Here is a 144179-nt window from a genome sequence, read left to right on the forward strand (position 1 = left end):
CCCACCAATGGAATCATAAAACACGGAGCAAAAGGAAAATATCAGGTTGTCCTCAATATTTTATATCTCCCCTTTATTGCTATCATGCACCTCGCTCATCATTCTTGTTACAGTCTTACGAACATTGTGTCTTGCCCATTAATCAAGTCATGATCCCATAAACATCTACTTGGTCATACGTCAATTTAAATAGGGTCTGTGGGGTTCTCGTTGGTCGGCCACAACAGGAATATAGATTATGTAAAAGAGAACCATCTATCTACTAATACCACTAATTTTTTTGGCTTAAATAAAAAATATGAGATCCAAATAATCAATTTCATATACTAGTGGAGGTGAGAGTGGGCACTGAAAGTTTTCTCCTTTAATTATCTCAACTGCTCCACTCCTTGCTTCATTTATCCACATCCTCTTTTGAGTGGGTGTTCTCCAAGGGTAACGTTTAAGGAGTATATATATATATATATATATATATATATATATATATATATATATATATATATATATATATATATATATATATATATATATATATATATATATATATATATATACTTATATATATATATATATATATATACTTTTCAATAAAAATTATCGAATAAAAGGAAACAGAAATATTGCAGCGGTTTATTCAAGGTTACGGTGGTGATGATTATCGAATAGTTGCAAAAGCAATTGGTTGTTGATAGTAAAAGGGTACTAAATAATAGTAATAAATAATGGTGGTGATTATGATAGAGACAATAGTAGTAGCAGTGAGCAATAAAGAAATTTATAAGTGGGTGATCGGGTCTGGGTTTGAGCAAGAAACAAAACCTGATTGGTGGCCTTGTTGGACTGTATTCGATCAGAAAAACAAAGCTGCAGTTAATGATGTGTAGTTCTAATGATGAAGACCGTGGTGGTTGTGTTTAACAACGAGAAACAAAAGGAAAAAAATGACAAAAGGTGGTAACTTGGTAAGGAAAATGATGGTGGTTTTGGGAGATAGAGATTTGGGTTTATTGGTGAATTAGTCCGTTGACAGCAATAATCCAAAGGGTGTTGCAGGTTTCGATTGGAAGTAACATTAGAAGGAGGGATCGAGTTGAGTTGTTCTTTGAAGGTAATGGTGATTGTTGTGGGTTGAAGAAGGTGGTGGATGTACGTGTTCGATCAAGAAAACAAGAAACATATAGTGCTGCAGCTCGATGGTTTATGAGCCGAAGGCGGAGGATAGTTTGTAAGTGTGTTTCATTTATGTAAGTGTTGTCTTCTCTCTAATTATGTTAGGATATATATGTATAGATATAATGTGATAATTAACAATTACTACAGCATTAAGCTTCGATTGTAATTTGTTTTATAGTAAGATTGGGTTGACAGATAATATTCGATCAAAAGATTTTTAAATAATAAACAAATTAAAAGCAGACTTTGATACTCCATATTGGTACGGCTTGAATGAGATGTGTAACAAATTTTGTTACTGTCTGTTTGATCTTTTTCATCGAATTGTAGTAATGAATCTTATATAGTGTAAGTATATCATGGATGCAGTAACAAGATTTGATAGATGATTATTTGTAGTGAAGATATTAAATTGATAAGGATATTGAGCAGAAGAAAAGTTCAGGAAGAAGAAAAATAAAGTTGAATACGATTGCTAACAGATTTTGGCTGAATTAGAGATTAGATTCGTTTAGTAGACAGGAAACAAAAATCAGTACAGTGATCGTGACATGAAATTGATCCCATTACTGAATTTGATTCTGTATTAGTATTAATCTGTATATATTAATCTTAACAAATAATTGTATTATTAATACAAAAATATTGATGTATATATATATATATATATATATATATATATATATATATATATATATATATATATATATATATATATATATATATATATCTTCTTTTATATATCTTTACTTATATATCTATATGTATATATATGTATTTACTTATCATGATTAATCTTATTGATTAATAAATATAACTACAATAATAATACTTTTAATAATAATAAAAATTTATAATAATATACTAGTAATTATGATAATATTTTTATTAATGAATATGACAATAATAATTATAAAATTTATAACAATCATTTTAATAATAATAATAATAATAACACTAATATTATAAATGATAAAAATATTAGTAATATCACTACCACAATTCATATATATCAACTTCATATCTATAAATTATATCTTAATATTAATAACATTAGTATGGATATTAATATTGAAAGTATTGACAATATTATTATAATAAATATATTTAAACTTGAAATTTTATTTTAATATATTATCATTTATTAATTATATCATATTTACTAATTATGTTGAATCTTTAATACCTATTAATTGTATATTACCACTACTTACATATATATATATATATATATATATATATATATATATATATATATATATATATATATATATATATATATATATATATATATATTTATATATTTATTTACAAAGAATTGTTCGTGAATCGTCAGGGTAGTCAAAGGGTAATTGATTACATGAATAAAATTTTCTAAATTTTTGAGACTCAACATTACAGTCTTTGCTTATCGTGTCAAAATCATATAAAGATTAAGTTTAAATTTGGTCAAAAATTTTCGAGTCGTCACAGTACCTACCCGTTAAAGAAATTTTGTCACGAAATTTGAGTGAGGTCGTCATGGCTAACAATAAAAATATTTTCATGAAGAATATGACCTGATAAATAGAGTTTTATCATTATTGATTAACATAGATAAAACGATTCGATTATGTGAAGCGTACGAGTAAAGCTGTCACAAAAGATTGAGATAGAGATTTAACTTTTGACGTAGATACGGTGGATTTCCGGAATTTAAGGAATAAAAATCTTCGACATCTAATTCTTTGGTAATTAAGGAAATTAGGATCTCTTTAATTAAATGCGATGATCTGCCTCAATTGCTATGTCTGATATTTCACTATAAATTCACCTTCTTTGTTTCCTTATTGTCACCAATCTCATCCTACTTCAAGTCAAGCAAATAATGGTCCAAAATTCGTAGGTATGGAGTTTCGAATGATCATAATATATAAAGCAGAAAGGAAAGGTAATAGCATGATTTGGTTTGTCGAATTACTAAAATATCTGAAAAAGATAGAACTATCAAGTAATTATTTTCTTGATATGTCTAGAGGTTAAATAGAATGAAAGAGTTATGTAACATGACACATGATGATGGTATAATCTACTGTGAACCATCATCACGTTTCATTAGAAACTCAGCATGACTTACTGTAATATAATCATGTTGTCAAGCGTCATTATATTATACTAACTCATGCTTCAATTCCCAACACTTCTCCAGAAACCATTCTTAATTTAAACTCAAATTTTACAGAAGTTTCCAATATAATGAAATACAGAAAGCACGAAGAGGTATATAATTTCGGATAAAAATATTTATGAAAATATCCTCAGAAATATCAAAGATATTTATGATGATATTTCGGAATTTCTAAGTTCGAAAGTTGATGAAGAAAAATTTTTCGCAAAATTTTATCATGGCATTCGGAGCAAGATATTCTCTAAAGATTTCATCGGATCCAGAGTTACCTAGATTCTTTGAATATAGGGTTTGGTCCTTGTATTTGTCCGCAGTCTCCTTCGTGGTTAGCTAAATCTATTTTTCAGTACTAAATTTTTCTATCGAGTGTTCCCAACATTCCATTCTTTATTATCAACGTTTGGCCATTTAGACCATCTACCATTTTGCTATTTCCTCTGAGTTTAATGCTACCATATCTGAATTATCGGGTATCAATCTGAGGTGGTTTCAAGAGAATTGTGTTTTTAGATGATTAAACGCTGATTGTAATCGTCAAGATACAAAGGACCTTTAAGATGAAATCAAGTGGCAAACTTATATATCAAAGTTATAATGAGGCTAATCCGAATGAAAGTCGAACTTGATTTGCTGGAGCTGTGACAAAATTGGCTAATTTTGAAAGGTTTTGTAAAGTTATTTTCGGTAATAACACGCCAATGGATCTGGCACAATTTTGAAGTCAAAGTATGGCTTTGAAAGATGTAGGAATCTAAAAGTGATGTCTTCTGTTAAATCTTGACTTGGATTTTGATCGGTCAAAACCTGAATATGAAATTAAATTTGAATGAAAATGGTTATTCTTTGTTGAACGGATACGTATATCCGTGGTTGTAAGTAGGATAGTAAATGATTGTTGAATCGGATTTGAAGAATGTATAGTGTAACTTATTAATGTGAAATCTAAATATTCCTCGGGTATTACCTATCCGTTAAAATATTTTCACCATTAACAGCTTGTACAAAAGAACTTTTAATTACAATCTTTATGAAAATATATATACATATATATTTTCTTCAGACTTAATCATGGATTTAATGAGTTAATATGATATTAAACTCATATAATTTCCGGTTTGAGCTAGAATAAGTAATCTCTAAAACTATTAGGAACCACATATTCTTCACAGAATATTTCTTCAATGAAGTTATGGATCAATACTTCATCGTTCATTGTTGTTGGTACTCTTTGGTATCTATGGTGCGTATGATGTTGATGTTCGAGGTATAGATTGTGATGTCGAGACGTGTGATGCGGATGTTGTTGTTGGTGGTAATGGTACTATTGATGCTGGTGACGTTGCTGAAGCTGGTACGTTTTGCACCATATTTTCCAAAGCCACTACTCGAGCGCGAAGCTCGTTGACTTCTTCTATTACTCCGGGATGATTGGCGGTTGGATCAAGCAGATGAATAAGGTTTAGAATTGTAGATAATATATAATCGTTGCGAGATATCCTGGAAATGAGAGTGAGAATGGTGTTTGGGACATGTTCTGAAATGTCCCGTTCTTATTGATTAAAAACGTTCCATATTAATTGATTTCGTTGCGAGGTTTTGACCTCTATATGAGACGTTTTTCAAAGACTGCATTCATTTTAAAACAAACCATAACCTTTATTTCATAAATAAAGGTTTAAAAAGCTTTACGTAGATTATCAAATAATGATAATCTAAAATATCCTGTTTACACACGACCATTACATAATGGTTTACAATACAAATATGTTACATCGAAATCAGTTTCTTGAATGCAGTTTTTACACAATATCATACAAACATGGACTCCAAATCTTGTCCTTATTTTAGTATGCAACAGCGGAAGCTCTTAGTATTCACCTGAGAATAAACATGCTTTAAACGTCAACAAAAATGTTGGTGAGTTATAGGTTTAACCTATATATATCAAATCGTAACAATAGACCACAAGATTTCATATTTCAATACACATCCCATACATAGAGATAAAAATCATTCATATGGTGAACACCTGGTAACCGACATTAACAAGATGCATATATAAGAATATCCCCATCATTCCGGGACACCCTTCGGATATGATATAAATTTCGAAGTACTAAAGCATCCGGTACTTTGGATGGGGTTTGTTAGGCCCAATAGATCTATCTTTAGGATTCGTGTCAATTAGGGTGTCTGTTCCCTAATTCTTAGATTACCAGACTTAATAAAAAGAGGCATATTCGATTTCGATAATTCAACCATAGAATGTAGTTTCACGTACTTGTGTCTATTTTGTAAATCATTTATAAAACCTGCATGTATTCTCATCCCAAAAATATTAGATTTTAAAAGTGGGACTATAACTCACTTTCACAGATTTTTACTTCGTCGGGAAGTAAGACTTGGCCACTGGTTGATTCACGAACCTATAACAATATATACATATATATCAAAGTATGTTCAAAATATATTTACAATACTTTTAATACATTTTAATGTTTTAAGTTTATTAAGTCAGCTGTCCTCGTTAGTAACCTACAACTAGTTGTCCACAGTTAGATGTACAGAAATAAATCGATAAATATTATCTTGAATCAATCCACGACCCAGTATATACGTATCTCAGTATTGATCACAACTCAAACTATATATATATTTTGGAATCAACCTCAACCCTGAATAGCTAACTCCAACATTCACATATAGAGTGTCTATGGTTGTTCCGCAATATATATATATATATAGATGGGTCGACATGATAGGTCGAAACATTGTATACGTGTCTATGGTATCTCAAGATTACATAATATACAATATAAGTTGATTAGGTTATGGTTGGAATAGATTTATTACTAACTTTCACGTAGGTAAAATGAGTAGTTTTTATCAATCTTGTTTTACTCGCCATTTCTTCGTTTCTAATCCGTTTTGAGTGATTCCAGTGGCCACGGTTTCGTATTGAACTTAAATTTATGAATCTAAATAGAAACAGTATAAGTTTATAGTCGGAAATACAAGTTACAAGTCATTTTTGAAAGAGGTAGTCATTTCCGTCGAAAGAACAACATCTTGATGACCATTTTGAAAAACATACTTTCACTTTGAGTTTAACCATGATTTTTGGATATAGTTTCATGTTCATAAGAAAAATCATTTTTCCAGAAGTATAGCTTTTAAATCAAAGTTCTTCTTAGCTTTTAATTATCCCAACCAAAACAGCCCCCGGTTTTACTACGACGGCGTATATCCAGTTTTATGGTGTTTATCGTGTTTTCGGGTTTTAAATCATTAAGTTAGCATATCATATAGATATATAACATGTGTTTAGTTGATTTTAAAAGTCTAGTTAGAAGGATTAACTTTATTTGCGAACAAGTTTAGAATTAACTAAACTATGTTCTAGTGATTACAAGTTTATAATGTTGAATAAGACAGCTTTTTATGTATGAATCGAATGATGTTATGAACATCATTACTACCTCAAGTTCCTTGGATAAAACTACTGGAAATGAGAAAAATGGATCTAGATTCAAAGGATCCTTGGATGGCTTGAAAGTTCTTGAAGCAGAATCATGACACGAAAACAATTTCAAGTAAGATTTCCACTCGAAATAAGATTGTTATAGTTATAGAAATTGAATTAAAGTTTGAATATGATTATTACCTTGTATTAGAAAGATAACCTACTATAAGTAACAAAGGTTTATTGATCTTGGATGATTACTTGGAATGGATTTAGAAAACTTGGAAGTAAACTTGCAATCTTGGAAGTATTCTTGATTTTATGAAACTAAAACTTTTGGAATTTATGAAGAACACTTAGAACTTGAAGATAGAACTTGAGAGAGATAAATTAGATGAAGAAAATTGAAGAATGAAAGTGTTTGTAGGTGTTTTTAGTCGTTGGTGTATGGATTAGATATAAAGGATATGTAATTTTGTTTTCATGTAAATAAGTCATGAATGATTACTCATATTTTTGTAATTTTATGAGATATTTCATGCTAGTTGCCAAATGATGGTTCCCACATGTGTTAGGTGACTCACATGGGCTACTAAGAGCTGATCATTGGAGTGTATATATCAATAGTGCATACATCTAAAAGCTGTGTATTGTACGAGTACGAATACGGGTGCATACGAGTAGAATTGTTGATGAAACTGAACGAGGATGTAATTGTAAGCATTTTTGTTAAGTAGAAGTATTTTGATAAGTGTCTTGAAGTCTTTCAAAAGTGTATAAATACATATTAAAACACTACATGTATATACATTTTAACTGAGTCGTTAAGTCATCGTTAGTCGTTACATGTAAGTGTTGTTTTGAAACCTTTAGGTTAACGATCTTGTTAAGTGTTGTTAACCCAATGTTTATAATATCAAATGAGATTTTAAATTATTATATTATCATGATATTATGATGTATAAATATGAAATGTCCCGTTCTTATTGATTAAAAACGTTCCATATTAATTGATTTCGTTGCGAGGTTTTGACCTCTATATGAGACGTTTTTCAAAGACTGCATTCATTTTTAAACAAACCATAACCTTTATTTCATCAATAAAGGTTTAAAAAGCTTTACGTAGATTATCAAATAATGATAATCTAATATATCCTGTTTACACACGACCATTACATAATGGTTTACAATACAAATATGTTACAACAAAAATAAGTTTCTTGAATGCAGTTTTTACACAATATCATACAAGCATGGACTCCAAATCTTGTCCTTATTTAAGTATGCGACAGCGGAAGCTCTTAATAATCACCTGAGAATAAACATGCTTAAAACGTCAACAAAAATGTTGGTGAGTTATAGGTTTAACCTATATATATCAAATCATAACAATAGACCACAAGATTTCATATTTCAATACACATCCCATACATAGAGATAAAAATCATTCATATGGTGAACACCTGGTAACCGACAATAACAAGATGCATATATAAGAATATCCCCATCATTCCGGGACACCCTTCGGATATGATATAAATTTCGAAGTACTAAAGCATCCGGTACTTTGGATGGGGTTTGTTAGGCCCAATAGATCTATCTTTAGGATTCGCGTCAATTAGGGTGTCTGTTCCCTAATTCTTAGATTACCAGACTTAATAAAAAGGGGCATATTCGATTTCGATAATTCAACCATAGAATGTAGTTTCACGTACTTGTGCCTATTTTGTAAATCATTTATAAAACCTGCATGTATTCTCATCCCAAAAATATTAGATTTTAAAAGTGGGACTATAACTCACTTTCACAGATTTTTACTTCGTCGGGAAGTAAGACTTGGCCACTGGTTGATTCACGAACCTATAACAATATATACATATATATCAAAGTATGTTCAAAATATATTTACAACACTTTTAATATATTTTGATGTTTTAAGCTTATTAAGTCAGCTGTCCTCGTTAGTAACCTACAACTAGTTGTCCACAGTTAGATGTACAGAAATAAATCGATAAATATTATCTTGAACCAATCCACGACCCAGTGTATACGTATCTCAGTATTGATCACAACTCAAACTATATATATTTTGGAATCAACCTCAACCCTGTATAGCTAACTCCAACATTCACATATAGAGTGTCTATGGTTGTTCCGAAATATATATAGATGTGTCGACATGATAGGTCGAAACATTGTATACGTGTCTATGGTATCTCAAGATTACATAATATATAATACAAGTTGATTAAGTTATGGTTGGAATAGATTTGTTACCAATTTTCACGTAGCTAAAATGAGAAAAATTATCCAATCTTGTTTTACCCATAACTTCTTCATTTTAAATCCGTTTTGAGTGAATCAAATTGCTATGGTTTCATATTGAACTCTATTTTATGAATCTAAACAAAAAAAGTATAGGTTTCTAGTCGGAAAAATAAGTTACAAGTCGTTTTTGTAAAGGTAGTCATTTCAGTCGAAAGAACGACGTCTAGATGACCATTTTAGAAAACATACTTCCACTTTGAGTTTAACCATAATTTTTGGATATAGTTTCATGTTCATAATAAAAATCATTTTCTCAGAATAACAACTTTTAAATCAAAGTTTATCATAGTTTTTAATTAACTAACCCAAAACAGCCCGCGGTGTTACTACGACGGCGTAAATCCGGTTTTACGGTGTTTTTCGTGTTTCCAGGTTTTAAATCATTAAGTTAGCATATCATATAGATATAGAACATGTGTTTAGTTGATTTTAAAAGTCAAGTTAGAAGGATTAACTTTTGTTTGCGAACAAGTTTAGAATTAACTAAACTATGTTCTAGTGATTACAAGTTTAAACCTTCGAATAAGATAGCTTTATATGTATGAATCGAATGATGTTATGAACATCATTACTACCTTAAGTTCCTTGGATGAACCTACTGGAAAAGAGAAAAATGGATCTAGCTTCAATGGATCCTTGGATGGCTCAAAGTTCTTGAAGCAAAATCATGACACGAAAACAAGTTCAAGTAAGATCATCACTTGAAATAAGATTGTTATAGTTATAGAAATTGAACCAAAGTTTGAATATGATTATTACCTTGTATTAGAATGATAACCTACTGTAAGAAACAAAGATTTCTTGAGGTTGGATGATCACCTTACAAGATTGGAAGTGAGCTAGCAAACTTGAAAGTATTCTTGATTTTATGAAACTAGAACTTTTGGAATTTATGAAGAACACTTAGAACTTGAAGATAGAACTTGAGAGAGTTCAATTAGATGAAGAAAATTGAAGAATGAAAGTGTTTGTAGGTGTTTTTGTTCGTTGGTGTATGGATTAGATATAAAGGATATGTAATTTTGTTTTCATGTAAATAAGTCATGAATGATTACTCATATTTTTGTAATCTTATGAGATATTTCATGCTAGTTGCCAAATGATGGTTCCCACATGTGTTAGGTGACTCACATGGGCTGCTAAGAGCTGATCATTGGAGTGTATATACCAATAGTACATACATCTAAAAGCTGTGTATTGTACGAGTACGAATACGGGTGCATACGAGTAGAATTGTTGATGAAACTGAACGAGAATGTAATTGTAAGCATTTTTGTTAAGTAGAAGTATTTTGATAAGTGTATTGAAGTCTTTCAAAAGTGTATAAATACATAATAAAACACTACATGTATATACATTTTAACTGAGTCGTTAAGTCATCGTTAGTCGTTACATGTAAGTGTTGTTTTGAAACCTTTAGGTTAACGATCTTGTTAAATGTTGTTAACCCAATGTTTATAATAACAAAAGAGATTTTAAATTATTATATTATCATGATATTATGATGTACGAATATCTCTTAATATGATATATATACATTAAATGTCGTTACAACGATAAACGTTACATATATGTCTCGTTTCAAAATCATTAAGTTAGTAGTCTTGTTTTTACATATGTAGTTCATTGTTAATATAATTAATGATATGTTTACTTATCATAATATCATGTTAACTATATATATAACCATATATATGTCATCATATAGTTTTTTTACAAGTTTTAACGTTCGTGAATCACCGGTCAACTTGGGTGGTCAATTGTCTATATGAAACCTATTTCAATTAATCAAGTCTTAACAAGTTTGATTAATTAACATGTTGGAAACATTTAATCATGTAAACATCAATCTCAATTAATATATATAAACATGGAAAAGTTCGGGTCACTACAGTACCTACCCGTTAAATAAATTTCGTCCCGAAATTTTAAGCTGTTGAAGGTGTTGACGAATCTTCTGGAAATAGATGCGGGTATTTCTTCTTCATCTGATCTTCACGCTCCCAGGTGAACTCGGGTCCTCTACGAGCATTCCATCGAACCTTAACAATTGGTATCTTGTTTTGCTTAAGTCTTTTAACCTCACGATCCATTATTTCGACGGGTTCTTCGATGAATTGGAGTTTTTCGTTGATTTGGATTTCATCTAACGGAATAGTGAGATCTTCTTTAGCAAAACATTTCTTCAAATTCGAGACGTGGAAAGTGTTATGTACAGCCGCGAGTTGTTGAGGTAACTCAAGTCGGTAAGCTACTGGTCCGACACGATCAATAATCTTGAATGGTCCAATATACCTTGGATTTAATTTCCCTCGTTTACCAAATCGAACAACGCCTTTCCAAGGTGAAACTTTAAGCATGACCATCTCTCCAATTTCAAATTCTATATCTTTTCTTTTAATGTCAGCGTAGCTCTTTTGTCGACTTTGGGCGGTTTTCAACCGTTGTTGAATTTGGATGATCTTCTCGGTAGTTTCTTGTATAATCTCCGGACCCGTAATCTGTCTATCCCCCACCTCACTCCAACAAATCGGAGACCTGCACTTTCTACCATAAAGTGCTTCAAACGGCGCCATCTCAATGCTTGAATGGTAGCTGTTGTTGTAGGAAAATTCTGCTAACGGTAGATGTCGATCCCAACTGTTTCCGAAATCAATAACACATGCTCGTAGCATGTCTTCAAGCGTTTGTATCGTCCTTTCGCTCTGCCCATCAGTTTGTGGATGATAGGCAGTACTCATGTCTAGACGAGTTCCTAATGCTTGCTGTAATGTCTGCCAGAATCTTGAAATAAATCTGCCATCCCTATCAGAGATAATAGAGATTGGTATTCCATGTCTGGAGACGACTTCCTTCAAATACAGTCGTGCTAACTTCTCCATCTAGTCATCTTCTCTTATTGGTAGGAAGTGTGCTGATTTGGTGAGACGATCAACTATTACCCAAATAGTATCAAAACCACTTGCAGTCCTTGGCAATTTAGTGATGAAATCCATGGTAATGTTTTCCCATTTCCATTCCGGGATTTCGGGTTGTTGAAGTAGACCTGATGGTTTCTGATGCTCAGCTTTGACCTTAGAACACGTCAAACATTCTCCTACGTATTTAGCAACATCGGCTTTCATACCCGGCCACCAAAAATGTTTCTTGAGATCCTTGTACATCTTCCCCGTTCCAGGATGTATTGAGTATCTGGTTTTATGAGCTTCTCTAAGTACCATTTCTCTCATATCTCCAAATTTTGGTACCCAAATCCTTTCAGCCCTATACCGGGTTCCGTCTTCCCGAATATTAAGATGTTTCTCCGATCCTTTGGGTATTTCATCCTTTAAATTTCCCTCTTTTAAAACTCCTTGTTGCGCCTCCTTTATTTGAGTAGTAATGTTATTATGAATCATTATATTCATAGATTTTACTCGAATGGGTTCTCTATCCTTCCTGCTCAAGGCATCGGCTACCACATTTGCCTTCCCCGGGTGGTAACGAATCTCAAAATCGTAATCATTCAATAATTCAATCCACCTACGCTGCCTCATATTCAGTTGTTTCTGATTAAATATGTGTTGAAGACTTTTGTGGTCGGTATATATAATACTTTTGACCCCATATAAGTAGTGCCTCCAAGTCTTTAATGCAAAAACAACCGCGCCTAATTCCAAATCATGCGTCGTATAATTTTGTTCGTGAATCTTCAATTGTCTAGACGCATAAGCAATCACCTTCGTTCGTTGCATTAATACACAACCGAGACCTTGCTTTGATGCGTCACAATAAATCACAAAATCATCATTCCCTTCAGGCAATGACAATATAGGTGCCGTAGTTAGCTTTTTCTTCAATAACTGAAACGCTTTCTCTTGTTCATCATTCCATTCAAATTTCTTCCCTTTATGCGTTAATGCAGTCAAGGGTTTTGCTATTCTGGAAAAGTCTTGGATGAACCTTCTGTAGTAACCAGCTAGTCCTAAAAACTGGCGTATGTGTTTCGGAGTTTTCGGGGTTTCCCACTTTTCAACAGTTTCTATCTTTGCCGGATCCACCTTAATACCATCTTTGTTCACTATGTGACCGAGGAATTGAACTTCTTCCAACCAAAATGCACACTTTGAAAACTTAGCGTACAATTCTTCCTTCCTCAATACTTCTAACACTTTTCTCAAATGTTCACCGTGTTCTTGGTCATTCTTTGAGTAAATAAGTATGTCATCAATGAAAACAATGACAAACTTGTCAAGGTATGGTCCACACACTCGGTTCATAAGGTCCATGAACACAGCTGGTGCATTAGTTAAACCAAACGGCATGACCATAAACTCGTAATGACCGTAACGTGTTCTGAAAGCAGTCTTTGGAATATCATCTTCTTTCACCCGCATTTGATGATACCCGGAACGTAAGTCAATCTTTGAATAAACAGACGAGCCTTGTAGTTGATCAAATAAGTCGTCGATTCTCGGTAGTGGGTAGCGGTTCTTGATGGTAAGTTTGTTCAACTCTCGGTAGTCGATACACAACCTGAATGTACCATCTTTCTTCTTGACAAACAAAACAGGAGCTCCCCACGGTGATGTGCTTGGTCGAATGAAACCACGCTCTAAAAGTTCTTGTAATTGGCTTTGCAGTTCTTTCATCTCGCTGGGTGCGAGTCTGTAAGGAGCACGAGCTATTGGTGCAGCTCCTGGTACAAGATCTATTTGAAATTCAACGGATCGATGTGGGGGTAATCCCGGTAATTCTTTCGGAAATACATCGGGAAATTCTTTTGCAATGGGAACATCATTGATGCTCTTTTCTTCAGTTTGTACTTTCTCGACGTGTGCTAGAACAGCATAGCAACCTTTTCTTATTAGTTTTTGTGCCTTCAAATTACTAATAAGATGTAGCTTCGTGTTGCCCTTTTCTCCGTACACCATTAAGGGTTTTCCTTTTTCTCGTATAATGCGAATTGCATTTTTGTAACAAACGATCTCCGCTTTCACTTCTTTCAACCAGTCCATACCGATTATCACATCAAAACTCCCTAACTCTACTGGTATCAAATCAATCTTAAATGTTTCGCTAACCAGTTTAATTTCTCGATTCCGACATATATTATCTGCTGAAATTAATTTACCATTTGCTAATTCGAGTAAAAATTTACTATCCAAAGGCGTCAATGGACAACTTAATTTAGCACAAAAATCTCTACTCATATAGCTTCTATCCGCACCCGAATCAAATAAAACGTAAGCAGATTTATTGTCAATAAGAAACGTACCCGTAACAAGCTCCGGGTCTTCCTGTGCCTCTACCGCATTAATATTGAAAACTCTTCCACGGCCTTGTCCATTCGTGTTCTCCTGGTTCGGGCAATTTCTAATAATGTGGCCTGGTTTTCCACATTTATAACAAACTACATTGGCATAACTTGCTCCGACACTACTTGCTCCGCCATTACTCGTTCCGACACCATTTGTTCCTTTCGTTCTATTAACCCCTGGTCCGTAGACCTCACACTTCGCCGTGCTATGACCATTTCTTTTACACTTGTTGCAAAATTTGGTGCAGAACCCCGAGTGATTCTTTTCACACCTTTGGCATAGTTGCTTCTGATTGTTGTTGTTGTTGCGGTTATTATTGTTGTTGGGATGATTGTTGTAGTTGCTGTTGTTGTTGTTGTTGTTGTTGTTGTTGTTGGGCCGTTTGTTGTAGTTGCGATTGATGTTGCGATTGTTGGGATAATTGTTGCGATTATTGTTGTAATTGCTGTTGTTGTTGTATTGGTGATTCTTATCACCGTTTTCCTCCCACTTTCTTTTGACTTGCTTCACATTGGCCTCTTCAGCAGTCTGTTCTTTAATTCTTTCTTCAATCTGGTTCACTAGTTTGTGAGCCATTCTACATGCCTGTTGTATGGAGGCGGGCTCGTGTGAACTTATATCTTCTTGGATTCTTTCCGGTAATCCTTTCACAAACGCGTCGATCTTCTCTTCCTCATCTTCGAATGCTCCCGGACACAATAGGCACAATTCTGTGAATCGTCTTTCGTACGTGGTAATATCAAATCCTTGGGTTCGTAACCCTCTAAGTTCTGTCTTGAGCTTATTGACCTCGGTTCTGGGACGGTACTTCTCGTTCATCAAGTGCTTGAATGCTGACCACGGTAGTGCGTACGCATCATCTTGTCCCACTTGCTCTAGATAGGTATTCCACCATGTTAACGCAGAACCTGTGAAGGTATGCGTAGCGTACTTCACTTTGTCCTCTTCAGTACACTTACTTATGGCAAACACCGATTCGACCTTCTCGGTCCACCGTTTCAATCCGATCGGTCCTTCGGTTCCATCAAATTCCAAAGGTTTGCAGGCAGTGAATTCTTTGTAGGTGCATCCTACACGATTTCCTGTACTGCTAGATCCAAGGTTATTGTTGGTATGTAGCGCAGCCTGTACTGCGGCTATGTTTGAAGCTAGAAAAGTACGGAATTCCTCTTCATTCATATTCACGGTGTGTCGAGTAGTCGGTGCCATTTCCTTCAAAATAGTCAAATGGAACAAGTTAATCATACAGAATATTAAGAGTAGTTAATAGTATTTCGTAGCATAATATGAACTCATTTATAAAAGCTTTTTCTTCATATTAGCGTTTTATAAGTTTAAATTCGGGTAGTACCTACCCGTTAAGTTCATACTTAGTAGCTAATATACAATTCAACTACTACAATTCTATATGAAAAACTGATTATAATAATATTTCGCGTTCAAACTTTTATACAATATTTTACAAACTTACAATACCGCTTATTTTACATAAAGCATGAAATATAGCACACAATAACTTTGATACAAGATAGTTGTGAAGACAATTCTAGCTAGTACACAAGTCGTTCAGCAAAGGCAATAAATACACGTAATTCATACGTCCAGAAACAAGTCATGCATTCTGGTTTTACTAGGACTACTTCCCATCCTTGGTCTTGTGCAACATAACCGTTATGGCCGTTGATAAGACAGCGTGTTGTAACGTCATCAAAGGGACGAGGGTTACGTAATGTCCAACAGTCCCGTAATAATCTGAAAACCTCATTTCTTACCCCAATTACCGACTCCGTCACTTGTGGAAACGTTTTGTTTAATAGTTGTAGCCCGATGTTCTTGTTCTCACTTTGGTGAGAAGCGAACATTACTAATCCGTAAGCATAACATGCTTCTTTATGTTGCATGTTAGCCGCTTTTTCTAAATCACGAAGTCCAATATTCGGATATATTGAGTCAAAATAATTTCTTAACCCGTTGCGTAAAATAGCATTTGGGTTCCCCGCAATATATGCGTCAAAGTAAACACATCGTAACTTATGGGTTTCCCAATGTGATATCCCCCATCTTTCAAACGAAAGTCTCTTATAAACCAAGACATTCTTGGAACGTTCTTCGAATGTCTTACAAACTGATCTCGCCTTAAATAGTTGTGCCGAAGAATTCTGGCCGACTCTAGACAAGATTTCATCAATCATGTCTCCGGGTAGGTCTCTTAAAATATTGGGTTGTCTATCCATTTTGTATTTTTAAACTGTAAAATAGACAAGAGTTAGATTCATAAAAAAAATACTTATTAATACAAGCAATTTTTACATATATCATAAAGCATAAGAACACTATATTCCATATATTACACCACACGAATACAACTATCTTATTCCGACTCGCTCGTTTCTTCTTCTTCGGTTTTGGTTCGTTTTGCCAAGTTTCTAGGGATATATGATTTTCCCCTAATACGAACCGTCGTTGTCCACATTGGTTTAGAAAAACCTGGTGGTTTAGAGGTTCCCGGGTCATTGTTACAACTTAAGGACTTCGGGGGTTGACGATACATATAAAGTTCATCGGGGTTGGAATTAGATTTCTCTATTTTTATGCCCTTTCCCTTATTATTTTCTTTTGCCTTTTTAAATTCAGTTGGGGTAATTTCTATAACATCATCGGAATTCTCGTCGGAATCCGATTCATCGGAGAATTGGTAATCCTCCCAATATTTTGCTTCCTTGGCGGAAACACCATTGACCATAATTAACTTTGGTCGGTTGGTTGAGGATTTTCTTTTACTTAACCGTTTTATTATTTCCCCCACCGGTTCTATTTCTTCATCCGGTTCCGATTCTTCTTCCGGTTCCGACTCTTCTTCCGGTTCCTCTTCGGGAACTTGTGAATCAGTCCACAAATTATTCCAATTTACATTTGACTCTTCATTATTATTAGGTGAGTCAATGGGACTTGTTCTAGAGGTAGACATCTATCACATAATATCAAACACGTTAAGAGATTAATATATCACATAATATTCATATGTTAAAAATATATAGTTTCCAACAAAAATGTTAAGCAATCATTTTTAAAGAAAACACGGTCGAAGTCCAGACTCACTAATGCATCCTAACAAACTCGATAAGACACACTAATGCAAATTTTCTGGTTCTCTAAGACCAACGCTCGGATACCAACTGAAATGTCCCGTTCTTATTGATTAAAAACGTTCCATATTAATTGATTTCGTTGCGAGGTTTTGACCTCTATATGAGACGTTTTTCAAAGACTGCATTCATTTTTAAACAAACCATAACCTTTATTTCATCAATAAAGGTTTAAAAAGCTTTACGTAGATTATCAAATAATGATAATCTAATATATCCTGTTTACACACGACCATTACATAATGGTTTACAATACAAATATGTTACAACAAAAATAAGTTTCTTGAATGCAGTTTTTACACAATATCATACAAGCATGGACTCCAAATCTTGTCCTTATTTAAGTATGCGACAGCGGAAGCTCTTAATAATCACCTGAGAATAAACATGCTTAAAACGTCAACAAAAATGTTGGTGAGTTATAGGTTTAACCTATATATATCAAATCATAACAATAGACTACAAGATTTCATATTTCAATACACATCCCATACATAGAGATAAAAATCATTCATATGGTGAACACCTGGTAACCGACAATAACAAGATGCATATATAAGAATATCCCCATCATTCCGGGACACCCTTCGGATATGATATAAATTTCGAAGTACTAAAGCATCCGGTACTTTGGATGGGGTTTGTTAGGCCCAATAGATCTATCTTTAGGATTCGCGTCAATTAGGGTGTCTGTTCCCTAATTCTTAGATTACCAGACTTAATAAAAAGGGGCATATTCGATTTCGATAATTCAACCATAGAATGTAGTTTCACGTACTTGTGCCTATTTTGTAAATCATTTATAAAACCTGCATGTATTCTCATCCCAAAAATATTAGATTTTAAAAGTGGGACTATAACTCACTTTCACAGATTTTTACTTCGTCGGGAAGTAAGACTTGGCCACTGGTTGATTCACGAACCTATAACAATATATACATATATATCAAAGTATGTTCAAAATATATTTACAACACTTTTAATATATTTTGATGTTTTAAGTTTATTAAGTCAGCTGTCCTCGTTAGTAACCTACAACTAGTTGTCCACAGTTAGATGTACAGAAATAAATCGATAAATATTATCTTGAATCAATCCACGACCCAGTGTATACGTATCTCAGTATTGATCACAACTCAAACTATATATATTTTGGAATCAACCTCAACCCTGTATAGCTAACTCCAACATTCACATATAGAGTGTCTATGGTTGTTCCGAAATATATATAGATGTGTCGACATGATAGGTCGAAACATTGTATACGTGTCTATGGTATCTCAAGATTACATAATATATAATACAAGTTGATTAAGTTATGGTTGGAATAGATTTGTTACCAATTTTCACGTAGCTAAAATGAGAAAAATTATCCAATCTTGTTTTACCCATAACTTCTTCATTTTAAATCCGTTTTGAGTGAATCAAATTGCTATGGTTTCATATTGAACTCTATTTTATGAATCTAAACAAAAAAAGTATAGGTTTCTAGTCGGAAAAATAAGTTACAAGTCGTTTTTGTAAAGGTAGTCATTTCAGTCGAAAGAACGACGTCTAGATGACCATTTTAGAAAACATACTTCCACTTTGAGTTTAACCATAATTTTTGGATATAGTTTCATGTTCATAATAAAAATCATTTTCTCAGAATAACAACTTTTAAATCAAAGTTTATCATAGTTTTTAATTAACTAACCCAAAACAGCCCGCGGTGTTACTACGACGGCGTAAATCCGGTTTTACGGTGTTTTTCGTGTTTCCAGGTTTTAAATCATTAAGTTAGCATATCATATAGATATAGAACATGTGTTTAGTTGATTTTAAAAGTCAAGTTAGAAGGATTAACTTTTGTTTGCGAACAAGTTTAGAATTAACTAAACTATGTTCTAGTGATTACAAGTTTAAACCTTCGAATAAGATAGCTTTATATGTATGAATCGAATGATGTTCTGAACATCATTACTACCTTAAGTTCCTTGGATGAACCTACTGGAAAAGTGAAAAATGGATCTAGCTTCAATGGATCCTTGGATGGCTCAAAGTTCTTGAAGCAAAATCATGACACGAAAACAAGTTCAAGTAAGATCATCACTTGAAATAAGATTGTTATAGTTATAGAAATTGAACCAAAGTTTGAATATGATTATTACCTTGTATTAGAATGATAACCTACTGTAAGAAACAAAGATTTCTTGAGGTTGGATGATCACCTTACAAGATTGGAAGTGAGCTAGCAAACTTGAAAGTATTCTTGATTTTATGAAACTAGAACTTTTGGAATTTATGAAGAACACTTAGAACTTGAAGATAGAACTTGAGAGAGTTCAATTAGATGAAGAAAATTGAAGAATGAAAGTGTTTGTAGGTGTTTTTGTTCGTTGGTGTATGGATTAGATATAAAGGATATGTAATTTTGTTTTCATGTAAATAAGTCATGAATGATTACTCATATTTTTGTAATCTTATGAGATATTTCATGCTAGTTGCCAAATGATGGTTCCCACATGTGTTAGGTGACTCACATGGGCTGCTAAGAGCTGATCATTGGAGTGTATATACCAATAGTACATACATCTAAAAGCTGTGTATTGTACGAGTACGAATACGGGTGCATACGAGTAGAATTGTTGATGAAACTGAACGAGAATGTAATTGTAAGCATTTTTGTTAAGTAGAAGTATTTTGATAAGTGTATTGAAGTCTTTCAAAAGTGTATAAATACATAATAAAACACTACATGTATATACATTTTAACTGAGTCGTTAAGTCATCGTTAGTCGTTACATGTAAGTGTTGTTTTGAAACCTTTAGGTTAACGATCTTGTTAAATGTTGTTAACCCAATGTTTATAATAACAAAAGAGATTTTAAATTATTATATTATCATGATATTATGATGTACGAATATCTCTTAATATGATATATATACATTAAATGTCGTTACAACGATAAACGTTACATATATGTCTCGTTTCAAAATCATTAAGTTAGTAGTCTTGTTTTTACATATGTAGTTCATTGTTAATATAATTAATGATATGTTTACTTATCATAATATCATGTTAACTATATATATAACCATATATATGTCATCATATAGTTTTTTTACAAGTTTTAACGTTCGTGAATCACCGGTCAACTTGGGTGGTCAATTGTCTATATGAAACCTATTTCAATTAATCAAGTCTTAACAAGTTTGATTAATTAACATGTTGGAAACATTTAATCATGTAAACATCAATCTCAATTAATATATATAAACATGGAAAAGTTCGGGTCACTACAAAATATCTCTTAATATGATATATATACATTAAATGTCGTTACAACGATAATCGTTACATATATGTCTCGTTTCAAAATCATTAAGTTAGTAGTCTTGTTTTTACATATGTAGTTCATTGTTAATATACTTAATGATATGTTTACTTATCATAATATCATGTTAACTATATATATATATATATATATATATATATATATATATATATATATATATATATATATATATATATATATATCCATATATATGTCATCATATAGTTTTTACAAGTTTTAACGTTCGTGAATCACCGGTCAACTTGGGTGGTCAATTGTCTATATGAAACCTATTTCAATTAATCAAGTCTTAACAAGTTTGATTGCTTAACATGTTGGAAATACTTAATCATGTAAATAACAATTTCATTTAATATATATATAAACATGGAAAAGTTCGGGTCACTACAGTACCTACCCGTTTTATAAATTTCGTCCCGAAATTTTAAGCAGTTGGAGGTGTTGACGTATCTTCTGGAAATAAATGCGGGTATTTCTTCTTTATCTGATCTTCTCGTTCCCAGGTGAACTCGGGTCCTCTACGAGCATTCCATCGAACCTTAACAATTGGTATCTTATTTTGCTTAAGTCTTTTAACCTCACGATCCATTATTTCGACGGGTTCTTCGATGAATTGAAGTTTTTCGTTGATTTGGATTTCATCTAATGGAATAGTGAGATCTTCTTTAGCAAAACATTTCTTCAAATTCGAGACGTGGAAAGTGTTATGTACAGCCGCGAGTTGTTGAGGTAATTCAAGCGGGTAAGCTACTGGTCCGACACGATCAATAATCTTGAATGGTCCAATATACCTTGGATTTAATTTCCCTCGTTTACCAAATCGAACAACGCCTTTCCAAGGTGCAACTTTAAGCATGACCATCTCTCCAATTTCAAATTCTATATCTTTTCTTTTAATGTCAGCGTAGCTCTTTTGTCGACTTTGGGCGGTTTTCAACCGTTGTTGAATTTGGATGATCTTCTCGGTAGTTTCTTGTATTATCTCCGGACCCGTAATCTGTCTATCCCCCACTTCACTCCAACAAATCGGAGACCTGTACTTTCTACCATAAAGTGCTTCAAACGGTGCCATCTCAATGCTTGAATGGTAGCTGTTGTTGTAGGAAAATTCTGCTAACGGTAGATGTCGATCCCAACTGTTTCCAAAATCAATAACACATGCTCGTAGCATGCCTTCAAGCGTTTGTATCGTCCTTTCGCTCTGCCCATCAGTTTGTAGATGATAGGCAGTACTCATGTCTAGACGAGTTCCTAATGCTTGCTGTAATGTCTGCCAGAATCTTGAAATAAATCTGCCATCCCTATCAGAGATAATAGAGATTGGTATTCCATGTCTGGAGACGACTTCCTTCAAATACAGTCGTGCTAACTTCTCCATCTTGTCATCTTCTCTTATTAGCAGGAAGTGTGCTGATTTGGTGAGATGATCAACTATTACCCAAATAGTATCAAAACCACTTGCAGTCCTTGGCAATTTAGTGATGAAATCCATGGTAATGTTTTCCCATTTCCATTCCGGGATTTCGGGTTGTTGAAGTAGACCTGATGGTTTCTGATGCTCAGCTTTGACCTTAGAACACGTCAAACATTCTCCTACGTATTTAGCAACATCGGCTTTCATACCCGGCCACCAAAAATGTTTCTTGAGATCCTTGTACATCTTCCCCGTTCCAGGATGTATTGAGTATCTGGTTTTATGAGCTTCTCTAAGTACCATTTCTCTCATATCTCCAAATTTTGGTACCCAAATCCTTTCAGCCCTATACCGGGTTCCGTCTTCCCTAATATTAAGATGCTTCTCCGATCCTTTGGGTATTTTATCCTTTAAATTTCCCTCTTTTAAAACTCCTTGTTGCGCCTCCTTTATTTGAGTAGTAAGGTTATTGTGAATCATTATATTCATAGATTTTACTCGAATGAGTTCTCTGTCCTTCCTGCTCAAGGCGTCGGCTACCACATTTGCCTTCCCCGGGTGGTAACGAATCTCAAAGTCGTAATCATTCAACAATTCAATCCACCTACGCTGCCTCATATTCAGTTGTTTCTGATTAAATATGTGCTTAAGACTTTTGTGGTCGGTATATATAATACTTTTGACCCCATATAAGTAGTTCCTCCAAGTCTTTAATGCAAAAACAACCGCGCCTAATTCCAAATCATGCGTCGTATAATTTTGTTCGTGAATCTTCAATTGTCTAGACGCATAAGCAATCACCTTAGGTCATTGCATTAATACACAACCGATGTAGAGACCCGTCCTAATCCATCCGGACGAAGTCCATATTGATTATAAACGATTCACAACCGTTGATTACATCGCGAGGTACTTGACCTCTATATGATACATTTACAAACATTGCATTCGTTTTTGAAAAGACAATCTTTCATTACATCGAAAATTGACGGCATGCATACCATTTCATAATACATCTAACTATAATTGACTTAATAATAATCTTGATGAACTCAACGACTCGAATGCAACGTCTTTTGAAATATGCCATGAATGACTCCAAGTAATGTCTCTAATATGAGCTAATGTACAGCGGAAGATTTCTTTCATACCTGAGAATACACATGCTTTAAAGTGTCAACCAAAAGGTTGGTGAGTTCATTAGTTTAACATAAATAATCATTTCATAATTTTAATAGACCACAAGAATTCATATTTCCATTTCTCATAAACATACGTCCCATACATAGAGACAAAAATATCATTCATATGGATTGAACACCTGGTAACCGACATTCACAATATACATATAAGAATATCCCCATCATTCTGGGATCCTCCTTCGGACATGATATAAATTTCGAAGTACTAAAGCATCCGGTACTTTGGATGGGGCTTGTTGGGCCCGATAGATCTATCTTTAGAGTTCGCGTCAATTAGGGTGTCTGTTCCCTAATTCTTAGATTACCAGACTTAATAAAAAGGGCATATTCGATTTCGATAATTCAACCATAGAATGTAGTTTCGATTACTTGTGTCTATATCGTAAAACATTTATAAAAGCAGCGCATGTATTCTCAGTCCCAAAAATATATATTGTGAAAGCATTTAAAAAGGGATTAATGAAAACTCACAATACGATATTTTGTAGTAAAAATATGCATACGACAGAACTGAACAATGCAGGGTTGGCCTCGGATTCACGAACCTCCATGAAGTAGTCCTTAAAAAAATGCCCAAGTCCGGGTTTAAACCCGCAACGTCCCGCTAACCCGATAATATCCTTAACCATATTTACTATCATCGTTATTTCACCTATCATCAATGAATCATAACCATCATCATGCTATATCGTCTTATTATTTTGTGTATCATTATATTTAATTTGTTTTTGCGTCATCATCATTTTCATAATCGACATCAACGTGATCATAATCATGATCAACACTCATCATCATCATTTTATGTATCACCATCATTTATTTCTCTAATCCCTAATATACATCATCTCAACTTCTTAATCACGATTTTATCATACCATACCCTATTTCGATCATTATCATATTAACACCATCACTCACGATCAATACCATTATCGTCTATCATCACCAAAATCAATCTATGGCACTATTATCAATTTTATTTATATCATAATTATCCGAATCATAATTCATCATAATTTTAATCATCATAATCATCAACTAACATCTATGTCCTCATACAAATTGTATCATCTATCATGATCATCAATTATAATTCATATTCAACAGGAAAATTACGAGGTATATATATATTAATCGAACCAATTACACTTGCATGTGTATTTGATTTAATTGTGTTGGTTCTTAGCCCAATAGTTCCAATTCATTTATGGCCCAAAAGAACAACTTATTTGACCCCACTGTTTCTAATGCTCGGTCCACCTAGATAGTCCACAACCCAAGTTTAATGCGTTAATACATTTGGATTTATACCAGAAGCATCAACCGCCATCCACTCAAGTTTAACATCATATAATATCTTTTACAATTCAAGTGGGGTTATATGATCATAATTGTTGGCCACAAGAATGCACGATGTTACATCTTTGTTTTATAATCATTGTTTTCATTCCATTATCCTTTAGTTTTAACTTTAACACCGACACTAACCCTTCTAGTATTTTTGTGAATGTGAAACTTGTTCGAATAACAGCAAAAAAATAATTTGGGATAGTAGTTGCAGTACGTAACAGTGGGAGTGTGGCGATTGGGTTGAGTTCTTCGAACATGAATAGGAGAAGAAAAGTGATGGGTTTTGTGAATTCAATATGAAGTTATATGTGATATGGGTCAATTGTATACACGTGAAGAACAAACAAGAGAGGAAAGAATTGCTTTTGTTTTCTTAATAGTAACTGCCATTTGACTTCTTTAATCTGAGTTTATACTAATAGGTTGTGGTGGTTTTGGTGTAACAGAAACGATAAAACAGAAATTTCTGTATTAGTTGCCGGGGTTGTGATGATGTTGTGGTGGAGTGACGGATTATGAAGGAAACAGAATCCAGCGACCAGCAGGCTGCAGGAGGGTTGTTTGATTTGTGGTTTCACTACGGTAAACAGATATAGTGAGCAGAAATACAGATGCATTCGTGGGTTCTTATTGGGTTTTCAAAATAGAAACAAAGGAGAGGAAGAGAAGAGAGAGAAGTGGTCATGATGGTGTTGGTGTTTGATGACCGGAGCAACAATGAAACGATTTGTGTGGTGTTTTCGAATAAAACTGCTCAGAATAGAATAATAAGAGCTGCAGTAATCTTACTAGTTGGAGATGGTGGGTGTCCAAATCACTTCCTGAGCATTCGTTAGTCCTCTGAGGTTGCAAAGACTGTGTGAGCGATTAGGATCTCGGTGGTGGTTCAATGTTTTCAAGGTGGTCTTTGTTCGGAGGTGAAGTGGTGGTGCTGTATGGTGAAGTGTTTGGTCGATCAAGATAAGAGAACACAAGAAAAAAATATAGAAGGGGGTTTTGAATTACTTATATATATCTCCTTATGTAAGTATGTGATATATATCTATATGCATAATGAACGATAATTTTTATCAAATGAAAGAGACAAAAAGTAGTGGAGATTGGGGAAAGAAAGTCATATGGAGTTGTGTAGTAAAGAGTTGATTGGGTTGATTGATAGACAAATTAGTACAATCTCAATACATTCACATTTCACGGATGCATGTGATTCAGTAGGGTACAATAAATATTCAATCAAGAAAGAAATCATATAAAGTAATAAAAGAAGATGGGATTGAAAACCGATTTTGTATCTATTGGAATTCATAAATTTTTATTTAATTAATAATATTGATAATTGATAATATTAATAATAATAAATACTAATAATAATAATTACAATAATATTATTAATGATAATGATAATAAGTTGTATTTTAATATTAATAACAATAATTAATAATAATTTTAATAGAAATAATAATTTTATTAATAATGATATTGATAAAGAAAAATAATAATAATATTAATAATAATAATAATAATAATAATAATAATAATAATAATAATAATAATAATAATAATAATAATAATAATAATAATAATAATAATAATAATAATAATAATAATAATAATAATAATAATGCTAATACCTTTTAATATAACAAAATAACATTAATACATAACTATTTATATGAACTAAATTATTTTAAATTTCTATATATATATATATATATATATATATATATATATATATATATATATATACAATTAACTGTTCGTGAATCGTTGGAACAGTCGAAGGTCAAATGAATATATGAACATCGTTTCAAAATTTTCTAGACTCAACATTACATACTTTGCTTATCGTATCGAAATCATATAAAGATTAAGTTTAAATTTAGTCGAAAATTCCCGGGTCATCACAGTACCTACCCGTTAAAGAAATTGCGTCCCGAAATTTGAGTGAGGTGGTTATGGCTAACAATAAAAATGTTTCCATGATGAATATGAGTTGATAAATAGAGTTTTATCATCATTGAGTAATATGGATAAAACAATTTGAAAAGCACAAATGAAGCTATCACAAAAGAGTGAAATGAAAAAGACAAGTTTCATCATAACTTTTGACTAGTCATGGTTGAATTTAGAAAATAAGGTGCATTTTAACCTTTTACGTTGTCTTGGTTGAATTTCTGAAATTTAAGGGATTTAATGAAAATCCTTGTAATCTATAAAAGGTTTGATTCTTCGGAGAGTAAGGAAATTAAGGTATCTATAATTAAATACGGTGATCTGCCTCGATTACTCTGTCTGATATTTCCATTATAAATTAAACTCTTTCATTCCATTATTCTCACCATTCCTATACTTTCTTTCTCAGTTCATACATCTAAAAGATTGTGAAAATGCTTAATCCCATTCTAATCTTTGATATTTTCCTATTTTTCATTTCTGTCATCCTTCTTTTAAATCTTTCACCAGAAAAATCCGTTTACTTCTACTATTACCTTAGGGTGATACTATTCTTAATTCTACCGCATCTTTATATTGCTATTCGTATTAATATCTACGGTTTGTAATTTTTGTGTTGTCATTGGGCTTTATATTTTCTCTTATATTTCGATGCCCCTGCTTTTGCCTCCTATAATCATTGTCATCCACAGTTAATGCTATCTCCTATTTGCTGTGATTTATACCCCCAATTACACTTCGAAACTTCATGCTTTTTTTCTTCTCTTCTAGACCTTATTATACAGCAAATAATGGTCCAAAATGCGTAGGTATGGAGTTTCGAATGAACATGGCTAATGTTCTAAGAGAGAAGTTGTAATGGCACGATCTTGATTGGTTAAATTACCAGGATTTAAGAGAAAAGATAGAACTTATCAAGAAAATATGTTCTTGATGTGTTTATAGATTAGATAGAATGTAAGAGTCGTGTAACATGGCACATGATGACGCTATGGTTTGTGAATCATTACGTCCCATTAGAAACTCAGCATGACTTACTGTAATATAATCACGTTGATCAAGTGTCATTATATTATACTAACTCATGCATCGGTTCCTAACACTATTTCAAAAGCATTCATAGTTTAACTTGAAAGTTTACTGAATATAGAAACTAACAGTTTCTTATATGATGTAACACTGGTAGCACGAAGAGATAAATGATTTTGGACAAGAATATTTATGAAAATATCTTCAGAAACATCGAAGATATTTATGAAGATATTTTGGAATTTCTAATTGCGGTGGTTGATGAGGAAAGATTTTTCTGCAAGGTTTTAACATGAGTACGGAGCAAGATATTCGTTGAATGTTTCATCGGATCCAGAATTACCTGGATTCTTTGAATATATGGTATGGTCCTTATATTTGGCCTTGGTCTCCTTCATGGTTTGTTTAATCTGTTTTTCAGTACCAATTTTTCTATCGAGCGTTCCTAACACTCCCTTCTTTATCTTCAAACTTTTGCCCGTTTAGACCATCTACAATTTTTCTGTTTCCTCTGCATTTAATGCTACAATATCTGAATCATCAATTATCAATCCGAGGTGGTTTCAAGAGAATTGTGTTTTTAGATGATTAAACGCTGATGGTATTATGGTGGAATATAAAAGGTTCTCCGGTAGCAATAAAAGAGCACACATAAATATCAAGGTTATAATAAGGTTGTTTTAAACGAAAAGTCACAGTTGACTAGCTGGAGCTGTGACAAAATTGGCTACTTTGAAAAGGGATCGCAAAGTTATTTTTACTAATAAATGCCAAAGGATCTGACGCGGCTACGTGTTAAACTTTTACTCAGTTGCCGAGAGTTTCTCAGATGTAATACTATATACATAAATCTTTCCTTCCATAGATGAAGTGCGGTTGGTTCATCCTCTCGATTGAGGTGTTTTCAAGAATCATGAAAGGTTTGAACGTAGATTGTAATCGTCAAGATACAAATGAGATTAAGATGAAATCAAGTGGCAAACTTGAAGAATTATTTTAGTTTCATATGTTATAATCAATATTTTAATTCATTTTAATTGTCCAATGTTGGTAGTCCCCAGTTGATAGTCCACAGTTAGTAATTCAATAATTCATATACAGCTTAATATATAATATTCGAATTAATTAATACGTATCGTGACCCGTGTACATGTCTCAGACTCGATCATAACTCAAAGTATATATATTATTGTAGAATCAACCTCAACCCTGTATAGAGAACTCAATCATTACTGCATATAGAGTGTCTATGGTTATTCCAAATAATATATATAGATGCGTCGATATAATATGTCAAAACCTTGTATACGTGTCCCGATATTTAAAGTGCGTAAAATAAATAACAGAAATTAAATGACGATAAATAAAATTGCGAGAATATAAATTGCGATAAATAAATTGCGATAAATAAAATGTAATCAGTTAGCTAGGAACAGTTAGCTAGGAACAGTTAGCGTGGATTCTTAACAAATTTTCTCATAGTTAATTTGTTTGTTTCTAACAAATTTTATTTTGTCCAACGTTTTCTTCATTATGCCACTTGTTGGATTCTGATAAATCAAAATCCAAATATGAAATTGGATGAGTATGGTTATTCTATGGTGAACGAATTTGTATATCGGTGGATGTAAGTAGGATAGTAAACGACTGTTGAATCAGCTTCGAAGAATGTACATTGTAACTTATTAATGTGAAATCTGAATATTCCTCGGGTATTACCTACCCATTAAAATAATTTCACAATTAACACTTTGTACGAAAGAATTTTTAATTACAATCTTTATGAAAACATATATACATATATATTTTCTTCAGATGTAATCATGGATTCATTGAGTTAATATGATATTGAACTCATTTGGTTTACCGTTAGAACTAGAATACATAATCTCTAAAACATTTAGAGATTACTAAATCGTCATAAGAACGAAGATAATCGATGTAGAACGATAGGTAGAACGATGATTATACTCGAGGTACAGAATGAGATGTTGAGTCATGGATTGTTGATGGTACTGGTGCTGTTACTGATGGTATTGTTGATGCCGGTGATGTTGCTGAAGCTGGTACATCTTGCACCATATTCTCCAAATTTATTTTTCTAGCGCAAAGTTTGGTGACTTCTTCTATTATTTCAGGGTGATTGTCGGTCAGAACGAGCGGATGAATAAGGTTTAGAATCTGAGTTATGATATAGTCGTGGCGAGATATTTGGGAAATGAGGGTGAAATGGTGTTTCGAACAGGTTCGCCGGTAAGTGCTTTAGGTTTTTCGCCAAAAGGTAAATTCGGTTAGTGGATGGGATCGCCTTCTACGCGTCTCCATTGATTAAGTCGACTATGAATCCATCGGATGAATTGGGGATGGATGATTGGTTGTTTCATTCTGGTGTCGTTGCTTCCGGAGCTTAGATGACTATCCATTCTGAATAACTGTCGGGATAACTATCGGAATAGCTATCGGAATCCGAGGGACTCGATCTGGTTAAGGGATTCATCTCGTACAATCAGATGAAAGATTGTCGATAAGAAATAGATTATAGGATGTAGATTAGTACCCTGCAATACATAATTTACATATGCGTATATAATACTAAAATCCCATAAGTTACGGAGGAATCTACGGAAGCTGTCAGGCAAAGGTAACAATAATAGATACGCTAAGATATGAATTTATCTATACACTGTCTATGCAATAGAGGCAGTAAGACATGTCTAGACTAAAAATGATAAGCAGGTAATTTCCTAAGGATGATAAGCAGATGATTTCCGACTAGAAATGATAAGCAAAACTTTTGACATGTAGACACGATTGAAGTCCAGACTCACTAATGCATCCTAACGACTTTTCAGTTAGACAGACAAATGCAGACCTGGTTCGCTAAGACCACCGCTCTGATACCAACTGTAGAGACCCTTCCTAATCCATCCGGATGAAGTCCATATTGATTATAAACGATTCACAACAGTTGATTACATCGCGAGGTACTTGACCTCTATATGATACATTTACAAACATTGCATTCGTTTTTGAAAAGACAATCTTTCATTACATCGAAAATTGACGGCATGCATACCATTTCATAATACATCTAACTATAATTGACTTAATAATAATCTTGATGAACTCAACGACTCGAATGCAACGTCTTTTGAAATATGCCATGAATGACTCCAAGTAATGTCTCTAATATGAGCTAATGTACAGCGGAAGATTTCTTTCATACCTGAGAATAAACATGCTTTAAAGTGTCAACCAAAAGGTTGGTGAGTTCATTAGTTTAACATAAATAATCATTTCATAATTTTAATAGACCACAAGATTTCATATTTCCATTTCTCATAAACATACGTCCCATACATAGAGACAAAAATATCATTCATATGGATTGAACACCTGGTAACCGACATTCACAATATACATATAAGAATATCCCCATCATTCCGGGATCCTCCTTCGGACATAATATAAATTTCGAAGTACTAAAGCATCCGGTACTTTGGATGGGGCTTGTTGGGCCCGATAGATCTATCTTTAGAGTTCGCGTCAATTAGGGTGTCTGTTCCCTAATTCTTAGATTACCAGACTTAATAAAAAGGGCATATTCGATTTCGATAATTCAACCATAGAATGTAGTTTCGATTACTTGTGTCTATATCGTAAAACATTTATAAAAGCAGCGCATGTATTCTCAGTCCCAAAAATATATATTGCGAAAGCATTTAAAAAGGGAGTAATGAAAACTCACAATACGATATTTTGTAGTAAAAATATGCATACGACGGAACTGAACAATGCAGTGTTGGCCTCAGATTCACGAACCTCCATGAAGTAGTCCTTAAAAAAATGCCCAAGTCCGGGTTTAAACCCGCAACGTCCCGCTAACCCGATAATATCCTTAACCATATTTACTATCATCGTTATTTCACCTATCATCAATGAATCATAACCATCATCATGCTATATCGTCTTATTATTTTGTGTATCATTATATTTAATTTGTTTTTGCGTCATCATCGTTTTCATAATCGACATCAACGTGATCATAATCATGATCAACACTCATCATCATCATTTTATGTATCACCATCATTTATTTCTCTAATCCCTAATATACATCATCTCAACTTCTTAATCACGATTTTATCATACCATACCCTATTTCGATCATTATCATATTAACACCATCACTCACGATCAATACCATTATCGTCTATCATCACCAAAATCAATCTATGGCACTATTATCAACTTTATTTATATCATAATTATCCGAATCATAATTCATCATAATTTTAATCATCATAATCATCAACTAACATCTATGTCCTCATACAAATTGTATCATCTATCATGATCATCAATTATAATTCATATTCAACAGGAAAATTACGCGGTATATATATATCAATCGAACCAATTACACTTGCATGTGTATTTGATTTAATTGTGTTGGTTCTTAGCCCGATAGTTCCAATTCATTTATGGCCCAAAAGAACAACTTATTTGACCCCACTGTTTCTAATGCTCGGTCCACCTAGATAGTCCACAACCCAAGTTTAATGCGTGAATACATTTGGATTTATACCAGAAGCATCAACCGCCATCCACTCAAGTTTAACATCATATAATATCTTTTACAATTCAAGTGGGGTTATATGATCATAATTGTTGGCCACAAGAATGCACGATGTTACATCTTTGTTTTATAATCATTGTTTTCATTCCATTATCCTTTAGTTTTAACTTTAACACCGACACTAACCCTTCTAGTATTTTTGTGAATGTGAAACTTGTTCGAATAACAGCAAAAAAATAATTTGGGATAGTAGTTGCAGTACGTAACAGTGGGAGTGTGGCGATTGGTTTGAGTTCTTCGAACATGAATAGGAGAAGAAAAGTGATGGGTTTTGTGAATTCAATATGAAGTTATATGTGATATGGGTCAATTGTATACACGTGAAGAACAAACAAGAGAGGAAAGAATTGCTTTTGTTTTCTTGAAAGTAACTGCCATTTGACTTCTTTAATCTGAGTTTATACTAACAGGTTGTGGTGGTTTTGGTGTAACAGAAACGATAAAACAGAAATTTCTGTATTAGTTGGCGGGGTTGTGATGATGTTATGGTGGAGTGATGGATTATGAAGGAAACAGAATCCAGCGACCAGCAGGCTGCAGGAGGGTTGTTTGATTTGTGGTTTCACTACGGTAAACAGATATAGTGAGCAGAAATACAGATGCATTCGTGGGTTCTTATTGGGTTTTCAAAATAGAAACAAAGGAGAGGAAGAGAAGAGAGAGAAGTGGTCATGATGGTGTTGGTGTTTGACGACCGGAGCAACAATGAAACGATTTGTGTGGTGTTTTCGAATAAAACTGCTCAGAATAGAATAATAAGAGCTGCAGTAATCTTACAAATTGGAGATGGTGGGCGTCCAAATCACTTCCTGAGCATTCGTTGGTCCTCTGAGGTTGCAAAGACTGTGTGAGCGATTAGGATCTCGGTGGTGGTTCAATGTTTTCAAGGTGGTCTTTGTTCGGAGGTGAAGTGGTGGTGGCGTATGGTGAAATGTTTGGTCGATCAAGATAAGAGAACACAGGAAAAAAATATAGAAGGGGGTTTTGAATTACTTATATATATCTCCTTATGTAAGTATGTGATATATATCTATATGCATAATGAACGATAATTTTTATCAAATGAAAGAGACAAAAAGTAGTGGAGATTGGGGAAAGAAAGTCATATGGAGTTGTGTAGTAAAGAGTTGATTGGGTTGATTGATAGACAAATTAGTACAATCTCAATACATTCACATTTCACGGATGCATGTGATTCAGTAGGGTACAATAAATATTCAATCAAGAAAGAAATCATATAAAGTAATAAAAGCAGATGGGAATGAAAACCGATTTTGTATCTATTGGAAATCATAAATTTTTATTTAATTAATAATATTTATAATTGATAATATTAATAATAATAAATACTAATAATAATAATTACAATAATATTATTAATGATAATGATAATAAGTTGTATTTTAATATTAATAACAATAATTAATAATAATTTTAATAGAAATAATAATTTTATTAATAATGATATTGATAAAGAAAAATAATAATAATAATAATAATAATAATAATAATAATAATAATAATAATAATAATAATAATAATAATAATAATAATAATAATAATAATGCTAATACCTTTTAATATAACAAAATAACATTAATACATAACTATTTATATGAACTAAATTATTTTAAATTTATATATATATATATATATATATATATATATATATATATATATATATATATATATATATACAATTAACTGTTCGTGAATCGTGGGACAGTCGAAGGTCAAATGAATATATGAACATCGTTTCAAAATTTTCTAGACTCAACATTACATACTTTGCTTATCGTGTCGAAATCATATAAAGATTAAGTTTAAATTTAGTCGGAAATTCCCGGGTCGTCACAACCGAGACCTTGCTTTGATGCGTCACAATAAATCACAAAATCATCATTCCCTTCAGGCAATGACAATATAGGTGCCGTAGTTAGCTTTTTCTTCAATAACTGAAACGCTTTCTCTTGTTCATCCTTCCATTCAAATTTCTTCCCTTTATGCGTTAATGCAGTCAAGGGTTTTGCTATTCTGGAAAAGTCTTGGATGAACCTTCTGTAGTAACCAGCTAGTCCTAAAAACTGGCGTATGTGTTTCGGAGTTTTCGGGGTTTCCCACTTTTCAACAGTTTCTATCTTTGCCGGATCCACCTTAATACCTTCTTTGTTCACTATGTGACCGAGGAATTGAACTTCTTCCAACCAAAATGCACACTTTGAAAATTTAGCGTATAATTCTTCCTTCCTCAATACTTCTAACACCTTTCTCAAATGTTTATCGTGTTCTTGGTCATTCTTTGAGTAAATAAGTATGTCATCAATGAAAACAATGACAAACTTGTCAAGGTATGGTCCACACACTCGGTTCATAAGGTCCATGAACATAGCTGGTGCATTAGTTAAACCAAACGGCATGACCATAAACTCGTAATGACCGTAACGTGTTCTGAAAGCAGTCTTTGGAATATCATCTTCTTTCACCCGCATTTGATGATACCCGGAACGTAAGTCAATCTTTGAATAAACAGACGAGCCTTGTAGTTGATCAAATAAGTCGTCGATTCTCGGTAGTGGGTAGCGGTTATTGATGGTAAGTTTGTTCAACTTTCGGTAATCGATACATAACCTGAATGTACCATCTTTCTTCTTGACAAACAAAACAGGAGCTCCCCACGGTGATGTGCTTGGTCGAATGAAACCGCGCTCTAAAAGTTCTTGTAATTGGCTTTGCAGTTCTTTCATCTCGATGGGTGCGAGTCTATAAGGAGCACGAGCTATTGGTGCAGCTCCTAGTACAAGATCTATTTGAAATTCAACGGATCGATGTGGGGGTAATCCTGGTAATTCTTTCGGAAATACATCGAGAAATTCTTTTGCGACGGGAACATCATTGATGCTCTTTTCTTCAGTTTGTACTTTCTCGACGTGTGCTAGAACAGCATAGCAACCTTTTCTTATTAGTTTTTGTGCCTTCAAATTACTAATAAGATGTAGCTTCGTGTTGCCCTTTTCTCCGTACACCATTAAGGGTTTTCCTTTTTCTCGTATAATGCGAATTGCATTTTTGTAACAAGCGATCTCTGCTTTCACTTCTTTCAACCAGTCCATACCAATTATCACATCAAAACTCCCTAACTCTACTGGTATCAAGTCAATCTTAAATATTTTGCTACCTAGTTTAATTTCTCAATTCCGGCATATATTATCTGTTGAAATTAATTTACCGTTTGCTAATTCGAGTAAAAATTTACTATCCAACAGCGTTAATGGACAACTTAATTTAGCACAAAAATCTCTACTCATATAGCTTCTATCCGCACCCGAATCAAATAAAACGTAAGCAGATTTATTGTCAATAAGAAACGTGCCCGTAACAAGCTCCGGGTCTTCCTGTGCCTTTGCCGCATTAATATTGAAAACTCTTCCGCGACCTTGTCCATTCGTGTTCTCCTGGTTCGGGCAATTTCTAATAATGTGGCCCAGTTTTCCACATTTATAACAAACTACATTGGCATAACTTGCTCCGACACTACTTGCTCCGCCATTACTCATTCCGACACCATTTGTTCCTTTCGTTCTGTTAACTCCTGGTCCGTAGACGTCACACTTCGCCGCGCTATGACCATTTCTTTTACACTTGTTGCAAAATTTGGTGCAGAACCCCGAGTGATACTTTTCACACCTTTGGCATAGCTGCTTCTGATTGTTGTTGTTATTGCGGTTGTTATTGTTGTTGGGATGATTGTTGTAGTTGCTGTTGTTGTTGTTGTTGTTGTTGTTGGGCCATTTGTTGTAGTTGCGATTGATGTTACGATTGTTGGGATAATTGTTGCGATTATTGTTGTAATTGCTGCTGTTGTTGTATTGGTGATTCTTATCACCGTTTTCCTCCCACTTTCTTTTGACTTGCTTCACATTGGCCTCTTCAGCAGTCTGTTCTTTAATTCTTTCTTCAATCTGGTTCACTAGTTTGTGAGCCATTCTATATGCCTGTTGTATGGAGGCGGGCTCGTGTGAACTTATATCTTCTTGGATTCTTTCCGGTAATCCTTTCACAAACGCGTCAATCTTCTCTTCCTCATCTTCGAACACTCCCGGACACAATAGGCATAATCCTGTGAATCGTCTTTTGTACGTGGTAATATCAAATCCTTGGGTTCGTAACCCTCTAAGTTCTGTCTTGAGCTTATTGACCTCGGTTCTGGGACGGTACTTCTCGTTCATCAAGTGCTTGAATGCTGACCACGGTAGTGCGTAAGCATCATCTTATCCCACTTGCTCTAAATAGGTATTCCACCATGTTAACGCAGAACCTGTGAAGGTATGCGTAGCGTACTTCAATTTGTCCTCTTCAGTACACTTACTTATGGCAAACACCGATTCTACCTTCTCGGTCCACCGTTTCAATCCGATCGGTCCTTCGGTTCCATCAAATTCCAAAGGTTTGCAGGCAGTGAATTCTTTGTAGGTGCATCCTACACGATTTCCTGTACTGCTAGATCCAAGGTTATTGTTGGTATGTAGCGCAGCCTGTACTGCGGCTATGTTTGAAGCTAGAAAAGTACGGAATTCCTCTTCATTCATATTCACGGTGTGTCGAGTAGTCGGTGCCATTTCTTTTAAAATAGTCAAATGGAACAAGTTAATCATACAGAATATTAAGAGTAGTTAATAGTATTTCGTAGCATAATATGAACTCATTTATAAAAGCTTTTTCTTCATATTAGCGTTTTATAAGTTTAAATTCGGGTAGTACCTACCCATTAAGTTCATACTTAGTAGCTAATATACAATTCAACTACTACAATTCTATATGAAAAACTGATTATAATAATATTTCGCGTTCAAACTTTTATACAATATTTTACAAACTTACAATACCGCTTATTTTACATAAAGCATGAAATATAGCACACAATAACTTTGATACAAGATAGTTGTGAAGATAATTCTAGCTAGTACACAAGTCGTTCAGCAAAGGCAATAAAGACACGTAATTCATACGTCCAGAAACAAGTCATGCATTCTGGTTTTACTAGGACTACTTCCTATCCTTGGTCTTGTGGAACATAACCGTTACGGCCATTGATAAGACAGCGTGTTGTAACATCGTCAAAGGTACGAGGGTTACGTAATGTCCAACAGTCCCGTAACAATCTAAAAACCTTGTTTCTCACCTCAACTACTGAGTCCGTTACTTATGGAAATGTTTTGTTTAATAGTTGTAGCCCGATGTTCTTGTTCTCACTTTGGTGAGAAGCGAACATTACTAACCCGTAAGCATAACATGCTTCTTTATGTTGCATGTTAGCCGCTTTTTCTAAATCATCAAGTCCTATGTTCGGATACATTGAGTCAAAATAATTTCTTAACCCGTTGCGTAAAATAGCACTTGGGTTCCCCGCAATATATGCGTCAAAGTAAACACATCGTAACTTATGGGTTTCCCAATGTGATATCCCCCATTTTTCAAACGAAAGTCTCTTATAAACCAAGGCATTCTTGGAACGTTCTTCGAATGTCTTACAAACTGATTTCGCCGTAAATAGTTGTGCCGAAGAATTCTGACCGACTCTAGACAAGATTTCATCAATCATGTCTCCGGGTAGGTCTCTTAAAATATTGGGTTGTCTACCCATTTTATGTTTTTATACTGTAAAATAGACAAGAGTTAGATTCATAAAAAAAATACTTATTAAAACAAGCAATTTTTTTACATATATCATAAAGCATAAGCACACTATATTACATATATTACACCATACGAATACCACTATCTTATTCCGACTCGCTCGTTTCTTCTTCTTCGGTTTTGGTTCATTTTGCCAAGTTTCTAGGGATATATGATGTTCCCCTAATACTAGCTGTCGTTTTCCACAACGGTTTAGAAAAACCTGGTGGTTTAGAGGTTCCCGGGTCATTGTTACAACTTAAGGACTTCGGGGGTTGACGATACATATAAAGTTCATCGGGGTTGGAATTAGATTTCTCTATTTTTATGCCCTTTCCCTTATTATTTTCTTTTGCCTTTTTAAAATCAGTTGGGGTAATTTCTATAACATCATCGGAATTCTTGTCGGAATCCGATTCATCGGAGAATTGGTAATCCTCCCAATATTTTGCTTCCTTGGCGGAAACACCATTGACCATAATTAACCTTGGTCGGTTGGTTGAAGATTTTCTTTTACTTAACCGTTTTATTATTTTCCCCACCGGTTCTATTTCCTCCTCCGGTTCTTCCTCTTCCGGTTCTGATTCTTCTTCCGGTTCTGATTCTTCTTCCGGTTCCTCTTCTGGAACTTGTGAATCAGTCCAATATATATATTCGACTCTTCGTTATTATTAGGTGAGTCAATGGGATTTGTGCTAGAGGTAGACATCTATCACACAATATCAAACATGTTAAGAGATTAATATATCACATAATATATACATGTTAATAATATATAGTTTTCAACAAAAATGTTAAGCAATCATTTTTAAAGAAAACACGGTCGAAGTCCAGACTCACTAATGCATCCTAACAAACTCGATAAGACACACTAATGCAAATTTTCTGGTTCTCTAAGACCAACGCTCGGATACCAACTGAAATGTCCCGTTCTTATTGATTAAAAACATTCCATATTAATTGATTTCGTTGCGAGGTTTTGACCTCTATATGAGACGTTTTTCAAAGACTGCATTCATTTTAAAATAAACCATAACCTTTATTTCATAAATAAAGGTTTAAAAAGTTTTACGTAGATTATCAAATAATGATAATCTAAAATATCATGTTTACACATGACCATTACATAATGGTTTACAATACAAATATGTTACATCGAAATCAGTTTCTTGAATGCAGTTTTTATATAATATCATACAAACATGGACTCCAAATCTTATCCTTGTTTTAGTATGCAACAGCGGAAGCTCTTAGTATTCACCTGAGAATAAACATGCTTTAAACGTTAACAAAAATGTTGGTGAGTTATAGGTTTAACCTATATATATCAAATCGTAACAATAGACCACAAGATTTCATATTTCAATACACATCCCATACATAGAGATAAAAATCATTCATATGGTGAACACCTGGTAACCGACATTAACAAGATGCATATATAAGAATATCCCCATTATTCCGGGACACCCTTCGAATATGATATAAATTTCGAAGTACTAAAGCATTCGGTAATTTGGATGGGGTTTGTTAGGCCCAATAGATCTATCTTTAGGATTCGCGTCAATTAGGGTGTCTGTTCCCTAATTCTTAGATTACCAGACTTAATAAAAAGGGGCATATTCGATTTCGATAATTCAACCATAGAATGTAGTTTCACGTACTTGTGTCTATTTTGTAAATCATTTATAAAACCTGCATGTATTCTCATCCCAAAAATATTAGATTTTAAAAGTGGGACTATAACTCACTTTCACAGATTTTTACTTCGTCGGGAAGTAAGACTTGGCCACTGGTTGATTCACGAACCTATAACAATATATACATATATATCAAAGTATGTTCAAAATATATTTACAATACTTTTAATACATTTTGATGTTTTAAGTTTAATAAGTCAGCTGTCCTCGTTAGTAACCTACAACTAGTTGTCCGCAGTTAGATGTACAGAAATAAATCGATAAATATTATCTTGAATCAATCCACGACCCAGTGTATACGTATCTCAGTATTGATCACAACTCAAACTATATATATATATATATTTTGGAATCAACCTCAACCCTGTGTAGCTAACTCCAACATTCACATATAGAGTGTCTATGGTTGTTCCGCAATATATATATAGATAGGTCGACATGATAGGTCGAATCATTGTATACGTGTCTATGGTATCTCAAGATTACATAATATACAATATAAGTTGATTAGGTTATGGTTGGAATAGATTTATTACTAACTTTCACGTAGGTAAAATGAGTAGTTTTTATCAATCTTGTTTTACTCGCCATTTCTTCGTTTCTAATCCATTTTGAGTGATTCCAGTGGCCACGGTTTCGTATTGAACTTAAATTTATGAATCTAAATAGAAAAAGTATAAGTTTATAGTCAGAAATACAAGTTACAAGTCATTTTTGAAAGAGGTAGTCATTTCCGTCGAAAGAACAACATCTTGATGACCATTTTGAAAAACATACTTTCACTTTGAGTTTAACCATGATTTTTGGATATAGTTTCATGTTCATAAGAAAAATAATTTTTCCATAAGTATAGCTTTTAAATCAAAGTTCTTCTTAGCTTTTAATTATCCCAACCAAAACAGCCCCCGGTTTTACTACGACGGCGTATATCCAGTTTTATGGTGTTTATCGTGTTTCCGGGTTTTAAATCATTAAGTTAGCATATCATATAGATATAGAACATGTGTTTAGTTGATTTTAAAAGTCTATTTAGAAGGATTAACTTTATTTGCGAACAAGTTTAGAATTAACTAAACTATGTTCTAGTGATTACAAGTTTATAACGTTGAATAAGACCGCTTTTTATGTATGAATCGAATGATGTTATGAACATCATTACTACCTCAAGTTCCTTGGATAAACCTACTGGAAATTAGAAAAATGGATCTAGCTTCAAAGGATCCTTGGATGGCTTGAAAGTTCTTGAAGCAGAATCATGACACGAAAACAATTTCAAGTAAGATTTCCACTCGAAATAAGATTGTTATAGTTATAGAAATTGAATTAAAGTTTGAATATGATTATTACATGGTATTAGAAAGATAACTTACTGTAAGTAACAAAGGTTTCTTGATCTTGGATGATTACTTGGAATGGATTTAGAAAACTTGGAAGTAAACTTGCAATCTTGGAAGTATTCTTGATTTTATGAAACTAGAACTTTTGGAATTTATGAAGAACACTTAGAACTTGAAGATAGAACTTGAGAGAGATCAATTATATGAAGAAAATTGAAGAATGAAAGTGTTTGTAGGTGTTTTTGGTCGTTGGTGTATGGATTAGATATAAAGGATATGTAATTTTGTTTTCATGTAAATAAGTCATGAATGATTACTCATATTTTTGTAATTTTATGAGATATTTCATGCTAGTTGCCAAATGATGGTTCCCACATGTGTTAGGTGACTCACATGGGCTGCTAGGAGCTTATCATTGGAGTGTATATATCAATAGTACATACATCTAAAAGCTGTGTATTGTACGAGTACGAATACGGGTGCATACGAGTAGAATTGTTGATGAAACTGAACGAGGATGTAATTGTAAGCATTTTTGTTAAGTAGAAGTATTTTGATAAGTGTCTTGAAGTCTTTCAAAAGTGTATAAATACATATTAAAATACTACATGTATATACATTTTAACTGAGTCGTTAAGTCATCGTTAGTCGTTACATGTAAGTGTTGTTTTGAAACCTTTAGGTTAACGATCTTGTTAAATGTTGTTAACCCAATGTTTATAATATCAAATGAGATTTTAAATTATTATATTATCATGATATTATGATGTATAAATATCTCTTAATATGATATATATACATTAAATGTCGTTACAACGATAATCGTTACATATATGTCTCGTTTCAAAATCATTAAGTTAGTAGTCTTGTTTTTACATATGTAGTTCATTGTTAATATACTTAATGATATGTTTACTTATCATAATATCATGTTAACACTATATATATATATATATATATATATATATATATATATATATATATATATATATATATATATATATATATATATATATATATATATATATAGTTTTTACAAGTTTTAATGTTCGTGAATCACCGGTCAACTTGGGTGGTCAATTGTCTATATGAAACCTATTTCAATTAATCAAGTCTTAACAAGTTTGATTGCTTAACATGTTGGAAATACTTAATCATGTAAATAACAATTTCATTTAATATTTATATAAACATGGAAAAGTTCGGGTCACTACAGGTTCGCCGGTAAGTGCTTCAGGTTTTTCGTCAAGAGGTGAATTCGGTTGGTGGAAAAGATCAACTTATTCTCATCTTCATCGGTTAAGTCGACTACGAACCCATCCCTAATTCATCCAGAATTGAAGATGACTAAATGGTTGATCCATTTCGTTTACACTGCTTTCGGAACTTAGGTGGATATCCATGTCAGAATATCTGTCGGAATCCGAGGAATTCAAACTGGTTGGGGGATCCATCTCGTACGATCAGATGAAGGATTTTCGATATGAATTAGTTTATAGGATGTAGATTAGTATCATGCAATACATAATTTACATATGCATATATAATACTAAAATTCCATAAGTTACGGAGAAATCTATGGAAGCTGTCAGGCAAAGTCTACAGTAACAGATGTGCTAAGATATGAATTATCAGATAAGCTAAGATATGAATTTTGTCTATACACTATTCATACAATTAATGCAGTAACATGTGTCTAGACTAAGAATGATAAGCAGGTAATTTCCTAAGGATGATAAGCAGGTAATTTTCGACACGAAATGATAAGCAAAACTTTTGACATGCTGACACGGTCGAAGTCCAGACTCACTAATGCATCCTAATGACTTATCAGTTAGACACACTAATGCAGACCTAGTTCGCTAAGGCCACCGCTCTGATACGAACTGAAAGGACCCGTTCATATACATTGTAAATGATTCACAATAGTTGATTACATCGCGAGGTATTTGACCTCTATATGATACATTTTACAAACATTGCATTCGTTTTTAAACGAAAATCTTTCATTTCATCGACAATTGACGATATGCATACCATTTCATAATATATCCAACTATAATTGACTTAATAATAATCTTGATGAACTCAACGACTCGAATGCAACGTCTTTTGAAATATGTCATGAATGACTCCAAGTGATATCTCTAAAATGAGCAAATGCACAGCGGAAGATTTCCTTAATACCTGAGAATAAACATGCTTTAAAGTGTCAACCAAAAGGTTAGTGAGCTAATAGGTTTATCAAAAATAATAAAATTCATCATTTTAATAGACCACAAGATTTAATATTCCCATTTCCCATAAACATCATGCATAAAATTCATTCATATGGATTGAACACCTGGTAATCGACCTTAACGAGTTGCATATAGAATATTCTCATCATTCCGGGAAAACTTCGGACATGATAAATTTGCCATCTCATCATTCCGGGACAACTTCGAACATGAAAAATTCGCCATCATTCCGGGAAAACTTCGGACATGATAAATTCGCCATCATTCCGGGAAAACTTCGGACATGATAAATTCGCTATCATTCTGGGAAAACATCGGACATGATAAATTCGCCATCATTCCGGGAAAACATCGGACATGATAAATTCACCATCATTCTGGGAAAACATCGGACTTGATAAATAGGACATATTCGATTTCGATAATTCAAACATAGAATGTAGTTTCGATTACTTGTGTCTATTTCGTAAAACAGTTATAAAAGTAGTTCATGTATTCGCAGTTCAAAATATATTTCAAAAGCATTTAATAAAGCAGTTGTAAAAACATCGCATGTATTCTCAGTCCCAAAAATGTAAAGAGTAAAAGGGAATCAAATGAACTCACCATACAATATTTTGTAGTAAAAATATTCATACGATAACACTGAACAATGCAGGGTCAACCTCGGATTCACGAACCTTAGAAAAAATAATAGCTTCCAAAATAATGTCACAGCCCGGGCTTGAACCCACGACCTCCCGTTCACCCGCAACGCCTTTATTCATTAGTCTGTTTATTATTTCTGTTTTAATACCTAAACTAAATCTTTTAACCCTTTCTTTCTGTCATCTCCTTCTTCATCATCTAACCCTCGTTATTTTTCATGATCATGTATAATCATGCAATTATCATTATGATCATACATCTCATTCACGCATCATCATTATGATCTTCATACAATCATCATTATGATCATTTCCATCACATAAATCATAATCATAATTGTGACCATCATAATTGTATATGTTTTCACCATCATCATTAATGAACTCTTTACGTTTATCCTCATCATCATAAAATTGTTCCACAATCCTAACCATTATCACAGTTTTCATCATCTCCAATTATCGTTTTCGAACAGCAGTGACAGCAAGGGTGGTTTATAGTTTTCGTTTGTCAGTAGCAACAACAAAATCTCATTACTTCAAAATTTAACTGTCTTCAGTGAATGGTCCGGGTTTACTTCGGCCCCCAAAACAAAATATAGGTGCACGATGGCCTAAAAGTACCCGTAGCCCAACAGAACATAGTGTAATTCACGGCCCAACTATAGCCTGTTAACTAAATCGATCTGCTTAAGTGGAACCGTAAAAGAAATAAATAAATTTGCTGGCTTTGGAGAAGAATCAGATATTTTGCACACAAAAAAAGGTGGATTGCTCCTTTTCCCTACTTTCTGGAACATGTCGACAATCCCACCAATGGAATCATAAAACACGGAGCAAAAGGAAAATATCAGGTTGTCCTCAATATTTTATACCTCCCCTTTATTGCTATCATGCACCTCGCTCATCATTCTTATTACAGTCTTACTAACATTGTGTCATGCCCATTAATCAAGTCATGATCCCATAAACATCTATTCGGTCATACGTCAATTTAAATAAGGTCCGTGGGGTTCTCGTTGGTCGGCCACAACAGGAATATAGATTATGTAAAAGAGAACCATCTATCTACTAATACCACTAATTTGTTTGGCTTAAATAAAAAATATGAGATCCAAATAATCAATTTCATATACTAGTGGAGGTGAGAGTAGGCACCAAAAGTTTTCTCCTTTAATTATCTCAACTGCTCCACTCCTTGTTTCATTTATCCACATCCTCTTTTGAGTGGGTCTTCTCCAAGGGTAACGTTCAAGGATTATATATATATATATATATATATATATATATATATATATATATATATATATATATATATATATATATCATTACTTTTCAATAAAAATTATCGAATAAAAGGAAACAAAAATATTGCAACGGTTTATTCAAGGTTACGGTGGTGATGATTATCGAATAGTTGCAAAAGCAATTGGTTGTTGATAGTAAAAGGGTACTAAATAATAGTAATGAATAATGGTGGTGATTATGATAGAGACAATAGTAGTAGCAGTGAACAATAATGAAATTTATAAGTGGGTGATCGGGTCTGGGTTTGAGCAAGAAACAAAACCTGATTGGTGGCCTTATTGGGCTGTATTCGATCAGAAAAACAAAGCTGCAGTTAATGATGTGTAGTTCTAATGATGAAGACCGTGGTGGTTGTGTTTAACAATGAGAAACAAAAGGAAAAAAATGACGAAAGGTGGTAACTTGGTAAGGAAAATGATGGTGGTTTTGGGAGATAGAGATTTTGGTTTATTGGTGAATTTGTCCGTTTACAGCAATAATCCAAAGGGTGTTGCAGGTTTCGATTGGAAGTAACATTAGAAGGAGGGATCGAGTTGAGTTGTTCTTTGAAGGTAATGGTGATTGTTGTGGGTTGAAGAAGGTGGTGGATGTATGTGTTCGATCAAGAAAACAAGAAACATATAGTGCAGAAGCTCGATGGTTTGTGAGCCGAAGGCGGAGGATATTTTGTAAGTGTGTTTCATTTATGTAAGTGTTGTCTTCTCTCTAAGTATGTTAGTATATATATGTATAGATATAATGTGATAATTAACAATTACTACAACATTAAGCTTCGATTGTAATTTTTTTTATAGTAAGATTGGGTCGACAGATAATATTCGATCAGAAGATTTTTAAATAATAAAAAAAATTAAAAGCAGACTTTGATACTCCATATTGGTACGGCTTGAATGAGATGTGTAACAAATTTTGTTACTGTCTGTTTGATCTTTTTCATCGAATTGTAGTAATGAATCTAATATAGTGTAAGTATATCATGGATGCAGTAACAAGATTTGATAGATGATTGTTTGTAGTGAAGATATTAAATTAACAAGGATCTTGAGCAGAAGAAAAGTTCAGGAAGAAGAAAAATAAAGTTGAATACGATTTCTAACAGATTTTGGCTGAATTAGAGATTAGATTCGATTTGTAGACAGGAAACAAAAATCATTACAGTGATCGTGACATGAAATTGATCCCATTACTGAATTTGATTCTGTATTAGTATTAATCCGTATATATTAATCTGAACAAATAATTGTATTATTAATACAAAAATATTGATGTATATATATATATATATATATATATATATATATATATATATATATATATATCTGCTTTTATATATCTGTACTTATATATCTATATGTATTTACTTATCATGATTAATCTTATTGATTAATAAATATAACTACAATAATAATACTTTTAATAATAATAAAAATTTATAATAATATACTAGTAATTATGATAATATTTTTATTAATGAATATGACAATAATAATTATAAAATTTATAACAATCATTTTATTAATAATAATAATAACACTAATATTATAAATGATAAAAATATTAGTAATATCACTACCACAATTCATATATATCAACTTCATATCTATAAATTATATCTTAATATTAATAACATTAGTATAGATATTAATATTGAAAGTATTGACAATATTATTATAATAAATATATTTAAACTTGAAAATTTATTTTAATATATTATCATTTATTAATTATATCATATTTACTAATTATATTGAATCTTTAATACCTATTAATTATATATTACCACTACTTACATTTATATATATATATATATATATATATATATATATATATATATATATATATATATATATATATATATATATATATATATATATAAAGAATTGTTCGTGAATCATCGGGGTAGTCAAAGGGTAATTGATTACATGAATAAAATTTCCAAAATTTTGAGACTCAACATTACAGTCTTTGCTTATCGTGTCGAAATCATATAAAGATTAAGTTTAAATTGGTCGAAAATTTCCGGGTCGTCACAGTTCAAAGTAGTTTAGATTCTGAAAATAACATTTTACTATTTTTAATGGTGAATTTTGCACTTTTAGATCTTAAGATAAGTAATACCTTTACATGAGAATTGTTGTGCATGTTTAAATGTCACTATGATACTTGTTTTTATTTAATATTGTATTTAAGTACACCGAGAATCATGTTGGGGCTACGGTCTCACCACTAGTCATAAAACCTTGATGCTTTTATAACGACTTGATTTTTTGTTCGAGTATTTTTAGCCATTTTTTTATTTCTCTAGATTCATAACCTTATTTTTGTTTTTGTTCTAAATTTCATATTGAATGTTAATATATGAGAGTGTAGTTTTATTTTGATGATAATTAATGGCCGTAAAACACATATTTGAAGTCACTACATTCCGCACAAAATCGAGCTAAATTTTGTGGAGAATTTTCCGAAAAATTTTCAGTTGCAGAATAGGCCCATATTTGCAAGATCACTAGAAAACGGCGCTACGAGCAAAAATTCCTTAAGACTATCCCCCGTTCGAAGCAGTTTAGATTCTGAAAATGACATTTTACCTTTTTAAAGGTGAATTTTGCACTTTTAGATCTTAGGATAAGTAATACCTTCACACGTGAATTGTTGTGCTTGTTTAAATACCACCATTATACTTGTTTTTATTTAATGTTTTATTTAGGTACATTAAGAATCATGTTGGGACTCCTATCTCACCCCTAGCCACAAAACCTTGCTGCTTTAAAAACGACTTGGTTTTATTGTTCGAGTATTTTTAGCTGCTTTTTTATTTCTCTAGATTCATAACCTTATTTTTGTTTTTGTTTCTAAATTTCCTATTGAATGTTAATATATGAGAGTGTAGTTTCGTTTTGATGAAAATTAATGGCGAATGTTAATATATGAGAGTGTAGTTTCGTTTTGATGAAAATTAATGGCTGCAAAACAGATATTTGAAGTCATTAAATTCCTCATAAAATCGGGCAAAATTTTGTGGAAAATTTTCCGAACAATTTTCAATTGAATATTAGGTCCATTTTCACATGAGAACTAGAAAACGGTGCTACGAGCAAGACCTCCTTAATGCTCTCCCTCGTTCGAAATAGTTTAGATTCTGAAAATGACATTTTACTATTTTAAAGGTGAAATTTGCACTTTTAAATCTTAGTATAAGTAATACCTTCACATGTGAATTGTTGTGCCTGTTTAAATATCACTATGATACTTGTTATTATTTAACATTGAATTTAAGTACATCGAGAATCATGTTGGGGCTACTGTCTCACAACTAGCCACAAAACCTTGCTGCTTTTATAACGAATTGATTTTATTTTTCGAGTATTTTTAGCCGCTTTTTTATTTCTCTAGATTCATAACCTTATTTTTTCTTTTGTTTATAAATTTATATTGAATGTAAATATATGAGAGTGTAGTTTCGTTTTGATGATAATTAATGGCCGCAAAACACATATTTGAAGTCACTACATTCCCAACAAAAGCCGGGCAAAATTTTGTGGAGAATTTTCTGTAGAATTTTCAGTTGCAGATTAGGCCCATTTTTGCAAGATAATTAGAAAACGGTGCTACGAGCAAAACTTCCTTCAGACTTTTCCCCGTTCGAAGCAGTTTAGATTCCGAAAATGACATTTTACTATTTTTAAAGTTGAATTTTGCACTTTTAGATCTTAGGATAAGTAATACCTTCACATGTGAATTGTTGTGCTTGTTTAAATACCACTATGATACTTGTTTTTATTTAATATTGTATTTAGGTACATCAAAAATCATTTTGGGGCTCCTATCTCACCACTAGCCACAAAACCTTGCTGCTTTTAAATGGACTTGTTTTATTGTTCAAGTATTTTTAGCCGCTTTTTTGTTTCTCTAGATTCATAACCTTATTTTTGTTTTTGTTTCTAAATTTCATTTTAAATGTGAATATATGAGAGTGTAGTTTCATTTTGTTGATAATTAATGGTCGCAAAACACATATTTGAAGTCACTAAATTCCTCACAAATCGGGCAAAATTTTGTGGAGAATTTTTCGAAAAATTTTCAATTGCATATTAGGCCCATTTTCGTAAGATAACTAGAAAACGGCGGTTTTGTTTTAAACTAATATTATTAAATATGCTTTGATAAATAATGAGGCGTTGATTAAAAGAAGCAAATGACCAAAACACTCAAATGAATAAGTTACATTTTGAGTGGGATAGTTTTCATTGATTTGAGTCTTGTTATTTATAAAGGTACATTACACAAAACATAAGGTACCAGTTTTCTAAGCGTACGAAATGTCGTTTGAAAAACCAGAACCGAGTCATAAACCATTTTCCAACGTACGTCTCAACGGAACTAAGGTTACAAGTTATCTATGCTTGTGAATATAATATAATATATCTATAATTATATAGATTAAATATATATTTATATATATAATATAAATTAATAAGTGTCGGCAGAACCAAACAAGAGAAGATGGGCTGGAAAGTACTACCATGCGATCGCATGGTAAATGCATGGTGAGGCCATGCGATCGCATGGCAAGAGGGATCAGGAAATGTGCTATAAAGCTCGATCAATTTCGGACGATTTCATTCATCTCTCACACTCTCAGTCTCTCTAATACATATATTATTATTATTATTATTATTATTATTATTATTATTATTATTATTATTATTATTATTATTATTATTATTATTATTATTATTATTATTATTATTATTATTATTATTATTATTAAAATACTACGACGAGGTTCTGCTCAAGTGTTTACAAAATGGGTTTTTTCGAGAGGTATAGAGATAAGGAAATTATGGGTTAAAGCTATGGAGGTTATGGGTATGGTTCGGGGGTATAGCTTGGGAAGTCAAACTAGTGTTTCTCATCTCCGTTGCGTCTGCGTACTTTTCTACAATATTGAATCTCAATATTGATACGTGAGCACTCATATCCTATCTTTTATATAATAATAGTGTATCCCGGACTAGTGCTCGAGTATAGATGATTATGCATGCTTGTATGCTTAGTTTCGTCGTTAGATAGTTTTGATGAATCATGAATTTGATACATATGCGACTGAGATAAGGTATATGATATGCATGTCGTTAAAAAGCTGGCGAAAGATTAATAACTTTTCATTTAAAAAGCGTATGATTTCGATGAACGGATTAAAAGATATCGTCAATTGAATTATCTATAATTTTATGTATTATTGTTAAAATGATTATTATTATTATTATCGTTATCGTTATCGTTATCGTTATCGTCGTTATTATCGTCATCATTATTATTATCTAATAATCCATATTATTATTATTATTATTATTATTATTATTATTATTATTATTATTATTATTATTATTATTATTATTATTATTATTATTACTACTATCAATATTTTTATTAAAACTATCATTTTATTATTTCTATCGTTATTATTATTAAAAGTATCATTAATATTAAATTATCATTTTTATTAAAATTATGATTTTAATAGAAATATCATTGTTATTATTAAATATCATTATTATTATCATTTTAGTATTATTATTATTAAAAATTATCATTTTTAATAGAATTATTATTTTTATAAAATATTATTATTACCGTTAATAATAAAAAGTATCGTTATTATTAAAATTATCATGATTAGAATAATCATTTATTATAATTAATATCATCATTAGTAATTATAAATATTGTTATTATTTTTAGTAAAATAATAATAATTATTATTATTACAAAATAATAAAAAATTTTACTCATTATTATTATTATTATCAATATTATTTTATCAAATAAATATGTGATGCAAATATATTTTTACCACACGTAATATAATTACAATAATAATACATACCACTATATTTTTATGATGTTAAGTGAACTTTATAAATTTTATTACATGAGATATATAAAAGTATATTTTTATATATAAATTTTAATATAAGTTTTTACCTACAAATAAATGACTTGTATTATTTACTCTAATAAAATCTGATAAATATATTTATACATATAACGACTATATTTATGTTATATAATAAACATGTATAGATTTTGGAAGTCATTTTGGGTCAAGTTGACTTTTTTTGACTTTTGCATATTAGTCTCGAGCATTAGGATTGAGATACACTACGGTTCGACCTAAATTGTTAGACATTTATTTGACCAACATATACTAATATAGGTTCGTGAATCCGAGGCCAACCCTGCACTTGTTCAGTTCCGTCATATGCATTATTGCTACGAAATACAGTTTTGTGAGTTTCATTTGCTCCCTTTTTTAAATGCTTTTGCAATATATATTTTTGGGACTGAGAATACATGCGATGTTTTATAAATGATTGACGAAATAGACACAAGTAATTGAAACTACATTCTATGGTTGGATTATCAAAATCGAATATGCCCCCTTTATTAGCTTGGTAGCCTAAGAATTGGTGTTTATTATAATTGCCACCAATTGTCATCACATTACCTACCCGTTAAAGAAATTTCGTCCCGAAATTTGATCGAGGTCGTCATGACTAACAATAAAATTGTTTTCATGACGAATACAAGTTGATAAATAGAGTTTTATCTTTATTGATTAATATAGATAAAACAATTTGATTTTGTGAAGAGTACGAGTGAAGCTATCACAAAAGAGTGAAATGAGTAAGTAAAGATTCCCCTTATCTTTTGACATAATCAGGGTTAAATTTTCGGAATTCAAGGGAATCAAAGAAAATCTTTGAAATCTATAAGATATGATTCTTTGGGATTTGAGGAAATTAAGATCTTCTTTAATTAAATGCGATCATCTGCCCCGATTGTTCTGTCCGATATTTCCACTATAATTTGACCTATTCCGTTTCATTTATATTTTGGAGTTCTATCCTTTTGTTTTCTCTTCCTGACTTTAAGTCAAGCGAATAATGGTCCAGAATTCATAGATATGAATTTTGGAATGAACTTAGTTAATGTTCTAAGAAAGAAATTGAAGTAGCACGATCTTGATATGAATTGATTAAATTACCAGAATTCAAGAGAAAAGATAGAACTATAAAGAAATTATGTTCTTAATATGTTTATATATTAGATAGAATGTAAGAGTCATGTAACATGGCACATGATGACGTTATGGTCTGTGACACATCACGTTCCATTAGAAACTCAGCATGACTTACTGTAATATAATCACGTTGATCAAGTGTCATTATATTATACTAACTCATGCTTCAATTCCCAATACTACTTCAAAAACATTCATACTTTAAACTCGAAGGTTTTCAGAATATAAAAACTAAATAGTTTCCTTTATGATGTAATACATATAGCGTGAAAAGATAAATGATTTCAGATAAGAATAGTTATGAAAATATCTTCAGAAATATCGAGGATATTTATAATGAAAGATATGATGATATCTTAGAATTTCTAATATCGATGGATGATGATGAAGATTGTCCGTAAAAGTTTAGAGTCAGGAGCAAGGTAATCGCCAAAGATTTTATCAGAAACATAATCATCAAGATTCTTTATGTACAAGTTTAGTCCTTGTGATTTATTCAGAGTATCCTTCATGGTTTGCTCAATTCTTTATTATCAAACTTTTGACTGTTAAGGTAGTCTCCAGTTTTCACTGCTTCATTAGCTTTTTCAAAAATCAGAAAACTGATTCATAGGCTAAAGCACATTTCGAAAATTCAGAATTGAAGTTCGTAAATCTAGGAGATAGAAGTTATATATATATATATACATATATATATATATATATATATATATATATATATATATATATATATATATATATATATATATATATATATATATATGTATATATATATATATATGTATATATATATATATATATATATATATATATATATATATATATATATATATATATATATGTAGTCTCCAGTTTTCACTGCTTCATTAGCTTTTTCAAAAATCAGAAAACTGATTCATAGGCTAAAGCACATTTCGAAAATTCAGAATTGAAGTTCGTAAAACCAGGAGATAGAAGTTATATATATATATATATATATACATATATATATACATATATATATATACATATATATATATATATATATATATATATATATATATATATATATATATATATATATATATATATATATATATATATATATATATATATATATAATTGTTGTCATAGAATCTCTGAGAAATTCGAGATTATCGATTGATGCCTCTCGGTATTTGGTATGGTAATTATCGTTACAAGATGCCGATGAGTTCATGATAAGACTTCAATAGATAAATGTAGTGATTTATCGAAGAGATTTAAGACAAGGAGCAACATAGATACTGGTACATGCTGGTAATATGGTGGAATATAAAAGGTTCCCCGGTAACAATAAAAGAGCACGCATATATATATATCAAGGTTATAATAAGGTTGTTTCGAACGCAAAGTAGAAGTTGACTTGTTGGAGCTGTGATAAAATTGACTAATTTGGAAAGCGTTTGTAAAGTTATTTTCGGTAATAACAACGCCAAAGGAGCTAGTACAAATACGTGTTAAAGGTTTACTCAGGTTCCGAGTGTTTTCAGGTGCATAACTATATGCATCAATCTTTTCTTCTATAGATGAAGTGCGGTTGGTTCATTCTCTCGATTGAGGTATTTTGAAGAATCATGAAAGGTTTGAACGCAGATTGTAATCGTCAAGATACAAATGGGTTTTAAGATGAAATCAAGTGGCAAACTTGAAGAATTGTTTAGTTTCATATGTTATAATCAATATTTTAATTCATTTTAATTGTCCAATGTTGGCAGTCCACAGTTAGCAGTCCACAATTAGTAATTCAATAATTCATATATGGTTTAATATATAATATTTGAATTAATTAATACATGTCGTGACCCATTATATACATGTCTCAGACTCGATCACAACTCAAGGTATATATATTATTTTAGAATCAACCTCAACCCTGTATAGAGAACTCGATCATTACTGCATATAGAGTGTCTATGGTTATTCCAAATAATATATATAGATGACGTCGATATGATATGTCAAAACATTGTATATGTGTCCCGATATTTAAAGTGCATAAAAATAAATAACAGAAATTAAATAATGATAAATAAAATTGCGAGAATTAAAATTGCGATAAATAAATTGCGATAAATAAATGTAAATAGGAATTAACAGTTAGCTAGGAACAATTAGCTAGGATTTTGTTAGCGTGGATTCTTAACAGCATTTCTCATAGTTAATTTGTTTGTTTTTAACAAATTTTATTTGTCCAATGTTTTCTTCATTATGCTACTTGTTGGATTCTGATAGGTCAAAATCCAAATATGAAATTGAATGAAAATGATTATTCTGTGGTGAACGGATTCGTATATCTGTAGATGTAAGTAGGATATTAAATAATTGTTGAATCAGATTCGAAGAATGTACAGTGTAACTTATTAATGTGAAATCTAAATATTCCTCGGGTATTACCTACCCGTTAAAATATTTTCACCATTAACAGTTTGTACAAAAGAATTTTTAATTACAACCTTTATGAAAACATATATACATATATATTTTCTTCAGATGTAATTATGGATTTAATGAGTTATTATGATATTAATCTCATTTGCTTTTCGATTGGCACTAGAATGAATAATCTTTAAAACTTTAGAGATTACATAATCGCCATGAAGAACGAAGGTAATTTATGTAGAACGATATGTAGAATGATGATTATGCTCGAGGTACAAATTGTGAGGTTGAGGCGTGTGATGTTGAAACTTAGGTTGTTGGTGGTACTGGTGTGCTGGTGATGTTGCTGAAGCTGGTATGTTTTGCATCATATTTTCCAAGGCTACAACTCGGGCGTAAAGCTTGTTGACTTATTACTCCGAGATGATTGGCGGTAGGAACGAACGAATGAATAATGTTTAAAATCTGAGTTATGATATAGTCGTGGCGAGATATTCTGGAAATAAGAGAGAAAATAGTGTTTCGAACAGGTTCACCGGTAAGTGCTTCAGGTTCTTCGCCAAGAGGGAAAGTCGTTGGATGGAAAGGACCGCTTTCTTCTTGTCTCCGTTTGTTTAGTTGACTACGAACCCATCAGATAAATTGGGGATAGCTGATTGGTTGATTCATTCTGGTGACGCTGCTTCCGGAGCTTAGGTGAACATCCATGTCAGAATAGCTATCGGGTTCCGATGAACTTGCACTAATGACGAGTTCCATTTCGTACGATTGAGTAAAGGATTTTTCAATAGGAAATGATTTCCGGCTATCGGATGGTATTCTAATTACATAGAATATCTATATATATAGAACAAAAGATTTCGTAGATTACGGAGGAATTTATGGAATATACCAGGTAAAGTTTACAGTAACAGATATTCTAATATATGAATTAGCAGATACGCTAAGATATGAATTTTTGTCTATATACTATTCATGCAATCAATGCAGTAAGATGTGTGTAGACTAAGAATGATAATCAGGTAATTTTCGACAAAAAGTGATAAGCAAAACTTTTGACATGCAGACACGGTCGAAGTCTAGACCCACTAATGCATCTAAACAACTATCAGTTAGACACACTAATGCAAGACCTGGTTCGCTAAGACCACCGCTCTGATACCACCTATAACGACCCGTCCTAATCCATCTGGACGAATACATTACATTTGGTTACATCGCGAGGTACTTAACCTCTATATCATACATTTTACAAACATTGCATTCGTTTTTAATGGACAAACTTTCATTTCTTCGAAAATTGACGGCATGCATACCATTTCATAGTAGATCCAACTATAATTGACTTAATAATAATCTTGATGAACTCGACGACTCGAATGTAATATCTTTTGAAATATGTCATGAATGACTTCAAGTAATATCTCTAATATGAGCAAATGCACAGCGGAAGATTTCTTCCATACCTGAGAATAAACATGCTTTCAAGTGTCAACCAAAAGGTTGGTGAGTTCATAGGTTTATCGTAAACAATAAAATTCATCATTTTAATAAACCAAAAGATTTAAATACAGTACACCTATCTCGTGTACAAAACCATATTTCGTAATGCTTAGCAGAGTAGGTTCGTATCCTTTTCCTCCCCCGTAGGTTGCCTCTCGATTTTTAATATCTTTCATAAACATAATCTCATATCAGGTATTTCGCACGGCATAGAGATAAAAGTCATTCATACGAACTACAACACCTGGTAATCGACCTTAACAAAATGCATCTAGAATATCCCCCGCATACCGGCATTCCGCACGGTCATGCAAAAAGCATACAATCAGGCCACTCTTTTAAATATGATGGTTATGTACACCTCACAAACAGATCATATTTTTAAAGATGGCGGTTGTAATACCTATTTCGAAGTACTAAAGCAGATCAAATTCTCTGACTGGGGCTCGTTAGTGCCCATAGATCTATCTTTAGGATTCGCGTCAATTAGGATCTCGGTTTCCTAATTCTTAGATTACCACACTATAAAGGGGTGATATCCGGTGTACGTCATAACTTATTCGTAGAATGTTTTTAAGTACTTGTGTCTATTTCGTCAAACATTTATAAAAGCATTTCATGCATTCGCAGTTCAAAAATCTATTTCAAAGCATTTAATAAAGCAGTTGTAAAAACAGCGCATGTATTCTCAGTACCAAAAATGTAAAGAGTAAAAGGGAATCAAATGAACTCACAATATGATATTTTGTAGTAAAAAATATGAATACGACGGAACTGAACAATGCAGGGTTGGCCTCGGATTCACGAACCTATATCATTTATATATATATATTAACACATATAATGGTAATCGAACAATTTATGTATTATTAGTGTATTAATTGTTACTTTAGTTATGTTTTTAATTAATAACCTAATTAGTTACATTTATTAATATTTATTGTAAAAATATTATTATAGTTACGTTATATGTAGTAAATATGATTTTATATAACTAATAGTTATTCGATAAAATAATATTGATAATAGTAGATAAAAGGTGTTTCATTCTATAATAATAATAATAATAATAATAATAATAATAATAATAATAATAATAATAATAATAATAATAATAATAATAATAATAATAATAATAGTAATACTAATAATAATAATAATAATAATAATAATAATAATAATAATAATAATAATAATAGTTATAATAATAATGATAAAAATTATACTTTTAATAATAATGATAGAAAAATGATAATTTTAATAATACTTTTAATAATAATAATAATAATAATAATAATAATAATAATAATAATAATAATAATAATAATAATAATAATAATAATAATAATAACTACTTTACTGAAAATGATAATTTTAATATTTTTAGTAATAAAAATGATAACAACAATATTAGTAATAATAATAACTTTAATAAGTAAAATAATAATACTTTTACTAATAATGATAATAATAATAATAATAATACCAATAATAATAAGAACAATAATTAGACTACCTTTAAAAGAAGCTTAAAAAAATGACACAGCCGGGGCTCGAACTCGTGACATTTCGTTCCCGAACACTCCCCTAATGCTCTACTCAATCATTTCTACTTTATTTTATAGCCTAATCTTATATAACCTTATTTCTGTTCTCCTTTTCTGCAACGACCTCACCATCAATCCATTGCCATCCTCATTAAAATGATAATAAACACAGAAAAACAGAATCGGTTATCAGCCTATCATCATCATCTTCCATTTTTTTTCGTGCAACACATATCATCATCGTTATCTTCCTATCATCACTAACCCACTGTAATAGATTCGTGAATACCGGCCCAATGAATAAGTAATCGGCCCAAACAACAAAACAAAGATAGCCCAACTGCAAAGTTAAGACTCTCGGCCCACAAATGTAAAAAAACAGGTACTCTGTAAAATTGAAATCAGTTTCTGAGTAGGGTTTAGCTTTATTGAGATTGTCAGCCATAAGGATAAAATAAATAGCAGTCGCTGTTCTTCATCATCAATATCATTCTTCATCTTTTTCGTGTTTTGAATCAAAACAGCAATAGGAACTAAACACTCCAGGAGTGTTCGAACAGAAATAAATAAAGCAGACGGTTTGGGTTGTTGTTTTATTTGATCAAAACCGAAAAATAAATGCAGTATATGTGGTGCAGGAAGCGGTTTATGGTGGTGGTTGTGTGGCAAAATACTGCAGAAGAAAAACAACAGCACATCAGCGGTTTTGGGTGGCGTTTTCCAGCTACAACAGTAGCAACAAAGTATCGATTTCATGGTTGTATCCGACTGAAACAGAAACAGAAATAGGAGAGAAAGATGATGAGAGAGAGATAGGTGGTGTTCGGTTTGTTTTGTTCAAATAGTAAACAAATACAAGATAGTTGTAGCAGCAGGTAGCTGCACAACCGCAGCAACCTCATCTCCTTCCTCTTTTGAGACAGAAATATCAAGCAGGTAAGTTGATGATGGCGAGCAGGAGCAAAAGTATAGAAAATGGGTTTAGGATTGTGAGATTTGTGGTGATTGTTTGATGTTCTCGTATGCTTAGTAATTGATGGGTTTCCAGAAAATGGAGGAACAAAAGTGTTTGTGTGTTGTTTACGTCAACAACAGGAACAAGAAACAAGTTGGTTTGTATGATTGTATAGTGATGAAGATGGTGGATTTTCATGGTGTTTGTGATGGCTAAATGGGTGGCTGTTAGCTTTGTTCTCGGACAGATAAAATATATTAGCAGAAGGAACAAATGAAATCGAAGTTTGAAAGGTTGGCATTCGATGGTGGTTTCATGAATGATGGGTATCGAGTCTACTACCAAAACAGAAGAGAGAAGAAAAAAATTAGTAGTACAATGGTAACCGGTGGTGGTTTGGTAATAGAAAAATGAATAATCATGTGGTGGTGTCTAGAGGTGTTATGGTGGCAGTTTAAGTTTCAAAAAGGAATAGAAAATGAAACAAATGATAATGATTATCATGGTGGCGGTTCATGTGTTAGAAGTGGTAGTGATCGACCGGGAGTTGCAAGAGATTATTGAGTTAGTAATTGGTTCGATGATGTTCTTGAGTGGTGATCAAAGTAGAAAATAAAGAAAGATAGTGTTGTTTGCTTGATCATAATCAGGAACTAGTAGTCATGATTGATAGGTGAATAATAATATTTGTTTGGTTGCTCACCATAGTAGACAGAGAACAGATACATGCATATCTATATATTTGTGATAAAGAAAGAAAACAAACACAGTATAAAATTAAATATAATATAATTAACTTTTTAATTTAAACGTGTAATAAGAATTCTTAGCAGCCTTGATTTTAGATTTTTCTTACCGACAGTTTTCATGGACTGCTAAATCGTACTCCGTTGTTAAATCAGTGGCGGATAAAAAGGTCTCAGAAAAATCCCAAACTTTTAGATTAACTATATTTATTTATTTTGGTCATTATGGTATAAAATTTGATCCTTAATTTGTTAAATAAAAATTACATCAACTGTCCCTCTCATTTCAGGGTAAAATATAAAAAGTTCTGGAATTTAATAAACAGCTCCTAAATACATTTTTAATAAACCTAAAATTTATAGAACTCATTTTCGTATCACCGTTTATTTTAAAATTACATAAGTTTGAATTTAACTTGTTTAATATCAATCGTAACATCAAACGAGTATTACAAAAATTTAATATTTATTTTTAATATACTTTATTTATATATAGTTATGTTTTTAAATAATAATTATTATAATATCCCATTTTTATTTTATTTTACATAATTAAATTTTAATAGCAATAACATATAATATTTCAAATTTTATTTTCAATTACCATATATATATATATATATATATATATATATATATATATATATATATATATATATATATATATATATATATACACACACACACATATCTATTTACAATTAATGGTTCGTGAATCATCGAAACTGATCAAAGGTAATTGAATAGATGAACATAGTTTCAATATTTTCGAGACTCAATATTATAGACTTTGCTTATCGTATCAAAACCATATAAGATTAAAGTTAAAATTTGATCGAAAATTTCCGGGTCGTCACACAAGACTTCCTTAGGGTTTTCCCCCGTTTGAAGTAGTTTAGATTCCAAAAATGACATTTTACTATTTTAAAAGGTGAATTTTGCACTTTTTGATCTTAGGATAAGTAATACCTTCACATGTGAATTGTTGTGCTGTTTAAATACCACCTTGATACTTGTTTTTATTTAATATTGTATTTTAATACATCGAGAATCATGTTGGGGATACTGTCTCACCAATAGCCACAAAACCTTGCTTCTTTTATAACTACTTGATTTTATTGTTCGAGTATTTTTAGCCGCTTTTTTATTTCTCTAGATTCATAACCTTATTTTTGTTTTTGTTTCTAAATTTCATATTGAATGTGAATTTATGAAAGTGTAGTTTCATTTTGATGATAATTAATGGCCACAAAACTCATATTTGAAGTCACTACATTCCCCACAAAATCGGGCAAAATTTTGTGAAGATTTTTTCGATAAATTTTCAGTTGCAGATTAGGCCCATTTTTGCAAGATAACTAGAAAACGGCGCTATGAGCAAAACTTTCTTAAGAATTTCCTCCGTTCAAAGCAGTTTAGATTCCGAAAATGATATTCTACCATTTTTAAAGGTGAATTTTGCATTTTCAGATCTTAGGATAAGCAATACCTTCACATGTGAATTGTTGTGCTTGTTTAAATACCACTATTATACTTAATTTATTTAATATTGTTTAGGTACTTCGAGAATCATGTTGAGGCTCCTATCTCACCACTAGCCACAAAACCTTGCTGCTTTTATATGGACTTGGTTTTATTGTTCGAGCATTTTTAGCTGCATTTTTTATTTCTCTAGATTCATAACCTTATTTTTATTTTTGTTTCTAAATTTCACATTGAATGCGAATATATGAGAGTATAGTTTCATTTTGATGATAATTAATGGCCGCGAAACACATTTTTGAAGTCACTACATTCCCCCACAAAATTGGGTAAAATTTTGTGGAGAATTATCCGAAAAATTTTCAGGTGCAGATTAGGCGCATTTTCCCAAGATAACTAGAAAACGGCGCTACGAGCATAGCTTCCTTAAGACTTTCCCCCGTTCGAAGCAGTTTAGATTTCGAAAATGATATTTTTCTATTTGAAAGGTGAATTTTGCAATTTTAGATCTTAGGATAAATAATACCTTCACATGTGAATTGTTGTGCTTGTTTAAATACCACTATGATACTTGTTTTTATTTAATATTGTATTTAGGTACATCGTGAAACATGTTGGGGCTACTGTCTAACCACTAGCCACAAAACCTTGCCGCTTTTATATAGACTTGTTTTTATTGTTCGAGTATTTTTAGCCGCTTTTATTTCCCTATATTCATAACATTATTTTTGTTTTTGTTTAAAAAATTCATATTAAATATGAATATATAAGAGTGTAGTTTCGTTTTGATTCCCCACAAAATCGGCCAAAATTTTGTGGAGATTTTTCCGAAAAAAATTTTAATTTGCAGATTAGGCCCATTTTCGGAAGATAAGTAGAAAACGGCACTACGAGCAAGACTTTTTTAGGGCTTTCCCCCGTTTGAAGCTGTTTAGATTCCGAAAATGACATTTTACTATTTTTAAAGGTCAATTTTGCACTTTTTGATCTTAGGATAAGTAATACCTTCACATGTGAATTGTTGTGCGTGTTTAATTACCAATTTGATACATTTTTTTTATTTAATATTGTATTTTAGTACATCGAGAATCATGTTGGGGATACTGTTTCACCACTAGCCACAAAACCTTACTTCTTTTATAACGACTTGGTTTTATTGTTCGAGTATTTTTAGCCGCTTTTTTATTTCTCTAGATTCATAACCTTATTTTTGTTTTGGTTTCTAAATTTCATATTGAATGCGAATATATGAAAGTGTAGTTTCATTTTGATGATAATTAATGGCCACAAAACTCATATTTGAAGTCACTACATTCCCTACAAAAATCGGGCAAAATTTTGTGGAGAATTTTCCGAGAAATTTTTCAGATGCAGATTAGGCTCATTTTTGCAAGATAACTAGAAAATGGCGATACGAGCAAAACTTTCTTAAGAATTTCCTCCGTTCAAAGCAGTTTAGATTCCGAAAATGATATTCTACTATTTTTAAAGGTGAATTTTCAACTTTTAGATCTTAGGATAAGTAATACCTTCACATGTGAATTGTTATGCTTGTTTAAATACCACCATTATACTTATTTTTATTTAATATTGTTTAGGTACTTCTAGAATCATGTTGGGGCTCCTATCTCACCACTAGCCACAAAACCTTGCTGCTTTTATATGGACTTGGTTATATTGTTTGAGTATTTTTAGCCGCTTTTTTATTTCTCTAGATTCATAACGTTATTTTTGTGTTTGTTTCTAAATTTCATATTGAAGGTGAATATATGAGAGTATAGTTTCATTTTGATAATAATTAATAGCTGCAAAACACATATTTGAAGTCACTACATTCCCCACAAAATTGGGCAAATTTTTGTGGAGAATTTTTCGAAAACTTTTCAGTTGCAGATTAGGCCCATTTTCCCAAGATAACTAGAAAACGGCGCTACGATCAAAACTTCCTTAAGACTTTCCCCCGTTCAAAGCAGTTTAGATTTCGAAAATGACATTTTACTATTTATAAAGGTGAATTTTGCACTTTTAGATGTTATGATAAGTAATACCTTCACATGTGAATTGTTGTGCTGGTTTAAATACCAATATGATACTTTTTTTAATTAATATTGTATTTATGTACATCGAGAATCATGTTGGGGCTACTGTCTCACCACTAGCCACAAAACCTTGATGCTTTTATAACGACTTGGTTTTATTATTCGAGTATTTTTAGCCGCTTTTTTATTTCTCTAGATTCATAACCTTATTTTTGTTTTTGTTTCTAAATTTCATATTGAATGCGAATATATGAGAGTGTAGTTTCATTTTGGTGATAATTAATGGCCTCAAAACACATATTTGAAGTCACTACTTTCCCCACAAAATTGAGCAAAATTTTGCAAAGAAGTTTTCGAAAAATTTTCAGTAGCATATTAGGCCCATTTTCGCAAGATAACTAGAAAACGGCGCTACGAGCAAGACTTCCTTAAGGCTTTCCCCTGTTCGAAGCAGTTTAGATTCTGAAAAAGACATTTTTACTATTTTTAAAGGTGAATTTTGCACTTTTAGATCTTAGGATAAGTAATACATTCACATATGAATTGTTGTGCATGTTTAAATACTACAATGATACTTGTTTTTATTTAATATTGTATTTAGGTACTTCGAGAATCTTGTTGGGGCTCCTATCTCACCACCAGCCACAAAACCTTGCTGTTTTTATATGAACCTGCAGGTTTTATTGTTCGAGTATTCTTAGCCGCTTTTTTATTTATGTAGATTCATAACCTTATTTTTGTTTTTGTTTCTAAATTTCATATTGAATGCGAATATATGAGAGTGTAGTTTTGTTTTGATGATAATTAATGGCTGCAAAACACATATTTGAAGTCACTACATATCCCACAAAATTGGACAAAATTTTGTGGAGAATTTTTCGAAAAATTATCAGTTGCATATTAGACCCATTTTCCCAAGATAACTAGAAAACGGAACTATGAGCAAAACTTCCTTACGAATTTCCCCCGTTCGAAGCAGTTTAGATTTCGAAAATGACATTTTACTATTTTAAAGGTGAATTTTGCACTTTTAGATCTTAGGATAAGTAGTACATTCACATGTTAATTGTTGTGCTTGTTTAAATACTATTATGATACTTTTTTTTATTTAATATTGTAATTAGGTACATCGAGAATCATGTTGGGGTTCCTATCTCACCATTTGCCACAAAACCTTGCTGCTTTTATATGGATTTGTTTTTATTGTTCTAGTATTTTTAGCCGCTTTTTTATTTCTCTAGATTCATAATCTTATTTTTGTTTTTGTTTCTATATTTCATATTGAATACGAATATATGAGATTGTAGTTTCGTTTTGATCATAATTAATGGCTGCAAATCACATATTAGAAGTCACTACATTCCCCACAAAATCGGTCAAAATTTTGTGGAGAATTCTCTGAAAAAATTTCAATTGCAGATTAGGCCCACGCAAGATAACTAGAAAACGATGCTAAGAGCAAGACTTGCTTAAGGCTTTCCCCCGTTCGAAGCATTTTAGATTCTGAAAATGACATTTTACTATTTTCAAAGGTGAATGTTGCACTTTTAGATCTTAGGATAAGTAATACCTGCACACAAGGTAGGAGATCTCGGATCTCGGGGAGATCTCGTTTGAACATTTTTTGGGAGATCTCGGCATCTCGGAAAAATCTCAGGGAGATCTCGGATGTTGACTTACGTTGACTTTGTAGTTTTTATATTATAAATATATACAAATAAATCAATATATGTATACTTATATACATTTCTATAAGATTTTACAAGAAAATCCAAGAAATTAGCGAGAAAATCTGAAAAATTATAAGATCTTGTGCGAAAATTCGAGAAATGAGCGAGAAATTTTGAGAAATCGTGGATTTGACCTAGTTTGACCCCGTTAACAAAAAAATCTCGGGAGATGGACATCTCGTCTCGGCGGCCTTCCAAAAAAGAGATCTCGGAGAGATCTCGGGGAGAAATAAGGAGATTTACAACACTGCCTGCACATGTGAATTGTTGTGCTTGTTTAAATACCACTATGATACTTGTTTTTATTTAATATTGTATTTAGGCACATCGAGAATCATGTTGGGGCTCTTATCTCACCACTAGCTGAAAGACCTTGCTGCTTTTATATGGACTTGGTTTTACTGTTCGAGTATTTTTAGCCGCTTTTTTATTTCTCTAGATTCATAACCTTTTTTTTTGTTTCAAAATTTCATATTGAATACGAATATATGAGAGTGTAGTTTCATTTTAATGATAATTAATGGTCGCAAAACACATATTTGAAGTCACTACATTCCCCACAAAATCGACCAAAATTTTGTGGAGAATTTTCCGAAAAATTTTCAATTGCAGATTAGGCCCATTATCGCAAGATAACTAGAAAACAGTGCTACGAGCAAGACTTCCTTAAGGCTTTTTACTGTTCGAAGCAGTTTAGATTCTTAAAATGACATTTTACTATTTTTAAAGGTGAATTTTGCACTTTAGATCTTAGGATAAGGGATACCTTCACATGTGAATTGTTGTGCTTGTTTAAATACCACTATAATACTTGTTTTTATTTAATATTGTATTTAGGTACTTCGAGAATCATGGTGGGGCTCCTATCTCACCACTAGCCACATAACCTTGATGCTTTTATATGGACTCGGTTTTATTGTTCGAGTATTCTTAGACGCCATTTTATTTTTCTTGATTCATAACCTTATTTTTATTTAAGTTTCTAAGTTTCATATTAAATACGAATATATGAGAGTGCAGTTTCGTTTTGATGATAATTAATGGCCGCAAAACACATATTTGAAGTCACTAAATTCTCCACAAAATTGGCCAAAATTTTGTAGAGAATTTTCCGAAAAGTTTCAATTGCAGATTAGTCCCACGCAAGATAACTAGAAAACCGGCGCTACGAGCAAGACTTCCTTAAGGCTATCCCCCTGTCGAAGCAATTTAGATTCTGAAAATGACATTTTACTATTTTCAAAGGTGAATTTTGCACTTTTAGATCTTAGGATAAGTAATACCTTCACATGTAAATTGTTGTGCTTGTTTAAATACCACTATGATACTTATTTTTATTTAATATTGTATTTAGGTACATCGAGAATCATGTTGGGGCTCTTATCTCACCACTAGCCGAAAAACCTTGCTGCTTTTATATGGACTTGGTTTTATTGTTCGAGTACTTTTAGCCGCTTTTTTATTTCTCTAAATTCATAACCTTATTTTTGTTTTTGTTTCTAAATTTCATATTGAATACGAATATATGAGAGTTTTGTTTCATTTTGATGATAATTAATGGCTGCAAAACACATATTTAAAGTCACTACATTTCCCATAAAATCGGCCAAAATTTTGTGGAGAATTTTCTAAAAATATTTCAATTGCAGATTAGGCCCATTATCGCAAGATAACTAGAAAACAGTGCTACGAGCAAGACTTCCTAAAGGCTCTCCACCATTCGAAGTAGTTTAGATTCTGAAAATGACATATTACTATTTTTAAAGGTGAATTTTGCACTTTTAGATTTTAGAATAAGTAAGACTTTCACATGTTAATTGTTGTGCTTGTTTAAATACCACAATGATACTTGTTTTTATTTAATATTTTATTTAGGTACATCGAGAATCATGTTGGGGCTCTTAACTAACCACTAGCCTTAAAACCTTGCTGCTTTTATATGGACGTGGATTTATTGTTCGAGTATTCTTGGACGCTTTTTTATTTATCTAAATTCATAACCTTATTTTGTTTTTGTTTCTAAGTTTCATATTGAATTCGAATATATGAGAGTGTATCTTTGTTTTGATGATAATTAATGGCCGCAAAACACATATTTGAAGTCACTACATTCCCACACAAAATTGGGCAAAATTTTGTGGAGAATTTTCCGAAAAATTTTTAGTTGCAGATTAGGCCCATTTTCGCAAGATAACTAGAAAACGGCATTACGAGCAAAACTTCCTTAAGACTTTCTCCCGTTCAAAGCACTTTAGATTCCGAAAATGACATTCTATTATTTTTAAAGGTGAATTTTGCACTTTTAGATCTTAGGATAAGTAATACATTCACATGTGAATTGTTGTGCTTGTTTAAATACCATTATGATACTTGTTTTTATTTAATATGGTATTTAGGTACTTCGAGAATCATGTTGGGGCTCCTATCTCATCGCTATCCACAAAACCTTGCTGCTTTGATATGGACTTGGTTTTATTGTTAGAGTATTTTTAGCCGTTTTTTATTTCTATATATTCATAACCTTATTTTTGTTTTTGTTTCCAAATTTTATATTGGATGCGAATATATGAGAGTGTAATTTCGTTTTAATGATTATTAATGGCCGCAAAACACATATTTGAACTCACTATAGTCCCCACATAATCGGGGAAAATTTTGCTGAGAATTTTTTGAAAAATTTTCAGTTGCAGATTAGGTCTATTTTCCCAAGATAACTAGAAAACGGCGCTATGAGAAAAACTTCCTCAAGACTTTCCCTCGTTCGAAGCAGTTTAGATTTCGAAAATGACATTTTACTATTTTTAAAGGTGAATTTTGCACTTTTAGATATTAGGATAAGTAATACCTTCACATGTGAATTGTTGTAATTGTTTAAATATCACTATGATACTTATTTTATTTAATACTGTATTTAGGTACATCGAGAATCATGTTAGGTCTCCTATATCACCACTAGGCACAAAAACTTCCTGCTTTTATATGGACTTTGTTTTATTGTTCGAGTATTTTTAGCTGCTTTTTTATTTTTCTAGATTCATAACCTTATTTTTATTTTTGTTTCTAAATTTCATATTGAATACGAATATATGAGAGTGTAGTTTCGCTTTGATGATAATTAATGGCCGCAAAACACATATTTGAAGTCACTACATTCCCCACAAAATCTGCCAATATTTTGTGGAGAATTTTTCGAAAAATTTTCAATTGCAGATTAGGCCCATTATCGCAAGATAACTAGAAAACAGTGCTACGAGCAAGACTTCCTTAAGGCTTTCCACCGTTCGAACAGTTTAGATTGTGAAAATGACATTTTACTATTTTTAAAGGTGAATTTTGCACTTTTAAATCTTAGGATAAGTAATACCTTCACATGTGAATTGTTGTGCCTGTTTAAATACCACTATGATACTTGTTTTTATTTAATATAGTATTTAAGTACATTGAAAATTATGTTGGGGCTACTATCTCGCCACTAATCACAAAACCTTGCTGGTTTTATAACGACTTGGTTTTATTGTTCGAGTATTTTTAGCCGCTTTTTTATTTCTCTTGATTCATAACCTTATTTTTGTTTTTGTTTCTAAATTTCATATTGAATGCGAATATATGAGAGTGTCGTTTTGTTTTGATGATAATTGATGGCCGCAAAACACATAATTGAAGTCACTACATTCCCCACAATATCTGTCAAAATTTTATGCAGTATTTTTTCCAAAAAAATTTCAGTTGCAGATTAGATCCATTTTCGCTAGATAACTAGAAAATGGCGCTACGAGCAAAACTTCCTTAAGACTTTCCCCCGTTTGAAGCAGTTTAGATTTCGAAAATGATATTTTTACTATTTTTAAAGGTGAATTTTACACCTTTAGATCTTAAGATAAGTAATACCTTCACATGTGAATTGTTGTGCTTGTTTAAATACCACTATGATACTTATTTTTATTTAATATTGTATTTAGGTACATCGAGAATCATGTTGGGGCTCCTATCTCACCACTAGCCACAAAACCTTGCTTATTTTATATGGACTTGGTTTTATTGTTCGAGTATTTTTAGCCGCTTTTTTATTACTCTAGATTCATAACTTTATTTTTATTTTTGTTTCTAAATTTCATATTGAATGCGAATATATGAGAGTGTAGTTTCGTTTTGATGATAATTAATGACCGCAAACACATATTGAAGTCACTACATTCCCCACAAAATGCAAAGTTTTGTGGAGAATTTTCCAAAAAAAAATTCATTTGCAGATTAGGTCCATTTTCGCAAGATAACTATAAAACGGTGCTACGATCAAAACTTCTTTAAGACTTTCCCCCTTTCGAAGTAGTTTAAATTCCGAAAGTGAGATTTTACTATTTTTAATGGTGAATTTTGCCCTTTTAGATCTTAAGATAAGTAATACCTTTACAGGTGAATTGTTGTGCTTGTTTAAATACCATTATGATACTTGTTTTTATTTAATATTGTATTTAGGTACATCGAGAATCATATTGGGGCTCCTATCTCACCACTAGCCACAAAAACCTGCTGCTTTTATATGGACTTGGTTTTATTGTTCGAGTATTTTTAGCCGCTTTTTTATTTCTCTAGACTCATCACCTTATTTTTGTTTTTGTTTCTATATTTTATATTAAATACGAATATATGAGAGTGTAGTTTTTTTTATGATAATTAATGGCCGCAAAAAACATATTTGAAGTCACTACATTTCCCACAAACTCGGCCAAAATTTTGTGGAGAATTTTTCTAAAAAAATTTAAATGCAGATTAGGCACATTTTCGCGAGATAACCAGAAAACGGCGCTACGAGCAAAAGTTCCTTAAGGCTTTCTTCCATTCGGAGCAGTTTAGATTTCGAAAATGACATTTTATTATTTTTAAAGGTGAATTTTGCACTTTTAGATCTTAGGCTAAGTAATACCTTCACATGTGAATTGTTGTGCTTGTTTAAATATCACTATGATACTTGTTTTTATTTAATATTTTATTTAGGTACATCGAGAATCATGTTGGGGCTCCTATCTCACCACTAGCCACAAAACCTTGCTGCTTTTATAACGACTTGGTTTTATTGTTCGAGTATTTTTAGCCGCTTTTTTATTTCTCTAGATTGATAACCTTATTTTTGTTTTTGTTTCTAATTTTCATATTGAATGTGAATATATGAGAGTGCAGTTTCATTTTGATGATACTTAATGGTTGCAAAACACATATTTGAAGTCACTACATTCCCCACAAAATCAGGCAAAATTTTGTAGAGAATTTTCCGAAAAATTTTCATTTGCAGATTAGGCCCAATTTCTCAAGATAATTAGAAAACGGCGCTACGAGCAAAACTGTTGATGCATTTTATGTAAGTCCCTAGACATCTATCGTACGTTTGAGATTAGTACTTCAGTTTGTAGGTTACCATGATCGCTCGTTGTTATCTTATCTGTGTATATATGCGATTATAGGTACTGCAGGAATGCGATATGGAAGTTTGACTATCTTAGACTCAGTCAGACGTATGAGTGAAGCCTCACTCGTACGGCTGACAAGCTCATACGCACGAGTGTGCTGAGCTGAGTCACAAACCTAATTTGTTTACACATACACGAGTGAGTGATCAACCGTACGGTTGAGGTTTGTCCACTCGTACGAGTGAGACCTCATACGCGCGGTTGACTCAACAGCTGAGGTATATAAGTGTTATGTTCTTCATTTTAGGTTAAGCCTCTCATTTTTACACACATTCACTCAGATCTGGTAACCTGTCCGATTATCTCTCAACCCAAATCCTTGAACAAGGTGAATAATAGCTCTAGGTGTTAATCTAATCACACAATCATTGTTGTGGTTTGACTTAATTAATCCCAAAAAGCATTTTCAAATTCACTAGAGGGTTTGATTCACTAATTCTGCCTTTGTGTGAGTTAAATCTGTTGATTTCGAAGTTCCTAGTCATGTTTCATCATTTAGAGAGAATCTGGATATGTATTAATATTAAACTGATGTTACTTTTGAACTTATATGTATTTCACGAATGTTTACTTTATTGTAACCGATGTTCTAGGTCCTAGGGGGAGTTGTTGATGCATTTTATGTAAGTCCCTAGACATCTATCGTACGTTTGTGATTAGTACTTCAGTTTGTGGGTTACCATGATCGCTCGTTGTTAATCTATCCGTGTTTATATGCGGTTACAGGTACTGCAGGAACACGATATGGAAGTTTGACTATATAAGACTCAGTCAGACATACGAGTGAAGCCTCACTCATACGGCCGACAAGCTCATACGCACGAGTGTTGTAACAACCCTGGATTTTCCAATGTATAATTTATTAATATTTATTATTAATACTTGCGCTTTATAAATATATTTTTATACATTTACTCGTTGTCGTATTTGACTTTACATGCCCGACTTGTCTTTGTGACACACGTACTTTTTACGAATAATATTTGGAATATTATTTACGTTCATGGTTAATTATTATTAATCATTTTTAATTAACTAATAATAGTAGTTAGTTACTTGGGCTTTGTTTATTTAATTTGTTGCTTACTTGAACTTTGGCTTTTATTAATGTACATGGACTTGGAAGCCCACCCTACACACTTAATGGACTAGTTGTGAGCCCATTTTATTACTAGTAACTTATTACTGTTAAACTTAGATTAATTAACTTAAGTATGTGAAGACTTGTGCAAGCATGCTAGAAACTCTTCCCCATACATCTAACTTTATCTATTCTAAGCTTACACCTTTCCCCCATGCATGAAAGTTGAAGCTTGACTTGCTTCTTTTGGCACCCTTGGCCGTTGGCCTTCATGTGAGGAGGGAGGTTCCTTTTTTTTTTTTTTTTTGTTACATATTTGCAAGTATTTCTTCACTTTTACACACACATTCAAACACCATTTCATTTTCTCTCTTTTTCTCTCAAATATTGTAAGTAACAAGACTTTATTTCTCTTCTTTTCTTTCTCTAAAAACCGCCATCTTCATCATCATTTACTTGATTTTTGTTTGTTGTTTACTTACTTGTTACTTGTTTATGTTAAAGATCAAGTTTTCTAACTTGTATATTCATGTAATCTTGGTTACTTCCATCTTTTGTTTGATGAAGAACCAAGAACAAGAATCTAAACTTACTAGTTTATGGTTCTACATTTAAATGTTTTCAAGATTTAAAGTTCATAAGTTTCATAATCATACTTGTGTTCATGTTTTGTAGACTTAATCCTAAGATCCAAACTTTGATTTGAATCTTCCTAAGTATGAAACAAACATGAACATAATACTTGTACTATAGTTTAATTCTTTCTTTTGTAAGTACTTTAAAGTTGTAATGTTGTTAATTTGGTCAAGTATTACTAGTTAATCTTGATTTCATATTTCTTGAAACCAAAGTTAACTTTGTAAGTTCAAGAACATGGAAGTATAACTTTCTAGTTATAACTTCATACATTTGTGTTGGATCTAAGTTTCTATAGATTATGGTCTTCCAAATTTGTTGTAAACAAGAGTTTATAAGCTTATATATATTTTACTAGTTGAAATTCTAAATTTCATAACTTATGGTTTCATTAAAGTGAAGATTCAAGTCTTATAACTTAGGATCTAACTTAAGAACACTAGATCTAGAATTTCTAGCCTAGTATCTTTAAGATCTAGCTAAGATCTAAGTTCTACAACTTAAGATCTTGATTATTTAGTTTACTTTCAAGTTTTTAGCTTAATATTACTTTTATAACTCATGTATATGTCGGATCTAAGATCTTGATGTAACTTTGGTTCATCAAACTACATACAACTCTTAAGTGAGTTGTGCTACATATCTTAGACTTACACTAGTGTTATAATGGTCAAACCTTGGTTAAGATGATGCAAACCCATCAACGAGTTGTACACTTGAAGCTATACGCATCAACGATGAGAACCGTGATGAGCATCAAGCACCAAGAACCCACCGGAACACCTTTACTTATTGTTTCTGGAACTGATCTGACTACCTGAGCAACTGGAAAGTTTATTTTCAGTTATTTCGGTACGAGTAGATGATTTTCCGTTTAGACCTCTTCTTAATCCGAGTTACGGTTTAGGATCTATGGCCTCCCGAATGTCACTACACCCTATTAACGTTGTGCTGAAATTTCTGACCTACTCGCACTTAAACCGTCACCACGGTCAAACGAAGACGAGTTTGGTTCTGGAAATTGGTCAGCCTTTAGGGGACTCATATACGGAGCCATGGCTACTGGTCTCACCCCATTTCAGTTTTTATAGATGTCGTGGCGCCTGAACGAATTCAGCCCTTGTTTCAAACCCTAGTCTTGACTTAAAACTTACTTTACACTTTTTGTCTAATGATGAATGATGATGGTACTTAAGACCTAATTTACATACTTTTAAACCTTTGGGAACGATTTACTAACTTAGTAACTTTTGACTTAGGTTGAGGACCTTCCGGACCAACTACTTGCTTACTTTCCCGCGTATCGACTTTTACTACTTTCCACTGTGAGTTATAGCATCCCTTTTTACTTTAACTATTTTGGGAACTGAGAATATATGCGCATATTATGTTTTACATACTAGGTACGAGTACTTAAACTTTATATATGTGTGGGTTATACAACGGCATAAACTTTCCCCTTAGCTCGGTAAAGTTTAGTCATTGGTCTTTGAACCGGTGAACGCGAATCTTAGATATGGATCCATAGGGTTTGACATCCTCACTCGGGCTAGTAGCGCTAGCATTTAATAGGTGTTTAATACTTCATAAACTTACGCACTCGCCAAGTGTACTTTTAGGGGGTGTTATAAACGTTAAGTGAGTTACCAAGTGCCCACAGTTGAACATATACTTTTCATACTATTTTGAAATGCTGTTTGAAGCACTGAAATCTCGTGGCCTACCTTACATTACTGTTATACTTAAACTATATCTCACCAACCTTTGTGTTGATGTTTTAAGCATGTTTTTCTCAGGTGCTTAAGGTTTGATTGCTTCCGCTGTAGTTGTCATGCTTTGTAGACTCCCGCTGTGCTTATTAGAGATGTCTTCGCATGAAACGTTTATTTGCATTCAAACTTTGTTACTTTTGAAACAATGAATTTGTAACAACCTATGGGTCACGTACTATTATTAATTGCTTCTATTCATAGAAGCATACTATCAGTTGTTAAACATTTGATGTTGGTTAAGACATCACCTTTTCTTATGAATGCAAACTTATTTCAAAACCGCATATAGTGTTTGACCTTGTAATGATCCTGTTGTTGATGATCCGTACACGATGGTTTTGTACGGGGCATCACATTGGGTATCAGAGCATTGGTTGTAGGGAATTAGGTTGCATTAGTGAGTCTAGACCGGACCGAGTAGGATTCACTAATAGAACTAATCTACAACTTGCTAGTTTACTTGTTTCTGCGGAACTTGCTACATGCTGCTGCTTACTTTTACTACTATATGCCGTATGCTACTACATGATTTCACTACTGCATGCTATTATATACTTTCGATTGCATGATACTTGTCGTTATTACCATGCTACTTACTGCTATAGATGATCTAGACTGTCGTAGTTGCTTTGCCTAATACGTGCTTGCTTTATGACTTACTGACATGGAAAAAGTTATTTTTCCTTGTTCAGATGTCTGGTGTCCCGCCCGTTATTAATTTGGAGAGTGACTCAGACTCATCCGCCACCTCGCCTGCTACTGTTGCGGACACACAGATCCCATCCTCTTTACCCTCCAATGACTTCGGCGCTTCGTCCTCTGGAGCCAGTAGCCATGCACCCGACCCAGTGATCACCTCAGACGGAGCCGAGGTCCTACAGGAGATTCCAGCTCCACTTGTCCCAGGACCCTCGGAGCCACAACACCATTCCGGTGGTGCTGTGATTCCTGGGGAACATGGGGAAGGTCCGTTCCGTAATGAGCATAACCAGTGGTGCCGATGCCTTCCTGATGGACGTCTCGTGCTGATCCCACCTTTCAGATAATGACTGATGATAGCCGGCCGAGCAGAGCCACCCGTGCAGCCACCCCCAGCCGATTCAGATGACCCATCATCCGCCGACTCATCATCTGATGACTCATCCTCCGATGACTCCACCGATGAGGATTCCGATGAGGACCCTGATGTGGCACCCATGCAGCCACCCTCCACCCCACCGAAGAAGCGGTATCGTTTCGATGGTACTGTTATTCCAGGGATTAACGGAGGTAGAGCATTCATTGACGCACATGGTCAGCGGGTTAGGGTTACCGCCCGTAAGTAGCTTGTGCCGTACCCTGCTAATCCATTTGTGCGTAAGCCTTACCGTTATGCACCATCTACTTCTGGTGCTGGACCGTCTGCACCACCAGCACCACCTGTACCGACTGCACCACCTACCCCACCATCTCCCTCTGTCAAGGAACTGACGAGGGAAGTGGAGATCCTCCGTGCTCGGGCTACTGAGCTCGAGGACCAGATGTCCCACGTAATGGACATCCTACACCCACCATCACCATAGGACATTTGTATTAGATTTCATTATGCAATCTCGTTTGTAGTTTCATGTATTACTTATTTATTGTACGAACCTATGCGGATGTATGCAAATTTTTATTAATGAATGGAACTTAGTGTTGTTTAATCCTTGTACGGTGTTCTATTTATGTTACAGTGTGATAATTTTGTGGTATCTGAATCTATTTGCGTTACTTAATTAACATGTGTTGTGTTGATTCCATGTTGGTTACCATATACTGTATTATTATAATTGAATACTGGATTTTGACTTGAGTCAAAATTTTTGTTTAGAACATCAATGGCCAACGGAAGATCAACGCCCACAGCAGCACAGATCGAAGAAATGAATACTAAACGAGTAGCCGCAGCTTTAGCGGAAATGAACCCCCAAGCCCCACCAGTTAACCAGCCCATTCGTAGTGGGTGTACTTATAAGGAATTCCAAAGCTGCAAGCCCCACAACTTTAGTGGTACTGAGGGGCCGGTTGGTCTCACAGGTAGTTCGAGAAATTAGAATCTGTGTTCCGAGTTAGCAACTGCTCAGAGACGAACAAAACAAAGTATGCCTCATGTACACTGTCTGACGGCGCCCTAACTTGGTGTAACACACTGGCTCAAGCCAAGGGTATTGACGAGGCGTATGCTACGCCTTGGGAAGAATTCAAGGGGGCCATGATTGAAGAGTACTATCCCCAAACAGAGATCCAGAAAATGGAGGCCGATTTTTGGCAGTTGAAGGTTGTTGGAAACGATCTTGATGGTTACAACCGTAGGTATCTGGAATTAGCTCTAATGTGTCCAACGATGGTTACCCCGGAGTTTAAGCGGATGGAAAGGTACTTGTGGGGACTTCCTAAGTCCATTAAGGGAAATGTCACCTCGTCTAAGCCACCTAATGTCCCGAAAGCAATGCGCATGGTGCACACCTTAATGAACCAAATTATCATCGATGAACCGGAAAAGGAAAAATCCGAATCGGGGGTTAGCAGTGAGAAGCGTAAGTGGGACAACAATAAGGGGAGAGCCTATGATCAAACCCCCGCTAAGAGGCACAACGATGGCAGGAACCCCAATCTAAACACCAACTCGAACCCCAACTACAAGGGTAGTCTACCACAGTGCAAGAGGTGCTACAAGCACCATACCGGGTACTGTAATGTTGTCTGTGAAAAGTGCAAAAGGACCGGGCATATTGGCAAGGACTGCAAGATCACCACCATGACTGGGAAGCCGAACCCCACGGGACTGAGAAAGTGCTATGAGTGTAGATAACTGGGCCACTTCAAAAATGAGTGTCCCAACAAGCAAAAGGATGGCGGACCACCACGTGGCAGAGCTTTCAATGTAAATGCAAGGGATGCCCGTGAGAACCCCGACTTGGTCACAGGTATATTTGCTATCAACAATCTATTCGCTTCTGTCCTATTTGATACTGGTGCCGATAGAAGTTATGTATGTAGACACTTTTACTCTAAGATAAATTGGTCATTAGTTCCTTTAAAGGAGAGTATGCTTGTAGAGGTAGCCAATGGAAAACTTGAGAAAATTGACCAAATTAGCCGAGGAGCTATTATCAACATAGCTGGTGTGGATTTCGAGATTGACTTGATACCCATTAAGTTGGGAAGATTTGATGTTATTGTCGGTATGGACTGGTTGACCAAGATAAGGGCTGCCATTATCTGTGGAGATAAAGCTCTTCGTATACCACACGGAGATGGTGAGCCACTGATTATTTACACAGAGAGATGTAACTCGAAACTGAATCTCATTAGTTGCATGAAAGTACAAAAGATCATGAAGAAAGGACGTCATGCTGTTCTAGCACATGTGAAAACGTTAGAAACTGAGGTGAAGAGCGTGGATGACGTACGAATTGTGAACGAATTTTCAGATGTCTTTCCGGAAGAATTGCCTAGATTACCACCACTGAGAGCAGTAGATTTTCAGATCGATTAAGTGCCAGGAGCTGCACCTGTAGCTCGCGCACCTTATCGACTCGCACCTTCCAAAATGCAAGAGTTGCAGAGCCAACTACAAGAACTGCTAGACCGTGGATTTATCCAACCAAGATTCTCGCCTTGGGGCGCACCTGTTTTATTTGTGAAGAAGAAGAATAGATCATTCCTCATGTGTATCGACTACCACGAACTCAACAAATTGATGATCAAGAATAAGTATCCTCTTCCCCGAATTGACGATCTTTTTGATCAACTACAAGGATCGAGCGTTTACTCTAAGATCGATTTGCGATCCGGTTATCACCAGTTGAGGGTGAAAGAGAGCGATGTGATGAAGACTGCATTCAGAACTCGTTATGGTCATTATGAGTTTCTCGTGATGCCATTCGGATTAACCAACGCACCTGCCGTGTTTATGGATCTCATGAATCGTGTCTGCAAGCCATACCTGGATAAGTTCGTTATCGTCTTCATAGATGATATTCTCATCTACTCTAAAAGCGAATAAGAACATGAGCAACATCTTCGACTTGTGCTTGAACTCTTGAGACAAGAGCAACTTTACGCCAAATTCTCCAAGTGTAAATTTTGGTTGAAGGAAGTCCAATTTCTGGGTCATGTTGTGAGTGATCAAGGAATCAAAGTTGATCCCGCAAAGATTGAAGCTATCAGCAAGTGGGAGACCCCCACTACTCCAACTCACATCCACTAATTTTTAGGTCTCGCCGGTTACTACCAAAAATTTATTGAAGGTTTCTCTCTGATTGCGCGTCCTTTGACCGCGCTGACTCACAAAGGGAAGAAGTTCATTTGGAAACCCGAGCAGGAATCTGCATTTTAAACCTTGAAAAAGAAGTTAACCACTGCACCTATCTTATCACTTCCTGAAGGCAGTGACGATTTTGTCGTTTATTACGATGCTTTGAAAAGTGGTTTTGGTTGTGTACTAATGCAACACACAAAGGTTATCGCTTACGCCTCCCGACAACTTAAGATTCAGAGTGAAATTACACAACGCACGATCTTGAGCTTGGAGCAGTTGTCTTTGCATTAAAACTGTGGAGACACTATCTATATGGAACTAAGAGCACTATTTTCACCGATCATAAAAGCCTCCAGCACATCTTTGATCAGAAGCAACTGAATATGAGACAGTGACGATGGATCGAGACGCTGAACGACTATGATTGTGAACTTCGTTATCACCCTGGAAAGGCCAATGTTGTAGCTGACGCTTTGAGCCGAAAGGAGAGGATGGCACCTCTTCATGTTCGGGCACTGAACATCACCATTCATTCGAACCTCAATAGCCAGATCCGAGCAGCCCAAGATGAGGCTCTCAAGGAGGAGAATATATCTCATGAATACTTGAACATTCTCGTTTCTCGATTCGAGGTTAAGGAAACTGGACTCCGATGCTATGCTGGAAGAATTTGGGTACCTCGTTATGGAGATCTACGGAACCTTATGCTAGATGAAGCCCACAAGTCGAGATATTTGATTCATCCAGGAGTCGGTAAAATGTACCGCGATCTCAAGGAACAGTACTGGTGGCCTAATCTTAAGAAGGACGTTGCAACTTATGTTGGTAAGTGTTTGACTTGCTCGAAAGTTAAGGCCGAACATCAGAAGCCTTATGGGTTACTTCAACAACCGGAAATCCCGCAATGGAAGTGGGAAAGGATAACAATGGACTTCATTACGAAGTTACCAAAGACGGTGGGCGGATACGATACCATCTGGGTTATCGTTGACCATCTTACCAAATCTGCACACTTTTTAGCCATGAAGGAAACGGATACGATGGAGAAACTTGCTCAACTATACATAAAAGAGGTTGTATCTCGTCATGGTGTGCCCTTATCGATCATCTCAGATCGCGATCCCCGTTTTGCTTCCAGATTTTGGCATTCTTTGCAAGAAGCCTTGGGAACTCGTCTCGACATGAGTACTGCATATCACCCGCAGACTGATGGGCAAAGCGAACGCACGATTCAGACTTTGGAGGACATGTTGCGTGCATGTGTCATTAATTTCGGAAAGGCTTGGGAAAGGCATTTGCCGCTAGCCGAATTCTCTTACAACAACAGTTATCATTCGAGTATTAATGCCGCACCTTTTGAAGTGTTGTATGGCCGCAAATGCCGATCTCCTATTTGTTGGGCCGAGGTAGGCGAAATGAAAATCACCGGACCCGAGATAGTCCATGAAACAACTGAGAAGATTGTTCAAATTCAAGCAAGACTCAAGACGGCTCGTGATCACCAAAAGATTTATGCCGACCTTAAATGTAAAGACTTCGTATTCAACGTGGGTGACCGTGTAATGTTGAAGGTCACACCTTGGAAAGGTGTGATCCGTTTTGAAAAGGTGGGAAGCTCAACCCGCGATACATTGGTCCTTTTGAAATCTTGGAGTGTGTTAAACCCGCTGCTTACCGTTTGGATCTTCCAACTCAATTGAGCTCAGTTCATCCTACCTTTCATGTATCAAATTTGAAGAAGTTCTTGCTGAACCAGAACATGTCATACCATTGGAGGAACTTACGATTGATGACAAACTCCACTTCGTGGAAGAGCTTGTCGAAATTATGGACCGTGAGGTCAAAACTTTGAAACATAACAAAATTTCGATCGTCCGAGTACGATGGAATGCCAAATAGGGACCTGAGTTTACATGGGAACGAGAGGATCAAATGATGCAGAAGTATCCTCACCTTTTCCCAACTCCTCCATCTACCCCAGCTTAAAATTTCGGGACGAAATTTTCTTTAACAGATGGGTAATGTAACAACCCTGGATTTTCCAACGTATAATTTATTAATATTTATTATTAATACTTGCGCTTTATTAAATGTATTTTTATACATTTACTCGTTGCCGTATTTGACTTTACATGCCCGACTTGTCTTTGTGACACACGTACTTTTCACGAATAATATTTGGAATATTATTTACGTTCATGGTTAATTATTATTAATCATTTTTAATTAACTAATGTTAGTAGTTAGTTACTTGGGCTTTGTTTATTTAATTCGTTACTTACTTGGACTTGGGATTTTATTAAGGTACATGGACTTGGAAGCCCACCCTACACACTTAATGGACTAGTTGTGAGCCCATTTTATTACTAGTAACTTATTAATGTTAAACTTAGATTAATTAACTTAAGTATGTGAAGACTTGTGCAAGCATGCTAGAAACTCTTCCCCATACGTCTAACTTTATCTATTCTAAGCTTACACCTTTCCCCCATGCATGAAAGTTGAAGCTTGACTTGCTTCTTTTGGCACCCTTGGCCGTTGGCCTTCATGTGAGGAGGGAGGTTCCTTTTCTTTTTTCTTTTTTGTTACATATTTGCAAGTATTACTTCACTTTTACACACACATTCAAAGACCATTTCATTTCTCTCTTTGTCTCTCAAATATTGTAAGTAACAAGACTTTATTTCTCTTATTTTCTTTCTCTAAAAACCTCCATCTTCATCATCATTTACTTGATTTTTGTTTGTTGTTTACTTACTTGTTACTTGTTTATGTTAAAGATCAAGTTTTCTAACTTGTATCTTCATGTAATCTTGGTTACTTCCATCTTTTGTTTGATGAAGAACTAAGAACAAGAATCTAAACTTACTAGTTTATGGTTCTACATTTAAATGTTTTCAAGATTTAAAGTTCATAAATTTCATAATCATACTTGTGTTCATGTTTTGTAGACTTAAATCCTAAGATCCAAACTTTGATTTGAATCTTCCTAAGTATGAAACAAACATGAACATAATACTTGTACTTTAGTTTAATTCTTTCTTTTGTAAGTACTTTAAAGTTGTAATGTTGTTAATTTGGTCAAGTATTACTAGTTAATCTTGATCTCATATTTCTTGAAACCAAAGTTAACTTTGTAAGTTCAAGAACATGGAAGTATAAATTTCTAGTTATAACTTCATACACTTGTGTTGGATCTAAGTTTCTATAGCTTATTGTCTTCCAAATTTATTGTAAACAAGAGCTTATAAGCTTATATACATTTTACTAGTTGAAAATCTAAGTTTCATAACTTATGGTTTCATTAAAGTGAAGATCCAAGTCTTATAACTTAGGATCTAACTTAAGAACACTAGATCTAGACTTTCTAGCCTGGGATCTTTAATATCTAGCTAAGATCTAAGTTCTACAACTTAAGATCTTTATTATTTAGTTTACTTTCAAGTTTGTAGCTTAATATTACTTTTATAACTCATGTATGTGTCGGATCTAAGATCTTGATGTAACTTTGGTTCATCAAACTACATACAACTCTTAAGTGAGTTGTGCTACATATCTTAGACTTACACTAGTGTTATGATGGTCAAACCTTGGTTAAGATGATGCAAACCCATCAACGAGTTATACACTTGAAGCTATACACATCAAGGATGAGAACCGTCATGAGCATCAAGCACCAAGAACCCACCAGAACACCTTTACTTACTTTTTATGGAACTTATCAAACTACCTGGGCTACTGGAAAGTTGATTTTCAGTTATTTCGGTTCGATTAGATGATTTTACGTTTATACCTCGTCTTAATCCGAGTTACGGTTTAGGATCTATGGCCTCCCGAAAGTCACTACACCCTATTAACGTTGTGCTGAAATTTCTGACCTACTCGCACTTAAACTGTCACCACGGTCAAACAAAGATGAGTTTGGTTCTAGAAATTGGTTAGCCTCTAGAGGACTCATATACGGAGCCATGGCAACTGGTCTCACCCCATTTCAGTTTGTATAGAGGTCGTGGCGAGTAAACGAATTCAGACCTTGTTTCAAACCCTAGTCTTGGCTTAAAACTTACTTTACACTTTTTGTCTAATGATGAATGATGATGGTACTTAAGACCTAATTTACATACTTTCAAACCTTTGGGAACGATTTACTGACGATTTACTGACTTAGTAACTTTTGACTTAGATTGAGGACCTTCCGGACCAACTACTTGCTTACTTTCCCGCGTATCGACTTTTACTACTTTCCACTGTGAGTTATAGCATCCTTTTTTACTTTAACTATTTTGGGAACTGAGAATACATGCGCATTTTACATTTTACATACTAGGCATGAGTACTTAAACTTTATATATGTGTGGGTTATACAACGGCATAAACTTTCCCCTTAGCTCGGTAACGTTTAGTCATTGGTCTTTGAACCAGTGAACGCGAATCTTAGATATGGATCCATAGGGTTTGACATCCCCACTCGGGCTAGTAGCGCTAGCATTTAACGGGTGTTAATACTTCGTAAACTTACGCACTCGCCAAGTGTACTTTTAGGGGGTGTTATAAACGTTAAGTTAGTTACCAAGTGCCCATGGTTGAACATATACTTTTCATACTGTTTTGAAAAGCTGTTTGAAGCACTGAAATCTCGTGGCCTACCTTACATTACTATTATACTAAAACTATAGCTCACCAACCTTTGTGTTGATGTTTTTAAGCATGTTTTTCTAAGGTGCTTAAGGTTTGATTGCTTCCGCTGTAGTTGTCATGCTTTGTAGACTCCCGCTGCGCTTATTAGAGATGTCTTCGCATGAAACGTTTATTTGCATTCAAACTTTGTTACTTTTGAAACAATGAATTTGTAATGACCTATGGGTCACGTACTATTATTAATTGCTTCTATTCATAGAAGCATACTATCGATTGTTAAACATTTGATGTTGGTTAAGACATCACCTTTTCTTATGAATGCAAACTTATTTCAAAACCGCTTATAGTGTTTGACCTTGTAATGATCCGTACACGATGGTTTTGTACGGAGCATCACAAGTGTGCTGAGCTGAGTCACAAACCTAATCTGTTTACCCATAAATGAGTGAGTGATCAACCGTATGGTTGAGGTTGTCCACTCGTACGAGTGAGATCTGACACGCGCGGTTGACTCAATAGCTGAGGTATATAAGTGTTATGTTCTTCATTTTAGGTTAAGCCTCTCATTTTACACACATTCACTCAGATCTGGTAACCTTGTCCGATTCTCTTTCAAGCCAAATCCTTGAACAAGGTGAATAATAGCTTTAGGTGTTAATCTAATCACACAATCATTGTTGTGGTTTGACTTAATTAATCCCAAAAAGCATTTTCATATTCACTAGAGGGTTTGATTCAGTAATTCCGCCTTTGTGTGAGTTAAATCTGTTGATTTCGAAGTTCTTAGTCATGTTTCATCATTGGTATCAGAGCTTTGGTTGTGATTTCAACATCATCCTAGTGATTTTTGGTGATTAATGAGTTTATTATTTTGGGTTTTTGAGTTTAGAGTGATTTAGATCAAAAAGTAATCATCTTTACGTGTGTAATTGTAATTAGAGAATGTGTTTATGTTAGTTTAATGCTAAACATCATTTTCTAGGGTTTTTGAGTGATTTAAGTTAAACAACAGGTAACACGAGTGGGTCATCTGAAAAGTTCTCACTCGCGCGGCTGAGCCTCACTCGTGAACTCATCTGCACGGTTTAGCATAACCTTAGTTAGGTTAAGTGACTACAGTCTGATCACACGAGTGATCATACGGTTGACTGTGACACGTACGAGTGATCATACGGTTGATCCTTACTCGCACGTTTGAGGTTTAGTGTTGATTAATTTGGTTTTTAAGGTCATACGTACGACTAAGTTGTGACACGTAAGACTAAGGTAGTGACACGTACGCTTGAGAGTGACTCGTACGCCTGAGATTTCTGAACCGCACGGTTTACCTGTTTGGTAAGATTGTCAAGATGTTTAATTCGAACGATTATGTGTTAGCTGCACTGTTAGCTCAGAGTATCACGAATATGACTCAACGATTACTCCTTGCTGAGAGTGAATCCGGAAGTGGTACGAAATGTCGAAGATTGTGAATATGGATAACTACTCCACTTGGAAGTCAAGATTTAAAATTTGGTATGATGGTCAGGACACGAAGCTTTGGAAGTACATTGAAACCGAATTTCAATGGCCACGTTCACCAGTTACGAATGAGTTGTATACGTTGCATAATATGCCTTCGGAAGAACGTGAAGAGTATAACTTGGAGAAGAAGATGTACTGTAATTTGACAAGTGCTCTTGATGGTCCAATTTTTCATCAATTTCTGTGTCATGATAATTCATTCAAGATATGGGAAGCACTTCGTACTTTCAATGAAGGAAATACATCTTACAGAACTAGAAAAGTTTTAGAGTTGAAAGATGAGTTTGATCTTACAGAGTTGGTCGAAAGATATTGTCATTTGCTAGCTGAAATACATAAGCATGATGTAACCATTGATGAGAAAGATAAAGTAACATGTCTAGCTGGAGCATTACCGTTCGAATGGAATGGTTTCGTATTAACTATGAAGACCAGTGGAGAACTTGCTACTGCTACAGTGAACTCGTTAATTGCAAGACTTTAGGAAGAAAAATTAGAACTCTTAAACAAAGTAAAGAGGTCTAAACAAGTTCAAGACACCAAAATGTGTTGTCTAAATGGCTATACACCTCCTAAATCAACTCATGCACCATTTCAAACTGCTTTTGCTACGAACAATCAGAATATGTATGATTTGAATGTCAGCAGTGCACCTATTCAACAACCTTCGTATCCACCACAAGTTTCACCATGTTCACTCAACACTCAATCACAGCCTACTTCTAATACTACAGAGTCATCTACACTGACTGCATCAGATCTTCTATCTGCACTTAATATTGAAAACATGAGGAAAGTTGGAAAAGAAAAGATTAGTGAAGATATAGCTTTACTATCAAGCCTTGTTAATTCTTATGATAGTTATCTTGATGGTCGTATGGGTAACATTCATCTAACAACTGAAGATTATCATCAACTTGATAAGGATGAAGCAGAAAACATGGATATCATGTGGGGTATGGCAAATCTCGTGAGATGAGCTAGAGATTACAAAGAGCGAAATGGAAAACTGATTAGTCTGACCAAAGATACAAAACTAGGATTTAATATGAATACTTTTACTTGTTACAACTGTGTAGAATTAGGTCATTTATCAAGACAGTGTATAAAACAGAAGAAGCAGGGTAATCGTAATCCTTTCAAGGATCAGAACTATAATTCTCAGAGTCAAACAACAAAGCATGAGATTTACATTACTGATAAAGTAAATGAAGCAGAAACAACTGAGAGTCCTAACAAAGCTTTAGTTGTCATTCATGGAGACGATGATGACTGGTCTATCAAATTGAATGTAGATGATCAATAACCTAAAGCTAACATAGCTAAGATCACTGAAGTAGAAGAAGACTGTATCACTGATCAAAGCTTAATTGAGAAGCTGACTGCTCGTGCTAAAAGAGCTGAAGAATTGTCACAAACTATTCAGAAAGAGAAAGTTCAGAAAGAGGTTAAAGACAAATTCAAAAAGGAACGTGATTCAGTTCCTCGTACACCAGAATCTAGAAGTGTTTCACCAACATCGTCAGAGGACTACTACTTCAACAGTTGGAAGAATATATATGGTGATACCTCAGTGTTTGAAGACAGTCTAGAAGTAGATCAAAGTGAAGAAACATTGGTTGATGCTGACAAGGAACAAGACGAATGGGGTAGAATGATTGTCGTAGAGTTGGAAATGTTAGTTCTTATGGGTGAAGGCTCAGATCTTGAGAGTGTAAGTTCAGAAGATGATGATTCAGACAAGAAGTCAGACTCATAGGTTGAAGATAAAGCTAATCATACTGGAGTAGATCAAACTGATTTTGAAGCATTGAACAAGCAAGCAGTAGACTTACTAAAGATGTGCTTATCAGGAAGTGATCTTGAAAAGATTTCTGGTTTGACAAGATCTAAGGATATCTGGGATAGACTTGAATAGATTCATTTGGGTAAAGATACTGATACATCAGAGTTTCTTACAGACTCGTTAGAAATAGAAGATGAGTACGATGATCGGAAGAAGACAAACTACTTTGTATTTATAGATGAGACTTCTTCATCAAATAGCGCTCAACATGTATCTTCTAATCCATCTTGTGATAAATCCAATGAATGTGTTAAATGTGTTGAATTTAAAACAACAATAGATAATTTAACCAAGTCTTATGATGAGATGCGAGATAAATATCAAGCAAACCTTGTGACCACTAAAGTTGAAAATGAGTTGAAGGAATAGATCAATTTCTATAAAAAAAACAAATTCACGATCTTAAAATGTTATAACTTTGACATAAATCAAGCTTTAATTAAGCGTGTTGACACAATTAATGAACTGAAGAAAGAAAATGAATGTGTTAAAGCTGATTTAGAAGCTATTTCAATTAAAATGAAATGTTGGGCAAGTGCGTCACAATGGAATGCGTTAATGGTGGAATTAAATGACACCAAGGGAAAGGGTATTGGATATAAGACCGTAGCTCCACCTTTTCAGAACAAATTTTTTAACGCAAATGTAGTTGATGGACGACCAGAAGACTGTATTCCACCTAGTTATGAGGATTACGTTGAAAAGAACAAGAAGTGTAGCTCAACTGAGAATAAAACTTCTGATTATTTCACTGAAGGTTCTTTAGATCATGAAGAAGATAAGAAAACTGGTCTAGGAGATAATTCTGAGAAAAGAAGGGTGATAACACCTGATGAACCAATTCGAATTTTTAAAAATCTGAAATTTACTAATAGAGTGGTTCCACCTGTTACACCTAAACCTGTTCCTAGAGATAGAACAAATGATTCTCCTGTGTTCGTAAGAGCACAAGACTCCTCTTCTTTCAAATTTTAATAATCAATATCAATTTAGAGGACATAGAGAATTTCGTAATGTTTTAGTTGTGGTATGTTTGGACACATTGTTGCTAATTGTCCTAGAAGGTATAGACACCCAGACAGAGGATTGACTTTACATATGATGATCACAAATCATCTTATGCTTATAGAATAGGTTCACCTGTTCATGATGAAGTTCGTGCTAGAAGATATACGACAAATATTGTCTATGGAGATTATAAGAGAAAGAACTTCAATAGGTCAATTTCTCATGTGAAGATTAAAGTTCCTAAAAAGGATACTGAGGCAAGATTTTCCGAATCAAGTGATCAAGGTAGAGCCTTTGAACCAAAGGCACGATCACCTTCGCAAAAAGATAGTCATCAAAAATACTTTTCCCGTAACAGACCACGAGTGAATCGCTCCGAAGATGAGCAGAATGTGAAATACCAGAAGAGCAATGTTGATCTTTTAAACCGTCTAAGTTTATGGTTTCTAATGACGATATTCCACCTGACTCAAACGGGAAATGGATGTCATTTCAAGCTATGGGTGTTAATGGACAACCTACTGCCGTCCGGGAGTGGGTTCCCATTATCAATTAATTTTCTTAATGTGATATGCAGGGAACCAGGGTACCTGCAAATAACACCTAGATAGTAGATAGCGGCGCTTCGAGACATATGATTGGACAACTATATCTTCTGTCAGATGTACACCCAATTAAGGGAGGTTATGTTGCATTTGCTGTAGATAAAGGAGGTCACATTTCAGCTCAAGGTTTATTGAAGAATGAGAAAGTTAGTTTCGATAAAGTGAACTATTGTCAAGATATTGCAAACAATTTGTTGTCGATTTCACAAATCTGTGAAAAATATTTCAAAGTAGCATTTGATGATGAATTCAGCTACATCTTGAAACCAGAGTTTGTGATTCCTCCAGAAATGATTTTGATGAAGGCTCCTAGACAAGATGATTTATACATGCTAGATATGAATGTTGCTACTTCAACTGCTGAACATCATCAAGCTTTTGTTTCTAAAGTGTCTAAACAAGGTTATATTACATGGCACAAACGCATGGGTCATTTAAGTTTTTGGAAAATGAATCACCTTGTTCACAATAATCTTGTAGAAGGTGTTGATCTTCGATCTTTTCAGATTCCAGGAACATGTGTTCCGTGTAAGAAGGGTAAGCAGAGCAAGAAAGCTCATAAGCTGGTAAAGTACAATCCAATCTCTGCTCCACTTGAATTGTTACACATGGATCTTTTCGGTCTAATTCGTTTTGAAAGCATTGATGGAAGTAAGTATTGTCTGGTTATAATTGATGATTATTCAAGATTTTCCTGGGTAATGTTTTTGAAAGAGAAGTCTGATACTTTTGAGAAATTGAAGGTGTTAATCAATAGATTAGAGACAGGTTTTAATCTCAAAGTGAGAAAGATTCGTGCGACAATGGTACAGAGTTCAAGAATCATTATCTTGCAGGTTTCTATATTGAAAAAGGTATCAATATGTAGTTCAGTTCTGCATACGCTCCTCAGATGAATGGTGTTGCTAAAAGAAAGAATAGGGTATTGATCGAGACAGCTAGAACAATGTTGGCAGATTCATCGTTACCTGTTCATTTTTGGAGTGAAGTTGTTGCAAATGCTTGTTACACTATGAATCGAGTTCTGAGTGTTAAGCGACTGGGTAAAACTTGCTATGAGTTATTGCTTGCGAGAAAACCATCTTTGAAGCATCTAGAACCATTATGTGCACCGTGTACCAATTTGAAAAGAAAACCAGGAAGTAAGTTTGATTCTAAAGTGGTTACTTGAGTATTTCTTGGATATAGTTCTCCTAACAAGTGAGTTTTCAATAATGAAATGAGATGTGTTGAAGAATGGTCTGAAGTTGACGTCCAAAGGAATCAAACGAAGAGCGCTCCTAAGAGTCATCCATGGATTTATAACTGTGATGAGCTGATCGACTCATTCAATCTTGCTCCAGATCACACAGAGAATGAAGTAGAGTTACAAATGCTATTTGCTTTATAGAATGAACCAGAAGTGTCTGCACCTACTCCAACTCCAACTCCATTACCAACTGTCACTGAGCCAGTACAAGATTCAGATCAAGATGTTGATCCAGTGTATGATACCTGCGAATTTGATATTTCAAGTGAAAGTTCCGACAATCCTGAAGATATTGGAGATACCACGAATCTACATCATGAGATACCTGTTCCCGCACAACCAGTTCCCAGAACTACAGCTACTCATCCTAGAGAGAATATTATTGGAGATCGAAATGCATGTGTTAGAACAAGAAGACAAGTTCAGTTTGATGGTCAAGTTGATACTCATATGACAGCTGATGCTGCATACTACGAGTACTCATGTCATATTTCAAGAATAGAGCCAAAGACAACAAAAGAAGCTTTGAAGCATGTTGATTGGGTCATGGCCATGCAAGAGGAGATTCAGCAATTTAATCGTTTAGATATTTAGAAGTTGGTTACTAAGCCGCATGGAGCTAAAGTCAGTGATTTAAAGTGGGTTTTGAAGTGCAAATTTGACCAAGATGACAATGTTATCCATAACAAAGCAAGATTAGTTGCTAAGGGTTATCATCAAGATCCTGAATTTGATTATGATGAAGTTTTTGCTCCTGTTGCCAGATTGGAAGCTATTCGCATTTTCTTGACTTTCGCTTCATTTATGAAGTTTAAAGTATTTCAAATGGATGTCACGAGTGCATTTCTTTATGGCAAGCTCAATGAAAGAGTATATGTCAGTCAACCATCGGGTTTTGAAGATCATCTTCATCCTGACAAAGTTTACCATTTACGAAGAGCCCTATATGGTTTACATCAAGCCCCAAGAGCTTAGTATGGATGTTTGTCAAGTTATCTGATTGATAAAGGTTCTCAAATGGGCACGGTAGATTGTATTCTGTTCACGAAAGTTAAAGATGATGATATTATCTTAGTCCAGATTTATGTAGACGACATTATTTTCGGTTCTACTAAGCAGTAACTCGTTGATGATTTTGAGCAGGTTATGAAGGACGAATTTGAAATGAGCAAATTGGGTCTCTTACACTATTTTCTTGGTTTGCAAGTCGAACAGACTGATAATGGAATTTTTCTTCACCAAGAAAAGTATAAGAATGATATACTCGAACATTACGATATGACTCAAGAACGTCATGTGTCGACCCTGCTAGCTGTGAATCACGGTATTTCATTAGACTGTGAAGGGGAGCCTATTGATCCTACATACTATCGAGCAATCATTGGATCGCTCATGTATCTCACTGTATCTAGGCCGGATATTATGTTCGCAACATGTCTGTGTGCACGTTATCAAGTTAATCCGAATACAGATCATCTTACAGCTGCTAAAAGAATACTACGTTATCTGTTACATTCTCCAAATCTCGGCATCTGGTATTCGAACGAAGACAATTTTGATCTTGTAGCATACAGTGATTCAGACTATGCAGGTTGCAAAATCAACAACAACTCTACATCAGGAGGATGTCAATTTCTAGGTGAAAGGCTGGTGACCTGGCAATGTAAAAACAAACTGCATTTGCTCTTTCCACATGTGAAGCTGAATATATTGCTGATGTTAGTTGCTATTCACAAGTTGTTTGGATTCAACAACAACTTTGCGATTACAGACTAAGAATCTCTTTCTCTCCTCTTTATATTGATAATACTGCTGCTATCGCAATTACTAAGAATCATGTTCAACATTCTAAGACTAAACACATAGGTGTTAAGTATCACTTTCTTAGGGATTGCCATGAGAAAAAGATAATTGAGGTTAAGAGAATAGGTACTAAGGACTAGTGGGCTAATCTTTTCACTAAGGCTTTTGATAAACCTAGGTTCTTGCTACTTTTAGAGATGAATGGCATTGTTGATCGAGGCAAAGTAATTTCGGAAGTCGTTTGTGAGGTTTAATCAAGCTTTTAGACTTTGCATGTAGGATGCATGACATATAGATATTAGTTTATGATTATCTGTACTGCATATTTTTGCTTACTGTCTACATTTCTTTGCATGATTTCTTTCATGTTTGCATGCTAGTCTGTAGCTATTTTCTGTTTCTTTTGTTAAAATGCTAAAAGATAAAAAGATTTTATGTTTTAGTATTTTAGGAGGAGTATATGTTTCAACATAAAATACCTAAAAAGTGTAAAATGCCTCATCAAAAAATTCTAAAAAGTTGAAAATTCCGAAAAGTGTAAGGACTGATTTGAACATTTATGTCTATCAGTTGTGTGATGTACTGATTGATGTGACTTATGAATTCTTGGCATTAGACAATCATAATAAGAATAATGATCATCTAAGATTCAGAAGTCATGGACAACCTATAGCGTTTGAAGGTAATCACCTAATTATCTCCGAAACTATATGAAATGATAGTTGTTGAGCAACTCAACAGTCAGTTGAGGGTATCCCCTATCATAATTGATAATCGTTAGAGAAAGTTGGTGTTGGATGTCCCCAAGCAATATTCAAACGTTGCTCTACCAATTCAGCCTCATAGCTATGATTGGGACATTCAATAGATCATTTAAGGGGTTGAGGATTATCTGTTTGGCTAGTGCATACCACGTTGTCATGGGCCTGAGACTTAATAATCGAAACTAAATCTTGAAAATACAGAGAAAATTAGTGTATGTTGAAGTAGGTATTCCTTCTCGCTTAAAGTTGAAAAGTATGATTCTTTATTACGGACCGTTCAAGCATTTATGGTAGAACACCTTCGAGTGATCTGAGCACACAACAAAGAAACATGAGTTCATGCATAAAAATGTAAAATCCATTCATGATGGCATTCAAAATCAATATATCAAAAGACAGTGATATGCTGAAAAAGTAAAATATCAAAAGAAAATCAATGTCAATAATAATTGGCGTATCAAGATGGCAAAGTCCTGAAAGTATGAAGAATTCTGATTCATGATGTGCTCATAAATAACTCAGATCATTCTTAGTGTGATGCCCCCGCGCAGCTTGAATTGTTTAATCACGACGTTCACGCTGAACTATTAAGATTCTTGTCGTTTGCGATTTAGAGTTATACCCATTAAGACTTTAAGTTAGAAAGATACTTACCTAGATATACTCTAAATAACATATAAGTGAAAGTTTAACTTTCAATTCCGTTTTCCATGTCAACTTGAACATAAAGAAGTTAAGGGCCTTGAGATTTATTTTGTGTAACGACTGGTCATCAGGCAAGTCTGCTTTAACTGTAGACCAATCTCCGCGGTAAATAATGCACCTATTCGGATAATCCAATATACTCTGAGATCAGTCGAGCCAAATAGATTGAAGATTGTCAACACATTGGTAGAAGTCAAAGGCTGACAGGGTTATTCAAAATGCCGTGAGAACCATCATGTTCAATTTGATTGAAGTACATGGATAGAGATAACGGAAAGTTACGCGTAATGAATTGACAACCTAATAAAAACGCACAATCATAAGTGATGAATGAATCAAGGATTTATGAACTTAGCGTGATCTCAAAAGTTACTGCTCTATAATGTTCAAGTAATTAATGCCAACATGATTGTCGAAGTGTCTGGAATGAATATGTTCATGTTTAATAAGGATTGATATCGATAATTGAATGACAATAGACATACACTGGACAATTGGGAATGAACAACAGAAGTTGATTCAATATGTCAGTTCTGATCCATTTTTAAAAATGTTAATCATCTTGCTCACAAAAAGAATGTGGATTTATATGTTTTGCTTATATGTTTCTTAAATAGTTTGCATTGAAAAAACTGTAAAACAACAAAAAGATTTTCGCTTGCATGTTATTGCATTTCATGATAGAATGTTTTTCCTTTGCATATTTTTAGTTGCATGACATTATATATCAGAAAATTCATAAAGATTTTATCTTTCCTTTGTTTTCTAATTATCCTCTGAATGCACAATGACATCTGAAAGAACCTTGTTGAGATCAAGATATTTTTGGCCACCAAATCCACAAGTTAGACGTTTATAGGGCTTGTGATTATTTGAAGGATTTTAATGATTTAAGGTGTTAGTGACCTTAAGATGACATTACACTGTAGGCCTTACTCATGAGAGACAGAGTGTTTGGAGTAATAACCTCATTTTGGTTAAGATGTTTGGATTGCCTAAGTGTTAATGATCATTTCTTGATGAATTAGTAATTTATGACTCAAATTGAAGGTGCTAGTTAACTCTAAGATTGACAAATGAGTCGAAATCCTAAGTTTGTGAAAATTTAAATTTGCCAAAGTGGCTCACTTGCACGTTTGAAGTGTGAACCGTATGACTTACCACACGTTTAAGGTTAACCGTACGGGTGACCATGTTCTAGAATTGTCCATAGTATTCTAGGTCATTCACACGAGTGACTGTGAAGCCCGCGGTTGGAAGGTGAATCTTGTACTCAACCGTAAGGTTGAGCACGAGAGTATAAATAGGGGGTGTTGAACACAGTTGTTCACACTTCCACCCCACACTCATTTTTACTCTCAAAATTTGATCATCACCATTCACGTTTTCCACCGTAGGTATTATTAAGCATCATAAGCCGATCATAGCGCCACTCTTTAGGTATGATTTCATCGAGTTTTACATTGTTAATTTGTTGTTTGAATGTGTCGAAACCCTAGTGGGTACCAAGTCAAATTTTATGCAATTGCAATGTGTTTTAATTGTTGTTTGATGTTGTTTTGTGTTAAACGGTATATACACTTGCTATCGTGATGTAAATCGGGTCCTAAAACACACAACATGTAATCCTATGAATTTAAAAATAGCATTTAATATGGTTCGATCAGATATACACGAGTGACATCACTCGCATGCGTGGGACATGACTCGCACGAGTTAGTACACGATTAAGGCTTAACCGTGTGAACACCTGAGCCCACTCGTGTGCTTAACCGCACGAGTCACCACACGGTTGACTGTCACTCGCTTATACATATTGCCTCAACCGTGTACCCTGTCTGAAACCATGTTCTTGCTCAAACATGTCAACAGTGACATGAGTGACCATATTACTCGCACGACTGACTTCTCAGCTGCACGTGTGACGGTGCCACTCGCACGCTTGTCCTGTTAATGAAATTATGACACTTTGTTGCGAATGCTTTGATGATTTATGAGATATAGCTTCTGTTTCTAACTTTTCTGTTGATGTTTCAGTTTGTTAAGATAATTCCAATGGCTGAACCACAAGCTAATGTTCCAGTTGTGAATCAAGAAGCTCAGGGGGAGCAAGTACAGAATTCTCCGGTTAATCCTGTTAACCCACCTGTTCAACCTTAAGTCGTTCTAGAAATGGGTGACCAAAACAATTAGGTTGCTCTCTACGATACTTCTCTAGAAAAAGGAGATCACTTTGTGGAGATTGTTGATTTTCTTAAGCGATCAAGGATCCATACTGCCATTTCTACTCAGTGCACAGCCTACTACAGCTACCAAAGGGAATTCTGGAGGAATGTGGTTCTTGATGTGTCAGAAGATGAAGCCAGGTTGGTTAGTACCGTTCAAGGGAACGAGGTTGTTGTTTCTAAGACAGTAATTAGAAGGATTCTAGGCTTCAATGATGAGAACTGCTCCCACATGACTATCAATAAAGAAAGAATCCACGGATGCTTCAAGAGATGTGGATACTCTGGTTACTCTGGTTACCTAGTTGGTAACTCTGAGCTGATAAAGACTCTTATGCCTCCACAGTATCGATATCTTGCTCACGTGATGATGCATTGTTTAAGTGGAAGAAAATCTGGTTTTGATAAGCTTAATGAGAAAGTGCAAAGCATGTTTGTTGCACTCGTTATAAAGGCTCCGTATGATTTCTCCGAATTTTTTTTCTATTACTTCAGAGCTAATTTCTTCAGCACCACACAGAAGTATCTCATCTACGCCCGTTTTCTTCAATTGATTATTGATGATGCTGCACCAAACTTACCTAAGCTTGAACATGATATCATTCCGCTACGTCCAATGAATATTGTGAATTTTCAAAGAATTGAGCAAACTCGAAATGAGGACCTGAAACCTAATTTCAAAAGAAAGCTTGTTTGCCATCTTATCAAGGAGAATTATAGAAGTCCGTCTGGTAATGCTTGGAGAAACGATGATTTCAATTCAAACTATGAAGTTACTGATGAAGAAGAGGGAGAAGGTGATAATCAGAATGCTGCTGGTGAAGCTCAAGGAGGAAACAATGATGATAATAATGATGATGAAGCGACTGAGGAAGATACAAATTTAATTCGTAGGAAGAGGAAAGGGAAAGAACCCATGTCATATGAGCAACCCAAAAAGAAGGAGATGAGAACCAAACACCATAATGACTCACCACAGTGATCATCACATGGATGTTCAAGGCAACAAACTCAACGTCAACCTTTTAGTTTTATGAAGGATGCTAGAGCTGCCGTTTCCTCACCTAGGGCTGCTGTTATCTCACCTCAGGTTACTCCTTCTGAGTTCAAGACATAACAAAACCTCCCGTTGTCATTGATCACTAAAATAACAAATCTTGAAAATCAAGCCGTTGAGGAGAAGAAGGCTAGTGCTGCTAAGATTGAGTTGTAGGTGGAGGATAATAAGAAGTTGTGGAGAAGAGTTAACCATGAGAAGGAGGAGTCTGAGAAGATGAAGAAATAGATTGTGGAAGTTAAGAATCAGAATGAAATCAAATTAAAAGAATTGAATGATAAGATCAAACAGCTCACCTCTGGTAAAACAAAATTGATAACAGATGGAGGAGAAGCATATTCCTCTGATTTGGGTGGTGACGACGAAAAAGATGAAAAAGACGCTGGCACTAGAACTGGAGGACCCTCTTTTGAATATCAGTTAGTGATACCTATTCAAAGTTTCAATGAATATGGTGAGGTCTTTACTGCTGAATATTATATGAATTATTCAAATATTTTTAATGGTGAAGAAAAGGGGGACGTTCCACCAAGTTATTTTCCAGTGGAACAGCTTGCTGCTCTGGCATATGATAGTGAAAATGATACAGAGGATGCAGAGACAGTTGAAGCTGAAAACAAAGCTCCACAAGAAGAGCCCGTTGCTGAAGTCCCTCCCGAATCAATCCAAAATATCGATTTAAGTGATTTTGATACTTTATTTGAAGATGAAAAGAGTCAAGATTCTGTTGGTAAAGGCAATGTGAAAGAGGATGTGATAATTGAGTTCGAGGATGAACTGGTGAAGAAGAAGAAGAAGAAGAAGAAGAAGAAGAAGAAGAAGAAGAAGAAGAAGAAGAAGAAGAAGAAGAAGAAGAAGAAGAAGAAGAAGAAGAAGAAGAAGAAGAAGAAGAAGAAGAAGAAGAAGAAGAAGAAGAAGAAGAAGAAGAAGAAGAAGAAGAAGAAGAAGAAGAAGAAGAAGAAGAAGAAGAAGAAGAAGAAGCAGAAGGAGGAGGAGGAGGAGGAGGAGGAGGAGGAGGAGGAGGAGGAGGAGAAGGAGAAGAAGGAGAAGGAGAAGAAGGAGAAGAAGAAGAAGAAGAAGAAGTTGAGCTTTTTATGCCTTCGCTCGAGCCATACTCAAACCCGTCACTCAATACTTGAAGTGACTTCTTCAATTTTAATAGTGAGGTGAAACAAAAGAATTTAATTGATTTAGAAAAGGCGAGGAAGGTATACAAGAAGAAAATCAAAGAAGTTGATGTTTTGATGGAAAGGAATAAGAGAATCCAACATGAGAAACTGCTCATTGAGAAAGAGAGAAATGAGATTGAGCTAAAGAAGAAGAAACTCCTAGCCAAACAAGCTAAGGCCGAGGGATGGAATGAGATTAAGAAATGGTTTGAACGTGATAGGGTTAAGGTAAACAGAAACGTTGAAGAAGACGAGATTTGTCAAAGTTGGTGGAAACAGAACGTTGTTAACCCAGATCATATGAATAAGCCAGAACTCGAGCCAAAGTTTGTTAGTTTCTATGAAAAAGGGAAGAGAACCAAGAAGTATGCCAAGGGTAAAATTTTGAGCTGGGGTTTGTTCAAGGAGATCAATTGTTTTGCTATCAAAAGGGACAGATGAGTAGATTATATGGCTAGACCGAGTCACTTCAAAACTCTACCTTACTTTGAGAGCATGCAACTTGCGAAGCTGAAGATGTTGAACGCTGAAGATAGTGACCTTTCCAGATGGTTTCAAAGAAAACTAAGAATTGAGTACAAAACAGAAAAGTGGGATATCTTTAAGTCAACAGCCGCAAGGTTTTCCATTCACCCGACAAAGCTGAATTCTAAAGGTGGACCTGTTCGTGTTGTTAAGTTCCGTCCAGCTAAGTATATGAAACAATCTCCCTTGATGCCTTTACCCAAGGACATTTGCAAAAACTTCAGGTGGTGGTTCTATGATGAATTGTCGGAAGAAGCAGTGATCCTTAGTGCAATTGAGAAAGATGATGGAAGCATACAGTTCGACAATGTAAGGATTCTGGATCCTATGTGGCTGAGGAACTTGTCGAGATTTGATGTGGAGACACTTCACCGCCATCACCTTACATTAAGAGATGATAGAAAAGAGGAAGCTATGAGATATCAATGTGTGATCGATGTCTACCATGCCTATCTCAACAGAGAAAGTGATGCTCAAAGCTCGAACCAAGCTCATGCCAACTGAATTATGTCGCATACTGTATTGCTAGTTTGTATATTGTTTTTGATGTTTTTATGAGCGAGAGAGAATCTGGATATGTATTAATATTAAACTGATGTTACTTTTGAACTTATATGTATTTCACGAACGTTTACTTTATTGTAACCGATGTTCTAGGTCCTATGGGGAGTTGTTGATGCATTTTATGTAAGTCCCTAGACATCTATCATATGTTTGTGATTAGTACTTCAGTTTGTGGGTTACCATGATCGCTCGTTGTTATCCTATCTGTGTTTATATGCGATTACATGTACTGCAGGAATGCGATATGGAAGTTTGACTCTCTTAGACTCAGTCAGACATACGAGTGAAGCCTCACTCATATGACTGACAAGCTCATACGCTCGAGTGTGCTGAGCTGAGTCACAAACCTAATCTGTTTACACATACACGAGTGAGTGATCAACCGTACGGTTAAGGTTGTCCACTCGTACGAGTGAGATCTGACACGCGCGGTTGACTCAACAGCTGAGGTATATAAGTGTTATGTTCTTCATTTTAGGTTAAGCCTCTCATTTTTACACACATTCACTCAGATCTGGTAACCTGTCTGATTCTCTTTCAACCCAAATCTTTGAACAAGGTGAATAATAGCTCTATATGTTAATCTAATCACATAACCATTGTTGTTGTTTGACTTAATTAATCCCAAAAAGCATTTTCATATTCACTAGAGGGTTTGATTCACAAATTCCGCCTTTGTGTGAGTTAAATCTGTTGATTACAAAGTTCCTAGTCATGTTTCATCATTGGAATCAGAGTTTTGGTTGTGAATTGTTGCACTTTTGATATTAAGATAAGTAATACCTTCACATGTGAATTGTTGTGCTTGTTTAAATACCACTATGATACTTGTTTTTATTTAATATTGCATTTAGGTACATCGAGAATCATGTTGGGGCTCCTATCTCATCACTAGCCACAAAACCTTGCTAATTTTATATGGACTTGATTTATTGTTCGAGTATTTTTAGCCGCTTATTTATATATCTAGATTCATAACTTTATTTTTCTCTTTGTATCTAAATTTCATATTGAATGCGAATATATGAGAGTGTAGTTTCGTTTTGATGATAATTAATGGCCGCAAAGCACATATTTGAAGTCATTACATTTCCTTAAAAATCGGGCAAAGTTTTGTGGAGAATTTTTCAAAAAAATTTGGCCCATTTTCGCAAAATAACTAGAAAACGGCGATAAGAGCAAAACTTCTTTAAGACTTCCTCCGTTTGAAGCAGTTTAGATTCCGAAAGTGAGATTTTACTATTTTTAAAGGTGAATTTTTCACTTTTACATCTTAGGATAAGTAATACCTTCACATATAAATTGTTGTGCTCCTTTAAATACCACTATGATACTTGTTTTTATTTAATATTATATTTAGGTACATCGAGAATCATGTTGGGGCTCCTATCTCACCACTAGCCACAAAACCCTGCTGCTTTTATATGGACTTGGTTTTATTGTTCGAGTATTTTTAGCCGCTTTTTTATTTCTCTAGACTCATAACCTTATTTTTGTGTTTATTTCTACATTTCATGTTAAATACGAATATATGAGAGTGTAGTTTTGTTTTGATAATAATTAATGGCCGCAAAACACATATTTGAAGTCACTACATTCCCCGCAAAATCGGCCAAAATTTTGTGGAAAATTTTCCTAAAAGTTTTCAATTGCAGATTAGGCACATATTCGTGAGATAACCAGAAAATGGCACTACGAGCAAGACTTCCTTAAGGCTTTCCCCCATTCGAAGCAGTTTAAATTCCGATAATGACATTTTACTATTTTAAAGGTGAATTTTGCACTTTTAGATCTTAGGATAAGTAATACCTTCACATGTGAATTGTTGTGCTTGTTTAAATACCACAATGGTACTTGTTTTTATTTAATATTTTATTTAGGTACATCGATGTGACAACCCGGAAATTTCCGAACAAATTTAAACTTAATCTTTATATGTTTCCGACACGATAAGCAAAGTCTGTAATGTTAAATCTCAAAAAATTTAAACTGTGTTCATAAATTCATTTAACCTCGACCAAATTTTGACGATTCACGAACCATTATATATATGAATATGATTATATATGTATATGTATATATATTATAACTTGAAAATGTTAACAAAGTATTAGATGAATAATACTTTACATGAACGTATTTGTTTCAATATATTTATCGACGGAATTAGAAAATAATATTAAATGATTGATTTATCAGATACATTGTATGATTACGAGTCTCTGTTGAGAAGTCCACTTTGATTTAGGAAACCTTTTCTTTTTAACGGTAGTCGGAATATTTGGTAAAGTGATTTACAAAAGTGTCATTTACAAGAGTTAGTCAAAAGTTAGTAAAGATTCCTGTTTAAATTTCAAAAGCGTGTTTTACTTTGAATGCCTCGTGTCCCTTGATAAATTAATTATTTGGTTTTCATATTATTAAAAACATTAATTGATATAATAATTTCTATTATTTAAACGAGTTTAAGTTATATAAAACGGACTTTGAAATATTATTAGTTTTGAAAAACTATATATTATTGTTAAATAAATATTTCAAATTTATATTTTTAAATGAAAATATATATATATTTTTACAATGTAATAAAACTTAATATTAATATAGTTATAAAACGTTTTAGTTAAAATAAAACTATTATATATATAATACGAGACATCGGTTTATAGAAGCAAATGACCAAAACAACCAAATGTATAAGTTACACTTTGAGTAATATAACTACCAACGATTTTAATCTATATTTTGATAAGGGTACGAGTCATGAAATGTAAAGGGCTAGTTTTCTAAGTGTATGAAAGGACGTTCGAAAAACCGAAACCGGCACGTAAGTCGAGCGTCAACGTACAATTCATCGGTGCTAAAATTACAAATCAACTATGCACGTGAATATAATATAATATTTAATTAGTTCTAAAGATTAAATATATTATATATTAATTATTATATAAACAAAGTGTCGGCAACATGAAATTGTGTTTATGAGCCCATCCTCACAACCTCATGCGATCGCATGAGGGGGTAGGCGGGGTGAAATCCTTTAAATCGAGCGAATTCAGTGTTGTGTGATTCATTTCATATTCCACTCGTATAACTCACATACTTATATATTAATTATTGTTATTTATATTATTATTATTATTATTATTATTATTATTATTATTATTATTATTATTATTATTATTTTTATTATTATTATTATTATTATTAAAGATTAATATTATTATTAATTTTATGGTTAGGAGTATTAATATTATTAGTATTACACATAAAATACTACGATGGAGTGCTTCTCGAGTGATCTAAAACGGGTTTTCAAAACTGGTTTTCGAGTAGGATAGGGCTAAGGAAATTATGGGTTATAGTTATGGAGGTTATGGGTATGGTTCGGGGTATGCTCGTGAGGTAAATCTAGTGTTTATCATCTCCGTTGCGTTTGAGTACTTTCCTGCAATATTGAATCTCAATATTGATACGTGAGCACTCATAACTTAACTTTATATATATTAATAGTGTATCCCTGACTAGTGCTCTAGTATAATTGATTATGCATGCTTGTATGTTTATTATTGTCGTTAGATAGTTTATGATTAATCCTGAATTTAATACATATGCTACTAGGATAAGGTATATGATATGCATGTCATTGGAAAGCTAGCGAAAAATCAATAACTTTTCATTTAGATATCGAATGGTTTCGATGAACGGATTAGAAGTTATAGTCAACTGAATTTTTGTATTATTGTTAAAATAATTATTATTTCTATTGTCGTTATTATCATCGTTATTATTATTATTATCTAGTAATTATTATTATTATTATTATTATTATTATTATTATTATTATTATTATTATTATTATTATTATTATCATTAACATTATCATTATTAATATAAGTATTATTAGTAAAAATTGTTATTGTCATTACTATTATTATTGTTATTATCATTAAAAATTATTATTAATATTATCATTATTATTATAATTATTAGTATTATCATTAATATTATTATAATACTTATTAGTATCATTATCATTAAAACTAATATTAGTATCATCTAATTATTATGATTGCTATTATTATCATTATTATGAACGCGATATAAAAGAATACTAAAAGCTATTAAACGAATCGATTAGGAAATAATGAGTATAAGTATCATGATGAAATAAAAATATTGTAAGTTATTGATTTAGATAAAAATATCACTTTCATTATTTTTATCACTATTATTATTATTAAAAGTATTATTAACATTAAAACTATCATTTTTACAAAAATTATTATTTTTAATAGAAATATCATTGTTATTATAAAATATCATTATTATTATCACTTTAGTATTATTACAAATAAAAAAATTATCATTTTATCATAATATCATTTTAGTAAATATAAATATTGTTATTTTTATTATAATAATAATAATTATTATTATAAAATAATACAATTTTTACTTATTATTGTTATTATGGATATTATTTTACTAAATAAATATGTGATACAAAGATATTTTACTACAGGTAATATAATTACATTAATAATACCTATCATTATATTTTTATGATATTAAATGAACTTTATAAATTTTATTACTTAAGATATATAAAAGTATATTTTTATTATATAAATTTTAATATAAAATGTTATGAATTATATTATTTACTCTAATAAAATCTGTTAAAAATATTTATATAAAACGACTATATTTAAGTTATATAATAATCATGTATAGATTTTTGTAAATTATTTTGAGTCAAATTGACTTTTGTTGACTTTTGCATATCAGTCTCGAGCATTAGGATTGTGATACACTACGGTTTAACCTAAATTGTTAAACAAATATTGACCAACATATAAATATGTATACTTAATATAGGTTCGTGAATCCGAGGCCAACCTTGCACTTGTTCAATGCCATCATATGTATAATTACTACGAAATACAATATTGTGAGTTTCATTTGCTCCCCTTTTAAATGCTTTTGCAATGTATATTTTGGGACTGAGAATACATGCACTGTTTTTATAAATGTTTGACGAAATAGAAACAAGTACTAAAAACTACATTCTATGGTTGGATTATTATACCGAATATCACCCCTTTTAGCTTGGTAACCTAAGAATTAGGCAGGCGAGAGGTTCTGTTCCTAAGTAACGCGAATCCTAAAGATAGATCTATGGACCTTGAAAAGCCCCATCCAGGTTATGAATGCTTTTGTACTTCGATTTTTATACATACGAGAGGTTCTGTATATACAGACGAGAGGTTCTGTATATACAGACGAGAGGTTCTGTATGTTTGGGGATATTCTAGATGCATTTTGTTAATGTCAGTTACCAGGTGTTCAATTCATATGAATGATTTTATCTTTATGCAGACGAGAGGTTCTGCTTATAAATATGAAAATCTTGTGGTCTATTAAAATTATGGAAATGATCGATTATGATAAACTAATGAACTCACCAACTTTTTAGTTGACACTCTAAAGCATGTTTATTCTCAGGATTGAAAGAAATCTTCCGCTGTGCATTTGCTCAATTTAAAGATATTACTTGGAGTCATTCATGGCATATTTCAAAAGACGTTGCATTCAAGTCATTGAGTTTAGTAAAGATTATGATTAAGTAAATGACAGATTAGATCATTTATAGTTGGATATTATGAAATGGTATGCATGCCCATCAACTTTCGATGTAATGTAAGTTTGTCTTTTAAAATGAACGCAATGTTTGTAAAATGTATCATATAGACTTCAAATACCTCGCAATGTAATCATATGTTATTGTATTCATTCTTATAGATTAGGATGGGTCTTTACATGTGGTATCAGAGCTGGTTTAAGCTGTGTCGTCGGCTTAATCCTAGAGGGGGTTCTCACAGTGTTACCTGTGATGAAGCATTGGCTCTTACTCCTCGCGGTCCGATTATGGTTGGCTTTGCCGAGAGGCAGGGCTGTAAAATCAGTGTCTGAGGTACGCTCAGTGGTCACCAGGTGGTTAGCTGGGAAGGCACTGAGTGGGATGCGTCCCCACTATTTACATGTGGTATCAGAGCGGTGGTCTAAGCGAACCAGGTCTACATTAGTGTGTCTAACTGATAGTTGTTAGGATGCATTAGTGAGTCTGGACTTCGACCTTAGTTGCATGTCAAAAGTTTTTGCTTATCATTTCTTATCGGAAATTACCTGCTTATCATTCTTAAGTCCAAACACATCTTGCTGCATTGATTGCATGAATAGTGTATAGACAAAATTCATATCTTAGCGTATCTGCTAATTCATATCTTAGCTTATCTGTTACTGTAAACTTTGCCTGACATATTCCGTAAATTCCTCCATAATCTACGAAATCTTTTATTCTATATATATATATATATATATATATATATATATATATATATATATATATATATATATATATATATATATATATTCCATGTAAGTAGAATACCATCCGATAGCCAGGAATCATTTCATATCGGAAAAAAAAATCTTTTATTCAATCGTACGAAATGGAACTCTCCACTAGTTCAAGTCCCTCGAATTCCGATATGGAGTTTCTCTCAAGCTCAGAAAGCAGTGTGACTGGAATGGACTAACCAATCAGCCATCATCTATTCTGGATGAATTGGGGATGGGTCCGTAGCCTCCTTAATCATTGGAGACAGGAAGAAGGCGATCTTTTCCATCCACCACATTGCCCTCTTGGCGAAGAACCTGAAGCACTTACCGGCGAACCTATTCGAGACACCATTTTCTCTCTCATTTCCATAGTATCTCATCACGATTATATACTATCCCAGATTCCAGATCTTATTCATTCGCTCGTCCGAACCGCCAATCATCCCGGTATAGTAGAAGAAACCAACGAGCTTCACGCTCGAGTAGTGGCTTTGGAGAATATGGTGCAAAGGTTAGAAGAATCAACAGCAACACTGGCATCAACAGTACCACCATCATCAATGTCAACAGAACCATTACCACCATCAACAACATCCACATTCCATGCTTCAACATCATAAACTGTCCCACGAACATCAACGACATACGCCTTGTAGATACTATGGAATACTAACAACAGTAAACGATGAGGTATTCATTCATAACTTCATTGAAGAAAGATTTTGCGGCGATTATGTAATCTCCAAAATCTTAAAGATTATTCTGATTCTGATTACAAATCAGATGAGTGAACAGAGATAGTAGAGTAGAAACACTGATCAGAATGGTGCACGATTTACAAGCTAGACTCGTTTTACCAACAGCATCAACAGTATCGTCAACATCACCAGCACTATCAGTACCAACAGCATCTATAATATATCAAGCTTCGCCAGTTCAAGAATCACCGTGGACATCATTACAAATCAACAACAAAGTATATTGTATCAATGAGCTATGAAGTATTAACTCATTCCCTTTGAAGAAATTATATGTATATTTTATTTATATACATATGAATTTTGAGATCAAAATAAATCTTTTCGTACTAAGCTATTATGTATGAATTAAATAAGGGTATATATTACTCGGTGAAATTCATATTACTAATATGCTATGATGTACATCCTTCCTTAACAACTTAACCATCGTTAACTATGATCTCTGTTACAATTCAGTGAATTCCATTTCATAATAAATCAAGTGTATTATTCAAATATAGGTTTGATTTTACACTTTCATCATCGATGTACTCGAAACTTTTCAGATAACATCATTCGTACTTTGCGAAGTTTACAAGAATTCCACGAACACCAACATCATACATCAACAAATAACGAAGTATTGATTCATAATTTCAATTTCATTGAAGAAATACTTCGTAAAAGTTATGTAATTTCTAAAGTTTTAGGGATTGTTCAATTCTAATTTCAACCGTAAATCAAATGAGTTTAATTTAATATTAACTCATTAAATCTATGTTACATCTGAAGAAAATATACACCTATATATTTTCATAAAGACTGTAATAAAATTTTTGTACAAAATATTAACTGTGAAATTTTTTTTAACGGGTAGGTAATACCCGAGAGATATATATAAATTCACAATTAATATGTTACATTCTTTGAATATGATTCAGCAATTACCAACTATACTCACTACTTTCACAACAATATACATTCTTTTATAAAAATCAAAACAACCATTCTCATCAAAAATTGATTACATATTCTGATTTTAACGAATCAAAATCCAAGTTAAAATTTAACAGAAGATATCACTTTTAGATTCTTACATCTTTCAAAGCTATACTTTGACTTCAAAACTGTGCTAAAACATCATTTCTATTCATAGAACCCAGAAAATATTTGTATCATTCAAAATCCTAGAACATTATATGTATATTAACGATTACACTATGTGTTCAAACCCTTCGAAATTCCTGAAGACACTTCAAATAATGAACAATCGAGATGATGATCCAACCACATGTTACCCACAGTTATGTACCTGAAAAACTCTTGAAACCAAAGTAAAAGTTTAAACACGTATCCGCGTCAGAATTTTTGGCATTTATTAGCAAAAATAACTTTTCAATTCCTTTTTCAAAGTAGCCAGTTTTGTCACAGCTCCAGCAAGTCAACTTTGACTTTTCAGTTGAAACATCTTATTATAACCTCGATATATACGTTGCCCTTTTGCCATCGTTACCGGGGAACCGTTTATGTTCCACCACATTAGCAATAAACTTACCAACAACTCCACTGATCTTTGATTTTTTCGAAAAATCATTATATTTATCAAAACCCCATTATTTATTCATCTGCATCTTGTAACGAGAATTGCCATACGAATCATCGAGAATTAGCAATCAGTATTTTGAAATCTCACAGCATGTCTACGCCAACAGTTATATGTGTACATATAACGGACTTACATACTTTGAATGTGAAGTTTCTGAAAAACACCCCGAACTGCGAAATAGTTCTCGAACTATTGATGAAGCAGCAAAAACTATAAACGACCTTAACAGTAAAAAGTTTGATGATAAAGAATAGTGTGTTGGCAAAGCTCAAAAAAGAGAAGGTTTGGAACTGGAAAACGGATTGAGCAAAGTATGAAGGAGGCTGTGGACAAATCACAAAGATGAAATCTACCTTCAAAGAATCCAAATGATTCAGTGCCTGCTGAAGTCTTCAGAAAATACCTTGCTCCTTACTCTGAAACCCTTGCGGACGATATTCTTCATCATCCTATGATCTTAGATATTCTAAGATATCATCATATCTTTCATTATAAATATCTTCGATGTTTCTGAAGATATCTTCATAACTATTGTTCTTCGAAATTATTTATCTCTTCGCGCTATCTACGTTACATCATAAAAGAAACTATTTTAGTTTCTAAATTCTGAAAAATTCGAATTTAAAATATGAATGCTATTGAAGTAGTGTTGGGAACTGAAGCATGAGTTAGTATAATATAATGACACTTGATCAACGTGATTATATTACAGTAAGTCATGCTGAGTTTCTAAATGAAACGTGATGATTCACAGATCATAACGTCATCATGTTCCATGTTATACAACTCTTGTATTCTATTTAACCTCTAAACATATCAAGAAAATAATTTTTCTTGATGACTCGGTCTTTTCCGAGGTATTCTGGTAATTTGACAAATCAAGATCTTGCCATTACAATTCCCTTCTTAGAACATTAATTATGTTCATTTTGAAATCCATACCTACGAATTCTGGACCATTATTCGCTTGATTTGAAGTCGGGAAGAGGAGACAAAAGTATAGAACTTTTAAATATAAAAGAAAATATGAAGCTTGACAATAACACATAAATTACAACCCGTGCATATCAATACGTATTGCAACGTAAAGGCACGGGAAAATTAAAAATACTATAATTCCAAGGTAATAGTAAAAGTAGATAAAATCCTCCGGTGGTAGATGAAAAAGAAGAACGACAGATATGAAAGTGAGGAGTATATCGAGAATCAACACTGGATGGAGCATATTGACGAATACTTTAAAATATGAGTTCAGGGAAAAAGAATAGAAGGTATGAGTTGTGGAAATAAGAAAACGAAGGGAGTAGATTTATAGTGAAATAGCAGACAGAGAAATCGAAACAGATCATCGCATTTAACCAAAGAAGATCCTAATTTCTTTAATTATCGAAAAACCAAATCTTATTACGAAGATTTTCTCTAAATCCCTTGAAATCCAAAAATCAACCATGACTAAGTCACCGGTTAATTCAGACCTGCATTTACTCATGTCACTCTCTGGTGATAACTTCCCTCGTACTCTTCACAAAATCAAATTTATTTTGTTTGTATTACTCGATGATGGTAAAAATCAAATTTTCAGCTCGTACGCATCATGAAGACATATTTATTGTCAGCCATGACCATCCCAATCAAATTTCGGAACGAAATTTCTTTAACGGGTAGGTACTGTGACAACCTGGAAATTTTCGAACAAATTTAAACTTAATCTTTATATGTTTCCGACACTATAAGAAAAGTCTGTAATGTTAAATCTCAAGAATTTTAAACTGTGTTCATACATTCATTTAACCTCGACCAAATTTTAATGATTCACTAACCATTATATATATGAATATGATTATATATGTATATGTATATGTATATATATTATAACTTGAAAACGCTAACAAAGTATTAGATGAATAATACTTTACATGAACGTATTTGTTTCAATATATTTATCGACAAAATTAGAAAATAATATCAAATGATTGATTTATCAGATACATTGTATAATTACGAGTCTCTGTTGAGAAGTCCACTTTGATTTAGGAAACCTTTTCTTTTTAACGGTATTCAAAATATTTGGTAAAGTGATTTACAAAAGTGTCATTTATAAGAGTTAGTCAAAAGTTAGTAAAGATTCCTGTTTAAATTTCAAAAGCGTGTTTTACTTTGATTGCCTCGTGTCCCTTGATAAATTAATTATTTTGTTTTCATATTATTAAAAACATTTATTGATATAATAATTTCTGTTATTTAAACGAGTTTAAGTAATATAAAATGGACTTTGAAATATTATTAGTTTTGAAAAACTATATATTATTGTTAAATAAATATTTCAAATTTATATTTTGAAATGAAAATATATATTTATTTTTACAATGTAATAAAACTTAATATTAATATAGTTATAAAACATTTGAGTTAAAATAAAACTATTATATATATAATACGAGACATCGGTTTATAGAAGCAAATGACCAAAACAACCAAATGTATAAGTTACACTTTGAGTAATATAACTACCAACGATTTTAATCTATATTCTTATAAGGGTACGAGTCATGAAATGTAAAGGGCTAGTTTTCTAAGCGTATGGAAGGACGTTCGAAAAACCGAAACTGGCACGTAAGTCGAGCGTTAACGTACAATTCATCAGTGCTAAAATTATAAAATCAACTATGCACGTGAATATAATATAATATTTAATTAATTCTAAAGATTAAATATATTATATATTAATTATTATATAAACAAAGTGTCGGCAACATGAAATTGTGTTTATGAGCCCATCCTCACAACCTCATGCGATCGCATGAGGGGGTAGGTGGGGTGAAATCCTTTAAATCGAACGAATTAAGTATTGTGTGATTCATTTCATATTCCACTCGTATAACTCACATACTTATATATTAATTATTGTTATTTATATTATTATTATTATTATTATTATTAAAGATTAATATTATTATTAATTTTATGGTTAGGAGTATTAATATTATTAGTATTACACATAAAATACTACGACGGAGTGCTGCTCAAGTGATCTAAAACTGGTTTTCAAAACTGGTTTTTTGAGTAGGATAGGGCTAAGGAAATTATGTGTTATAGCTATGGAGGTTATGGGTATGGTTCGGGGGTATGCTCGTGAGGTCAATCTAGTGTTTATCATCTCCGTTGCGTTTGAGTACTTTCCTGCAATATTGAATCTCAATATTGATACGTGAGCACTCATAACTTAACTTTATATATATTAATAGTGTATCACTGACTAGTGCTCGAGTATAAATGATTATGCATGCTTGTATGTTTATTATTGTCGTTAGATAGTTTATGATGAATCTTGAATTTAATACATATGCTACTAGAATAAGGTATATGATATGCATGTCGTTAGAAAGCTAGCGAAAAATTAATAACTTTTCATTTAGATATCGAATGGTTTCGATGAACGGATTAGAAGTTATAGTCAACTGAATTTTTGTATTATTGTTAAAATGATTATTATTTCTATCATCGTTATTATCGTCGTTATTATTATTATTATTATTATTATTATTATTATTATCTAGTAATTATTATTATTATTATTATTATTATTATTATTATTATTATTATTATTATTATTATTATTATTATTATTATTATTATTATTATTATTATTATTATTATTATTATTATTATTATTATTATCATTAACATTATCATTATTAATATAAGTATTATTAGTAAAAATTGTTATTGTCATTACTATTCTTATTGTTATTATCATTAAAAATTATTATTAATATTATCATTATTATTATAATTATTAGTATTATCATTAATATTATTATAATACTTATTAGTATCATTATCATTAAAACTAATATTAGTATCATCTAATTATTATGATTGCTATTATTATCATTATTATGAACGCGATATAAAAGAATACTAAAAGCTATTAAACGAATCGATTAGGAAATAATGAGTATAAGTATCATGATGAAATAAAAATATTGTAAGTTATTGATTTAGATAAAAATATCATTTTCATTATTTTTATCACTATTATTATTATTAAAAGTATTATTAACATTAAAACTATCATTTTTACAAAAATTATTATTTTTAATAGAAATATCATTGTTATTATAAAATATCATTATTATTATCACTTTAGTATTAAAACTAATAGAAAAATTATTATTTTATCATAAAATCATTTTAGTAAATATAAATATTGTTATTTTTATTAGAATAATAATAATTATTATTACAAAATAATACAATTTTTACTTATTATTGTTATTATCGATATTATTTTATTAAATAAATATGTGATACAAAGATATTTTACTATAGGTAATATAATTACATTAATAATACCTATCATTATATTTTTTTGATATTAAATGAACTTTATAAATTTTATTACTTAAGATATATAAAAGTATATTTTTATTATATAAATTTAAATATAAAATGTTATGAATTATATTATTTACTCTAATAAAATCTGTTAAAAATATTTATATAAAATGACTATATTTAAGTTATATAATAATCATGTATAGATTTTTGTAAATCATTTTGAGTCAAATTGACTTTTGTTGACTTTTTCATATCAATCTCGAGCATTAGGATTGTGATACACTACGATTTAACCTAAATTGTTAAACAAATATTGACCAACATATAAATATATATACTTAATATAGGTTCGTGAATCCGAGGCCAACCTTGCACTTGCTCAATGCCATCATATGCATAATTACTACGAAATACAATATTGTGAGTTTCATTTGCTCCCTTTTTAAATGCTTTTACAATATATATTTTGGGACTGAGAATACATGCACTGTTTTTATAAATGTTAGACGAAATAGATACAAGTACTAAAAACTACATTCTATGGTTGGATTATTATACCGAATATAGCCCCTTTTAGCTTGGTAACCTAAGAATTAGGCAGGCGAGAGGTTCTGTTCCTATTTGACGTGAATCCTAAATATAGATCTATGGACCTCGACAAGTCCCATTCAGGTTATGGATGCCTTAATACTTCGATTTTTATACAAACGAGAGGTTCTGTATATACAGACAAGAGGTTCTGTATGTTTGGGGATATTCTAGATGCATTTTGTTAATGTCGGTTACCAGGTATTCAATTCATATGAATGATTTTATCTTTATGCAGACGAGAGGTTCTGCTTATAAATATGAAAATCTTGTGGTCTATTAAAATTATGGAAATGATCGATTATTATAAACTAATGAACTTACCAACCTTTTGGTTGACACTTTCAAGCATGTTTATTCTCAGGATTGAAAGAAATCTTTCGTTGTGCATTTGCTCAATTTAAAGATATTACTTGGAGTCATTTGTGACAACCCAGAAATTTCCAACCAAATTTAAACTTTATCTTTATATTATTCTGACACGATAAGCAAAGTTTGGTAAGTTGAATCTCAAGAATTTTAAACTGTGTCCATACATTCATTTAAACCTCGACCAAGTTCCAACGATTCACGAACCATTAAATTGAACGAACATGATTATATATGTATATGTGTATAATATGTATATGTGTATATATTATAACTTGAAAACATTAACAAAGTATTAGGCGTATAATACTTTATATAAACGTATTTGTTTCAAAAAATATTCTAATAGTTATCAACGGAATTAGAAGATAATATCAAATGACTGATTTATCAGATACATTGTGATATGATTACGGGTCTATGTTATGAGGTCCACTGTGATTTAAGAAATCTATTCTTTTTGACAACATTCAGAAAATGGTAAAGTGATTTATAAGTAAGAACGTGAAGTGTAAATAACTTAGATGTTGGATATCGACAAGTTAAGTAACTCGACATTTTTCATTAAGATGATTTCATACGTTTATTTAACCTTTGGACTTTATCACATGCTTCACCAACAGACTGTAATATAAAAACTTGAAACCTATTATGAATATATATATTTCTACTTTTCTAAAACGTTTTATGATATAACGATTTCCATTATTTTAACCTTTAAACAAAATAATTCTTAAATATATTTAGTTTTGGAAAACAAAATTATCATATTTATTTGATTTAGTTTCAAACGTACAAAAACGTTTTCAGTTTAAAAAGAACTTTATTATTAAAATGTATATAACTTTTATAAATATCTAGAACCACTTTTGACAACTCATTACTTAACCAGTATGATAAAGATAACGATATTTATATTTTATTTTATTAAGTATATATAACGATTTAAATTAATATTATATATATTTATACGCGTATTATACGTACATAGTTTTATACTTTTAATATACTTAAACTTTACCTTTACTTTATTTTTACTTTACTTTTACTTTAATAATTCACTTTAATTATTCATACTTTAATAATTCACTTTAATAATTCATACTTTAATAATTCACTTTAATAATTCAAAAATCTATTATAAATAGAATTCAATAGGTTTTATTATTTCATAGAAACTTAAAAATATTTTCTCTAAACTCTCTCAATCGATTTACATATATATATTTACTCCGTATTATTTCAAGATATTATTAGTATACATAAAATATTACGACGTAGTGCTGTCCGAGTGATTTTGAGATTGTTTTTCGAGCGGGATAGAGCTAAGGAAATTATGGGTTATAGCTATGGAGGTTATGGGTATGGTTCGGGAGTATTGCTCGTAAGTCAAACTAGTGTTTATCATCTCCGTTGCGTCTACGTACTTTTCCTGCAATATTGAATCTCAATATTGATACGTGAGTACTCATAATTTAATTTTTATATATTAATAGTGTATCCCTGACTAGTGCTCGAGAATATAGGATTATGCATGCTTGTACTTTTGATATTGCCATTAGATAGGATATGTTGAATCATGAATTAGTTACGTATGCGATTGAGATAAGGTATAAGATATGCATGTCGTTGGAAAACTAGCAAAAAATTAAGAACTTTTCATTTAGATATCGAATGGTTTCGATGAACGGATTTGAAGTTATAGTCAATTGAATTTTTGTATTATTATTTAAAATGATTATTATTATCGTCGTTATTGTCGTCGTTCTAGTTTATATTATTATTACTATTATCGTTATCAATAAAAGGAATTATCATTAAAAATTGTTATTTTTATTATTATTACTATCGTTATTATCGTTAAAGTTATAATTAGTATTATTATTATTATTATTATTATTATTATTATTATTATTATTATTATCTAATTATTATTATTATTATTATTATTATTATTATTATTATTATTATTATTATTATTATTATTATTATTATTATTATTATTATTATTATTATTATTATTATTATCATCATTATTATTAATATATATATATATCATTATTTAAAAATGGTTATTGTTATTGTTATTATTATTAATTATTATCATTAAAATAGTTATTAGTATTATTGTTAATAATATCATAGTAATTATCATTATTAGTATTATTTTAATTAAAACTAATATTAGTAACACCTAATTATTTTGATTACTATTATTATCATTATTATGAACACGATATAAAAGACGATTAAAAGCTATTAAATGAAACGATTATGAAATAATGAGTATGAGTATCATGATGAAATTAAAATATTATAAGATATTGATTTAGATAAAATTATCGTTCTTATTATTTTTATCATTACTATTATTATTAGAATTATCATAATTAGAATTATAATGTCATTTTATCATTTTATCATAATTAGAATTATCATTTTATCATAATGTCATTTTTAGTAATTATAAATATTGATATTTTTATTAATAGAATAATAATTATTATTATTAGAAAATAATATAACTTTTACTTACTATTATTATAGATATTATTTTATCAAATAAATATGTGATACAAACATATTTTACTACGTGTAATAAAATTACTTTAATAATACCTATCATATTATCTTTATGATATTAAATGAACTCTATAAATTTTATTACTTAATATATATAAAAGTATATTTTATTATATAAATTTTAATATAAAATTTTATTTATTAATAAATGAAATATATTATTTACTTTAATAAATCTTTTAAAAATATTTAAAAATATAAAACGACGATATTTAAACTATATATTAATTATGTATAGATTTTGGAAATCATTTTGAGTCAAATTGACTTTTGTTGACCTATGCATATTAGTCTCGAGCATTAGGATTATGGTACACTATGACTTGACCTAATTTGTTAGACAAACATTGACCAACACATAAATATATATAATTAATATAGGTTCGTGAATCCGAGGCCAACCTTGCACTTGTTCAATGACGTTATATGTATTTTTACTACGAAATACAGTATGGTGAGTTTCATTTGCCTTTTTACTCTTTATATTTTTGGGCTGAGAATACATGCGCAATTTTTATAAATGTTTTACGAAATAGACACAAGTAATTTAAACTACATTATATGGGTGAATGATCGAAGCCGAATATGCCCCTTTTGCTCGGTAACCTAACAATTAGTAAACCGATCTACTAATTGATGCGAATCCTAAAGATAGATCTATTGGGCCTAACGAACCCCATCCAAAGTACCAGATGCTTTATTACTTCGAATTAGTTTTTATCATGTCCGAAGGATTCCTCGAAATGATAGGGGATATTCTTATATGCATCTTGTTAATGTCGGTTACCAGGAGTTCACCATATGAATGATTTTTGTCTCTATGCATGGGACGTATATTTATGAGAACTGGAAATGAAATTCTTGTGGTCTATTAAAATAATGGAAATGAATGATTATGATAAACTAATGAACTCACCAACCTTTTGGTTGACACTTTAAAGCATGTTTATTCTCAGGTGTTAAAGAAATCTTCCGCTGTGCATTTACTCATCTTAGAGATATTACTTGGAGTCATTCATGGCATATTTTGAAAGACGTTGCATTCGAGTCGTTGAAATTCATCAAGATTATTATTAAGTCAATTATAGTTGGATGTATTATGAAATGGTATGCATGCCTTCAACTTTCATTGTAAAGAAAGTTTATCTTTTAGAAGCGAATGCAATGTTTGTAAAATGTATCATATAGAGGTCAAATACCTCGCGATGTAGTTAACTATTGTGAATCGTTTATAATGTATATGAACGGGGCATTTCAGTTGGTATCAGAGCGGTGGTCTTAGCGAACCAGGTCTGCATTAGTGTGTCTAACTGATAAGTCGTTAGGATGCATTAGTGAGTCTGGACTTCGACCGTGTCTGCATGTCAAAAGTTTTGCTTATCATTTTTAGTCGGAAATCATCTGCTTATCATTCTTACGAAATTACCTGCTTATCATTACTAGTCTAGGCACGTCTTGCTACATTAATTGCATGAGTAGTGTATAGACAAAATTCATATCTTAGCGTATCTGCTAAATCATATCTTATCTGATCTGTTACTTTAAACTTTACCTGACATATCCCGCAAATTCCTCCGTAATCTACGAAATCTTTTGTTCTATATCTATGGGTATTCTATGTAATTAGAATACCATCCGATAACCGAAAACCATTTCATATCAAAAAATCCTTATTCAATCGTATGAAATGGAATTCATCATTAATTAAAGTTCCTCAGATTCCGAAATGGAATCCCACTCCAGCTATTAAAGCAGTGTGACCGGAATGGATCAATCAATCAGCCATCATCTATTCTGGATGAATTAGGGATGGGTTCGTAGCCTCCTCAATCATTGGAGACAAGAAGAAGGTGATCCCTTCCATCCACCCCATTGCCCTCTTGACGAAGAACCTGAAGCACTTACCGGCGAACCAATCCGAAACACCATTTTCTCTCTCATTTCCAGAGTATCTCGTCACGATTACATACTACATCAAATTTTAGATTTTATTTATCCGCTCGTCCGAACCGACAATCACCTCGGTGTAATAGAAGAAGTCAGCGAGCTTCACGCTCGGGTAGTGGCTTTGGAGAATATGGTGCAGAGATTACACACACCAGCAGCAGCACCAGCAGCATAACCAGTACCACCATCATCAACTCCAACAGTACCATTACCACCTCTGATAATGCTAAAAACAAACATATATTTCATAGCATTATTCCTCAAGAAAGACAAGCTTTTAGTTGCAATTTTTCTATTTACAAGTAATATTCGTTTAAATAATAAAAGGTGAAGACAAAAGACACATTCGACGAATTGAAGACGCAAACGACCAAAAAGCTCAAAAGTACAAAATACAATCAAAGAGGTTCCAATTATTGATAAGAAACGTCTCAAAATTACAAGAGTACAAGATTCAAAACGCAAAGTACAAGATATTAAATTGTACGCAAGGACGTTCGAAAATCCGGAACCGGGACCAGAGTCAACTCTCAACGCTCGACGCAACGGACTAAAAATTACAAGTTAACTATGTATATAAATATAATATAATATATAATTAATTCTTAAAATTAATATATATATTAAAATATATTTATAATTCGTCGGCAAACAAAGAGCCAAAGCTGGGTGAGCTGTAATTTCAAACTCTGCGACTTGCGGAGTTTGAAGAAGAGAAATCCCGCGACTCGCGGAGCCCCAATTTCAAAAACTGCCTATAAAAGCAAACGCAGTTTGATCGAAAAAAATCATATATATCAATCTCTCTATATCTATACGTAAATATTTATATTTATATTTTAATTTTAATTTTAATTTTAATTTTAATTCTAATAATAAGGGTATGTTAGTGAATGTTGTAAGGGTGTAAGTCGAAATTCTGTCCGTGTAACGCTACGCTATTTTTAATCATTGTAAGTTATGTTCAACCTTTTTAATTTAATGTCTCGTAGCTAAGTTATTATTATGCTTATTTAAAACGAAGTAATCATGATGTTGGGCTAATTACTAAAATTGGGTAATTGGGCTTTGTACCATAAATGGGGTTTGGACAAAAGAACGACACTTGTGGAAATTAGACTATGGGCTATTAATGGGCCTTATATTTGTTTAACTAAATGATAGTTTGTTAATTTTAATATAAAGATTTACAATTGGACGTCCCTATAAATAACTATATACACTCAATCGGACACGATGGGCGGGATATTTATATGTACGAATAATCGTTCATTTAACCGGACACGGGAATGGATTAATAGCCACTAGAATTATTAAAACAGGGGTGAAATTATGTACAAGGACACTTGGCATAATTGTTAACAAAGTATTAAAACCTTGGGTTACACGCAGTCGACATCCTGGTGTAATTATTAAACAAAGTATTAAAATCTTGTTACAGTTTAAGTCCCCAATTACTTGGAATATTTGACTTCGGGTATAAGGATAATTTGACGAGGATACTCGCACTTTATATTTATGACCGATGGACTGTTATGGACAAAAACCAGACGGACATATTAAATAATCCAGGACAAAGGACAATTAACCCATGGGTATAAAACTAAAATCAACACGTCAAACATCATGATTACGGAAGTTTAAATAAGCATAATTATTTTATTTCATATTTAATTTCCTTTATTTTATATTTAATTGCACTTCTAATTATCGTACTTTTATTTATTGTTATTGTATTTAATTGCACTTTTAATTATCGTACTTTTTAATTATCGCAAGTTTATTTTATCGCACTTTTATTTATCGCAATTTTATTATCGTTATTTACTTTACGCTTTAAATTAAGTCTTTTATTTATTTAATATTTTTACATTTTGTTTTAATTGCAACTAAAGTTTTTAAAATCGACAAACCGGTCATTAAACGGTAAAAACCCTCCTTTATAATAATAATATTACTTATATATATATTTGTATTTTTATAAAATAAAACTAATATAGCGTTAAGCTTTGTTAAAAGATTCCATGTGGAAAGAACAGAACTTACTAAAAACTACACTACTGTACGATTAGGTACACTGCCTATAAGTGTTGTAGCAAGGTTTAAGTATATCCATTCTATAAATAAATAAATATCTTGTGTAAAATTGTATCGTATTTAATAGTATTTCCTTGTAAAATATAAGCTATTTTATATACGCCCCGCATAACATCAAGTAATTTTGGCGCCGCTGCCGGGGAACATCTAGCTTAAAAGCCGGAAGCCCAACGCTAATATATATAAAAAACAAAAAGATTTTTATTTTTAGTTTACTAATATAAAAAAATACGTTTTTATAAAAATACGTTTTAAATATTCGAAAACATAAAAAGAAAACAAAAATATAAATATTTTTAAGAGTTTGTGAAATATTTAAGTTTAATAAAGTTTCTTTATTTTTATTTTATAAAAATATAAGTTTTATTTAAATATTTTGTTTTTATTTAAAACATAAAATCAAAAACAAAAAAAAAAAAATTATATAAATCTAGTTTTAAGATTTTTATTTATAAAATTGTAACATATTTTTATTTCTATTCTAGTTTTTAAAATATAAGTTTTATTTAAATTATATAAATATTTTAATTAAATTAAAAACATAAAAATAAAAAATATATATATAAATAAATAAATAAAAACCGAAACCTGTCAAACGAAGCTACCTAATCTGAATTTTCGAACCTCGCGACTCGCGGAGTTTTCCAGCTTCAGGCACCGCAACTCGCGGAGCCGCCCTGACACATGTGACCAGAAACCCTAATCGCAATTAATACGGGGTAATTATTATTATTATTAACTTTAAACCTAATTAGGTTATTTATATTATATTAATTAGTTTAGTTATTTTATTATTTGTATTATTTAGTTAAATTAGTTTAAATAAAATATAAAATTAATAGTTTTATAAAATAAATAATATAAAAATAATATTTTTATAAAAAAATGTACTTTTTACAACTTTTAGTATATTTTTATATTTTGTCCCTTTTTATTTGTTTTTAGCGTAACTTTTGTATTTTCCGTTCATATTTAGTTTTAAGACATAGTTTTTGCCATAGTTATTTTTACTTCTAGATTTTTAGGCTTTGCCGTAAAATTCCTTAAGTGCTTTTTCTTTAGACTAAGATTTAGGTGCTTTAGAATTTTGTGACATCTTTTTAAGTTTTAGTACCTTTTTAAGATATTGTCATTTGGGATATAGTTTTTCCTGTAAGCTTTAATATTTTTAGACGCCTTTTAACTATGTATCAATTATCATTCCAATTAGTAATCTCAATTTGCGATTATAATTTTAAGTTAGTGGTAGTAATAAGGTTGGGTTAATCGAGTGTTTTTAAGTTCTATAAGTCATTTTTTTTTCTTTCTCTTTCTTATTTTTCGACGTCTTTTTCTTTTTCGACCTTTTTCGACGCACTTTCTTTTTCTTTCTTATTTCTCGCCATTCTAGTTTTTAGGACATAGAATTTTCTCTACTTCTTATCTAAATTTCTTAAAATTACGAAAATTTATTTTAAGTGGTTAAATTGATAGACATCAAAATTTTCTGGTTCGTAGTAATAGTTGAATTTGTACGTGGACCGGGTTATTGGAGCCAAACAGTCCTCAATTATATTGAGACCAAACGAATCCTGCCCCTCTGCTGCATCTTTTGGCTATTCGAAACGTGGGCAAAATCAGAAAAGTCTATTAATTGGATAACTTATATAATTTTTCTTTCCTTTTTAAAAAAACTAATAGGATATTCAGTGAATGCACCGAGCAAGACGTTCACCACCTTTTGTACGTTCACCACCTATAACCAGATCAAGACATTTAGCAAATATTACCGCCGTTGATTTTTCTTTAGAATCGTCATCCAGTCGACCAAGTACTCCAGTTCAAATTTCCGATAATCCATTTTTTGAACCCGACCTCACAATTGAGAATCCGGAGAATATTCAGGGACAATTCATAGATCCTGAACCATTAAATTTTCCTCTGGAACCGCCAATCATTCAAACAGAGATTGTTGAGGAACGAACCATTAAATCAGAATCCTCTAGTGATTCAGATTCAACAAATTCAATTATGGAAGTAACAGAACCTTTAAGTATGGAAGACCGAATGAGAGCTAAACGTACTGGCCAAGGTCACGCAATTACTCATCCAGACATTAATGCGCCAGATTATGAAATCAAAGGACAAATTCTACATATGGTGCCTAATCAATGCCAATTTAGTGGTGCGCCGAAGGAAGATCCAAACGAACATCTTCGTACCTTTAATAGGATCTGCACACTATTTAAAATAAGAGAAGTTGAGGATGAACAGATATATCTCATGTTATTTCCCTGGACTTTAAAGGGAGAAGCCAAAGATTGGTTGGAATCGTTACCTGAAGGGGCGATTGATACATGGGACGTTTTAGTTGAAAAATTTCTTAAACAATTCTTTCCTGCATCTAAAGCCGTAACACTTCAAGGAGAAATTGTTACGTTCACACAGAAACCAAATGAAACTCTATATGAGGCATGGACAAGATTTGGAAAGTTATTAAGAGGATACCCGCAACATGGTTTAGACACCTGTCAAATAGTACAAATATTCTACCAAGGATGCGACATCACTACAAGAAAAGACATCGATATAGCAGCTGGTGGTTCCATTATGAAGAAAACCGAAACTGATGCTTACAAAATTATTGATAACACTGCTTCCCACTCACATGAGTGGCACTAAGAAAAAGATATCGTTAGATCATCTAAAGCAGCTAGAGCCGATTCTAGCCATGACTTAGATTCCATTTCTACAAAGATAGATGCTGTCGAGAGACGAATGGAAAAGATGACTAAAGATATCCACTCAATATGAATTAGTTGTGAGCAGTGTAGAGGACCACATTTGACAAAAGATTGTCTCAGTATTGAACTAACAATGAAACAAAGAGAGAATGTTTCATATCTAAACCAAAGGCCTGCAAATAATTATCAGAATAATTATCAACCGCCAAGACCAATTTACAATCAAAACCAGAATTATAATCGAAATATTCCATACAACAACCAACAAGGTCCTAGTAATCAACAAGTATCTAACAATACTTACAATCAGCAAAGACCTAATTTTCAAAACAAACCATAACAAACCGATGATAAAAAGCCGAATTTAGAAGATATGATGACAAAGCTAGTTGAAACTCAAACACAGTTTTTCACATCTCAGAAACAAACTAATGAATAAAATGCTCAAGCATTTAGAAATCAACAAGCTTCTATTTAAAATCTGGAACAAGAAGTAAGTAACCTAGCAAGGTTAATAGGTGAAAGAAAACCAGGAAGTCTACCTAGTGATACAAATGCTAACCCCCGGAATGAAACAGCTAAAGCCATTACCACAAGAAGTGGTACAACACTTAAACCACCTGAAATACCTGTAACTTCTGATGAAGCTATTCCTACTCCACAAGAACCACAACCTGAACAAGATAAGGAAAAAGAATCGGTAGTTGAAAAGGTTAATGAAGATAACACAGTTAAGGCTAAACCTTATGTTAAACCATACCAACCACCACTTCCTTACCCGAATAAAATGAAAAAAGAGAAACTTGAAGCCGAGCAATCCAAATTCTTGGATATGTTTAAACAGATAAATGTAAATCTACCTTTCATTGATGTGATTTCAGGAATGCCTAGATATGCTAAATTTCTGAAAGATCTAATCACAAATAGAAAGAAAATGAAAGAACTCTCGGCTGTTACTATGAATGCTAATTGTTCTGCAGTACTGTTGAATAAGATACCAGAAAAATTATATGATCCAGGAAGTTCCACAATTCCATGTTTTCTGGGTAGTCTTAGTTCAATAGAAGCATTAGCAGACTTAGGTGCTAGTATAAATTTAATGCCGTATTCACTATACGCTAAACTAGACCTTTGAGAATTGAAACCAACACGAATAAGCATACAACTAGCCGATCGATCAATAAAATATCCTAGAGGGATAATGGAGAACATGCTAGGTAAAGTTGGTACTTTAGTATTTCCAGTAGATTTTGTTGTTCTGGACATGGAAGAAGATTCTCAAGTTCCTCTCATATTAGGAAGACCATTCTTAAACACGGCTAAAGCAATGATAGACGTGTTTGGTAAAAAATTGACCATAAGTATAGAGGACGAGAGTGTTACCTTTTCAGTTGATAGAGCAATGCAACAACCGCAATCTGCAGATGATACATGTTATTATATTCAAACTATAGATTCACATGCAGAATTGTTAGAAGAATTTCCAGAACTACAAGGAATAGGAGAATGTTCTTTAGGAGAAGGTACTGAACCAATTGATGAAACTGAAATGTTAGCTACACTAATAGCTAATGGATATGAACCAACAACAGAATAAATTCAAATGCTAAAAGAAGAAGACAGATATCGATATAAATCATCGATAGAAGAACCACCGACATTAGAGTTAAAGCCACTTCCAAACCATTTGGAATACGGTTATTTACATGGTGAATCTGAATTACCTGTAATAATATCATCTTCTCTTACTGAAAATGAAAAATCTCAACTCATTTCTGTGTTGAAAGCTCATAAACCAGCCATTGCATGGAAGATTCATGATATTAAAGGAATAAGTCTTTCGTATTGCACACATAAAATCCTTATGGAAGAAGGTCATAAAACGTATGTGCAACACCAACGAAGACTAAATCCTAATATGCAAGATGTTGTTAAAAAAGAAATTATTAAACTGCTAGATGCAGGTTTAATTTATCCGATCTCTGATAGTCCATGGGTAAGTCCGGTTCAATGCGTGCCTAAGAAGGGTGGCATGACTGTCATTACAAATGAAAAAAATGAGCTTATTCCTACTAGGACTGTAACAGGATGGCGTGTATGTATTGATTATAGAAAATTAAATGACGCCACCAGAAAAGATCAATTTCCCTTACCTTTCTGTAACGACCCGAAAAATTTCGACTAATTTTAAACCAAAATCTTGATACGATTTCGTAGTCTTGACACGATAAGAGATATCTGTTAGGTTGAGTCTCAAAAATCTTGAATTGTTTCACATATTCAATTGACCTTCGACTATTCTGACGACTCACGATATGATTTCTTGTAAATAGATATGCATATATATGTGTATGTGTGTATAATAATATGAAATATTATTTATTGTAATTGTTCTAATTAATTTTGTAAAATAATAAATTTTATTTACAAAGTATCTATAAATAAGGTATATAGAATATATATATATAGGATTTCGTAATTATTTAGTAAACGACGGCAATGCTCAATTGTCATTTGGTTGATAGTTAACGAGTTAAAAACGAACTTATGTGATTTTAAAATAAACGTTTTATCCGAAAATGAGTTTTATAATTTATAGACTTGTTCAATATTTATTTAGGAACTATTTGTTAAGTTTTAAATATTTTTTTACCTAAGATCGGGGGTGGACAGTTAGTTAACTTTATTTAAAAATTTTAAATAGTTAATGATTAAATTTTATACCATAATGACTAAAATAAATAAATATAGTTAATTTAAAAATATGAGATTTTTCTGAAGACTTTTATCCACTACTAATTGACAACGGAGCACGAAATAATATTCGAAAATTTAGGTGTCGGTAATAAGATACCAAGTACTATGGCTACTATCGTGAATCACGTACCCTCTTCTATGATTTATATTATGTTATTACTTTTATATATTATATACATGTACAAACTTGCTAGATCAAATATCATCACAATTTAAAATACTGTTTTTTTTTTTATAATTGTCAAGCACTCAACATCCCATCTCCCACCACTACAACATGCCATTCTTTTTATATATATTTTTTTAATTTATACATACTATAGTATATATATATATCTAGAGATTTAGATGGAAAACAACACAAATAATTAACTCACGGGAGTTGTTACTGTTTTTGTTTTTGATATCCCACCATTTACACTCTATATATGCATATTTATGCAATCATGCATATGAGGACCATTAGCATTTTTTTTTCTTTTTCGGTTGTCTACTCCTATCTTCTATCTATTTCTGTCCGAGAACCTCTCACGACCAACCACCGCTCGAAACCATCTTGCTGTTATCGGTTTCTGTTTTGCAGCCACATCACTGTTACTAACGAACCACTACCAATATTGTTATCTACAAGCTTCAAACTTTACCACTTTTGGGTTACTTCAAAACCGATCAACACCACTCGTTTTAAATCACTATTAGTCAAGTTATAACCTCCTAAGAAGATCCCAAATTGGTGCAAGTCGAACACCATTGAAGAACCACCACACCACCATCCTCTCTCTCACTAATCCCTCCCATCCTCTCTCTTCTAATAACATCATGAACATCGACCACCACATGTACGCCATCACCAAAAACCACACCCATTTAAACAGCATGCTGCTAGCTTTTCTATTTTTCTGTTTCGTTATTAACCTGAAACAGCCGTAAACCACCAAGACCACCACCACATAAAACAACGGAACCCACTTAACGTTTTTTTTTTCTGTTTGGCCTGATAATGGAGAACCAATACAACCGAATCCCCACCCTTGAGACCCGTAGCCTTGAAACCAACACCTTTATTTTTCTGTTACTCGTTATTGTTTACTGTTATTGTTCGAATACAACCACCCAACACCGATAACTATCACCCTAAACCACCACCGTAAAACCCTATTAAGCGAATACCGTTTTCTGTTTTAGCTCGAGTACGAAGATGATAAAGTGACGGTTTACATGATGGGGAAGATGAACAATATTTGTTAACGATGATAAGATTAAAAAAAAAAAAAGAAGCCGTTGTTGATGATGGAAGGATGATGGTTACTAGGTCGATTTAAGTTAAAAAGGAAACAGAAACCGTAATTTTTTTTTTATATTTTGGGCTTCTTTTCTTTTATTAAACGGGTTATCTTCTTGGGCCAAAATTCTTTTACAGAAGTGGGCCGAGATAAGTCCAAAATCTATGTTGGGCTATTATGTTTCAAATTGGGCCGAGAGGTTAAATACGTTTGGTATTAATCTAAATCAGAAAGACATAAACAGAAGGGTGGTTAGGGAGTGAGCTGTTAAACATGTGGTCGCGTGTTCGAGTCCCGTCGTGGGCAATAATTATGTTTTAGCCTTTTTGAGGTAGTTATTATTATTATTATTGTCATTATTTCATAATTATAGTTATTATTATCAAAAATATTAAGGTTAAGATTATTAAAAAAAATGAAATTATAAATACATATATTATTAAGAGAATTATTAAACCTAGAATTAAGTTATGAGTTAAAGGGATTATTAGGTATTATTATTATTATAATTTATATTACTAATATCATTAATAATATTAGTAATATCATTTAAATTATTATTAAACTTATTTTTTTATTATTAAACACTACTCTTATTATTAAAGGCATTATTTCTACTAAAATTATTATTTTCGTTATCATTATTAATAAGTTTATCATTTTTTTAAATAATATTATTATTAAAAGTATCATTTTAAATTTACCATTTTATCATTAAAGATATCATTTTTATTAAAATTATTAATATCATTTTTACTATTAGCATCACTATTATTATTACAATAAAAGTTAGTTATATAAAATATACTTAATAGAACTATATTATATTAATTATCTATTTAATGTATATAAAAATAAATATAGTTGATTTAGTTATTAATGAAATGTACAAGTTAATAAAATAACAATTAATAATAATACCTAAATTGTTTGGTTACGATTATATGTTTTAATATATACATGAATGATATAGGTTCGTGAATCCAGGGTCAACCCTACACTTGTTAAATGACGTCATATGTATTTTTACTACAAAATACAGTATGGTGAGTTTCATTTGCTCCCTTTTTAATTGCTTTCGCAATATAAATTTTTGGGCTGAGAATACATGCGCTGCTTTTATAAATGTTTTACGAAATAGACACAAGTACTTAAAAATATATTCTATGTTGGGTTGTGTTATTGGCATATTTCCCTGTAGCTTGGTAACTACTATTTACATGGGCCAGTGTAAACGCGAATCCTGTTGATAGATCTATCGGGCCTGACAACCCCAACCGGGCTGGACGACCAGTTTTTAACGGTTGCACAGTACTTCGTGGTGACTGACTACATTTGTTTGGTAACGTTGTAGTGAAATTATATATAAGAGGGAATATGCGACAATGATCAATAGTTAAGTATGGTTACCAAGTGCTCAACCACTTAGAATGCTTTTCATACACTTGCGAGTGTATTATGTTTATGATAATGGAAATCTTGTGGTCTATTAATATATTGAAATGATTGTTATGATAAACCTATGAACTCACCAACCTTTTGGTTGACACTTTTAAGCATGTTTATTCTCAGGTACGAATTAAGTCTTCCGCTGTGCATTTGCTCATTTTAAGGACATTACTTGGAGTCGATCATCGCAATGGGACCAGATGTTGATGATTTCGTCCAGGGGGATAAGGACGGGTTATGACATTTGGTATCAGAGCGTTGGTCTTAGCGAACCAGGTCTTGCATTAGTGTGTCTAACTAGGAGTTGTTAGGATGCATTAATGAGTCTGGACTTCGACCTTAGCTGCATATTACAAGTGTTGTTTATCATTCCTAGTGGAAAATTCCTGCTTAGCATTCCTAAGTTTAGACACGTCTTACTACCTTTATTGCATAGATAGTGTATAGACAGATTCATATTTTAGCGTATCTGTTACTGTAGACTTTATCTGACACGTTTCCTTAAATTCCTTCGTAATCTACGGGATCTTCTGTACTATGTATAGGTATTCTATATAATTAGAATATCATCCGATATCCGAAAATCACTTCATATCGAAAAATCCTTTATTCAATCGTACGCAATGGAACTCACCAATAGTTCAAGTCCCTCGGATTCCGACAGCTATTCCGATATGGAGTCCCACTTCAGCTCCAGAAGCAGCGTCACCAGAATGAATCAATCAATCAGCCATCCCCAATTCATCTGATGGGTTCGTAGTCTACTTAATCATTGGAGGCAAGAAGAAGAAGGCGATCCTTTCCACCCACCAACCTGCACCCTCGACGAAGAACCCGAAACACTTACCGACGAACCCGTTCGAAACACCATTTTCATCTTCAGATCCCGAATAACTCGTCACGATTTTCTTCTATCCAAAATTCTAAACCTTATCCATCCCCTTGTTCAACTCCCGGAATAATAGAAGAAGTCAACGAATTTCGCGCTCGAGTTGTAGCTTTGGAAAATATGGTGCAAAACCTACCAGCTTCAGCAACATCACCGGCACCAACAGTACCACCAACATCAATACCAGTACCACCGACAACCCAAGTTTCAGCATCACACGCCTCAACATCTCATTCTCTACCTTGAACATAATCATCGTTCTACGTATCGTTCCATCTACTTTATCTTCGTTCCACATATCGTTCTACATCGATTATCTTCGCTCGACATGACGATTATGTAATTTCTAAAGTTTTAGAGATTATGTAATCTAGTTCTAACGATAAATCAAATGAGTTTAATATCTTATTGACTCATTAAATCCATGATTACATCTGAAGAAAATATATGTGTATGTATATTTTCATAAAGATTGTAATTAAAAATCCTTTTGTACAAACTGTTAATGGTGCAAATATTTTAACGGGTAGGTAATACCCGAGAAATATTTGGATTCCACATTAATAAGTTACACTGTACATTCTTTGAAATTGATTCAACAGTCATTTACTATCCTACCTGCAATCACAGATATATGTATCTGTTCACCTCAGAATAATCATTTTCATTCAATTTCATATTTAGATTTTGACCTATCAGAATCCAACAAGTGGCATAATGAAGAACACATTGGACAAAATAAAAATTGTTAGAAACAAACGAATTAACTAATTGAAATTTTGTTAAGATTCCACGCTAACTGTTCCTAGTTAACTGTTCCTGGCTAACATTTAATTTATCGCAATTTACATTCTCGCAATTTTAATTATTGTTATTTAAATTCTGCACTATACATACTGTAGTGACCCGAACTTTTCCATGTTTATATATATTAATTGAGATTTATATTTACATGATTAAATGTTTCCAACATGTTAAGCAATCAAACTTGTTAAGACTTGATTAATTGAAATATGTTTCATATAGACAATTGACCACCCAAGTTGATCGGTGATTCACGAACGTTAAAACTTGTAAAAACTATATGATGACATATATATGGATATATATATATATATATATATATATATATATATATATATATATATATATATATATATATATAGTTAACATGATACTATGATAAGAAAACATATCATAAAGTATATTAACAATGAACTACATATGTAAAAACAAGACTACTAACTTAATGATTTTTAAACGAGACATATATGTAACGATTATCGTTGTAAAGACATTTAATGTATATATATGATATTAAGAGATATTCATACATGATAATATCATGATAATATAATAATTTAAAATCTCATTTGATATTATAAACATTGGGTTAACAACATTTAACAAGATCGTTAACCTAAAGGTTTCAAAACAACACTTACATGTAACGACTAACGATGACTTAACGACTCAGTTAAAATGTATATACATGTAGTGTTTTAATATGTATTTATACACTTTTGAAAGACTTCAATACACTTATCAAAATACTTCTACTTAACAAAAATGCTTACAATTACATCCTCGTTCAGTTTCATCAACAATTCTACTCGTATGCACCCGTATTCGTACTCGTACAATACACAGCTTTTAGATGTATGTACTATTGGTATATACACTCCAATGATCAGCTCTTAGCAGCCCATGTGAGTCACCTAACACATGTGGGAACCATCATTTGGCAACTAGCATGAAATATCTCATAAAATTACAAAAATATGAGTAATCATTCATGACTTATTTACATGAAAACAAAATTACATATCCTTTATATCTAATCCATACACCAACGACCAAAAACACCTACAAACACTTTCATTCTTCAATTTTCTTCATCTAATTGATCTCTCTCAAGTTCTATCTTCAAGTTCTAAGTGTTCTTCATAAATTCCAAAAGTTCTAGTTTCATAAAATCAAGAATACTTTCAAGTTTGCTAGCTCACTTCCAATCTTGTAAGGTGATCATCCAACCTCAAGAAATCTTTGTTTCTTACAGTAGGTTATCATTCTAATACAAGGTAATAATCATATTCAAACTTTGGTTCAATTTCTATAACTATAACAATCTTATTTCAAGTGATGATCTTACTTGAACTTGTTTTCGTGTCATGATTCTGCTTCAAGAACTTCGAGCCATCCAAGGACCCATTGAAGCTAGATCCATTTTTCTCTTTTCCAGTAGGTTTATCCAAGGAAATTAAGGTAGTAATGATGTTCATAACATCATTCGATTCATACATATAAAGCTATCTTATTCGAAGGTTTAAACTTGTAATCACTAGAACATAGTTTAGTTAATTCTAAACTTGTTCGCAAACAAAAGTTAATCCTTCTAACTTGACTTTTAAAATCAACTAAACACATGTTCTATATCTATATGATATGCTAACTTAATGATTTAAAACCTGGAAACACGAAAAACACCGTAAAACCGGATTTACGCCGTCGTAGTAACACCGCGGGCTGTTTTGGGTTAGTTAATTAAAAACTATGATAAACTTTGATTTAAAAGTTGTTATTCTGAGAAAATGATTTTTATTATGAACATGAAACTATATCCAAAAATTATGGTTAAACTCAAAGTGGAAGTATGTTTTCTAAAATGGTCATCTAGACGTCGTTCTTTCGACTGAAATGACTACCTTTACAAAAACGACTTGTAACTTATTTTTCCTACTATAAACCTATACTTTTTCTGTTTAGATTCATAAAATAGAGTTCAATATGAAATCATAGCAATTTGATTCACTCAAAACGGATTTAAAATGAAGAAGTTATGGGTAAAACAAGATTGGATAATTTTTCTCATTTTAGCTACGTGAAAATTGGTAACAAATCTATTCCAACCATAACTTAATCAACTTGTATTGTATATTATGTAATCTTGAGATACCATAGACACGTATACAATGTTTCGACCTATCATGTCGACACATCTATATATATTTCGGAACAACCATAGACACTCTATATGTGAATGTTGGAGTTAGCTATACAGGGTTGAGGTTGATTCCAAAATATATATAGTTTGAGTTGTGATCAATACTGAGATACGTATACACTGGGTCGTGGATTGATTCAAGATAATATTTATCGATTTATTTCTGTACATCTAACTGTGGACAACTAGTTGTAGGTTACTAACGAGGACAGCTGACTTAATAAACTTAAAACATCAAAATATATTAAAAGTGTTGTAAATATATTTTTGAACATACTTTGATATATATGTATATATTGTTATAGGTTCGTGAATCAACCAGTGGCCAAGTCTTACTTCCCGACGAAGTAAAAATCTGTGAAAGTGAGTTATAGTCCCACTTTTAAAATCTAATATTTTTGGGATGAGAATACATGCAGGTTTTATAAATGATTTACAAAATAGACACAAGTACGTGAAACTACATTCTATGGTTGAATTATCGAAATCGAATATGCCCCTTTTTATTAAGTCTGGTAATCTAAGAATTAGGGAACAGACACCCTAATTGACGCGAATCCTAAAGATAGATCTATTGGGCCTAACAAACCCCATCCAAAGTACCGGATGCTTTAGTACTTCGAAATTTATATCATATCCGAAGGGTGTCCCGGAATGATGGGGATATTCTTATATATGCATTTTGTTATTGTCGGTTACCAGGTGTTCACCATATGAATGATTTTTATCTCTATGTATGGGATGTGTATTGAAATATGAAATCTTGTGGTCTATTGTTATGATTTGATATATATAGGTTAAACCTATAACTCACCAACATTTTTGTTGACGTTTAAAGCATGTTTATTCTCAGGTGAATATTAAGAGCTTCCGCTGTTGCATACTAAAATAAGGACAAGATTTGGAGTCCATGTTTGTATGATATTGTGTAAAAACTGCATTCAAGAAACTGATTTCGATTTAACATATTTGTATTGTAAACCATTATGTAATGGTCGTGTGTAAACAGGATATTTTAGATTATCATTATTTGATAATCTACGTAAAGCTTTTTAAACCTTTATTTATGAAATAAAGGTTATGGTTTGTTTTAAAAATGAATGCAGTCTTTGAAAAACGTCTCATATAGAGGTCAAAACCTCGCAACGAAATCAATTAATATGGAACGTTTTTAATCAATAAGAACGGGACATTTCAGTTGGTATCAGAGCGTTGGTCTTAGAGAACCAGAAAATTTGCATTAGTGTGTCTTATCGAGTTTGTTAGGATGCATTAGTGAGTCTAGACTTCGACCGTGTTTTCTTTAAAAATGATTGCTTAACATTTTTGTTGGAAACTATATATTTTTAACATATGAATATTATGTGATATATTAATCTCTTAACGTGTTTGATATTATGTGATAGATGTCTACCTCTAGAACAAGTCTTATTGACTCACCTAATAATAATGAAGAGTCAAATGTAAATTGGAATGATTTGTGGACTGATTCACAAGTTCCCGAAGAGGAACCGGAAGAAGAGTCGGAACCGGAAGAAGAATCGGAACCGGAAGAAGAATCGGAACCGGATGAAGAAATAGAACCGGTGGGGGAAATAATAAAACGGTTAAGTAAAAGAAAATCCTCAACCAACCGACCAAAGTTAATTATGGTCAATGGTGTTTCCGCCAAGGAAGCAAAATATTGGGAGGATTACCAATTCTCCGATGAATCGGATTCCGACGAGAATTCCGATGATGTTATAGAAATTACCCCAACTGAATTTAAAAAGGCAAAAGAAAATAATAAGGGAAAGGGCATAAAAATAGAGAAATCTAATTCCTACCCCGATGAACTTTATATGTATCGTCAACGCCCGAAGTCCTTAAGTTGTAACAATGACCCGGGAACCTCTAAACCACCAGGTTTTTCTAAACCAATGTGGACAACGACGGCTCGTATTAGGGGAACATCATATATCCCTAGAAACTTGGCAAAACGAACCAAAACCGAAGAAGAAGAAACGAGCGAGTCGGAATAAGATAGTTGTATTCGTGTGGTGTAATATATGTAATATAGTGTTCTTATGCTTTATGATATATGTAAAAATTGCTTGTATTAATAAGTATTTTTTTATGAATCTAACTCTTGTCTATTTTACAGTTTAAAAACACAAAATGGATAGACAACCCAATATTTTAAGAGACCTACCCGGAGACATGATTGATGAAATCTTGTCTAGAGTCGGCCAGAATTCTTCGGCACAACTATTTAAGGCGAGATCAGTTTGTAAGACATTCGAAGAACGTTCCAAGAATGTATTGGTTTATAAGAGACTTTCGTTTGAAAGATGGGGGATATCACATTGGGAAACCCATAAGTTACGATGTGTTTACTTTGACGCATATATTGCGGGGAACCCAAATGCTATTTTACGCAACGGGTTAAGAAATTATTTTGACTCAATATATCCGAATATTGGACTTCGTGATTTAGAAAAAGCGGCTAACATGCAACATAAAGAAGCATGTTATGCTTACGGATTAGTAATGTTCGCTTCTCACCAAAGTGAGAACAAGAACATCGGGCTACAACTATTAAACAAAACGTTTCCACAAGTGACGGAGTCGGTAATTGGGGTAAGAAATGAGGTTTTTAGATTATTACGGGACTGTTGGACATTACGTAACCCTCGTCCCTTTGATGACGTTACAACACGCTGTCTTATCAACGGCCATAACGGTTATGTTGCACAAGACCAAGGATGGGAAGTAGTCCTAGTAAAACCAGAATGCATGACTTGTTTCTGGACGTATGAATTACGTGTCTTTATTCCCTTTGCCGAACGACTTGTGTACTAGCTAGAATTGTCTTCACAACTATCTTGTATCAAAGTTATTGTGTGCTATATTTCATGCTTTATGTAAAATAAGCGGTATTGTAAGTTTGTAAAATATTGTATAAAAGTTTGAACGCGAAATATTATTACAATCAGTTTTTCATATAGAATTGTAGTAGTTGAATTGTATATTAGCTACTAAGTATGAACTTAACGGGTAGGTACTACCCGAATTTAAACTTATAAAACGCTAATATGAAGAAAAAGCTTTTATAAATGAGTTCATATTATGCTACGAAATACTATTAACTACTCTTAATATTCTGTATGATTAACTTGTTCCATTTAACTATTTTGAAGGAAATGGCACCGACTACTCGACACACCGTGAATATGAATGAAGAGGAATTCCGTACTTTTCTAGCTTCAAACATAGCCGCAGTACAGGCTGCGCTACATACCAACAATAACCTTGGATCTAGCAGTACAGGAAATCGTGTAGGATGCACCTACAAAGAATTCACTGCCTGCAAACCTTTGGAATTTGATGGAACCGAAGGACCGATCGGATTGAAACGGTGGACCGAGAAGGTTGAATCGGTGTTTGCCATAAGTAAGTGTACTGAAGAGGACAAAGTGAAGTACGCTACGCATACCTTCACAGGTTCTGCGTTAACATGGTGGAATACCTATCTAGAGCAAGTGGGACAAGATGATGCGTACGCACTACCGTGGTCAGCATTCAAGCACTTGATGAACGAGAAGTACCGTCCCAGAACCGAGGTCAATAAGCTCAAGACAGAACTTAGAGGGTTACGAACCCAAGGATTTGATATTACCACGTACGAAAGACGATTCACAGAATTGTGCCTATTGTGTCCGGGAGCATTCGAAGATGAGGAAGAGAAGATCGACGCGTTTGTGAAAGGATTACCGGAAAGAATCCAAGAAGATATAAGTTCACACGAGCCCGCCTCCATACAACAGGCATGTAGAATGGCTCACAAACTAGTGAACCAGATTGAAGAAAGAATTAAAGAACAGACTGCTGAAGAGGCCATTGTGAAGCAAGTCAAAAGAAAGTGGGAGGAAAACGGTGATAAGAATCACCAATACAACAACAACAGCAATTACAACAATAATCGCAACAATTATCCCAACAATCGCAACATCAATCGCAACTACAACAAACGGCCCAACAACAACAACAACAACAACAACAACAACAACAGCAACTACAACAATCATCCCAACAACAATAATAACCGCAACAACAACAACAATCAGAAGCAGCTATGCCAAAGGTGTGAAAAGAATCACTCGGGGTTCTGCACCAAATTTTGCAACAAGTGTAAAAGAAATGGTCATAGCGCGGCGAAGTGTGAGGTCTACGGACCAGGGGTTAATAGAACAAAAGGAACAAATGGTGTCGGAACGAGTAATGGCGGAGCAAGTAGTGTCGGAGCAAGTTATGCCAATGTAGTTTGTTATAAATGTGGAAAACCAGGCCACATTATTAGAAATTGCCCGAACCACGAGAACACGAATGGACAAGGCCGTGGAAGAGTTTTCAATATTAATGCGGTAGAGGCACAGGAAGACCCGGAGCTTGTTACGGGTACGTTTCTTATTGACAATAAATCTGCTTACGTTTTATTTGATTCGGGTGCGGATAGAAGCTATATGAGTAGAGATTTTTGTGCTAAATTAAGTTGTCCATTGACGCCTTTGGATAGTAAATTTTTACTCGAATTAGCAAATGGTAAATTAATTTCAGCAGATAATATATGTCGGAATCGAGAAATTAAACTGGTTAGCGAAACATTTAAGATTGATTTGATACCAGTAGAGTTAGGGAGTTTTGATGTGATAATCGGTATGGACTGGTTGAAAGAAGTGAAAGCGGAGATCGTTTGTTACAAAAATGCAATTCGCATTATACGAGAAAAAGGAAAACCCTTAATGGTGTACGGAGAAAAGGGCAACACGAAGCTACATCTTATTAGTAATTTGAAGGCACAAAAACTAATAAGAAAAGGTTGCTATGCTGTTCTAGCACACGTCGAGAAAGTACAAACTGAAGAAAAGAGCATCAATGATGTTCCCGTTGCAAAAGAATTTCCTGATGTATTTCTGAAAGAATTACCGGGATTACCCCCACATCGATCCGTTGAATTTCAAATAGATCTTGTACCAGGAGCTGCACCAATAGCTCGTGCTCCTTACAGACTCGTACCCAGCGAGATGAAAGAACTACAAAGCCAATTACAAGAACTTTTAGAGCGTGGTTTCATTCGACCAAGCACATCACCGTGGGGAGCTCCTGTTTTGTTTGTCAAGAAGAAAGATGGTACATTCAGATTGTGTATCGACTACCGAGAGTTGAACAAACTTACCATCAAGAACCGCTACCCACTACCGAGAATCGACGACTTATTTGATCAACTACAAGGCTCGTCTGTTTATTCAAAGATTGACTTACGTTCCGGGTATCATCAAATGCGGGTGAAAGAAGATGATATTCCAAAGACTGCTTTCAGAACACGTTACGGTCATTACGAGTTTATGGTCATGCCGTTTGGTTTAACTAATGCACCAGCTGTGTTCATGGACCTTATGAACCGAGTGTGTGGACCATACCTTGACAAGTTTGTCATTGTTTTCATTGATGACATACTTATTTACTCAAAGAATGACCAAGAACACGGTGAACATTTGAGAAAGGTGTTAGAAGTATTGAGGAAAGAAGAATTGTACGCTAAGTTTTCAAAGTGTGCATTTTGGTTGGAAGAAGTTCAATTCCTCGGTCACATAGTGAACAAAGAAGGTATTAAGGTGGATCCGGCAAAGATAGAAACTGTTGAAAAGTGGGAAACCCCGAAAACTCCGAAACACATACGCCAGTTTTTAGGACTAGCTGGTTACTACAGAAGGTTCATCCAAGACTTTTCCAGAATAGCAAAACCCTTGACTGCATTAACGCATAAAGGGAAGAAATTTGAATGGAATGATGAACAAGAGAAAGCGTTTCAGTTATTGAAGAAAAAGCTAACTACGGCACCTATATTGTCATTACCTGAAGGGAATGATGATTTTGTGATTTATTGTGATGCATCAAAGCAAGGTCTCGGTTGTGTATTAATGCAACGAACGAAGGTGATTGCTTATGCGTCTAGACAATTGAAGATTCACGAACAAAATTATACGACGCATGATTTGGAATTAGGCGCGGTTGTTTTTGCATTAAAGACTTGGAGGCACTACTTATATGGGGTCAAAAGTATTATATATACCGACCACAAAAGTCTTCAACACATATTTAATCAGAAACAACTGAATATGAGGCAGCGTAGGTGGATTGAATTATTGAATGATTACGACTTTGAGATTCGTTACCACCCGGGGAAGGCAAATGTGGTAGCCGATGCCTTGAGCAGGAAGGACAGAGAACCCATTCGAGTAAAATCTATGAATATAATGATTCATAATAACATTACTACTCAAATAAAGGAGGCGCAACAAGGAGTTTTAAAAGAGAGAAATTTAAAGGATGAAATACCCAAAGGATCGGAGAAGCATCTTAATATTCGGGAAGACGGAACCCGGTATAGGGCTGAAAGGATTTGGGTACCAAAATTTGGAGATATGAGAGAAATGGTACTTAGAGAAGCTCATAAAACCAGATACTCAATACATCCTGGAACGGGGAAGATGTACAAGGATCTCAAGAAACATTTTTGGTGGCCGGGTATGAAAGCCGATGTTGCTAAATACGTAGGAGAATGTTTGACGTGTTCTAAGGCCAAAGCTGAGCATCAGAAACCATCAGGTCTACTTCAACAACCCGAAATCCCGGAATGGAAATGGGAAAACATTACCATGGATTTCATCACTAAATTGCCAAGGACTGCAAGTGGTTTTGATACTATTTGGGTAATAGTTGACCGTCTCACCAAATCAGCACACTTCTTGCCAATAAGAGAAGATGACAAGATGGAGAAGTTAGCACGACTGTATTTGAAGGAAGTCATCTCCAGATACGGAATACCAATCTCTATTATCTCTGATAGGGATGGCAGATTTATTTCAAGATTCTGGCAGACATTACAGCAAGCATTAGGAACGCGCCTAGACATGAGTACTGCCTATCATCCACAAACTGATGGGCAGAGCGAAAGGACGATACAAACGCTTGAAGACATGCTACGAGCATGTGTTATTGATTTCGGAAACAGTTGGGATCGACATCTACCGTTAGCAGAATTTTCCTACAACAACAGCTACCATTCAAGCATTGAGATGGCGCCGTTTGAAGCACTTTATGGTAGAAAGTGCAGGTCTCCGATTTGTTGGAGTGAAGTGGGGGATAGACAGATTATGGGTCCGGAGATTATACAAGAAACTACCGAGAAGATCATCCAAATTCAACAACGGTTGAAAACCGCCCAAAGTCGACAAAAGAGCTACGCTGACATTAAAAGAAAAGATATAGAATTTGAAATTGGAGAGATGGTCATGCTTAAAGTTGCACCTTGGAAAGGCGTTGTTCGATTTGGTAAACGAGGGAAATTAAATCCAAGGTATATTGGACCATTCAAGATTATTGATCGTATCGGACCAGTAGCTTACCGACTAGAGTTACCTCAACAACTCGCGGCTGTACATAACACTTTCCACGTCTCGAATTTAAAGAAATGTTTTGCTAAAGAAGATCTCACTATTCCGTTAGATGAAATCCAAATCAACGAAAAACTTCAATTCATCGAAGAACCCGTCGAAATAATGGATCGTGAGGTTAAAAGACTTAAGCAAAACAAGATACCAATTGTTAAGGTTCGATGGAATGCTCGTAGAGGACCCGAGTTCACCTGGGAGCGTGAAGATCAGATGAAGAAGAAATACCCGCATCTATTTCCAGAAGATTCGTCAACACCTTCAACAGCTTAAAATTTCGGGACGAAATTTATTTAACGGGTAGGTACTGTAGTGACCCGAACTTTTCCATGTTTATATATATTAATTGAGATTTATATTTACATGATTAAATGTTTCCAACATGTTAAGCAATCAAACTTGTTAAGACTTGATTAATTGAAATATGTTTCATATAGACAATTGACCACCCAAGTTGATCGGTGATTCACGAACGTTAAAACTTGTAAAAACTATATGATGACATATATATGGATATATATATATATATATATAGTTAACATGATACTATGATAAGAAAACATATCATAAAGTATATTAGCAATGAACTACATATGTAAAAACAAGACTACTAACTTAATGATTTTTAAACGAGACATATATGTAACGATTATCGTTGTAAAGACATTTAATGTATATATATCATATTAAGAGATATTCATACATGATAATATCATGATAATATAATAATTTAAAATCTCATTTGATATTATAAACATTGGGTTAACAACATTTAACAAGATCGTTAACCTAAAGGTTTCAAAACAACACTTACATGTAACGACTAACGATGACTTAACGACTCAGTTAAAATGTATATACATGTAGTGTTTTAATATGTATTTATACACTTTTGAAAGACTTCAATACACTTATCAAAATACTTCTACTTAACAAAAATGCTTACAATTACATCCTCGTTCAGTTTCATCAACAATTCTACTCGTATGCACCCGTATTCGTACTCGTACAATACACAGTTTTTAGATGTATGTACTATTGGTATATACACTCCAATTATCAGCTCTTAGCAGCCCATGTGAGTCACCTAACACATGTGGGAACCATCATTTGGCAACTAGCATGAAATATCTCATAAAATTACAAAAATATGAGTAATCATTCATGACTTATTTACATGAAAACAAAATTACATATCCTTTATATCTAATCCATACACCAACGACCAAAAACACCTACAAACACTTTCATTCTTCAATTTTCTTCATCTAATTGATCTCTCTCAAGTTCTATCTTCAAGTTCTAAGTGTTCTTCATAAATTCCAAAAGTTCTAGTTTCATAAAATCAAGAATACTTTCAAGTTTGCTAGCTCACTTCCAATCTTGTAAGGTGATCATCCAACCTCAAGAAATCTTTGTTTCTTACAGTAGGTTATCATTCTAATACAAGGTAATAATCATATTCAAACTTTGGTTCAATTTCTATAACTATAACAATCTTATTTCAAGTGATGATCTTACTTGAACTTGTTTTCGTGTCATGATTCTGCTTCAAGAACTTCGAGCCATCCAAGGACCCATTGAAGCTAGATCCATTTTTCTCTTTTCCAGTAGGTTTATCCAAGGAAATTAAGGTAGTAATGATGTTCATAACATCATTCGATTCATACATATAAAGCTATCTTATTCGAAGGTTTAAACTTGTAATCACTAGAACATAGTTTAGTTAATTCTAAACTTGTTCGCAAACAAAAGTTAATCCTTCTAACTTGACTTTTAAAATCAACTAAACACATGTTCTATATCTATATGATATGCTAACTTAATGATTTAAAACCTGGAAACACGAAAAACACCGTAAAACCGGATTTACGCCGTCGTAGTAACACCGCGGGCTGTTTTGGGTTAGTTAATTAAAAACTATGATAAACTTTGATTTAAAAGTTGTTATTCTGAGAAAATGATTTTTATTATGAACATGAAACTATATCCAAAAATTATGGTTAAACTCAAAGTGGAAGTATGTTTTCTAAAATGGTCATCTAGACGTCGTTCTTTCGACTGAAATGACTACCTTTACAAAAACGACTTGTAACTTATTTTTTCGACTATAAACCTATACTTTTTCTGTTTAGATTCATAAAATAGAGTTCAATATGAAATCATAGCAATTTGATTCACTCAAAACGGATTTAAAATGAAGAAGTTATGGGTAAAACAAGATTGGATAATTTTTCTCATTTTAGCTACGTGAAAATTGGTAACAAATCTATTCCAACCATAACTTAATCAACTTGTATTGTATATTATGTAATCTTGAGATACCATAGACACGTATACAATGTTTCGACCTATCATGTCGACACATCTATATATATTTCGGAACAACCATAGACACTCTATATGTGAATGTTGGAGTTAGCTATACAGGGTTGAGGTTGATTCCAAAATATATATAGTTTGAGTTGTGATCAATACTGAGATACGTATACACTGGGTCGTGGATTGATTCAAGATAATATTTATCGATTTATTTCTGTACATCTAACTGTGGACAACTAGTTGTAGGTTACTAACGAGGACAGCTGACTTAATAAACTTAAAACATCAAAATATATTAAAAGTGTTGTAAATATATTTTTGAACATACTTTGATATATATGTATATATTGTTATAGGTTCGTGAATCAACCAGTGGCCAAGTCTTACTTCCCGACGAAGTAAAAATCTGTGAAAGTGAGTTATAGTCCCACTTTTAAAATCTAATATTTTTGGGATGAGAATACATGCAGGTTTTATAAATGATTTACAAAATAGACACAAGTACGTGAAACTACATTCTATGGTTGAATTATCGAAATCGAATATGCCCCTTTTTATTAAGTCTGGTAATCTAAGAATTAGGGAACAGACACCCTAATTGACGCGAATCCTAAAGATAGATCTATTGGGCCTAACAAACCCCATCCAAAGTACCGGATGCTTTAGTACTTCGAAATTTATATCATATCCGAAGGGTGTCCCGGAATGATGGGGATATTCTTATATATGCATTTTGTTATTGTCGGTTACCAGGTGTTCACCATATGAATGATTTTTATCTCTATGTATGGGATGTGTATTGAAATATGAAATCTTGTGGTCTATTGTTATGATTTGATATATATAGGTTAAACCTATAACTCACCAACATTTTTGTTGACGTTTAAAGCATGTTTATTCTCAGGTGAATATTAAGAGCTTCCGCTGTTGCATACTAAAATAAGGACAAGATTTGGAGTCCATGTTTGTATGATATTGTGTAAAAACTGCATTCAAGAAACTGATTTCGATTTAACATATTTGTATTGTAAACCATTATGTAATGGTCGTGTGTAAACAGGATATTTTAGATTATCATTATTTGATAATCAACGTAAAGCTTTTTAAACCTTTATTTATGAAATAAAGGTTATGGTTTGTTTTAAAAATGAATGCAGTCTTTGAAAAATATCTCATATAGAGGTCAAAACCTCGCAACGAAATCAATTAATATGGAACGTTTTTAATCAATAAGAACGGGACATTTCACATACCGTCGGGACACATGTACAATAATACGTCGGATTAATTCTGAGACAACACGTTGTATATTGGGTCATGATATATATTTATTTATTTTACGCACTTTAAATAACGGGACACGTATGCAAGGTTTCGACTTATCATATCGACCCATCTATATATATATTTCAGAACAACCATGGACACTCTATATGTGAATGTGGGAGTTGGCTATACAGGGTTGGAGTTGATTCCAAAATATATATATGGTTTGAGTTGTGATCGACACTGAGACCGGTACACGGGTCACGATACGTATTAACTAATTCGAATATTATATATTAATTTATATATGAATATATTGGACGATTGGACAATTGGACTATTGGACTGCTAACTTTGGACAATTAAAACGAATTAAAATATTGATTATAACATAAGAAACTAAACAATTCTTCAAGTTTGTCACTTGATTTCATCTTAAACCTCATTTGAATTTTGACGATTCCAATCCATGTTCAAATCTTTCATGATTCTTGAAAACACCTCGAGCGAGAGAATGAACCAACCGCACTTCATCTACGGAAGGAAAGATTTATGCATATAGATGTGCACCTGAAAAACTCTCGGAACCTGATTAAACGTTTAACACGTATCTGTGCTAGCTTCATTGGCATTGTTATCACCGAAGATAACATTGCAATTCTTTTTCAAAATAGCCAATTTTGTCACAGCTCCAGCAAGTCAACTTCGACTTTTCGTTCAAAACAACCTTATTATAACTTCGATATATATATACGTGCTCTTTATTGCTACCAGGGAGCCTTTTATATTCCACGATATTACCATCAGCGTTTAACCATCTAAAAACACAATTCTCCTGAAACCACCTCGGTTTGATAACCGATGACCCTGATCCGTTAACTTTGAAAATGCTGACGAAGCAGCATGTTGAAGATGGTCTTAATGGCCAAAAGTTGATGAAGGAAGTGTTAGGAACGCTCGATAGAAAATTTGGTACTAAAAATCGAATTGAGCACACCATGAAGGAGATCAAGAACAAATACAAGGACCAAACCCTATATTCAAAGAATTCAGGAAATTCTGGATCCGATTAAATCTTTAGAGAATATCTTGCTCCGTACCCGCGTCAAAATTTTACGAAAAAATTTCTCCATCAATCTTCGAACTTGGAAATTTCCAAAATATCATCATAAAATATCTTCGATATTTCTGAGGATATTTTTATAAATATTCTTGTCTGAAATTATCTACCTCTTTGTGTTTCTGTATTCCATTATATTGGAAACTTCTGAAAAATCTAAGTATGAATTATGAATGAATTGTGGAGAAGTGTTGGGAATTGAAGCATGGGTTAGTATAATATAATGACACTTGGCCAACGTGATTATATTACAGTAAGTCATGCTAAATTACTAATGGAATGTGATGATGGTTCACAGATCTTACCCTCATCATGTGCCATGTTACACGACTCTTTCATTCTACTTAATTTCTAAGCATATCACAGAAATATTTCCTTGATATTTTTGTTTTTCCGTAATTCCAATAAATTTTTAATAAATCGTGTTATTTCATTTTCTTTCTGAATAGAAGATTTTCTTAAATTCCTTGAATTTCGAAAATCAACCGTGACTACGACAAAAGTCAAGACGAATTTTTAATTCTCATATCACCCTTTTGTGATAGCTTCACTCGTACGCTTCACATGATCAAATAGTTTTATCTATATTAATCAATAACGATAAAACTCTATTTATCAACTCATATTTGTCATAAAAACAATTTTATTGTTAGCCATGACGACCTCACTCAAATTTCGGGGACGAAATTTCTTTAACGGGTGGGTACTGTAACGACCCGGAAAATTTCGACAAATTTTAAACCAAACTCTTGATACGATTTCGTAGTCTTGACACGATAAGAGATATCTGTTAGGTTGAGTCTCAAAAATCTTGAACTGTTTCACATATTCAATTGACCTTCGACTATTCCGACGACTCATGATATGATTTCTTGTAAATAGATATGCATATATATGTGTATGTGTGTATAATAATATGAAATATTATTTATTGTAATTGTTCTAATTAATTTTGTAAAATAATAAATTTTATTTACAAAGTATCTATAAATAAGGTATATAGAATATATATATATATAGGATTTCGTAATTATTTAGTAAACGACGGTAATGCTCAATTGTCATTTGGTTGATAGTTAACGAGTTAAAAATGAACTTATGTGATTTTAAAATAAACGTTTTATCCGAAAATGAGTTTTATAATTTATAGACTTGTTCAATATTTATTTAGGAACTATTTGTTAAGTTTTAAATATTTTTTTACCTAAGATCGGGGGTGGACAGTTAGTTAACTTTATTTAAAAATTTTAAATAGTTAATGATTAAATTTTATACCATAATGACTAAAATAAATAAATATAGTTAATTTAAAAATATGAGATTTTTCTGAAGACTTTTATCCGCTACTAATTGACAACGGAGCACGAAATAATATTCGAA

Source organism: Rutidosis leptorrhynchoides, chromosome 11 (genome assembly GCF_046630445.1).
Source record: "Rutidosis leptorrhynchoides isolate AG116_Rl617_1_P2 chromosome 11, CSIRO_AGI_Rlap_v1, whole genome shotgun sequence".
Lineage (NCBI taxonomy): Eukaryota > Viridiplantae > Streptophyta > Magnoliopsida > Asterales > Asteraceae > Rutidosis > Rutidosis leptorrhynchoides.